Consider the following 144179-nt stretch of genomic DNA (forward strand, 5'->3'; position numbering starts at 1 on the left):
ACTTCTGTGCAGGGGTTCTAGGTTATCTTCACGAATAGTCCTTGGTTGGAGTATGAGTCTCTGGGAAGTTCCCTGTGTTGAAGTTTTCTGGTTATGTTGCTCTCCTTGTGGGGTTCCCGTCCTCTCCAGATTTTACTATTTCCCATTTCTTACATAAGATTCCATGCACATTGCCCAACAGCTGGCCATAAGTCTCAGCATCTGCTTTGATAGTCTGCAGGGCAGAGCCTTTCAGAGGCCCTCCGTGGAGGGTTTCTAGCTTGTTTCCTGTTTTCTTCTTCTTCTGATGTCCAACCTCTTTGTCTTTCAGGATGGGGATTGAGTGTTTTAGTCAGGGTCCTCTCTCTTGCTTAGTTTCTTTAGATGTACAGTTTTTAGTAGGTTTATCCTATGTTATATATCTATATGAGTGAGTATATACCGTGTGTGTCTTTCTGCTTCTGGGACAACTCACTCAGGATGATCCTTTCTAGGTCCCACCATTTACCTGCAAATTTCATGATTTCCTTATTTTTCATTCAGAGTAATACTCCTTTGTGGAGATGTACCACAATTTCTGCATCCATTCTTCAGTTGTCTGGGCTGTTTCCAGCTTCTGGCTATTACAAATAAAGCTGCGGCTATTGAAGTCAAATCATCAAGCTTTGTGGGGAGAATGCTTTACCTGGAGAGCCACCTTATCAGCCCTGTGATTGCATTTTTCTTGCTAGGAGAAGTCATGCCTCTCTTGTGAGGCTACATTATAAAAACCCTTTCTGATCCCACTTCAAAGAGGCAGTGATGCCTATGGGACAGATGCCCTTGTCTATGTGTGACAGCAATCCTAGTTTTCTCAAGAAAATTTTCTTAGTAATCACTTTACTTAAGATAGAACTACTATTTCTTTCTGACTGACCCAGTACAGTCTTAACTAATTTGGTAAAAAATATTTTTTAAAAAAAACCATGACTACAAATTTTACTAACAAACTGACACCTCTCTGATTTTTGCTCAAGTGTAAAACTGTGTCTCTGCATTTTCTTTCCTCATAGTTACATCAATTTTCTGAGGTCTAACATGTGTAGATCTGAGTGCCAACTGTCAGCAAGTTATAGGAAGTTGCTGGCATTTCACAGCTTAAAGCATTATACATTATTTTTCACTTCTAGGGCACAGCATGGGCCTGAGTCCTGATCATTCCCAGTGCTTCTTGCTAAAGCTAGACAGAGCTCTATCTCCAAGTCTAAGACAACCCAGTTAGAAGGTAGGACAGGAGCTAAAGTGTGTCTACTTTGTGTTCGATGATGATGTTTATGTTGGGTTACGGTCAACAGGATTTTACTGTTATTAGGGGTCACCATGTTCTCTTTAATTTCAGTGCCCTGGTGTTTCAATCGGCAACTATGAGAGATGTGCTCTGTAGTATCTCTGGTTTTCAGAACAGTGATTGGTATGCAACAGAGTCCAATAAATGCATTTAGTGGTTTTCATTTGTTTATGAAGCAGAATAGAGGAGGAATAGAAATGTTAATTTGCTGTTGACTTAGTTGAAGATTATAGATTTCTTTTCTAACTAGCCCAGATCAGCTCATACCTCTTGGAGATGAAGAACGTTGGAAACTGTGCTTATTCTAGGCTTCACTCCACTGGATCCTCTCTAGGTAGTGCTAATGTCCTCCCTGTTCCTGTTTCTTCCCCTGCAATCATGGCTACACCTATAATAAAAGGCATGCCAACCAGACCACTCCAAGGACACCAGCAGTCTATAAAGAGTTGGGGAACTGACAGAATAAATCAGAAGCAGCTGCTGGTGAGGGATTGCTACTTATAGTCTGTTCTGCCAAGAGGAAATGAAAACTAGCCCTGTTTATTATATATTATATATGATAATATAATATATTAATATATACATATATATATAATCTGAGGAACCTGAACTCAACAATTAGAGTGGAAATTTTGAAATAGAAAGTTTGACATATGATTATTTAGAGAGAACATATGATATAATTACCTAAATGTTAAATCTTTTAATATAGTTTACAGAAAGTTTTCTGTTTGAGAAAACCGATAAAGAAATGGAAGAAGTAAGAGGAAGGGAAGGTGGAGGGATCCCAAAGACAGAAAGAGAACTATAGAAAAACAAGGGTATATTTTTAACTCATTTCTCTTCAGATGCTTGAATCTATTTTAGTCAGTAGAACTGAGTCCAGCGGGTTACCTCTTTCCACATTTAATAGCAAATCAGTTTCTTGTTCCCTCTTCCAAGTTGGCTTTAAATACGTGAGTGTTGTTACCTGGAAAGGGCCAACATAGTAGTTCCAAGTTATTTCTGGCCACTGACTCTCCATTTTTACAGATGTTATGGTCAGTCTTCATTATTTACTTGATTGATTGAGAATCCTCTGGGAGATTGGTGAAGTATACCTCTCGGCATGTTTGTGATGGTGTGGAGGGCACTGACTGTGAGTGACACTGCCCGATGGACTGGTGATGGGGATGGAAGAGGTAAGGACACACAGCCGTGAGCACCACTATTCCTACCACTGCCTCCTGTGCACCATTAAGAACCATGCTCCAGCAGCTGTGACCTAAGTGGATGTGGCCAAGCAACCAGGAGCCAAACCCTCTTAAACCATGAAGAAAAAGAAATAATTCCTTACCTTTCATTGTGTCCTTGGGCATTTTGTCACAGTAAACGATGAGAAAAGCTAAGCTATGTAATGGCTTCATGCCATGCCAACCTTTGCCATGTTTGTTCTCTTAGTCTAGGTTCACCCTGACCTTGAGAATACTCGTTCTGGTGATGGGTGTTTAGCATCATAGGCTCAATTGTACAATAAATAGCTGAGACTGTTACAATAAATAGCTGACATCCGGGGATGATGGCAAACAGGCTCAAAGATAGTGGTGCATAGTGGGTACAGGACCATGCTCAGTTGGTATCAGTGACTTGCAGAAATAAAGACATGCAATGTGAGGTGTTGAAGGAGACTTATGACAACCTTAAAGGCATAAGAAACCCAAATGACAATGTAGATATTTCCTGGTTGCAAATTAGAAATGTTTTATTAAACAGTTTCTGATCTTGATGTATATGCCAGTGAGTGTGGAGTCAGCCAACATCGCACTGGCTCAGCTACAAATCAGTGACATCAGATGTGCAGAAGGACCAATCTTCTTGTAGTTCTGTGTTGTCTTTTGTCTTCATGGCCATAGCACAAGACTTCAATATCTTACAGCTCTTCAGATTACGGGTTCATGGCTAAGCTAAGTTAAAGAGAGGTGAATGGGACCATACAGAGTATACCTCTTTCTCTTTAAGATCAAATGTTTTCTCATAACCTCCAGACCACATGGACAATTAGGTCTTATTGGTCACCACAGCTACATGTCTGCCTCTAGCTCCTAAAGAGAAAAGACAGATAGAACAAAATTGCTGTAAGTAGCTTAGAATAACCAACTACCCATCCTCTAGTGATTCTGCTAGTGAGTATAAGAAGGCTGCTAGGAGCCTATGGGTAAATAAAGGATCTGATGGTGCCAAGTGCCATGATGTGGTGGTCCCTTCAAATGCTAAGGCTAGTAGAGTAATGACTGAGTGAGGGAAGAATGAAATCCAGCTCATGACTTTGCTATTCAGTTTTGGCTCAAACTTCTAGGGTCTGACAATAGGTAGCTTATTTTTTAGGCAATTAAGTACAATAAATTTTGGAAAAAAGTTTTGCGTACAATAAAATTTAAGGCAACTTAAGGGCCTAGGGGAAGATCAGATATGGCTACACACACACACACACACACACACACACACACACACAATGTAGAGGTCACCAATCTACAAAGAAAATGTGTCATCTCTCCTATAAATTAACTGAGAAGCAATGCCAAAGGTAAAGGTCTAGGGAGGAAGTGTCTGAGATAAACATTCTGGGTGATTGGGGGGTGAGGCCTAACTCACAGAGAGCAAAGGTAACCAGGTTATTAGCAACATCCACTCCCGGACTTCTGGGTAAAAAACAGGTATACACATCCCTTCTGTTGAAGAGCCAAGCCTCCATGAAGGTAGAAAGTAAGCATCCAACAAGACATTAAGTGAGCAGTGGTCTTCACCTTGAAGTTTAGAACTGCCTCTGCACACATGGTTATGGATCCATTGGAAAGACCCCACAATGTGAATACTAAAAGACTTCTAGAAGGTGGGTGATCATATAATCCTTTGATGATGAACTCTTGAATGCATTAGTGCTGGACCACACTTGAACTTGTGATGTCACTGAGCGTGCAGACAAAAACACCATAATGTAACACAAGAGAGATGTTGCTGTGACCATGATAGGAAATAGTTCACATTTTTCTCCTCCCTCAGCAGCTCCTCCTGAGACTTTTCAAGTTCTACTTGGCTTGAACTCTGGATCCAAATACTGCTGGTTGTTTAGGATATTTCGTCTGACACCCATTTTGAGGGCATGGCTATTCTGGGATAATTTGTAAGTTTAGAATAGGAAATACTAAATTTAGAGGCTGAGAAATGAGGCCAGCATATCTTTTTTCTTTAATATCTCAGTCACTATAAATCTCTTTCATAGTTTGAAATTAATCACAAAAGGAATAGATATTATGAATATTTGTTCTCGAGGGTAGGAAGTCTACTTATTTGAGTTATTTAGCAATATGGTTGTTGTTCTAAACTATCAGCATTGGATCATGAACAGCCATACTTACCAGCAGGTCTGAGTTTAGCTTTTGTCCAACTGCCACAGGCTCTTACCTGTCTGAGATGTTTTTGGAGTGCTGCAAAGCATAAAAGTACTGCCTCTGAAAACATAAGGTCTGAATCTTCCCACAAAGTTTACCTTCATTTGTCCATCTCTCATCTCTGTTTTGAGTTGATTTTATTTTCTTTCAAATAGACCCTTCCATGCAGCCAGAGAAGGTGGCTGTCAGCAGCCCTAGTTCACTGGCAGCTTTGTAGGTCTTAATCTCTTAATCTTCAAAGACGGTAATTCTGCTCTTGTAGTGGTTAAGGCTCTGTGGCCCTGTTTGGATTAGTTCTGAATCCATCACTGGACTAGGAGAGACTGGGGTGCAATATTTTTTCTTGAGTGAATATGGGTAGGGAGCTCACACCTATGGATGAAATGGGTTGAGATGGAGTCCGCCTAACCTATTAAAAAAGGAGAGACTGACCCAGGGAAGACCACCTACCTGACACAACACTTGGTGTCTGCTCAGCAGCCAATCAGCATGCCATAGAATTCAGCACTTAGAAGTGGAAAGTCGTTGTTCATTTCTGTCTATTTGATGTGGGATATAGCTGCACTGATAAGTGGGAGTAGCAGTGATATGCAAGATACTCACTAACTTAGGTCAGGTTAGCATAATAATAATGTCTACTAGCACATAACAGCATCTAGGCTGGACTTATACAGGGTACAGTGTTTATTTGAGGGAGGTTTCATAAATCTTTAGTGAAATACATTTTTCCTAATGAGAAAGCTGGTGTTTAGAGTCTCCTGCTGCCATTCAAATGAGTGTGACAGAGTGCCTCTTGTTTAAAGGACAGCCCTTTACAGTTAGATTCATTATGGTGACCTTTGAGATATTCTAACATGTCCTGGAATCACCCTATTGTTTTCTAAGATACACTCTGACATGGAGGAAGGATCATTTACATTGGTTTCCTTCCTCATTTTACATCTGTATTTTCTAAAGTTAAGTAATGTGTAAGATGGCTGATAATTATCCTATGAATTTATTTTTTATACATTAACACTAAGGAGCTGAAAAGATGGCTCAGCAGTTAAGAGCAAGTACTGGTTTTACAAAGGACTGGGACCAGGTTCCATGTACTCACATTGGATGGTTCACAATTCCATCCAAGGAATTTGTTGTCTTCTTCTGGCCTCCCTGGGTATTGCACACATGTGCACATATCCACACACACAATTAAAAATAAGATATGTCTTCAATAAAATAATAGTAAATGTATTTATTTTCTGAATAATTTAAAAATTCTGATTGTCAACATTAAGTTTTGCCATTTTTGATATACATTTGCCAGCCTAGAACTAGTCTTTGCCTATGTTCTCCTAAATTTGAAATCAGTGGGAAAAACTTAATGTAATTTTCTCTGCTAAAAAAAAATGTGAAAGGAAATCTACTTCTTTCTGTTATGGTATGGAGAGAGAAGTGTTGGGAGAGTGTTGACAGGAGGAGAAAGACATTTGAGAAGATCCAAAACAAAATTCAAAAATTAGTTACAAAGATTTAGAAATCAATCCTTCTTTCAGTTATAGTTCATCTGTCAATGAATGTATTTGGGGTGTTGGTTGAATGTTGGGCATTAGAAAAGAAGTTGGGATTCCAACAAATAAAAACATGGGCTTTCTGATTTCAAAGTCTGGAGGTCAGGAGGATAAGCAAAATGAAGCAGTATGAGGAGTGTCAGGCTAAAAACCTGACACAATGTAAGACTGTGTTGAAGAGTGATTGGGATGGCTTATAGAAGGTTTGATGCTGGAGTTATAAAGGACAAGAATAACCAGTGGATAATGAGGAGCAGAAGACTAGAAGAGCTTCCAAACTCAAGAGGCAGTAGTGCTTTGACCTTGACCAACATAGTCTGAAAAACAAGAATGGGATGGGGTTAGGGAGTTAGACATTTCAAATAGTTCAGTATAATTTAGAGTGGAGTATGATATGATCAGAAGGGGTCACTAATGGGGAAAAATTGTTTTGTCCTGTCCCACCACTACAACATTTTAGGACCCCACCTGCCAATAAGCAGAACTATTCTGCTGTCCCAAAAGTCATCGGCAGCATTTGCCCCTTGGTCACAACTACAACTAGAGTCCACAGCCAAAGGATACTAGCTACATGAGGAGGTGCCAAAGCACCTTGTGTCTTTGGACACAAGAGATGATTGGAAACTGAATGGCAATAAAGAGGATGGAATGAGATGTGTGAGTCAGTAAACTAAGCATTCTGTTCAATAGTTCAGACAGGTTGTGGAAGTCTTACACCTGCTTAAGGAGTATCAAGGACATCCATATTTTGCTACCCATATAGAGAACATCTTCTAACAGCAGCCAGGAAGGACAGTGGGGGCACACTTTTCAAAGAGTGACACTGCTCTGGATAAAGCGGGGCAGAAAAATGAAGAATTATTTAGACTCAAGCATCCTCTCTGACAGTAAATAGTGAGGCTATCCTTTAAGGCTAAAAGTACCTATCTACAGTGAAAAAAAGAAAAAATACAGAATTACAGATTTCCCCATTATGTACAAGGGAAACAACTTAATGCTTTCCTGGTCAAAAAAAAAAATAGAACACTCAGAAATGTGTTCTCATGGTGTCAGGGGTTGGCACTCTTCCATAGGGTGAGTTTTTGGTTGGGCCAGGCATTGGTTAGAGATTCCCTCAATCTCTGTTCTATCTGCTCTATCTTTATCCCTGCGCATCTTGTAGGCAAGGTAAATTTGGGTCAAAGTTTTTGCAGGTGGTTGGTGTTCCCCTCCCTCTGCTAGGAGACTAGTATACTTAGAGGGTGTCCTCTTTAGTCTCTATGGCCTCTCCTACTAGGAGTCTCTGCCTGAGCCCCCCTCATATCCTCCCAGGAGCCTACCCTGACTTAGGTCTCCAGCTTGTCACAGAGATGCCCCCACCTCAGTTTCTCTTTTCTCTTCAGGTCTTCTGTCCTCTTGCCCTCACTCTCACTAGGTCTGACCTTTGCCATCATATTTCTCTGCACCCCCTCTCCTACTTTGTTCCCTCTCTTCAACCACTATTTCTGTCTATTCTGTTTTCCCTTCCAAGTGAGTTTATACATTGTCCCTTGCATCATCCTTGTTACTTATCTTCTTTGGGTCTGTGCCTTGCAGTATGTTTATCCTTTGCACAATATGGCTCAAGTTCACTTAAAAGTGGGTACATACCACGTGTGTCTTTCTGGAGCTGGGTTACCTCACTCATCACCAATGCCTGGCCCAACCAAAGTCCTACCCTTCTGGGGGAGTGCCAACCCCTGGCACTACAAATGATACTCTGTTAAGCTTGCAGACAGGGACCTATCAGAATTGTCCTCTGAGAGGCTCTACCTCTATTTTGAGGTAATAATACCTCAAAATATCTATTGAGACTCACAGCCAAACATTGGGTAATGCATAGGGAGTCTTGCGGGAAAGTGGGAGGAAAGAGAAAAAGACCTCAAGGTAACAGGAGCTCCACAAGAAGACTAAAAAATCCATCTAAGCAGGGCCCAAAGGGACTTGCTGAGGCTGAAGCATCAACCCAGGACCATGCATGGACTGGACCTAGACTTCCCTACAAAGATGTAGCTGGTGTCCCGCTTAAACTTCATGTAAAGGAAGCAGTGACTGCTCTGACATGACTCTCTTGCCAGATTTTTGATCACTTACCCCTGTTTGGACTACCTTGCCAGGCCACAGGGGAGGAGGACATGTTCAGTCCTGATGTGACTTGATGAGCTGGGGTGGATGGGAAAATGGCTTTTTTTTTGAGGAAGAGGTGAGAGAGTAAGGGAGGAGGAAGAGGGAAGAGAGGGTGGGACTGGGATGTAAAGTGAATAAAAAAAGAAAAGAAGAAGAACTGTTCTGTTTATGGGAGCCTTTTCAGAAGCCATATTTCTTTAAAATTATGGTCATTTTTGCAAGGAGTATACTCAATATTTAGAGGGTTTTATTTATATAGGAATGTGTAATGTGAGAAAAAACATGAGAAAAACTGTGACAACGAATATTTCTAGACTAGCTTATCTATCAAGTCCTGTGGTTTCCTCAGGACACATATGTGTGCCCAACCATCAGAAACCACAGCTGCTCCCTTTGGGGCTGTTCCCTGTCATGGAGCCTGGATGTGAAGTGGCCAGAAGAAGTTGTCAGATCCCTTGGAACTTGAGTTACATGCAGTTGTAAGCCATTACATGTGTTCTGGGAATCAAGTCCAGATGCTCTGGAATATCAACCAGCACTCCACTCTAGAACCACCTCCCCCACCCCACATTTATTCTCAATAGGCAAAACTTACTGTTTCCTCTAGAAGATTACAAATTCTATGCAGATCAGGGAATGTCTGTCCACAATGCAAACAAGATAAGGAGATAGCCTTGACTCACTAACGCCTAAGGATCCCTGGTTCAAAAAGCGTTAAGCTCAGACAAAATAGTCTCGAAAGAAACAAGTCAGTCTGAACTCAGTAAGACTCAAGAGTGCCAGTATCCGCCAATGTCCCTTGTCCATGTTAATACCACGTTGGTTACAAAAATGTAAATTTTCTGGTGAAAAAAAACAAAAACCATTCAGCATTCCATTCCAAAGGAAATGACAAAGCATATAAAGCGTTCTTGTACAAAATAATAATAATAATAATGATAATAATAATAAAATAATAATAAAGCTGGATGCTCTGAAATTAGACTTCTGGTCACTAAATGACTCATAAAGAGGCTAAAGGGGCATATCTAAAGCTGGTAGGAGATGCTTTATAAAACACTTAGCTAGCAAAGGATTAGTATCCAGAATATATAAAGTCCCCAACAACTCAATAAGTAAAAGATAAATAGCAAAGTAATGCATGGGTTAGAGACTGAACAGAGATCACTAAAACGCACATTTATACAAAGACAATATTGCTTTGAAATTCCACCGTCACCCCAGCCACAACAGCTATCATTAAGTAAACAAGTAATAACAGATGCCAGCAAAAATATAGTAAAAGGGGACACATTCACTGCTGGTTGGAACGTGAGCTGGTGCACCTGCCAATCAAAACAGTATGTAAGTTCCTCAGACCCAGCTTCATCTCTCCTGTCACAGAGACAACTGTACCCCTGTGTTTATTGTTTCACTAGTCACAAAAATTACAAAATGGAAGCAATCTAGATATTTATCAGCAGATGAATGAACAGAAGAAACATGGTACATATACACAAAGGAATTTTAGTTAGACATAAAGCAGAATGAGGTCATGACTTCTGCAGGAAAATGGAGGGCACTAAAGACCACTGTGTTAAGTGAAAGGAGCCAGACTCAGAAAGACAATTATCATGGGTTCTCTCTCATACACAAAATTTTTATGGGTAAAGTATGTGTGTGTCTGTTTGTCTGCATGTCTGTCCGTCTGCATGTTTATCTGTCAGTCTATACGTATGTGTATATAACAAGAAAGTAGAAAGGGTAATGAGATACTTGTGACACGAAACAGGAGCAGGATAATTTTAGGAGAGGAAAGGACGAGCAGGCTAGGAACAAGGAGGACAAGTGAGAGCATCTGGAAAGAGGAACAAACAAGAACAAAAAAATGATGACATTTATATATGAAAATGCCACAATGAAACGCCTTACTTATATGCAACATTAAAAATGATTTTAAAAAAGAACAGAAACAAATGATCACACATCTCACAGAGGGCTAAAACAAAAAGGCATAGAATAGCATGTGTTGCTTTAAAAAAAAAGACTAAAAAACAATGTGGAATATTGCTGATCAAGAACCATAGTGTGCAAACACTTGGAAGTCCATTTGGCAGTATACACACACACACACACACACACACACACACACACACAAACACACACACAATGTATTATCTAGCAACCATGTGCATGTACAAAGAAGAAGTGACTAAGACGGGAGAATGGATGAGTGTTGCTTTGGTGGAGTCACTAATGTTTTATTTTGTGACCTGGTTGGTTGTTGCATGGTTTATTAGCCAGGGTTCTTGAGGGTAATAGAACTTATCGAATGAATCTCTCTCCCCCTCCCTCCTTCTCTCTCTTTCTTGCTCTCGCTCTCTCTCTCTTTCTCCCTCCCTCCCTCCCTTTCTCTCAATCTGTGTCTCCTTTCCTCTCTCTCCCCTCCCACACAAATCTCATTTCTATTAGAATGACTTACAGGGTGTGGTACAGCTATTCCAACAATGGCTGCCTATGGCTAGAAGGTCTAAGAATCCAGTGGCTGTTCAGTCCGCACAGCTGGGTGTCTCACTGGTCTTCAGTATACACTGGAATTTCAAAGTAGTACCCTCTAGTGCCAGTGAAGAAATGGAGTTGCTATCATCTCCTCATATAGGCTTCCAACAGAAGGAGTGGTCCAGATTAGAGGTAGGTTTTCCAAACTCAAAAAATCTGGATTAATGGTGCGTCTTCCTACCTTAAAGACCTAGCCTGGAAGTGGATCTTCTCACTTCAAGTTAAGCAAAATTCCTTGCAAGTGTACCTCTCCTTTTTGGGTCGTTAGTTAGTCAGTTCCAGAGATAGTCAACAACCAGGAGTAGCCATCATGCTTAAGATACTCACTTTGTGATATGATAATTCATCTGTGTATATACTTATTTATGTTTTCTGTAAATAGACTGTATGTGTTTTTGCGTGTGTGTTTGTATGTGTGCATGTGTATGTGTTTGTGTGTGTACATGTATATGTGTATGTATGCACACTCTTATTTAAGCAGGTCCCTGCACTTGTGGCATGTGTGTATATGCATGCATGTGTATGTTGTGTGTGAGTGCATGTGTGCACATGCGCATGCTTGTATGCATGCACTCTTATTTAAGCAGTTTCCTGCACTTATGGCATACAGAGCTCACCTGCCAAATGAGACTGATTTGACTGCCGACAGACCCTGAGCTGGAGAGAGGGTCCTTCTTGACCTCAGAGGGGAAAGGATGATTTGCTATAAAATGAACAAGTGTATTTTTAAATGCTAGCAGATGAAACAGTCAGTATGGCTTACCTATTTGCTGAAATTAAGTGGCATGCAGTGACTTGGTAAAAGCCACAGGAGTCAAATCAGTATAAAATAAATAAAAAAAAAAAACCTGACAGTGTTAAGACATAAATAATTTGACTGTGGCTAGACGAGTGTCACAGTATCCTTGAACTGAGTGGATAAAGAATGGGTATGCTAACAGGGAAATAATTGGGTCCTGGTGGAATTGAGCAATGGGCCAGGCACTCTGGCTTCCTAAAATAATTTCCATGTCTCCAAGGAAACGCCTAGTAATCAGTGACGGCTTTTCCACGGCACGTTTGGACAGCACACGTATAAACAGATTTCTCTGGCTTACAGATGAGACACTTACAAAGCTAAATTGCACCTAGTTATTCGGCTATGAAATCAGAAGTTATTAGCTCTAAGGTCTATCATCAGGATCAAGTCGCACTGCTCTGTACAGAATTCAAGGCGTACCTCTACCCAGTTCTTGTAAAGCTCTTTCCTCAGACTCTGTTCTTTTCTAAACCTACGTTTTAGCCCAGCAAATGCTCCCACATGTTGTGTGTTTGCCCCTCAAACCTTCCAGACTTCTTGTGTACAAGCTCCCCACTTCCTACACTGCAAAGCGTTTTCCTAATCATCTCACCGGGAAGCCTCACGCTTCCTTCTACAACTTGCTCACTCTCAAAGAGGCTGTACTTTGCTCCACTATGACTGCAAAACACTCTGTTTCCATGACTGAACTTATCTTTTTTTTTCCTACATCTGGAATTTCTTAAACCTGGAGATAGTGTGTAACACACCTCTATGAATGCAGTCCTACTCTAGTGCACTTGCCTGACATAATTATTATAAAATTATGACTGAAAGAATGCAAAAAAACTCTTTAATTCTCTTTAGGCAATTTGCCAAGGAAAACATGCAAATGGACTGAAGCACCTGAAAAGATTATATAATATGCATTATTTCATTGTTTGAATGTAAATATTTTAAAAAATTGTAATATTCTGGCTGGTGTACTATGTTTGATATTTCTTATCATTTACTCCCTTTTGGAGGCTGGTCTACTGCTAATTACTGGCCTTCAAGATTTGGCTACTGCCCATCCTTGTTTGTGTAAACCTGCCTAAAACATTATACCTGATTGGTTCATTATATGGCCAACACCAAGGAAGGGCAGAATGGGGTGGGCGTGGCTAAGGTTCCTGAGCTTTGGAGGAGGGAAGAATCTTGACAATCATGGGGCAAAGACCAATTAGAAGAGAGGAGAAAGGAGGTTGTCACAATGGGTTAATGTAGAGAAAAATAATCACATGGGCTGAGATAAAGGACAACAATAATGGCATGAAGATGAAGAATAAAAGATGGCCCAGATGAAGAATAAAAGCAAGTATTTATAAGATTATGGATGGAAGGTAGGATTAAGGAGGATGGCATTGGATGGGGGCTGAGGGGTGGATGGTGAGATGATTCTGACAGCACAGGTAGGAATATCTGCCCCGCCCAAGGTAAATAAGGCAACTATAGATCTAACAGGGGTCTGTGACTTATTATTTCTGATAACAGGTTAAATAATACTGTCACAATAATCCTAGGGCGAATAATAAACTCTATATACCCCAACAGCCATTTTTTAAAAATTTCTACAATAACTACCAAAAAGTAAACTTTGACCTAGACTGTTAAATGATATGACTGTCTCTTTGTAAGAAACAGCCAACAATATTGCTGTGTATGAATGACCAAAATATGTTAGTGCTATTTATAATAAATTAAATTTAATGTCAGCCCAGAATTTGCCAATAATGGAATAGTTATATGATTGTGTGACACTTCTTTACAGTGGAGAAATTTATCTCAAGGAACATTTAATGAAATGTGAAAGGCCCTGAAATGTAAAACTACTTAATAAGTAGGACGACAAAATGCATATCAAATTTAGTATGAATTCAAATATTTTTGGACAGATCATTGTTAAGAAATTACTCATTTTTATATGCTGATTTTGTATCCTTCTACACTGACCAAAATGTTATCAGGCTTAATAGTTATGAGGTGGTGTCTTTAGGATCTTTCATGTTATCGACAATAGTAATAATTTGATATTCTCCTATCCTATTTGCATCACTTTCATTTCTTCCTTTGGTGTTATTTCTAGCATTATCTTGCTAGAAGAAAATGGAAACTTTTGTTTCCTTTCAGATTTTAGAAGAAATATTCATTTTTCAACTTAGCATACTATTAGCTACAGGTTTGTTGGGTTTTTTTGTTGTTTGTTTGTTTGTTTGTTTGTTTATGTAATCTTCCTCATATTAAGATATGTTTCTTCTATTTTAGTTTCTAGTTTCTTCGGGGATTTTATCTTAAGAGTTTGCTGAGCTTTGTCGAAGGCCTTTTCCTCATTGATTCTGGTGATTTTGTGAGTTTTGTCTCCAAGTCTGCTCATGTGATGCTTTATACTTAAAGATTTTCATATGCTAAATCAAGCTTGTTACCTGTAACGAATCCAAACTGGTCATGCTGTGTGATTTTCTCAGTGTATCCTTGAAGATACTCTGCCAAAATTTGATGCCTTCTGTGCCTATCTTCACCAGGAATCAGTCTCTGACTTCTATACTTCACTTCCTTTACTGGATCCTTAGTTAGTTCTGGATCAAAGCACAGCTGATTCTTTAAACAGAGTTTGGCATCAATTTTGTACTCAGTGAAACAGCTTGAAGAGCATCGGTGTTAGCTCTTCTCTACACAGTTGGTAGAATTTATCAGTGCTCCTTCTAGTCCTGGTCTTCTCTCTTCTACAAGACCCTTCATTATTGGTTCAATCTCATTGATTTATGTATCTGATTAGGTTGTTGATAGTCTCTTGATTTAATTTTGGTAGGTCATATGTCTAAGAACTTTTATATTTCTTCTAGGTCTTTCCAGTTATTTTTATTGTTTTCAAAAGAGTCTTTAATGAATCTCTGGATTCCACTGGAATTTGTGGCAACCTTCCACTTTCCATTTGTAATTTTATTGATTTGGGTCTTCTCTCTTAATTTTGGTTAGTTTGGCTATGGGTTTATTACTCTTCTTTATATTTTTTTAAAATTTTTTATTTAACTTTTATTTTTTTTGAGGGCCACATATTTACTTTATTTTTTTTAACTTTTTAAAAAATTTTTTAGCTTTTTAAAATTATTATTAATTACACTTTGTTCATTTTGTATCCCCAAATAAGCCCCTCCCTCCTCCCCTCCCGATCCCACCCTTCCTCCCCTTTCTGCATGCATGCTCCTCCCCAAGTCCACTGATAGAGGAGGTCCTCCTCTCCTTACTTCTGATCTTAGTCTATCAGATCACATCAGGAATGGCTGCATTGTCTTCTTCTGTGGCCTGGTAAGGCTGCTCCCCCCCAGGGGGAGGTGATCAAAGAGCAGGCCAATCAGTTTATGTCAGAGGCAGTCCCTCTTTTCATCACTATGTAACCCACTTGGACACTAAACTGCCATGGGCTACATGCAGGGGTTCTAGGTTATCTCCATGAATAGTCCTTGGTTGGAGTATGAGTCTCTGGGAAGTTCCCTGTATTCAAACTTTCTTGTTCTGTTGCTCTCCTTGTGGAGTTCCTGTCCTCTCCAGCTCTTACTTTTCCCACTTCTTACATAAAATTCCATTTACTCTGCCCATCAGTTGGCCATCAGGCTCAGCATCTGCTTTCACAGTCTGCATGGCAGAGGCTTTCAGAGGCCCTCTGTGGCAGGTTCCGAGGATGTTTCCTGTTTTCTTCTTCTGGCTTTCAGAGGCCCTCTGTAACAGGTTCCTAGGTTGCTTCCTATTTTCTTCTTCTTCTGATGTCCATCCTCTTTGCCTTTCAGGATGGAGATTGAACATTTTAGTAAGGGTCTTCTCTTTTGCTTAGTATGTTTAGATGTGCAGATTTTAGTGAGATTATTCTGTTATATGTTTATATGAGTGAGTATATACTGTGTGTGTCTTTTTGCTTCTGGGACAACTCACTCAGCATGATCCTTTCCAGGTCCCACCATTTACCTGCAAATTTCATGATTTCCTTATTTTTCATTGCTGAGTAATACTCCATTGTGTAGATGTACCACAGTTTCTGCATCCATTCTTCAGTTGAGGGGCATCTGGGCTGTTTCCAGCTTCTGGCTATTACAAATAAAGCTGCTACAAACATGGTTGAGCAAATGTCCTTTTTGTGTACTTGAGCCTCTTTTGAGTATATGCCTAGGAGTGGTATGGCTGGATCTTGAGGAAGAGCTATTTCTATTTTTCTGAGATATGAGAAGATGGAAAGATCTCCCATGCTCATGGCTTGGCAGGATTAACATAGTAAAAATGGCCATCTTACCAAAAGCCACCTACAGATTTAATGCAATTCCCATCAAATTGCCAACACAATTCTTTACAGACCTGTAAAGAAAAATTCTCAACTTCGTATGGAATAACAAGAAACCAAGAATTGCTAAAACAATCCTCTACAATAAAAGATCTTCTGGAGGTATCTCCAACCCTGATCTCAAGCTGTACTATAGAGCAACAGTTATAAAAACTGCATGATACTGGCATAGAAACAGAATGGTGGATCAATGGAACCGAACAGAAGACCCAGAAATAAAACCACACACTTTTGGACACCCGATTTTTGACAAAGATGCCAAAACCATACAATGGAAAAAAGATAGCATCTTCAACAAATGGTGCTGGTCTAACTGGATGTCTACATGTAGAAAAATGAAAATAGATCCATACTTATCACCCTGCACAAAACTGAAGTCCAAGTGGATCAAAGACCTCAACAGAAAACCAGACACATTAAATCGGTTAGAAGAAAAAGTGGGGAAGACCCTAGAACTCATTGGTACAGGAGTCAACTTCTTGAACAGAACACCAACAGCACAGGCTCTAAGAGCAACAATCAATAAATGGGACCTCATGAAATTGAAAAGCTTCTGCAAAGCAAAGGACACCGTCATCAAAACAAAGCGACCGCCTACAGATTGGGAAAGAATCATCACCAACCCTTTATCTGACAGAGGACTCATATCCAGTATATATAAAGAACTAAAGAAGCTGAAAAGCAGCAAACCAAGTAATCCACTTAAAAAATGGGGAACAGAGCTAAACAGAGAATTCTCTGTAGAGGAATATCGAATGGCAGAGAAGCACTTAAAGAAATACTCAACCTCATTAGCCATTAGGGAAATGCAAATCAAAACAACCCTGAGATTTCACCTTACAGCCTTCAGAATGGCCAAGATAAAAAACTCAAGTGACAACACATGCTGGAGAGGTTGTGGAGAAAGGGGAACCCTCTTCCACTGCTGGTGGGAATGTAAACTTGTACAACCACTCTGGAACTCTTCTTTATTTTTAAAGAACCAACCCTTTGATTCTGAGTTCTTCTTTTAGTTTCCATCTCACCATTTCACTAATTTTATGCCTCTACCATTATTACTTATTACCATCTACTGTTTGGAGTTTAGATTTGTCTTGATTTCATAGAATTTAATTTCATAGAATGTGGTTTGTTCCTTAGAATGTGGCCTACTTCAAGAAGATTTGATGGGATACAGAGAAGTCTTATTATGCATATATGTTTAGTCTATTTTATCCATTTTGTGGGTTAAGGTTTCTTTTTTTATTATTTTTATTTTGGATGACCTATCTAGAGATGAGAGTGGGATATTGAAGTTACCCACTATTATTGTATCAGGATCTATCTAAATTTTATGTCTATTGTTTTTTGTTTTTTGTTTTTTTTTTTTGTATTCTGAAAAAATAAAGCCCTGAGGTTTGTACGTGTTATAATTGTTTTATCTTCTTTAAATATCACTTCTGTGGTATGTAGTGACCTGCTTTATTTCTTTAGATGAATTCTCATTTGAAGTCTACTTCATCACTTATGAAAATATCCATATCAGCTTGTTTTCAGCTTTTGTTTGTCTAATGCATTGTCCTCAGATTTCTACTCCTTATCCGTGTCTTTACCTTTGAGGTGTGTTTCTTGTAGACAGTAAGCAGTTGGGCCTAGCTTTTAACCCAGTCAGCTAGTCTGTGTCTTTTTATTTGTACTTGCTCTTGTTTCTCCAAAAATTTTAAGATAGATTTACTGGTTTTAGCACTTTTGGCTGGCAGATGTTTATTTTCAGGGTTTGAAATCTACCATCCCATTTTTCCTGTCTCTTAGGATTGCTGACAAGACATCTGATGCTATGTTGATGTTTTTGCCTTTGTAAGTGAGTTGACATTTTTTTTTCTCAGAGATTTTAATATTTTTCTTTGCTTTTTTATTTTTTACACTTTGACTATGTTTTGGAGAGGTCTTTCCTTTGGCATACCTTCTTGCAGTTCTAAATGCTCCTCGTGTTTGCTTGTTCTGTTCCTTCACTAGATTTGGGCACTTTTCTGCTATAATTTTATTGAAAAGATTCACAACATCTTAATTTTTTTATCTCAGCTCCTTTGCACCCCAGAGTTGTTGGATATTGTGAGCATGCTTCTTTCCTTTCCTTTCCTTTCCTTCCCTTTCCTTTCCTTTCCTTTCCTTTCCTTTCCTTTCCTTTCCTTTCCTTTCCTTTCTGATATTTGAATGGAGTATTTTATCATTGGCTTCTTTCTCAGATGTTCTTTGTCAGACTTGCTTGAATGTATTGGCACTACTCTTCCTTATGTATATTTGACTCATTAAATTTTTCATTTACAACATTTCTATATATTTTTAATTAATTAATTAATTACACATTCTGGTTGCAATTTCCCCTCCCTCCTAACCTCCCAGTCTCTCCCTCTCACCTCTGCTCCCCACCATTTCTCTTGTCCCCCCTTTCTCCTCAGAAGAGACTCAGTAATAAAAGGGAGGCTTTACCCAGCAACTGATGAAAACAGATGCAGACACCCACAGCCAAACATTAGGCAGAGGTTGGGGAAATCCATGGAATAGGGGGATGAAAGACTGAAGGAGCCAGAGAGGTCAAATTCACCAGGAGAAAACATACAGAAACAACTTCTGGGCATATAGGGATCCACAGAGACAGAACCATCAAACAGAGAGTGTACATGGGACAGGAGAGAAGCCTCTGTGATGACAGCTATGCTAGGTCCCCCTTTCGATAGTTCTTTAAACTGCCAACTTCCTTGTGGAAATTTTCATCTGTGTTTTTGATTTTTTTTTTTGATGCTTTCATTTATATTGCTCATTTTCTTATACATTTTGCTGATTTTTTTTTCCCCTCCATGTTTCTGGCTAAGGCCTTGTGTGAGTTATTTTCCTCATTGCTGTTACAAAAGTACATGATAAAAACAACTTGGTGAAGGAGGGGCTTATTTGGAGTCATGGTTTGAGGGATACAGTGCACCATGGTGGACACAGGGCATCTTTTGAAAGAGCAATGCTGCCTCATACCTTGTTTCCTGTTTGTGACATGTGAGTCTGTAATTTGGATAACTCCATCCAGTATTTTAGGGAGGACCTATATGTCTATGTTCCTGTGGAGCAGCCTCCTCTTGAAGCCTCAACCAATAGATCAATTCAACAAGGAAAAAACAAACAAACTTGTGCATATGCTTTCTCCAAATACTTTTAAACGTGATCAACAGTGCTCAGATCTGAAGATTAAGGGTCTCCTTTTTAAAGTGTCCTTTGATCAACCCACAGGGTTTTCAGTCTGTAGGCTGAGGAGACAAGAAGTAGCACAGAGCTTTTGTGGCACTTCTTGTCTATATCCACATGGTTGTCTGTATTTATTAGAGTACTTTATTTCTAGTAACTGGGTAACTAAACGATGTTGGTAAAAGAACAACACTCTTAAAAAGATGGTAAAGAAAGGAATCATAGTGCTTCTTGGGAATGTAGAACCAGGCAGTGAACCAAACCTGCTCACATTTCTCTGTAGTTACTATGGAAATATTAGAGAGCAGATAATATTTTCCACAGCTGGTGGCCTTTCTAAACTTAGTATAGTAAGTAGTGAACTCAAATTTTGATTCTAGGCCTCTTTGTTAATTTTTTTTTTCATTTTTTTTCTGCAATCAAATATCCCTGTGAGAAAAATTTGAGTTCTATATAGTCTGCTTTAATTAAGGGATAAAAATATTTATGGTGAGTCATATGATTCATTGCTTCTTTAAGTATTTTTTTGTTACCTAAATCAAAATTTATACAAACAACAAGCACACCCTTTGAAAGCAGCAATGATGTTAAAAGCATCCTCTCATCATGGGACCAGCTCTGGGTCAAAGCCAAGAACAGGAGCTCAGTTGGAGATTCAGAGTTGAATTAATTAGATCCTTCAGCAGGAGCTCAAATCATTCTAGTACCAAGCTACCGCAAATTTCCAATTATCTCAAACTAACAAAATGAAGGGATATTGCTTTTCCTCCTGTTCATGGCTGTGAGCCCTTTTTCTAATCTTGGGAGCATGTTTCATTGTCAAGAAAACTGCCTCTCTTAAGACTTTCATGCAACCATTAAAAAAACCACGTTTTTTTCCTATGTGAAAACTCATAGAACACTGTCTTAGCAATGAGATTAAGGGCTATTGACTTTTGTCTCTTCTACAAACACTTGTTCATTTTGTCTATGGCCATTGCTGCAAGTCCTACCTTGTTCGAGAGCCCTGGAAGTAATGGAGTGTTTATAGAAATTCTTTAGAAAAATGTGAGTTTTGAAAATTGTCCCTTTAAGTCTGTTTGGTTTTATTGTTATTGTTGTTTTCTGCTTCTCATAAAGGTTACCAATATGAAAGCTTTGCCAAATACAGAATTGATAGCCAAATTCTTTTCTGAATCATATATTACCCCATCTCTCCAGGAAAACAATGATTCAAGGAAAATGTGTAAAAGGGAAAATTAGGAACGGCATGTTTGAAGTTCACACTTAACCTGGAGCTGCGCACATGAGTGCATTTGGAATCATACATGCCTATAGTCCTAATTTGAGGAGGAAAGAGTTTAATTTACTTCATCTTGCAACTCCAGGATATACTCTGTCACCAAGGGAAGTCAGGGAGGAACTGAAGGCAAAAACTTGGAGGCAGGAACTGAAGCAGAGACCATGGATGAACACTGCTTATTGGCTTGCTCATTTTTCTTACATAGCTCAGTCTACTGTTGCCCACAGTGGAACGGGTCCTCCTGCATCATTCAGTCTGCAGACATGCACACAGGACAAGCAAATGGAGGCCATTCCTTGGTTGACATCTTCAACTGTACTCCAATTGTACTAGTTGACATGACCAATCAGCACAATATGACTCAAACCTTCCTTTTAGGAAACTGTAGGTGAAGAACTGAAAATCATTTCCTGTAACAAGCTTTCTAAGATTACAATCATGCCTGGTTTGATGTCTCTGGTCCCAACCTGCCCAACAAATACAGATTCGAATATTAGTCTGAAAAAAAGAGTCCCGTGCCTACATTTTTATTGACCTGTGAAAGCACAATGGTGACTCACCTATAATCCCTGTTACTCAGAAGCTAAAAGAGGAGGACCCCAAATCTGAGGCTGTCCCAGACTATACTAAATAGGGATTTCCCTTTCTCACAAACAAGAATCCAAGATTAAAATGGAGCAATAAGAATTTTGGTATCAAGCTGGACATGGTGGGGCATGCTGTAATCCTAGCACTCAGGGAGAGAGAGGCAGGCAGATCCTTGTGAGTTCCAGGCAAGCCTGTTCTACATAGTGAATCCAGGATAACCAAGGCTACACAGAGAAACACTGTCTTGCAACACCAATAAATAAATAAATATAAATATACAAAATACATAAAAGATTTCTGCATCTAGTTGTTCCTGTCAGCTGATGGGTTAAAAAACAAACACACAAAAACAAACAAACAAACAAACAAAAAACCCACTAGTTTTATACATTTGGAAACACATTTCCAAGACATGTTTGTGTGTAAGCTCATTCCTGGCTTGGGCTGATGGATTCTGAACAAGATGCTTCTCAACCACAGATCTCCATGTTTATCAGAATTTGTTTCTCTCAGGCTCCAGCCCTGCAGTTTTTCATCCTCTTGGCTGCTGAACCTCAACCTGCCTGCAGTTTTTCATCCTGTTGGCTCCTGAGGCTGCTGAACCTGAACCTTTCCCTGTTTGTAGAAGGAAGCCCACTGAGCATTTGTGCCTGCCACACAGTCTGAAACTGTCTGCTGATGCTTCCACACTTTAGTATGTAAGGAGGCTCCTTTCCTTGAAGCTTGGGGTTATTATAACTTGCTGAGTCAGTCTGACTCAGGAGGGTTTCCATGGAAACCAGCTTTCTTCTCTTCCTTTCGTTCTAATCCAGGAAGCTGCTGAGTGGGTTCCAGCTCCTGAAAGATATATCCCTGAAGTTCCACGACTGTTTCCGCCACTCCTGTGATTTAGGTCCTTCTTTATTGCTGTTAATTTGAAGTTTGGAGGACATTATAAAGAAAACATCTTTCTAATGAGCACAACATGCTTCTATGGTTTGGTTTGTTGAACACCAGGCTCTCCCTTGTCTCTGTTTTCTAGGTATTGGGGTTACAGAGTAAGTAAAAATATGAAACTTATTCTCATGAAGCCCACATGACAGCAAATTTGGCAAGTAATTGAATACAAGGGTGATTAATGGTGAGTGTTAAACAGGTAGCATTTTAGTAGGTTGTCGAGGGAAAAGAAGAAACCACTAAGAAGGCTGTCCCTAAGTTTGCCTTGCTTTCAATTTTCCCCTAACCACACCAATCAGAAGAGAACTCTCAGCTTCTCCCATCATGACACCACTGACAGACACTGATTGCTGAGCCACAGACTCTAGCTCCTCTCCTAGGAATTTATGGGAACTGTGCACAGTAGCTCATCCCTGCTTGCTCATTCAAGAACATTCCTTTGCTGTCTTTCTTTTTGTCTTCCTTGTTATTATACATCTCTCATCTTGAGAGCAGATTCTAACTTCCAGGTATGCTCTGCCTCTAGCAACTCCCACTTCTTGCCTCGTCAAAGGAAAACCTTGCCCACTCTTCATTCCCAATGATTCCCCTCAAGGGTCTCTAGAGCCTGTGCAAAAGTGACCTACCTCCTGTATTCTACTGAAAGTGAGATGTCACCAGGCACTTTCCTGTCACTGATAAAATGATGAGTTCCTCAGTCTTCGCCTCCTTCCTCTTCACCAGAGACCATGGGTCTGCCTCCTTCCTCACTTAGCTTCCAGGGCACCAAACCAGTGTTTTCTCACATTGCTCTGGGAGCTCCTTGTAAGCCTCACCATTGGGGGGGGTGTAGTCGTATGGGTGCAGGCACACATGTATGTACACAGGGCAACCAATCTGTCACCCCTCATGTGCTGTAACCTTTTTCTTTTTTTAGGTTTCATCAACAGGCTAGGCTAGCTGCTGAGCAAGGCCAGTGATCCAGCCTGCTCTGTTCCCTAGTGCTGAGGTTATAAGCACACACCACCATACCCAACCCTCTTCATGCACTTAGATTCTGGGGCTCTAACTCAAGTCCTCATGATTGCAAGGCAAACAACTCAGTGGCTGTGCTTTCTTCCCAGTACCAGTCTCATTCTGTATTTTTCCTCATCCCCTAAATACTGGAAGCCTCTACATCTCAGTTTTTGAACCTCTCCCTTTTCCTGTTTTTTACTCATCCTCTTACAAGCTCCAGTTTCACACACCAACCACAGCCTCTCTGCTCTAGCCCCAAATACTCCAGTCCAGGTTTTCCAACCCTCAGCACAGGCATGCACCCAGACTGATCAGGAGGAGGCAGTACTGCAATAAATACCTTCCTGGACTACCATGGGTCTCTGTTCCACGGAGGTGGCAGAGAAACTCAAGACACATCTGCAAAAAGAAGATCACAGAATAAGACAGGAACCCAAATAATCAGCTAAGCAAGTATGTCTGGTTGATGTGAGAAATCACAGTGGCCTGAATCAAAGTTATGATGAGAAGAAAGCATATACAGATGTGGTATGATAGTAACATTCATATACAGATGTGGTAGGCTGGGTAGGAGGGGTGCTTAAATGAATGCATGAAGAAGGAAAGTCAGATGACAGGGTTCTGGTGTTGGCAGCAATGAGGCAGGGATTGTGTGGAAGGAATGTAACTTTGAAGAGAAAGGAAATCAGAGGTAATGTAATCATAATGCAAGCTCCTCACTACTAGACCTCAAAATGAAGACGGAACAAGCTTTTTTGCAATGTGAGTCTAAATGGCCATTTAAAGTATGGAAGAGAGCATGGCTTTGGTGAGAACACCGATATTAACAAAATGACTGAAAGCCCCCAATTTTGCTTGGAACACGTCAAGGATCCTTAACTATGAATTGCTTCTATTTTTTAAAAAGCAACCCGAGGGGAGTGCCAGTGTAGCATTCAGCTTAGAGCTCTGTTTGACTGTTCCCCATCTTCCTGGCTCACCTAAGACACAGAGAGGGAACCCAACAGAGGTTAGCTGGGCATAGGCCCCAAACCCCATTGTTCCCCATCCTGAGGAGGACTGGGCTGTGCATTTGGCTTGGAGATCTTTCTGCCTGCTCCATACCTGCCTGGTCCATACCTGCCTGGTCCACCTGGGACACAATGAACCCAAGGAAGGGACCACCAGGCGTGCTAACACCAAAGACAACTGGATGGCTAGAAGCCAGAGTAAGAAAACAAGCAACAAAACTCAGGGCCATATGACACCATTATGGTCCTACCACAGCAAGCCCTGGAGATACTATCACACCCAAAGCACAAGAAAAAGATTTTAAATGTGAGGTTATGAAAATGATAGAGGTCTTAAAGGAGGAAAATAAAGCTCTCAAGGAAAAACAGAAAAATACAATCAAACAGGTAAAAGAATTGAATAAATCCCTTAAGAAAATACAGGAAAATACAATCAAACAGGAGAAGGAAATGAATAAAACTGTTTAAGACCTAAAAATGAAACTAGTAGCAATAAAGAAAACACAATCTGAGGCAACAGATTTCCTGAAGATGGAAAACCTAGAAAAGAGAACAGAGAACAGCCACAAGCATCACCAACAGAATACAAGATGGAAGAAAGAATCTTAGGCGTAGAAGATATGATTAAAGAAATTGAGTGAGGATTGATCATCTTACCCAGGGACTTCCTTCTTGCTTAGTTTTTTTAGGTGTTCAGATTTTAGTATGTTTATCCTATCTTATAGGTCTAATATTCACTTATAAGTGAGTATATACCATGTGTGTCTTTCTGCTTCTGGGATACCTCACTCAGGGTGATTTCTAGATCCCACCATTTACCTGCAAATTTCATGATTTCCTTGTTTTTAATAGCTGAGTCATATTCCATTGTGTAAATGTACCACAATTTCTGTATCCATTTTTCAATTGAGGGGCATCTAGGTTGTTTCCAGTTTCTGCCTATTATGAGTAAAGCCACTATGAACATAGTTGAGCAAATTTCCTTGTTGTATGGTGGAGCATCTTTTGGGTATATTGCTGCAGTATACGCAGGAAAGGTATCACTGGGTCTTGAGGTAGAACTATTCCCAAATTTGAGAGAAAGCACCAGATTGATTTCCAGAGAGGATGTACAAGTTTGGACTCCCACCAGCAATGGAGGAGGGTTCCCCTTTCACCACATCCTCTCCAGCATGTGTTGTTACTTGAGTTTTTGATCTTAGCTGTTCTTACTGGTATAAAATTGAATCATAGAGTCATTTTGATTTACATTTCTCTGATGGCTAAGTACATTGAGCATTTTTTTTGAGTGCTTCTCAGGGTTGGGGGGTTGCTGTTTCTAACAAGGTCTCTATTGCTTGTTCTTGGATCACTTCCTCTTGGCAGCACTGTCTTGCTGGGCCTCAGGGGATGAGAATATGCTCAGTCCTGGTATGACTGGATGTGCTGGTGAAGATAGATATCGGAGGAGGGAGTTCCACTTTTCTTGGGGAAAGAGGAAAAGGGAAAGGGAAAGGAGGTGAAAGGGGGTAACTGGGAAGAGAGGGGGCACCTTTGGGATGTAAAGTAAATAAACTGAAATTAAAACAAAACAAAACAAAACAAAGAGATGCCTATAAACATACAAGAAGCTTATAGAACACCAAATAGATTGGACCAGAAAAGAAAATCATCCTGCCAGGTAATAACCAAAACACTAAATGTACAGCACTAAGAAAGAATATTAAAAGCTGCAAGGGAAACAGGCCAAGTCACATATAAAGCTAATCCTATCAGAATAAAATCTGACTTCTCATCAGAATCTCTAAAATCCAAAAGGACCTGGACAGATATCTTACAGACACAAAGAGACCACAGATATCAGCCCAGACTACTATACCCAGCAAAACTATTATTCACCATAAATGGTGAGAGTGCCAAGCCCTGACACTATACTCTACTAAGTTGCATATAGTCTATCATAGTTGTCCTCTAAGAGGCACTATCCAACAGTGCCTCAAAACAGATGCTGAGACTCACAGCCAAACACTGAGTGATGCGTAGGGAGTCTCGTGGCAAACTGGGAGGAAAGAGAAAAGGACCTGAAAGTGATAAGAGCTCCACAAGAAGACTAAAAGAGCCAATATCCAAGGCCCAACGGGGCTTGCTGAGGCTAAAGCATCAACCAAGGACCATGCATGGACTGGACCTAAACTCCCCTACGAAGATGTAGCCTATGGGCAGCTTAAGCTCCATGTGGGTCCTCAAGTAAGGGAGGCAGTGACTGCATCTGACATGGACTCTCTTGCCAGCTTTTTTGATCAATTCCCCCTGGAGGTACTGCCTTGCTAGGCCACAGGGGAAGAGGACAGACTCAGTCTTAATTTGGCTTGATGAGCTGGGATGGATGGGAAGGGGGGCTTCCCTTTTTGAAGAATAGGGAAGAAGAGAGAAGGAAGGAGGGTGGGACTGGAAGGCAAGGAGGCATGGGGCTACAACCAGGATGTAAACTGAATAAAAAAGTTCCATTAACTTGATTAAAAAAAAAAAACAAACCTTTAAACAAACAAGCAAACAAACAAACCTCACAATGTTCTCACATCATCTTCATGCAGTTGATGAAAAAGGAATGCTCATATCTTTATTCTGCTGTGGAATGAAGAAGTAGGAACCAAGTGCTTGGAGATTCCATGCACATTCCCGCAAAACCTGACAGCTCCTTATAAATCCTCCCACTCCGACCCCATCGCTCACAACCACATTCCACAGAAAACACAGAGTCAGAGATGAGGCAAGTGACTAGTAAGATACCAGCAACAGCATGTCTGGAGGCTATGCAGCCAGTGAAGCCACAGGGAAGCTGGGTGTGAAGTGATTTTGCATCATGAATCATTACCAAAAATTGAAAGCGGATTCTGATTGCAAAATCTTTATCACTGTGATGTGACAATAGTCCAAAGGAACACAGCTGGATCTTTGGATGACGGATGGAGCCCACAGTTTCCAGCTGAAGACGACTTAATTTTGCAGCTATAAATTGTATAATATTGATGTGGGCCTTAAGAGGATATGTGAGGAACACTCCCGGGTTAGCATTACAGGGATGTTTTGATTAGAACTTAGCCACATATGGAGAGCCCCTACAGGGAGTCCTCACCACACAGAAATGTTCTGAGACTTGATCGGGTTGAATTCCCTGAAATTTTACCTACTGGTTTCATGGAAAACATCAGCAGAATCAAAGCCACAGCCTGTGCTTTCGGAATTATTATGTTTTTTCTTCTTCAAATTCACACTTCAACTAAAACTCTCTGCTTGTTGACCTTTTTCCTTGAGACTGTTGTGTCTGTGCTCCTCTCCTGAGCCTTTGAGCTCCTGCTGACATTCAGACTCTTCTTCTATGACACCTGACTATATCTATAGCTCAAAATGGTTTCTGAGCTCCTATTGCAAATAACATGGATTCTGGGAATGTTTTGTAAATGTTAAACTGCTTAATGACTGTTGGAAATAATACTGTAGAACTTCACATCTCATAATTCTGCTTCAAAACATTTTACTTCTGAACCCCCAAATTCCAGGACCTCCAGCAGGTACAGTTGGGTTCATTGGTTTGCTAGAAGGAGTCATAGAATAGGGAAGCTTCTCGTTTGTGGCAGCAGGAAGCTGCAGATTAGAGCATGCAAAATCAGGTGTGGACTGGGAAATGCAGGCGATGACCCACTCAGCCATGCTCCCTCTATACAGTGATATGGGCAGCACTGGTAAGAATGTGTGAGAATTCACACACTGGATAGTGGCAAACAGAGATGTTCAGTAGAGTTAGCATCTTGGCTTTTTACTGCAGGGCAACTTCTTGCTATAAAGGCATAACACTTCAAGTGACTGACCTAAACTACTCAGTCTCCAAAGTCCCCTTTCTCGACTTTATGGGATCAAGTGGATGCAGAAGGGTTCAGGGTCCCAGAGTAACAGAGAAGACATCTCCATTCACCTCACGACTCCGCCTGAACTATCTTGTATCATCCAAAGTCTCAGACTAGTCAGGCAAATTTCTAGGGTCTCAGAGGTCAGTCAAACCCTTCTCTATAATGACCATTTGGGGATATTTAGCTATTCAACCATTTTCTATGATCCCAGGTACCAATATAGTACAAGCTCTCCATTTTATTTAGTTGAATCTTCATGTACATATTACATATATGTTGAAGGTTGCCGTTACAGCCTTCCTCTGCAGAGCAACACAAAGAGCATCAGGTTTGGGCCTTATCTTTATTACAGTGGCACACTTCTATATTAGCTCATCAAATACAGAGGGTATGAGGTCCTCTGCTCACAGATAAGCACTTGGAAAACCAAGATTGTTAAACATGCAGGGCTGTCTCTTCAGTGAAAGAGGTGTATACATGTTTTCTGCCTGAAATCTGGGAATGGATATGGCTAATCAACTCATGATCCCTGCTATGTGTAGGGCCAGGTCACATCTGAATCCTTCAGGGTATGTTTATTTTAGAGTTCTTCCCTAGACCTTTATCTTGAATACTGTCTCTCAGTCAGCAGAGCCCATCCTCCTTAAAGATATCACATGTACTTTACAACAGTCTAGATAGACCCCAAGCCATCTGGGGGGCCAGGCCACTTCTGACTCCCATAGACTCTCATGATTATCTTGGTCATTATCCTTAAACACTTATCTTGAGCATTGTTTCTCAGTCAATTCAACCCATCCTTATAGCAGAGGTCGTATGTACTTTGCAAAGAATTTCAAGGTAAACATGTCTTAAGTGTTTCATCACACATGGAAACGAGTTAATCATCATCAAGAAACTTTTTATTTTTTATTTTTTTTCCAAAATTGTGCTGTGCTTAAAAATGCCCAAAATAGGGGCTGGAGAGATGGCTTAGTGGTTAAGAGTGTTGTCTGCTCTTCCAAATGGACCTGGGGTCAACTCCCAGCACCCACATGGCAGCTCACAACTGTCTGTAACGCCAATTTCAAGGGATCTGACACCTTCACACTAATTCACATAAAATAAAAATAAAAATAAAATTTTAAAATGCCTAAAATAAACTACCCAGAGTCAGTTCTAGAAGTTTGAACCAACACTGGTTATCAAGATGGGATGAACCAGATTTGCTTCTTCCCTCACATAGATTGGATGGTTATTCTGCTGGGCATATCATTTGCAGGGACCCGCACAATAAAAAAAAAAAAATGGAGCTAGAACCAAGTGTTCGAAAGGATGCATAGAAATGTGTATGGTACCCCTTTGCATCGTAAAACTAGAGTAAATTTGAAAACTAGGTTGTTTCTATGAGGCCTGATAAGTTCCATATCTTCTTTGAGTAAGAGGTTGTGTTGATATTACATTACATGTTCTGTTATTTGTGTCAAGTAGAAGTTTGTTATTCTGATCAGCTTTAACTGTGAAAGCTAGATTGTGTGGCTTTGCTATAAGCTCCTGCTTGAGTTTCTTCCACGACTTCCCGCAGTGGTAGAACAGGACCTGAAGTGTGAGCCAAACAAAACCTTTCCTCCCGTAAGTTGCTTTTGGTCAAGTCACAGCAACAGAAGTGGAACTAGAATACTTGTGTTATGAACTGATTGGCCTGCTCTTTGATCACCTCCCTCTGATGGGGGGGCAGCCTTACCAGGCCACAGAAGATGACAATGCAACCACTCCTGATGTGATCTGATAGTCTAGGATCAGAAGAAAGGAGAGGAAGACCTCCTCTATCAGCAGACTTGGGGAGGGGCATGGGTGGAGAAGGGGGAGGGAAGGTGGGATTGGGAAGGGAGGAGAGAGGGGTTTATGGGGAAATACAAAATGAATAAAGTGTAATTAATAAATTTTTTAAAAAAAGAATACTTGTGTCAAAAATAAAATAACCCCCCCGCCCAAATTTTTGTTGGAAGGAAAGAAAGCAAAGAAGGAGAGAGAACAAAGGAGAAAGGAAGGGAGACAGCATATTATAAGCAGCCAAATATCTTCAAAGTAAGAAAAACAATTTCAGAATGAGTAGCTTTGTAAATACTAATACACCTTTAAAAACATATCAGAACATATTGGTGATCTTGCTCACCAATCCCTGATCTCAAAATTCCACCAGTTCCAGAGTTTGATATCCTACCAATCCTTGAGCACCAATATAAGGCCACAAAAATCCCCCAATCCCTGGCCACCTTTAAAAGTCCCCCCCCCAAAGAAAACCAGCTAAAGCCCATCTCCTGCACAGCTCTTTGCTGCTTCTCTCCTGGGCACAAGCATCTACCCTCTTGTGTTAGTCCCAATAAATCTCTTGTGTGAGGTTTGTTGTGCAGTGTGACTTTGTAATATTCCTGGACTTCCAAGTTCCAGGATACTTTCCCCCTGAGAGCTGTAACACAATAAGAGCCAGAGGTGAGGAAGTACTGGAATGAAACAGTGTCTGGACATCATAAGGCCATTGTGCTCTTGAACTTACATGCAGCTGTGGTTGCATGCCCAGACCTGTATACGATCAGGCCAGTCAGAATCCCAGCATAGATGAGGGAGACTCACGTGAACCTCCAACCTTACCTGAGGAGCTATTGGCAGTTGATGGTTGCTAAGGAAAAGAGGGTCTTAGAGAGTGTGGCCCCTGGGAGGTCTTCCATGCTCCAGTGGATGGCCCCACACTCATGGTGTTTGGACAGCATTAACTGGACTTAGTGGGTTATTTTTTAAAGAAGATACAAAACAGTGTGTGATATAGGTAGCACAGATGCAGAAGTCAGAGGTAGGTAGTGGAGTGTAAGAGTGATCAAAATTCATTGTATACATTCATGAAATTCTCAATAATAGATAAGTATTATCATCAAAATTATATACCCAAAGCTCTTGTCTGGCATATAAAACTTAAAACTCATAAATATCTCAGTGTCAATATCAAGCTTGTGTGGAAAGAAATTCAGAGGTCAGTTAAAAGTTTGCTTTTAAGCAACCTTGATTCAACAATGGCACTGTAAACTGTAGCAAGCACACACTTATATTATTCATTCAAAAGTTTTTTTTCCTAGCTAAGAAAAGGCTGGAAATATGGTCCTTCCATGATAGTCCTACATTATGAAAACACTGTGTTGTATGACGAGACTTTTCGTGGGGAGACGTAACTACAGGTAGCTCAACAGGTTAAAGGCCTTCCTTTGCAAGTGACTTGGTTGGTCTGAGCCTAGTCTAAGATGCTCCAGCTGGTTTCCAGACTGCTTGACCATGAGCCTGTCTCCCTGAAGTCTCTATGATTTACTCTTAGAAGGAAGGGACCTAGAGAATATGGTCAGCTTCAGGGATTTCCTGAAGCTACCTTGAGTTTACTTCCTGTCTTAAGGATCAAGCCGGATGGACTGTTTCAGTCTCAGAGAAAACGACTTGCTACACGATACACACCCTGAAAAACTCTTGGAGTATGAAGCAGGGAGTTCTCTTTTGAGTCATCATTGACCTGGGGACTAAAGGGAAACAACAAAGACTTCTAGTACCTTCTTTACAACGCTGAAACACAGTCATTTCAAATTTTCTTGAGTCTATGTTTTGAAAGCTTGGTTTCCATCCTAAGAACATACTCATATTTTTTAGGTCAATATGCAAATAACACGCATAGAAATTTGGACTTACAACTGCTTCAAACAACATTTCAACAATCCAGGTACTGTGGGGATAGCCTGCCATCCCGTGAAGTGCCCTTCAGGTTACAAGTCTGCCTCGCAGTTGTCCAGGCTGTGACTCTTAGGACTGATAACATTCTGGGCCAGAGTGTGATGATAGGAAACTGCCCTGAGGCACGTAGAGGTTGGAAGCAGAAAGAGCCGTGCACACTGTGGTGGGAGAACCGGATGTGGAGCACTGGCAGAGGCCTCTGCCCTGACTCCCGAGGAGAGAACCAACTGGGATATTTCTGGCAAAAACTGTTTTCCATGTTTAATTCTGACCGATGTAGGCAGAAACCAGATTGTAAGTAAAAAGACTAAGATTTTTCCTTAGATTTTTAACAGGTTAGAAATACAAAATTAACGCTTATTAAATAATCATCAAGTTTTCAGACATTTCTCTAAAATGCTATTTCAAACTGTACTCAAGAACCTTTATTTGATTTCAGTTTAATTCTTTCTCAATGGTGTGTAATATTATTTTTCCTTCTTTTTTTTCTAAATCTAATACTATTTCTAAACTACTAGTAAGTCTCTCGAGCTAAAGGTGAAATAATACATAATGAATACAGACACTTATATGGCCATCAGCAGAGATGAAACATGACAGATACTTTTCCAAAGTCCCTTAGATTTGTGCATGAAGTCAAGAAACATACATTGAAGAACAATACAACTTGTGTACTCTCAAAACTTAAAATTCACTTGCAAGACAAATAAAAGTTAAGGAAATGGAGAAAACAACAGAGTAGGTGTGTACGCTGCATACCTGCAGGAGAGAAAATGTTTTAAGATAGTAGATGCCTCAGTGCTCACAGAATTTGCCAAAAGACTGAGAAACTGCAGTTGTTTCTCCACCAATAACCTGACTTCCCAGACTGAATACAGTAACTCCAAGTCTCTCACCGGCCTTTTCAATTCTGTGTAACAGGTAGTACAGAGTACAACATACACCCTGTCCTGCTGGACCATGCCAAACCAGCAGGGCTTATGGAAGTAATTCTCAGTGTTATGATCTGCCTCTTGCCTAGATGTCTTTTCTCTCCATGCCTTTTCCATACAGATGTGTTGCTGGATCTCTGCCTGTTGTTTCTTCATGAATTCTAGGCAAAGGCTAAACAGAAAAAAAAAAAACTGAATTCTTAACCTGTAAGGAGATATGTCAGTATGTCTGTCAGTATGTGGGTGACACTGTTCTCAAGTAAGTCAACCTTGACTGTCAGCTTGAGTGGGTGAAGAAAAGAGAGGATCAGCAAAGCGTACCTCCAGGTTTCTGTTTGATTATGGTGTGAGGGCTCTGAAGTAATGAATTAACTGGGTGTTCACATGCAGAAGGATGAAATTAGACCTGTGTACATCACCTTGTTCTCACTCACTGGAGTCACCATTAAGGAAAAACAATGATGACTGGCCACACATTCTTTCAAACATGCTTAGCAGGTAGACTCAAGGTATTTGCTGACAGAACAGATCTTGTCTGTAGCAGAATGCACGTATCGTAAAACTGAAGATTTATACATATGGCTTCCTTTATGATGTCATTTAAACAACACAACCATCTAAGTATAAACAGGTATGTTTGGTAGTCCAAATGACTTTTCCTCTGTAAATAACCTTATCACACATTTCATTGAAAGTCAGATACCCAACAAAAGAAGAATCTGGCAAGGTTCATGGGCTATTCCAGGTTTCTCATGACTCGTTGTATGTCTGACATCATTAATAATGTTGTTCCTAGGTAATGTTTCTGATTCACCTGTGCTGACTTGGCAGTCCACTTCAGTACATAAACATGTATCACTTCTCTAATGCTACCTTCATAGAAAGAATCCTACTGAAGGGAATCCTGTCTCCTCTCTGCGTGAGCCCTGCTAAGTAGCTCTTCTTTGGTTTATATCTTCGGAAATTGTCCATATAGACTTTTGAGAGATCGAGGTCCTGTATTTTTCAAGATAGATGTTCGGTAGAATGAGTTTTGACTCACACCTGGAAAGATATAGCTGTTGAGGCATTCGTGTGTAGCTCTAACAGTGGTACCTGCTCCCAGGGACTGTGAGCTTTGTCTCTACTTTTTGCCCCAAGTTGTCCCCACATCCGACACTGATTAGATTAGATTAGATTAAATTAGATTAGATTCGATTAGGGTGGATGATTAGATTACACTGGGTGACAGAACCTGTAAACTCTGCCCTAGCTCTAGATATCCTGTTCTGCCCTCCATTCACCATCTGTGGCTGGTTCTCTTCCTCCTTTACTGTGAGGAAGACACTTAGTTCAGCCTTCCTAACCAGCCCTCTCTCATGCCCTACTAAATACCAAGAATAGCACCTAAGTGTTGATTATCGATCATGGCCAACAGAACATGTCACTGACACTCAGTCCCCACCTGGGGTTAGAGAGGAGATAAGGAACCCACACAGCTGCTACAATATCAATTATGCTTGCTATGCATCAAGTCTAGTCTGGGGAGCCATATTATCTATGATTTTAAAAACCTTTCAGTCTGTCCTAAAAATGCAGAATCTTCATGCCATGATGAAGATGCTGATATCTACATAGTATTCACCACTATGCTGTTCACAATTGGCAAGTCACGAGCAGTCTAGAGGCTCACCAACGGGTGGATAAAGAAAATGTAGCATACACATATTTTCTTACACAATGGCAGCTTATTCAGGAATTAAGAAGAAAAGTTATTTGGAGAAAAATGGGTGGAACTGAGTGTCACCATGCAAAATGAGCTCTTCTGAAAAAGACAAACATTGCCTGTTTTCTCAGACATGAGTCTAACTTGAAAGTATAAATGTATGAGTACAATGTGCACATGGATGAAAATGCTGTGGTGAAACCCACTGTTTCACACAGTTAAATACACTAACAAAGAGAGAGAGAGAAAAAAAACAAGATGAAATGGTTGGGTTTATCCTAGGCCTCCTTTCCTAGAGAGCTGGGAGGCAGAGAGGGACCTTGCAGGACTGAGGCCCACCCTTCTTGGCACAGCCTTTCCTTCTGCATTCTTCTTTCTTTATTATTTATTTGTTTATCAATCCCCCTCCCTCACAGGTTAAGGTAAAAAAAAAGGAACTTTATCAAGGAAGTGGATGAGAATTGACCCTAACAGTCCCTGCATCGACCCTGATGCAAAGATAGATGGTGTATGACTCGTGGACCCAGGAACAGAGAAAGAAAAGGCCTGTGGCAGAGCACTTGAGGATTGTACTCATTCTTGAGAGTCTCATGAAAAGGCAGGCACTCTTGTTCAGGTGGCTGTGTTTTCTCCTAGGTGCTGCTTAGAGCACAATGAAAACTTTACATCATCTCTGGTCACACTTCTTTCATTCAGATAGTCTGGTTTAGGGGGTCACAGAGCTTCAGACCCTCCTTAAAAATTATTTGCAGTTATTTACACTGCGAGTTGACAATAATGGATTTTCACACCTAATACACAGCTTTCTCAAGTGAGAAATTTGGTTTTTGAATATAACTACTGAGGGGAAGGCAAACTCATGGGAGATATCTTTTAAAGTGAACACAGAAATGCACCGCTCATCTCTCGGGAACATTTATCCTGAAACCTGATGTGTGCAGAAGCACATCCATTCAATCCCTGCTGTGGCGTGGAACAAATTCAGCAGATTCCTATGCCATTGAACAGTGTGTTCTGTGCTGGATCGTGTGTCCTTGGATGATCTCTGTGTATCAGTATCCAGGACAAATTCAGTAAGCGCCTAGTAAATGTTTAGAAATAAATCTCCACTAGCCCAACACCTCTACTTCCATGAAGCTGAAAAGGGTGGGACAGAGTGGATAGGGGCCAAGCAAGTGACCTCCCTATGACTTCTGCTTTTCCCAACTACCTGAAGCAGTTACTAAATACAGTCCATTCACTCAGAAAACACCTGTCTGTGGAGTCCTTACTCCTTGTTTCGAGGACAATAAGTGGTGATGAGAATGAGCTGTTGGTGGTCATGACAAAGCTTAAAATGAAAATTTTATGCACAGAGAAGGGAAGGATGCCCTGAGGTTTGCCTAACAGATAGACTTGTCTAAAATGGAGAGTAGGAAGAAAACACTAGGAAGAGATGTAGAAGCTGGAGAATGTGGGAATTAGTGAGACCTCAACTTGTTGACAAAGAGTTCAGTAATTACTCCAGTGTTTGTTTGTTTTTTAGAAGAGGGTACATAGTGAGTCTACTGTTCACATGTTACTTAGCTGAGCTGTTTCTGTTGGCTTAATCCTCCTTCAGTCACTGCCAACAAGTTGAGGCCTCACTAATTCCCACATTCTGGGCCTTTTTAAAAATCATGTGGAGCTGAGTGATTAAATCAGCATATTACTGCTAGAAACCAGGACTCCGGGAGCATCTGAATGATGCCTGTGAGGAAGCCAGTGAAGTCTGGATTGTTCTGGGAAGTCAGTCTGCAAGCTGGGGTGGCCGTGCTCTCCTTCATTTAAGGAAGGCAATGTGGTCTACCAACAAAAATACAACCAGCACTGAGGTTCAGTCTCTTCCATATGAAAAGGATCAAGAGTACCTCAGATATGAAGACAAATGTCAAGGGGATATAAGAGCCACCCTGAAGGAATCCCCCACCAAATTGAAAATAAAATAAAAAAATAACAAGCATCAAAATAGAATAACTCACAGAATAAAAGAACAATCAATGAGCGTATACTGATTTAAAGAGTTGATACATTGATGATGGATCGATGATATATGGATAGGTGATAGATAAGTAGCTAATTGATAGATAACTAATACTATAGATAATAAAAACACAGGAAGGAAATATGTAGGAAAAATGGTAACAAAACAGGGTTAGAAATTCCTATCTTAATATTCATAATAAATGTAAAATGTTGTTTCAGGTGAAATGGCTGCCAAATGTGAAGCCTCCAAAGCCAGGGCCACTACGAAAGGTAAGCAGAAGCCCAGATTCTTGAATTTGGTAAAATGGAGGCGTATTGTGTAGAATTTAAACTGTTATTTCAAAACATCTGCAAGAGCATCTGGATCTTGCCGATGGTTCCCACCTGAAGGCTGACATGGGGGCAGAAGTGCCCATTTTATAGGATATGCTTCGCCAAAACCGAATTCAAGAACAGAGTATAGCCATTCATCTTGTCACGCAGGGCCTCTGACACGAGAACGTCCCACGCCTCAGACAGACACTGAAAGCATGAAATATGCAAAGAAACTGATTCAAACTATGAAAAACACCTGTGTCTGAATCTATGCATATTTAGCTAAATATCCAGCTAAATTAACATGTCAACTTCATCCTTAACATTTAAAGAATTTTTTTTTAATGCTAGAAAACCATTTTTAGGTAGACCGTCTTTCTTGGCTAATAATTGCTTAGCGTTTGCAATTAGAAGAAAACAAAATGGATCTTATGTAAATGAATGGCTTGGAAACCTTGGCTGTCTAGCATCTCTGAGGTTTCTGCTAGGCATGGGTGGTATATGCCAAGGTACTGTGGGTGGAGAGCATTTTCATCTATGCCTAGCTGAGTTAGTATTGAACTGTGTCTTGGGAGGCCACAGATTTCCAGCACATAAGCCCACCCAAAGCCCAGTGATACACTGTAAAACCTCTTTCCTCTCCTTGCCTGTGTAAGCAACTTCCAAAAGCCAAGACCTTTTCTCCAGGTCAGAGTTGAGACGTGGTTCACAAGAGGCTCTGTAACTGATAATTAACTTGGCATTTTAAAGGGGTCAGTCCATGTTACCTCAAGGATATGATGAAGACTTTAGTTACCATGGCAACTAGAGGGTTACTTCTGTAGCTCCCTAGTTAGATCTCTTCCTCCTCATTCTGACTAAGCTGGTCACTTCCCCATACTTGGCTGCTAGCCCTGCCACACACCAGCCTTCCTCTTGCCATTCCTCTCTGGTCATTCCTATGGATGTACATGCTCTCATTTCATTTTTCTTTCTCTTTACACTCAGTGTCCCAACTCTGAACATCAACTACAAATACTGCGTGTCTTTTCTGTCTCTTGACATTAAGAGTTTTGGGCTTTACAATCTTTTTATGCACAGGATGTTGTATTAGTTACTCCTCGTTTTCATCTGTTCTCAACTGTAAAGCAAACCCTATAGGATACAAAAAAAAAGCGCCAAACATTTATTGAACATTGACTGCCTATTATTTGCCAACCTAAGGGAGAGATTTATGCTACATCTGAGAATATGTGCTTCTTGGTACTATTTATGTAGGGGCTGAATGCCTGCTGCTACTTACTCTGTAATTTTAGATAGATCACTGAAGCTTTGATATTTTTATGATGCCTGTTTCAGGGCTGGCACAGACTAAGCAGCTCTGAGCTGGTAATCTGAAGTTCAGAATGTTCAAAGCCCAACACTTTTAGAGACTGACATGACACCAGCAAGGGGTCATGTACCTGACATGTGATCATCTATAGTTGGAACACAATGCTTGTAGTGTATAAAATCACCTTTAAACTACATGTCTGCTGTATACATAAAACAGGCATCAACTGTGTGTTTAGACTTTGGTTCCATCCACCAAGAGATAGGTGTGTATGTGTGTTTCAGAATATCACACACATGTATACACATACATACACACACACTCCCCCATATCACAGAACTCTGAAATCTAAAATGCTCTGGCCACAGACATTTCAGATAAGGGATGATTAGTCGATATACTGTTGTAGGTGGTGATTAATATTTACTAATGATATAACTTCTGGTAAAGCTGCTGTTAATCCTAAATAGCTGTATAACCAAATCACCACACAGAGACTATGATTTATTTAATTAACCTAGAACACAATGCTGGGCAATAGTTACTCCATCCTAAACCTCCAAGCCCTCATAGTTTCCTAACATTTAGATTTCCCACATTATACGTGCTTTTAGTGATATATCAGGTACAGTCCATCTCTCCACATCATTCCAAGATCTCTACTCCAGCCTCAGTTCCCCCAGCCTCTCCTCTGCCCCTCTCTCCTCCTCCTCTTTCCTGTCCTCTGGCTCCTCCCCTTTCTGCCTACTCCTTCCTCTCTATTGCTCAACGTTGTGGCTGGTTGTTTTATTTTGTCATGTTTACACAAAGTAGAGACAGGTGATGCTTAGAAAAAGTATCACAATGCAATGTCTGGATTGAAACCAGAGAATGGGGGAGAGAAATCAGCATTTGAATGAACAAGGGTAAGGTGTATACATTTCAAAAGAACATTATACCAACAATATACCTATATGGACTAAATGAGATAGAAACACACATCAGGCTTACAGTGGGAACTTGTACAGTAGCTGCCTGCACCACTGTTAGCATTGCCACAGCTCACAACAACATGTCTAAGCTTTTTAAATCCCTCTCTCAGGAGCTCAGCAGCTGGGATCAGTTCTGTAGCTGTTTACTGGGGCATCATCAACTAGTCATTATTGTACATAGGCCTCTGGGAGCCTCTGAATTCTCATAGCGGATCAATCAAGCGGAAACAATTTCTTTCCATAACCAATTCTATTTATTTCAAGTCTGTAATTTTGAAATATCTTTCGTAGCTTTGGCCCATTATATTCTTTTTCTTCTCGGTGACACTGTGGTTTAAAATGAAAAATCACGCTGGCATGATATTTATCATGATTGTAGTTTTTCTGCAGAACAAATATAACAGGAAGAGATGAATTAATGTTCGAGTTTGCTTACAAGCGCTTAGCCTAGAATCTATCAATCACTTTCGGTATTCTGACCAGAGGCTCTGTGGAAATTATCTATTGATTCTAAATATTAATTAAAAATTTCCACCACGGTGATAATTCCTAGCTGGCCTGCCTGTCATCTCTAAGCCATCCATGACCTACATTCTTAGATCTGTGTGCATGTGTGTGTGGGTGTGGGTAGACAGTGGTACACACGCATGCATGTACACACATGTAGGTCAGAGGTCTAGGTTGGATATCTTCCTCAATTACTCTCCACTCTACTTTCAGACAGCCTCTAACTGAACGTGAAGCTCACTGATTCAGCTGAGCTGGATGGCCAGCAAGCCCCAGCGATCTGCCTCCCCAGGGCTGAGACTGTAAGTGCATGTCGCCACAGCCAACATTTTTACCTGTGTACAGATCGAACTCATATTCCTGCTCAGATGCCAGGCACTTTCCTGACTGTGTTATCTTCCTAGGTTTCCTATGACTTTTTTAAAAAGGCAGATTTGATCCTGTGAGTCCCCTGTTGACCTTTTTCAGCTTTCTCAGTTAGGGTGTCCATTGCTGTGATGAAACACCATGACCAGAAGCAAGTTGGGGAGGAGCAACTTGGCTTACACTTCACATTACTGCTCACGGTTGAAAAAAGTCAGGACAGAAATCTGGAGGCAGGAGCTCATTCAAAGGCTGTGAAGGAGTGCTGCTTACTGGCTTACTTCTGTGGCTTGCTGAACATGTATGCTCACTTTCTTCTTTCCGGCTTGCTTGCTTGCTTCCTTCTGTCCTTCCTCCCTTTTTTCCTTTTTATTCATTTTTCTCTTATACTATACCTCCTGACTGCAGTTTTTCCTCTTTCTACTCTCTCCCCCAGATCCACTGTACCTTTGCTTCCCTTCAGAAAAGAGTAGATCTCTCTCGGGAATAGCAACAGAACATGGATAGCAAGATGCAATGAGACTAGACACAAACCCTCATATCAAGGCTTGATGAGGCAACCCAGGAAGAGTAGAGGGTTCCAAGAGCAGACAAAAGAGTCAGAGACACCAACACTCCCACTGCTTGGAGACCCACAAAACCCTCAAGCTAAACAACTACAACATACATGCAGAAAGCCTAATGCAGACCCACACTGGCTCTGTGATTGCTGCTTCAGTCTCTGGGAGTATTTATGAACCTTGCTTATTTGATTCTGTGGGTCACACTCTCATGGTGTCCTTGACACTTCTGGCTCCTAAATCCTTCCTCCCTCTCTTTCACAGAGTTCCCCAGCTTCCCCCACCACCACCACCACCAAAAAAAGAAATAGAAAATGCCTTACAGGCCTGGCTGCCTATAGCCAAATTTTACAGAGCATTTCTCAACTGAGGTTCCCCCGCCTCAGATGACTCTAGCTTGCGTCAAGTTCACATAAAAACTAGCCAGCACACCATCCTTCATTATCGTAAAGTCTCCACTGTCTCACATGTAATACAACATCCTCTGTTAGGCTGTGTTACTCTCCTTTCTAGTTCTATCTCAGGCAGATAGAACTCCCTCCTAATGTGCCCACTGCTTCAAGCAGGCAGAAGGACGTTCAGTTTCTGAGTTACTCTGTTGAGAAAGTCCCCATGCCTAGAAGATCCTGCCATTTGGTTGCCAGCCTCCCCTGTGGGCAGCAGGACTGCATGGTTTTGTTTCTAAGCCCTTCCTGTGAGCTTCTACTCTCTCAGAGAGATAGGACTGCACTCTAGCTGGCTCTTGTTCCCCTGCTTCCTATAGTGCTTCACCGTGTTCCTGTTTATGTCTGTCTTGCCTACTAGACCATTGACTCTGTGAAGGCAAAGGGGACACATTCCTCAATGAATGAACCCTGTATATTCTGTTCAGGTGCCATCTTGTGGATATAGACCATGCCACGACCTGCATGGCTTGAGTATTGACCTTCCTGGGGTGACTGACAGACAGAAATATTGGGATTGGTCGTGACATGAGTACTAGTGGGGATGTCCTGGCACCCTGAAAACTCTGCACTTTAGTATATATGGCTGAACAGAGAGTTGGGTTAGGGGGGTCTGTGTAGTGAAGCAGTCTTGGGCTTCTTCTGGGCTGGATACACACTGTCAACATCTGTACTCAGACCAGGGAAAGGTACTGCCATTTCCTGAGCCTGACCCAGGGAAGATCTTGCCATTCCCATAAGTCATAGCAATTAGGTCCTTGACATGGCCATGCTTGTGTCAAAAATACAAATTCACTCAGGACTTCATCCACTCCCCACAGTACCACACCTCTCATGCTCAATATGACACAGCAAGGGAAGAGACTGATGATTAAGAGGTGGCTTTGAATCAGACCTCGGTTCCAAGTTATTATGTGAGCAACCTTTGCCAAAATTTGTAGCTCTGTATACTTCATAGTTTCTCTTATGAAAAGTAGAAGTGTGGTGTTGTGGGGAGCTAGTGAAGTACTGAGTGAACTTGTATTCGCAAACCAGAACTGAGGTAATGGGTACATGAGTAAAAGTCAAGACATGCATTACTCTTATTCTAGTTTCTGTAAATTTGCTGTGTCCTCTTGCAGTGACGAATCCTTGCCTGTCCATCACACACCTCAGTTCCCACAAAGCTTTTACTCTGAATAATACTGTTTGCTCCTCATAGCTATTACCAATTCTATAAATTCAGTAAGTACTTCAATTGAGGCATCTCCCTGCCATTTTGATCATTCCGACTTCTTTCACTCAGGTCTCCGCTCCATTCATTTACTTCTGTTACCAAACTTGTCATGACTTTGGGGTCATCTGGTCTTTTTTGTCTGTCGAGATACCCCATGTAGTCCTTGTGGCAGAAGCTACAACCATCTTATTTTCAGTGCCAGGTGTATTGATTTTAACACAGATATTAATAAATATTGTTTAAACAAATTGCCATGATCAAGGGTAAATAAATGACATTTTGAACAGCTAAGAGGCACAAAGATCAATGTTTCCAGGTCAGTATGGATAGCAAAGTAGGGCTCTATCCCACGGACATAAAGTTTACTAGAAGCAAGCACACATCCTAGCAGAGGTTTGCTTCATGAACTCCACAGCAGTAGCTCTCAGGCTGTGTCCCCTGACCAGTGACAACAGTGTCACACATGAACAGGTCAGAAAATCTGGAATTTGCCCCCAGACCCATAAAACAAAAGCTCTGAGGGTGGAGACCAGGGATCTGGTTGAGAAACTTTCCAAATGTTTTCAAAACACACAAAAATCTGCAGGTGTAATACAAGCTAATCTCCTGAACATTGAGTCAAATAAGCTAGTCAGTCCTAGGAAAAGTACACAGTATATATCAAACACATTCACTAACAGGCTGAGTTCGTCATCATTCCCAGAGTATATGTTTTTATATTTGGTCATGATGGCTACATAATTTGCAGGTTCCTATTTAAAGAAAAAAATGACCAAAAACAAAAAAACAAAAAAACAAACAGAAGGCTTCAGCCTAAACCCTACTCTAGCCTGGACCCAGGTTCAGACAGAGGTGATGAGTCCCCATAACAAATTGTTAAATGTCTTTGTTTGTTCCTTGTTCTTACAAAAGAAAGAAAGCTGGTTAGAATGTCCGGAAATGAGGGAAAGGGCACAGATACAAGGCTAGTGGTGAGAACTCCCAGACACCTCATTAACGGTCTCTGGAAATCCAAAATACCTCTCCTGTTAAAGAGCCCCTGAATTTTCCTAGTCTCTACCCTTTCCTCCAGCCATTATGAAGGCAGATGCAGAAGAGAACCCTTAGCCCAGTTCTCACAGGAGAGGAAATCTTGTTCTATGCTTTGAGGAGAGGGTTCTGCCTTAGGTTCATACATTATATTTACCATGCTTGTATCATCATGCTAATATTATTGAGAGTGTCTGCTTCCCAGGCTTAAGGGAGTCATTCATTATTGTGGTCCTCCTCTAGTCTTTTGTAATTGGTATTGATTACACTTTTCTTTTAATACAAAAAAAAAGTGTTCAAAGTAAAAACTTGAAAATGGCAATAAATGAGCAAATGAATAAAAGGCAGAGACCTTCGTGTGTTCCATGCCTGTCGAGCTTTAGGGTTTCTGTTGTCCTAGCAGTCTGTGGGATGCACTGCCTTCACCATTAGAATTGATGGAGAGACACTAGCAACAGCATAGAAGAACTTGGGATCATAAAAGGAGCCTCAGCCTTAAAGAAAGAGCTTGGTAGGCACTTGATACACGGTCCATAAACAGAAGATCTTGTTTTATTTGAAACAGCAAAGCTAAGTCATTTATTTAGAAGTCCAAGAGGATACTTAGAGCTCCTTGCTGTTCTTCTGCTGATGCTGAGTGTAGTTTGTTATTTTACAAGGATTAATAGACCCAGTCTAGTTATCTTTTGTGCCAGACACTTAGGATAAGAGAAACTTCAAGGATGGGAAAGCCTGTATGTGAGAGGCTGTAACAAATACAACCATGTGCTGGTACAAAAATGTGCCCAGATGCAGGAATTTTCAGAGAACGGTGTTTTGAAGGAGAAACTGGGAAAGCAAGTACCTGAGTGAAAAACAAAAGCACCTCCTAGACTCCTAAGGAGCAAATGGCTCTTGGTCTTCAGACTTCTCACAGGACTCATCTGGGTTCAAGTGATTTAGTCCTTTGACATTTTTCCCATTCATTGTTTCTTCAATATTTTAAAGCAAGTCCAAGATATCAAGTCATTAAATATTTTAGTATGTATTTAAAATGGAATAGCCTGTAAACCCTCAATACCTTTATACAGGTAACATTAGTATTCTTCATTGCAGTAAAATTTCAGCCTGTGTTTATATTCTCATTACCATTGTCTAATCCTAGTTTGTTCAAATAAGCACCAAAAGAACCTGGCCATTATATTTGTTGGTCCTTGACTTGTTTTAACATCTCTTTGACTTAGAATTGTGTCTTCCCCTCCTTCTTTTCATTCTTCGGTGGAGATAACCTATGGGTCCAGGCATAGGCTGACAGAGTCCCTTATGTTGTAACCCTCTCCATCAATCTCTTACCTAAAAGCTTCATCTGCTAGTCATCATTAGTCATCAATGTCTGAAAACTACTTGTCTCTAACTGTGCTGCTCTGTCTGTTAATTAGCTAGTTGTGAACTCCATTATATACCAGGCCTTTGCAGTTACCCGAAATAGTATAGATAAGGGTCCAGAAATCCAAGCAGGCAGGGGCAACTGCCTGCCAAAAAGGCAGGGGCTCCTGGGCCTGCCCTGGACCCCAGCCAGGGCCAAACAGCTCTGTAAGGCCAGGCCCTGGTCTGTCCCCAGAAATCCCTAGATAGACCTGAGCCTGAGTTCCCAAATTCGAGGTCATGTTGGGGGCTGCTTTTGCCCAGTGACCTCTTTGCAAAGTCTTGGTTCTGCTGGACTAGGGAGGCTATAGAAGAGAGGCAAGAACAGAACACAAGCAAAATAAACTACTTAATTCATTTTTAATTGCCAGTATTTAAAGTAATGAGTTGATTTAAAGTTATGACTATCACATAGTTGCCATCACATAAAGGCCATGGCGCTGTTGCCATCACAAAATGTCTATCAATCTTCAATCCGTTCTTGAGAGTGTTCTTGTCTCTGCCTCTGTCTCTGTGACTCTGGCTTTCTCTCCCTGCCCTCTCTTCTTTCCTCAGTCCTCTTCATTAACTACAATCAGAAGCCATTTATCAATATTCGCTCTGCTGTAATCAACTGTAATCCACACTGCCTAAAAGGAATCCTTTTATGTCAACTCCTTTTTTCCTTTGACACAACCCCATTTTTTCTTATTATAAACTTATATGTTACCAAGATTTGTAAATGAAACATAAAAAATTATTTATTTCAGTAAGTTCAGATCACCATATGTTCCAAATACCAAACGTTTTTCATATGTCACTTTTGTATGAAGGACTTATAAAAATTTTAAAGCTAGAATATTCTACTGAATAGATCATTATTAAACGGAAATTTCATTCACAAGAGAGAAAACGGAGGAAGAAATCTCCAACTAACATAGACAAAGGAGCTGCTGAGCTGAGGATCAATGAAGTCACAACACTTCACAACATTTCTGCTGATCTTGTTTGAACCATCCCAGTGAATATCTGGATCTTATTAAAATTTTACTTTTATGAAACTTATAATGCTGTAGTTCTCAACATTTCTAATACTTCAAACCTTTAATACAGTCTCTCATGTTGTAGTGACCCCCCAACCATAAAATTATTTTGTTGCTACTTTATGACTATAATTCTGCCACCAACATGAATTGTAAAATAAATATTCAATATGCAGAATATCTGATTGATATTTGAACCTCAAAAAAGTCAGTGACCACTGATATAATGGATACTCTCAGGATATTTTTTATTATAACTTTATTCCACACTGAGAGTTGGAGTATAAATTGGAGACAGGGAAGGTAACTCCATTCATGTCCTAGGGTAAAACTATAAGAAGAAGTCATCTTTCAGACTTTCTCTTTATGGCTATAATTTGATTAAACACCTTTTTGAATTTCCATATTCCAGTTTCTTTGATATATATATATATATATATATATATATATATATATATGAGTTATATATATATATATTTTTTTTTTCTTTTCTGGACTCACTTTGTAGACCAGGGTGGCCTTGAACTCACAGAGATCTGTCTGCCTCTGCCTCCCTGAGTGCTGGATTACAGGCGAGCACTACCACATCTGGATTTAAAATGTATTTTAATTGAAATATGGTTACATAGTCTTCTTCCTTTCCTTTCCTCCCTTCAGTCCGTCCCCTGCACCTTCCCTCCAACCACTCCCCTACTTTCAAATTTTTAGCCTCTTTTTTTAAATTAATTAATTTATTCATTTATTACAATTTGTTCACTTTGTATCCTCTCTGCAGCCCCCTTCCTCATCTCTTCATAGTCCCACCCACCTTCCCTCTTCCCCCCCTTTACCCTTTTCCTAGACCCCTGATAGGGGAGGATCTCCTCCCTTTCTGACCTTAGCCTATTAGGCCTCATCAGGGCTGGCTACATCATCTTCCTCATGAAACTGTCTATACATTATTTAAACCTTTTCACCCAAAATTTCAATTCACTAAAATGTCACGTATATATTTATTGATTATTTCATAGTATTTTCCACTTAAAAGTGGAGATGTTTCCTTTTTTTTATTCTTTATTACTTACACTTTATTCACTTTGTATCCCCCCTGTGGTTTCCTCCTTTCTCCCTTCCCAATCCCTCCCTTCCTCCACCTTCTGCATGCATGCCCCTCCCCAAGTCCACTGATAGGGGAGGTCTTCTTTTCCTTCCTTCTGATCCTAGTCAATTAGATCTCATCAGGACTGGCTGCATTGTCTTCTTCTGTGGCCTGGTAAGGCTGCTTCCCCCTCAGGGGGAGGTAATTAAAGAGCAGGCCAATCAGTTCATGTAAAAGACAGTCCCTGTTCCTATTACAATGGAACCCACTTGGATACTGAACTGTCATGGGCTACATCTCTGCAGGGGTCTTAGATTATTTCCATGCATAGTCCTTGGCTGGAGTATCAGTCTCAGGAATGACCCCTGTGCTCAGAGTTTTTGGTTCTGTTGCTCTCCTTGTGGAGTTCCTGTCCTCTCCAGATCTTACTGTTTTCCATTTCTTTCCTAAGATTCCATGCACTCTGCCCAAAGGTTGTCCATAAGTCTCAGCATCTACATTGATAGTCTGCAGGGCAGAGCCTTTCAGAGGTCCTCTGTGTCAGGCTCCTGACTTGTTCCCTCTTTTCTCCTTCTTCTGATGTCCATCCTCTTTGCCTTTATGGATAGGAATTGAGCATTTTAGCAAGAGTCTTCCCTCTTGATTAGTTTCCTTAGGTGTACAGATTTTAGTAAGTTTATCCTATATTGTATGTCTATATGAGTGAGTATATACCGTGTGTGTCTTTCTGCTTCTGGGATAGCTCACTCAGGATGATCTTTTCCAGATCCCACCATTTACCTACAAATTTCATGATTTCCTTGTTTTTTTTTTTTTATTGCTGAGTAATATTCCATTGTGTAGATATACTACAATTTGTGCATCCATTCCTCCACTGAGGGGTATCTGGGCTGTTTCCAGCTTCTGGCTATTACAAATAAGGCTGCTACAAACATAGTTGAGTAAATGTCCTTATTGTGTACTTGAGACACTTTTGGGTATATGCCTAGAAGTGGTATAGCTGGATCTTGAGGAAGCACTATTCCTAGTTGTCTGAGAAAGTGCCAGATTGTTTTCCAGAGTGGTTGTACAAGTTTACATTCCCACCAGCAGTGGAAGAGGGTTCCCCTTTCTCCACAACCTCTCCAGCATGTGTTGTCTCTTGAGTTTTTTATCTTAGCCATTCTGATGGGTATAAGGTGAAATCTTAGCGTCGTTTTGATTTGCATCTCCCTGATGGCTAATGAGGTTAAGGATTTCTTTAAGTGTTTCTCTCCCATTCTATATTCCTCTATTGAGAATTCTTTGTTTAGCTCTGTACTCCATTTTTTAATTGGATTGCTTGATTTTTTGCTGTTTAACTTCTTCAGTTCTTTATATATACTAGATATTAAGTCCTCTGTCAGATATAGGGTTGATGAAGATCCTTTCCCAAACTGTAGGCTGTCATTTTGCTCTGAGGACAGTCTCCTTTGCTTTACAGAAGATTTTCAGTTTCATAAGGTCCCATTTCTTGACTGTTGCTCTTAGAGCCTGTGTTTTTGGTGTTTTGTTCAGGAAGTTGTCTCCTGTGCCAATGAGTTCAAGGCTCTTCCCCACTTTTTCTTCTAACAGGTTTAGTGTGTCTGGATTTATGTTGAGGTCTTTGATCCACTTGGACTTTAGTGTTGTGCAGGGTGATAAGTATAGATCTATTTGTATTTTCTACATGTAGACATCCAGTTAGACCAGCACCATTTGTTGAAGATGCTGTCTTTTTTCCATTGAATGGTTTTGGCATCTTTGTAAAAAATCAGGTGTTCATAGGTTATGTGGGTTTATTTCAGGATCTTCTATTCGATTCCATTGATGCCCCAGTCTGTTTCTATGCCAGTACCATGCAGTTTTTAGTATTGTTGCTCTATAGTACAGCTTGAGATCAGGGATGGATATACCTCCTGAAGATCTTTTATTGTAGAGGATTGTTTTAGCAATTCTGGGTTTCTTGTTGTTCCATATGAAGTTGAGAATTTTTCAAGGTCTGTAAAGAATTGTGTTGGTAATTTGATGGGAATTGCATTGAATCTGTAGATTGCTTTTGGTAAGATGGCCATTTTTACTATATTAATACTGCCAAGCCATGAGCATGGGAGATCTTTCTGTCTTCTGATATCTTCTTCTAGTTCTTTCTTCAGAGACTGGAAATTTTTTTCATACAAGTCTTTGACTTGCTTGGTTAGGTTCACACCAAGGTACTTTATGTTCTTTGTGGCTATTGTTAAGGGTGTTGTTTCCCTAATTTCTTTTGTATACAGGAGGGCTACTGATTTTTTTGAGATAATTTTGTATCCAGCCACTTTGCTGAAGGTGTTAATCAGCTGTAGGAGTTATCTGGTAGAATTTTTAGGATCACTCAGGTATACTATCATATCATCTGCAAATAGTGATAATTTGACTTCTTTCTTTCGAATTTGAATCCCTCTGATCTCCTTCAATTGTCTCATTGCTCTAGCAGGGACTTCAAGAACAATGTTGAAGAGCTATGGAGAGAGTGGGCAGCCTTGCCTTGTCCCTGATTTCAGTGGGAATGATTTAAGTTTCTCTCCATTGAATTTGATATTGGCTATAGGCTTGCTGTATATTGCCTTTACTATGTTCAGGTATGTGCCATGTATCTCTGATCTCTCCAAGACTTTAAACATGAATGGATGTTGGATTTTATCAAATGCCTTTTCAGCATCTAAGGAGATGATTATGTGGTTTTTCTCATTCAGTTTGTTTATGTGGTGGATCATATTGATAGATTTCCATATATTGAACCACCCCTGCATGCCTGTATGCCTTTTTTATTGTTATTTATACATGCACACACAACACACAGAGGGAAATGAACAGAGACAGAAAGAGAAAGAGGCATATAACTACAAGTGGCTAGGTCCATTTTTGTTTTGTGTGTGTGTGTGTGTGTGCTTTCAGAAATAACCACTTTGCATTGGATAAAATTTTTTATAGTTTCTTTGTTTTCTAGCAGAAGAATAATAGGTTCACAGTCAGTGTTTCCTGCTCCTGATATAGAAGCAGCCATTTCTCCAAAGGACCTCTGGCTTCTATTACTTGGGTGTTTTAAAGGACAATACAAACAACACCCTTCATAATAGCCACAAAGGACATAAAGTACCTTGGTGTAACTCTAACCAAGAAAGTCAAAGACTTGTGTGAAAAAAAAAAAAACAACTGCAAGTCTCTGAAGAAAGAAATAGAAGAAGATATCAAAAGATGGAAAGATCTCCCATGTTCATGATTAACATAGTAAAAATGGCCATCTTACCAAAAGCAATCTACAGATTTGATTAATTCCCATCAAATTACCAATACAATTCTTTACAGACGTTGAAAGAAAAATTCTCAACTTCGTATGGAACAACAAGAAACCCAGAATAGCTAAAATAATCCTCTACAATAAAAGATCTTCTGGAGATATCTCCATCCCTGATCTCAAGCTGTACTATAGAGCAACAGTAATGAAAACTGCATGGTATTCACATAGAAACAAACTGGTGGATCAATGGAATCGAATGGAAGATCCTGAAATAAACCCACATAACCTATGAACACCTGATTTTTTACAAAGATGTCAAAACCATTCAATGGAAAAAAGACAGCATCTTCAACAAATGGTGCTGGTCTAACTGGATGTCTACATGTAGAAAATACAAATAGATCTATACTTATCACCCTGCACAACACTAAAGTCCAAGTGGATCAAAGACCTCAACATAAATCCAGACACACTAAACCTGTTAGAAGAAAAAGAGGAGAAGAGTCTTGTACCCATTGACACAGGAGACAGCTTCCTGAACAGAACACCAAAAACACAGGCTCTAAGATCAACAATCAATAAATGGGACCTCATGAAACTGAAAATTTTCTGTAAAGCAAAGGACACTGTCATCAGAACAAAACAACAGCCTATAGACTGAGAAAGAAACTTCACCAACCCTATGTCTGACAGAGGGCTAATATCCAGAATATATAAAGAACTCAAGAAGTTAAACAGCAGCAAATCAAGTAATCCAATTTAAAAATGGGGTACAGAGCTAAACAGAGAATTCTCAATAGAAGAATATAGAATGGAAGAGAAATACTTAAAGAAATCCTCAACCTCATTAGCCATCAGGGAAATGCAAATCAAAAAGACGCTAAGATTTCACCTTATACCCATCAGAATGGCTAAGATCAAAAACTCAAGAGACAACACATGCTGGAGAGGTTATGGAGAAAGAGGAACCCTCCTCCATTGCTGGTGGGAATGTAAACTTGTACAACCACTTTGGGACTCAATCTCGTGCTTTCTCAGACAATTAGGAATAGTGCTTCCTCAAGATCCAGCTATATCGGTCCTAGGGATATATCCAAAATATGCTCAAGTACACAATAAGGACATTTGTTCTACCATGTTTGTAGCAGCTTTATTCGTAATTTTGAGAACCTGGAAACAATCCAGATGTTCCTCAACGGAGGAATGGATATATAAATTGTGGTACATTTACACAGTGGAATACTACTCAGAATTAAATTCAAGGAAATCATGAAATTTGCAGGCAAATAGTGAGAACTAGAAAAGGTCATCCTGAGTGAGGTATCCCAGAAATGGAAAGACACACATGGTATATACTCACTTATAAGTAGATATAAGACATGTAATATAGGATAATCATACTAAAATCTGTACACCTAAAGAAGCTAAGTACAAAGGAGGACCTTGGGTAAGATGATCAATCCTCCCTCAAAAAGGCAAATGGAATGGACATCTGAAGAGGGGGAAAACAGGGAACAGGACAGGAGCCTACTACAGAGAGCCTCTGAATGACTCTACCCAGCAGGGTATCAAAGCAAGATGCTGAGACTCATAGCCAAACTTTGGCTAGAGTGCAGGGAAGCTTATGAAAGAAGTGGGAGAGAGAAAGACCTGGAGGGGACTGGAGCTCCACAAAGAAACCAACAGAATCAGGAGTCTTTTCTGAGACTGATACTCCAACCAAGAATTATTGAGGGAGATAACCTATAACCCCTGCACACATGTAGCCCTTGGCAGCTAAGTGTCCAGGTGGGTTCCCTAGAAAGGGGAGCAGGGGTTGTCTCTGACATGAACTCAGTGGCTGGCTCTTTGATCACCTTCCCCCTGAGGAGGGTGCAGCCCTACCAGGCCACAGAGGAAAACAATGCAGTCAGTCCTGATGAGACCTGATAGATTGGGATCAGATGTAAGGGGAGGAGGACCTCTCCTCTCAGTGGACTGAGGTAGTGGTATGGGAAGAGAAGAGGGAGGCAGGGAGGGCAGGATTGAGAAGGGAAGAAGGAGAGGGCTACAGCTGCGATATAAAGTGAATAAATTGTAGTAAATATATTAAAATAAATAAAGGACACTGCAGATTTCTGTGTGCCTGTTTCTCCTGTTTGTCATTCATGCTTTTTGGTGGATGTAGCTTGAAGTCATCTAATTTTTTTAAAAAACAGGAAACAGAAATTATCAATCCTCACTAATGTTTCCAACTGAAACTTAGTGGCACAAGGCTTGTGGTCAATATCTTTTAGTCTCTCTCTCTCTCTCTCTCTCTCCCTTTCTCTCTCTCTTTTAAATATGGATTCCTAGTAACATTCACATAACTATCATTTTCCTTTTCCTATGTTTAAACTGACATTGTGGACATTTTATCAAGAATAAAAATACTATGGGCTAAGATTTCTCTGCACTTCCTGGCATATAATCAAACATTGTATCCAAGCTCAATTGCAATAATTATTTCTATGAGTAATTATGTAACATGATGTACTCCAAAATAAAGTAAATACAATATTTACTTTAATTCATTGCCTGCCTTAAGACAGTGACTTATACTGCTAATGTCATTTTATTTTTTAACATTTATCTTTCATAGATAAGGCCATCTAGAGCTTGTCTCCAAGGATATGGGTGCCTGAGTGACTGGGTATCTTCTCAGCTCATCTGGCTGATTGTCACAGTGAACACACAATCAGCTCCTTTCCTCTCAGCTCCCAGGTGTAATCAACAATGCTAGTTCACAGCTCAATCCTCTTCTGGCCTGTTACCATGTGTGATTAGCAGTCCTGACTAGCCCTTGGTTGCTATGGTCACCAGAGCTTTCCCCTGAGTTCCATGTGATTAGATGGAACTAATTGTTTGCATAGACTTCCTAAACACAATAGAAGTAACATCACATGCAAACATATTCACATTTCATTTTCTACAACAGATAAAATTAAAACACCCCACTCTAGTTTCTCTGCTTTTACTCTCTCATTGTTAAACATTTCATGCTTTAATGAACATATTTCCACCAACCACAAGTATCATCATTAATAGTATTTTTAAGTTATCATTTTCCTTATAGCAGTATCCCAATTTAAATTTCCTTGTTCTCTGATAACAGGTCTAAAAAGAGAAACATACACATGACAAAAACTAACTAACAGGTCTTTTTTCTTTTTTTTAACTACTCAAAACATTCTTTTTAAAAGTGCACAGCATATCCACACAAATAGCCACATATAAACACACAGGGACACACAACATATGTGTAGAGGTCAGAGGACAGCTTGTATGGAGTAGGTTCTCACCTTTCACCATGTATGTTCCTGGGATTGTACTCAAGTAACAGGCTAAGTAGCAAGTGCTGAGCTCTCTTACTGGCTCCCAAATTGTTCCTACCTTAAGCCTTGGGATAAGCTGTCAGAGTTGTGGTCCTTTTAGGCACTAATAATGCTCATACTCTTTGTTGTCTCTGCCTTGTCCTTTCCCTTTGTTCATGTGTGTGTGTGTGTGTGTGTGTGCGTGTGTGTATTCTGCTTCCTGGCTACTCAAGAAGGTAGGCACAAACACTTCAGCACAAAGGGAGATGGCAAAGGTGTTCTAATCACACCAACTATGATGCAAGTCCCACAGGCCTTCTGTTACCTTCCTTCTTAGCTCCATCTCGCCTGTCTCCTTCTGTACTGGAACTCTCAATGTCAGCTTCACACTTAAGCCTGGGCGCTGGCACCTATCTCTGCTGTGATGTCAAAGCTATAACCCCCATGTGCTCTCCACCCTTTCAGCTGTTACAACATGAGAGTTAACCCTCCTCCAATGTGTGCTTTCACCAGCAAGGCTTGCTAACGAACACCTTGTGGTAAAGCGTGTTACCACACATAGTGTGAAAACAAGGACAGCTCTCTGACAGAAAGCGCTAGACTTTGGCAAAGAATTTGTTTCAGTTCCACTAGTGTTATTAGACACTATGTGTCAAATTCAGGGCAAAAAAAAATTAGAACACAAAAGCAAAAAGCTAACAATATACATAAATTGCACATTTTCCTGTCAAAAAGCTGGGGAATTAGAAAGGCCATATTTTGACATTTGTAATCTTAAAAAGGTCACATATTCACATAAGAATGGTTCTTATGTCTTTAAAAAAATGATGTAGATTTAGGGGGAAAAAGTGGAGGTAATTTTTGGCAATGTCTAGGTATAAGTGATGGTGGAGGAGTCTCTTACTTTGCTGTCAATCTTTTTTTAAAACCCTCATGAGCCTTACAACAAATAGTTTACATTACATAATAAACTAAATCCACAACCAATCACAACATATGGCTTCTATTAGCATTTTAAGTACATGAACTTCTGTCAAAAAACACCCTCTTAGCCTGAGAATTGTATCAGTTCCTTTTGTTCCTTAGGATATTGTTGAGAAGCATAGGCTATACTAAACTGAGAAGTACTCCAGAACTTGTAACTTCAACATGGTAATGTTTTATATACTTGTGCTGATTGTTTCATTACACTGGAGAAAAGTGTACACTTCTTCCAGAAAGCCTGTGGTGAGTGTGCAAACACATGACCACACACCATCCTCTAAAGAGCATGCTCAGAATGCAGTGTCTGTGTGGAAGTGGTCTTCTGTCCATCTTCCATTGTCGAGACATTGAACTTTCTTCCAACGTTACCATCAATTCTTGTAGTTCTATAAACTTCCACTGTGTTTGCTTTTCAGAGAACCTCACCCATGGCTGAACCCATGTTGACTCCTGTCACTCTGGGTCCCACAGGCACTCCTCTTCTGAGCAGATTTCCGTCATTTCAGGATGCTTTGAGAAGGGACACCTGTGCATTAGTCAGGTTTCTCAGCACTGTGGTAAAGTACGAAGAAACAAGAGATGAAGGGTAGTTTCCGGTTTGAAAGGCACAGATACAGTCCATCATAGCAAAGGTGGCATGCTGACATAAGGAGCAGGCAAATGAGGTGTGGGAAGCCTTGAGGTCATATAGTCTTCTGTAGTAAGGCAGCAAAGAGCTTAGTCTGAGAAAGTGGAGCTGCTCCATAATCCTATAGGCCCCACCCCCAGCATCCCACCTCTAGGTAAGCCCCATTTCCATCAGGTTCCACAACCTTTCCCCCAAAACAGCATCAGTTGGGACTGAGCATTCAAACCTACATGCGTGTGGGGTACGCAATACATAAACCATAGCAATGCACTAGAAACATCTTTTGTCCTTTATCTCTCAAAGCAATGCTTAAACATGTCTGCTGGGAGTAGTTAATGTGTGGCAGTCTGCCTTGGCTGCAGCAGTAAGTTTACCTGACAATGCTGGACCTCCTCCACCAGCAAAGAGAGAGCACCCTTGTGCCTTCAGGCTGTCAACTAGTGACAAAAGTGAAGTTCTCTTAGTTCTGTGAGTGTATCTGTTTTTATTTTTTTTACTGTATCACCCTAGGATCTCTACCTCGTGTTCTGGAAAGTACAGAATATTTGTCCATGTTCTGTATGGAAATACAGAAACAGAGATGGGGAAACATTCAACTACTTGCCAAAATATGAGTACCGAGCCTTTCAATGTTACCATCAATTCTTCTAATTCTATAAACTTTTAAAATGCTTATTCTTCTTTTCCTCTCCATTGGTTCTTATGTCTTTACCAATTCTAGGTGGAATATCTTTTTTATCTGTCCTACTTTTAGTGAAACGAATGGAATATTCAATCTAAGCAGGAAACCAATAGACTCCAGATAGAAGCAAGGCAGAATCCAGAATCATAATACCAAATCTGAAATTATTTATATGCAAATGGTTCAGCGGGCTGTAGATCTCTTCTCTGCCCCCAGGATCCTACTTTCTCCAGCTCAGCTAACCACCTAAATATTCCACAGATGTCAAAACAGAGTTAGCCTGAGACCTAGTTGTCAGATGGATGACAGGATGAGCCCCTCAGGTGTCACAGGAATCTACAAAGGTCAGGAGCAGCAACACAGAGTATGTCCCACCTCACCCAACCCTGAACTCTGCTGGACATTGTTAACTCACGACCTTCACTTGCTGTTTTCACTACAATCAAGGTAACAGGCATAGCCAGTGTTCCTCCATGTTCACCTATGTAGTTTGCTTTTAAAACTTTAACTCGGTCTAAACTGCTTAACACTGCATACATCCCCACCAGCCTTACAAAGGTCCTACTCCCCTTAGTCTTGCTAACCTTATTATTTTCTTATTTATCTTCTCCCTCCTTCCTTCCTTCCTTTCTTCCTTCATTCTTTTCCTTCCTTTCTTTTGCAATCATCCTAGCAAGTGTGAGACAATATCCCATGGTATCAGAGTTAATACTGTAATTATCTTGCATTCATTTATGATGATGTCTTCTGGGAAGAATTATCTGCTCAACTTCTTGGTTATTTTTTTTCATTGTGATGTGATATGACTTGGTGGTGTGTGTACGTGTGTGTGTGTGTGTGTGTGTGTTGGCTACCGAGTTTTGGATCCTTTTTATCAATTTCAAATCAATCCTTGATCACATACATAGATGGCCTCTTCTTAATTATCATCTAGAACTCACTTCAACAGAGAAATATGAAATAGAAAAGAACTGTGAAAACAGTTTCCTCCTTTCCTCCTTCCCTCTCCTCCCCCTTGGTTCTAAAATCATGCAGTGCCTACAATTGCACGTGAAAACCTTCTGCACGTCTTTCCCATCTTAACGCTATGAAGAAGTCAACAAAGCCCAAATAACAAATTGATAGAAGCAATGAATTAACTATGGGGAAAGTACACAGACAGAGGCTAAACTTCCCTTCCCAACAAGCCATGTACTGCCCACAGACAATGCTATCTCAATCCCAGTTTAAGCCTCTGGGCCCTGCTCATCATTCTGCATTGAGCTGAGGAGATGTTCTCATCTGATCTCCGCAGGTTTCTATGGAAACACCTTTTGAGTTGGCCTTTACTAGAAGAGAATATATTGCTTTATTTTACATAGAATTACAACACATTCTATTTATTTACGCAAAGCAAAAATTTCTGATAGATTTTTGAACACAGTATAAAATGATCTCATTTATTCCTCAACATCATTAGAGGCAGCATTCCCAGGGCTGGCACCTGAGAAGGTGCTTTTTTCTCCTTGGATAAATGTCATTGGTAATTTATTATTATTATTATTACACTTTGGAAGCTACTCTTTTTTTTTTTTTTTGGATAGCAGTAGCTGTTTTATTTTTTTTATATCCAGATAACCTATTTAATTCTTTTTAAATTTAATTTTATCTTATTAGTTATACTTTATTCACTTTGTATCCCCCAATAAGCCCCTTCCTCCTCCCCTCCCGATCCCACCCTCCCTCCCTGTTCTTCACGCATGCCCCTTCCCAAGTCCACTGATAGAGGAGGTCCTCCTCTCCTTCCTTCTGATCTTAGTCTATCAGATCACATCAGGAGTGGCTGCATTGTCATCTTCTGTGGCCTGGTAAGGCTGCCCCCTCCTCAGGGGGAGGTGATCAAAGAGCAGGCCAATCAGATTATGTCAGAGGCAGTCCCTCTTCCCATTACTATGTAACCCACTTGGACATGGAAGCTACTCTTCATCATCATGCAAAACTCAGTCCACAAATGCTGAGAAAATTTTACATACTTTGAATTTTTTATTTATTTGTCTTTTATAGTTCCTATTTGTTGTTAAAATGAAATTAATTTTCTTAAGAAAAATATACAAAACACATACACAAAGATGTTCATCTTAGTTGTAATAACAAAGCCTTCCAGGAGTAAACCTGCAACAGTCATGTAAAGTTCATTCAAAAATTTACCTAGGGGCTAGAGAGATCGCTCAGTGGTTAAGAGTACTGTTTGCTCTTCCTAAGGACCCGAGTTCAAACCCCAGCACCCACATGACAGCTCACAACTGTCTGTAACTCCAGGCCTGACACCAATGCACATAAAATAAAAAATAAATAAATAAAATAAAAAGATTTTTTTTAAAAATATTTACCTCCAAATTCTCAAGATTAAATTTAAAAGTTTGTGTGTTTATGAGTCTCTGGGAAGTTCCCTGTGTTCAAATTGTCTTGTTCTGTTGCTCTCCTTGTGGAGTTCCTGTCCTCTCCAGCTCTTGCTATTTCCCACTTCTTACATAAAATTCCATTCATTCTGCCCAACAGTTGACTATCAGGCTCAGCATCTGCTTTGATAGTCTGCAGGGCAGAGGTGCCACAGAAGATGACAATGCAGCCACTTCTGATGAGAACTGATAGTCTAAGATCAGAAAGAAGGAGAGGAAGACCTCCCCTATCAGTGGACTTGGGGAGGGACATGCATGCAGAAAGGGGAGGAAGGGTGCGATCAGGAGGGGATGAGAGAGGGGTTATGGGGGGATAAAAAAATAAATAAAGTGTAATTAATAATAATAATAATAATAATAATAAGTTTGTGTGTATCCTATCTGCGATAATTACAATTTCATATTTCAACCATCCCTAGTGTCAGCTCTGGTGTGTCCTCCAAGAGGAATGTATTTCTTCTCTATGACCTTGACTCCTCATGTGAAGGGCATTTATTATACATACATAATAGCCTAGATGCAAGTGGCCACTGCATCATCCAAGAATTATGTCAGTTCCTTAGGGGATATGCTTATGTGACATGAAACCCATACTCCTTCATCTATGTTCTGTACTTCCAAAACTGATGCTGAAAACCAATCAATTAGTTGAACCTAATTAAAAAAAAATTAAAAAAAACTACCTAGGTAAAGATGCCCAACTAAAACAGGCCAGAAAGAAAAAGAAGTTTGAAGCAGAGAATGACATAATTGGAAATTTCTTTGTATGATTGTGATTTTCAAACCGAACACTGGGGATACACTCCATAGTTGTCATTGTGTGAGCATCAAGGAGTATTTACACAAACCTAGGAGTGTAAGTCAATCACTTGGTAAGGCCTCTTGACATAATCAAGAGGTGTGGTAAACACGAGATAATGGGGCTCATTCTGGCTTACCCTGCTGTGCATTTTATAATGCTGTTAAAAAAAATAAGTATGAGTGCACTCTGAAATAATGATTGAAAGTAAATACACAACCCAATAACACAGATTCATGCAGATATGTGAGAATGAATACTAGCTGACCAGGATAATGAACTCATGCATAAGACAGGGTTAAGTCAAAGCAGGTTCACACAAAGGGATATATGTCTTCTTCCTTTCAGTTACTGTTTATCTCTCTTAAGAGAGAAGTTTATTGTAGATTCATAGATGAAAGCTTAAGAGGGAAAGAAAGTGAGAGAACATGGGGCTTCAATTAGATACAAAGATCAGCCACGTGGTAGACAAGTGTCTACTAGGAAATAGAGGGGGCAGGTGGCCTCAGAGAAAGAGTAAGGAAGCATAGGGTACCAGAAAAAGTATACTGGCGCTCTGGCTAGCTTTCAAAGACTGATGGATGAGAAGAAAAAAAGAAAGTTATACCCTTCTGAATTGGGTCTTAGAAATTCAGGCAGATCCAACAGAGCCTCATGGCCACCTGAAAATGACTGTCCAGGGAGCTGAAATTCTGAGAAGGAAAAGTACAATAGCTCATTAAAAAGCATAACTCCCTTCTCATCTCTTTAGTGTGGCTTCATGTGATTCCTGCAGTGAGGGGTTCCTTTAGCCGGGGGATTGACTTACCCAACTGGATTAACTTTCATATTTTGTGTAGCTTGGAATGACAGTCCCTTTTCCTAAGGCCAGAGAATAGCTTCCCTAATGGAACTTTTTCTCTTACTTTAAAAATACTAAACCAAATTTCCCTAGAAAATTTCACTATATCCTTTTCTACAAAGAAAAATGTCAAACCAAAACCTCCCTCTTTGGATTATTACCCCAGCTATATTCAAATTTTTCTTGCCTAACCCATATCTTATGCAAATTCATTTTCCAGAGAACACCAATGAGCTAGGCAAAATTTCTCCTTATGGTTACATATATATGGGTTTACTTAAAGTTATAGGTATTTAATGTTCTCCCAGTTGAGTACATTTATGTATAAAGTCTTGAACGTTATCTTCACTGTTGTTCCTACATCTCCCTCCATGCTGCTCACCAGGCTCTCCATCGCTTTGATGAACAGCAGTTCTTTATGGAACTTTATGGAACAAAGCATGGTCTCAGCACCCAGTGTCTGTTTGCTTTGTTGCAGGAGGCCTCGTCTGGCCCCTTTCTGCCTAGCCCTGTCTGAAATTTGGACAGGTTTTTACCCTTCTGCTGAGAGCTGAGCCCCTGGATAATGTGAACTGTCACCCATCCACAGGAACCTCACACGAGGGAGCAATAAAGTATCAAAGGAAATTAACCCCAGCCTCTGTGTGCTACAGTGCATTGTCCTGAAGATGCTCCTAAGTCCTCCTTTTCATGAAATTTAAAAACATCGTGATGTCAGGCAGAGCAAGCCACTTCACCTTTGTCCCGCAGCTAAAAATACATGCTCCACATTTAAGTCTTCAGTTGAGAAAATGGGCCTGCCTTCAGGTCTGATGGTTGGTCTTTTAAAGACAGAGTAACTAGACATAAAAGTTATAACCCCCAATGTGAAAATAGAGATGGAAAATAAAGATGGAATCTATAAAATAATGATTTATGCAATTGAACCATTAGTGTCATATTTTACAGCACAGTAAAAAACCTATACATTGTTCTTTTGCAGTGTCATTCATTTTCATTATTTGAAAATGTTTATTTCAAAGTTGTTCTAGATAACCTGTCCCTTGAGGACTTGAGATTTTTCCCAACATTGATGACTTCGGTGGCCTTTATCATGAGGATGAAGGATGGCGACTTTAAAGTCATTGCGTTATGAAGCAAGGCTAGTTGAAGGCATTAGGAAACAATTACTGTCTTGAATAAATATTCAGTGTTTAAAAGGAAAGAAAGAAATGAAATGAAAAAAGAAAAGCAACGGCCAGTAGCAAATTCCTGCAGATTTTGAGGTATTAAGGAGCCACACACAAAGTATCATAATGTGTTTGTCCAAAAGCCACAACTTAACCATTTATTCTTTTCACTCTTTAGAAATACTTGAATGTTCCTATGAAAATTTACATTCAAAAAAGTCCAGAAGATAAGGTAACTCTCATTTCTGTTGTTGACAATAGGCAGGGTTGGACAGCAGTGTCTTTTTAGGTGCAGTGGAAACCCCCCAGTTCTGCACAGGCCCTTAATGCTCTCCTGTAAGGTGGCTTCACCTACAGCTACTCTCTGAAGCGGCCTGCTTAGTGGATCAGCCACAACAGTAATGCCACTACTTCATATTTACATCAACTCATAGCTGGTCTACTTTTAAATTGGCTGTGTCTCTAAATAGAATCTCTCTACAGAAGACAAATAGTTTAGTTAGTTTTTGTATGACTCAGTTGAAGACTGAAACCAAAGGAACTGTTTTTTGTTTGTTGAAAGGCCACACCTACTCAACAAGGCCACACCTCCTGATGTGGGGGCCATTTTCTTTCAGACCACTGCGTTGAGTAGACAGTGCATTAGTTTGAGATATTATACAGCTGTGAAGAGACACCATGACTGAAGGGACTGTGACCAGCTCAAGCACGGCAGACATGACTCTGGTAGGCCTTGCCTTCCCCCTTTCCCGTGCTTTGATAAAAAACAAACAAAAAACAAACAAACAAAAACAAAAAACAAAACAAAAAGAACATTAGGTAACATTCCTAATAGCCACCAAGGTCTAGTCCCTTATTTTGCCATCCTCCCCCCGCCCCAGGCTGACTACCAAGGTCCAGCACAAAGTATTGAAGCTCTATAATCAAAAATCTCCATTGGCTCACCTAATTAACCTGCCCAATTAAAATTAACCTACTCATCCTAACGTGGGATTTCCCCTGGTACTGTGATAAACTGCCATTTTCCTATGGGCCATGTCTGTCTTCTCTTTATCCAGAGGCAGTCCTTTGTCTCCACTCCCCACCACAGGAGAAATATTCCTGACCCTTCTCCCTTGTTCCCTTCCTCCCTCCATTTTCCTCTGTCCCCTGTCTTTGTCTTTTATTCCCTGCCCTCTGCAGCAAATAAATCTCCTTTGTGCTGGGAACTTGGTCTTGGGGGTGCTGAGCTGATATGGGGCCTTTCAATGACCTGGCAACTCTTAAACACACAAGCACACACACACACACACACACACACACACATTTAATTGGGACTGGCTTACAGTTTCAGAGGCCTAGTCCATTGTCATCATGGTGGGAAGCATGCCTGTGTCCAGGCAAACACAGTGTTGGAGCAGGACATGAGAGTTCTACATCCGGATGGGCAGGCAGCAGGAAAGAAGACTGAGACACACTTTCACCAACAATGTCATGCCTACTCCAACAAGGCCACACCTCCTAATGGTGCCACTCTCTATAAGCCTATAGGGGCATTTTCTTTCAAACCACCACAGATGCCCACAACCATGGTAGCTTTGTAACAATAAAGCTTTGTTATCTGTAAGTGTGAAGGCCTTATTTCTGAAATCATGGAGCCTTCAGGACCCACCTCTCTGAGGCTCTGTGGGGGAATCTTTCGTTGTCTCTTCTAGGTTCCTCAGGTCCTTGGTTCTCTGTGGTTTGTAGTGTTCATAGCTCCGCATCTGCCTTTATCTTCACACATCCTCCCCTCTGCCTGATTTCAAAGTTCTTCTCTTTTAAAGACACTACTCACTGGAGTTAGGGCTCACCGGATCTTCACGGGATTATTGAAATCCAATTAGTTACATTTTCAAAGTTCGTATTTCTAATACAGCCACATTCACAGCTGTGCAAAGAGAGAAGAGTGAGAATTCAGACTTATCTTTGGGAAGAGAGTGAGATTTAACATAGTACACACTGATTTTCATAGTTGTCTGTGACAGACTTACAGCTGCATTAAATATTTAAGCTCCAATCATTTCCCACTTCTACTCACATATTTAATAAAAACAAAGCTTTAAGACTTACTTTTGTTTCAAAACCTGTGCTCTCTTTCTGGCCTGTAATCAGTCTCATCTAATAAGATGGACTAAGCTGAGATAAAGTGGATCTTTCCATTTAAACTGCATGCCTAGTCTGGAGCAGCTGCTCTGTGTCTCTCCTGAGACAGTTTTCCGATGAGATGCACGTTTCCTGTTTCCCTCAGTGGTATGCTGGCAGGTACCTTGCAAGAATCAGCTGCAAAGGATCCAAGAAGCACAGAACCAGAGGAAGCTGAAAATTGGCTCTAGTGGGAGCATTTACACAATAACATTCGCTAAATGTTACAAACCAATGCCTTCCTCCCCAGGGCCCAGACACACCCTCAACACAACCACACATTGTCAATAGGCCATGGGTGGTTTAGAGGCTTCAGAAGAAAAGTAATTACTTGATTTTGCTCACCTACAAATACTGTTTCTTCTTTTAATAATTATTTCCTTAAATAATGTTCAAGGGCAAGGATAATCACGAAGTTGAGAAAGCGCAGCCGTCTCCAACAATGAATGTTGGGTAAAGCAAAATAAGATGAGAATTTTAGAACTGCCAACACAGAATTCTAGTCCTCAAGATAGATTAGTGACCTAGTTTCAGAAAAGCATAAGATAATGAAGGAGGTGATAAACATCTATCTATCAAATATGTAAAGAGCATTTCAGTGCAAATGTGGCAATGGTATGCTTCCATGTATTTGCGAACGAATGTCCAATTGCAGATATAGCTGAGGACGAATCCAGCCAGCACCATCACTCTAGATCTCCCATACTGTGATTCTACAGGAAATGCCACACACAGGCAACACTCTCATTTCCAAAGCACAGTGACACTTCCAATTAGCCAAGCACAGTTTTCTGGATGAAAGTATGATCTTCCCATCACAAAACTGATTGAAGAGCTGCAGTTGAGTCTCTGCTAGGAGAGGTGTGATCTACCTGGGTCCACAACGCCATATTCAGAGGGAAAGAATGAGCTCCAAAGAAAAGTCTTTTATGACATGGAAGCGCTCGGCATCATTCACTGCGCAGCCTCCTGGAGAGAGGAGACTTTGTTTCTGCCAGTCTTGTTGGTTCTATCCTGGGTCTTCAGGCTGCCCAGGCTCTGGTTTCTGGCCATCCAGGCAGTATCAGACATGGGCTCCTTCTGGTGGTATGGGCCTCAAATTAGACCATTCATTGGTTGGCTACTCCCACAAATTGCGTGCCGCTGTTGCTTCAGCACATCTTACAGGCAGGGTAGATTGTCAAAGGCTTTGTGGCAGGGTTGATGTCCCAGTTCCACTGCTGGGAGCCTTGCCTGGCTATAGAAGGTGGCCAGTTCGGGCTCTGTATTCCCCATTTCAAGGAGACTTCACTAGGGTCAGTTTTGTAGACTTCAGGGTATTTCCACTGCACTAGGTTTTTACATCACCCCCAAAGAACCCCATTTTCAGTCATCTCTCTCAGAACTCTCTCCCTCCATCCCTTCCACCCTCCACCTGATCCTTTCTGTTCCCATCCCCACCCACCCCAGTCCACCTGTAAAATCTATTCTATTTCCCCTTGCCAGGAGATCCATGCATCCCCTCTTTGAGCCCTCCTTGTTACTTAACCTCTTTGGGCCTGCACATAATTTTCCTTTATAATATTCACTTATAAGTGAGTACATTAAAAAACCATTAAAAAAATTAAAAAAATAAGTGAGTACATACTATATTTATCTTTCTGAGTCTGGGCTACCTCACTCAGGATTTTTTTTCTAGTTTCATCCATTTGCCTGCAAATTTCATGATGTATTTTTTATGATTATTATATTTATTTTTAATCATTTGTTGTTATTATTTATTGCAACTTATTCAATTTGTATCCGGCTGTGTCTTCCTCCCTCTTCTCCTCCCAATCCTATCCTCTCTCCCTCTTCTCCTTCTATGCCCTTCCCTAGTCCAATGATAGGGGAGGCCCTCCTCCCTTTCTATTTGACCTTAGTCTATCAGGTCTCATCAGGACTAGTTGCATAGTCTTCTTCTGTGGCCTGGCAAGGCTGCACCCCCCCCCCAGGGGGAGGTGATCAGACAGCCTGTCACTGAGTTCATGCCAGAGAAAGCCCCTGCTCCTCTTATTAGGAAACCTACTTGGAGACTGAGTCTATGAGCTACATCTGAGCTGGGGATTTAGGTCCTCTCTGTGCATTGTGCTGGGTTGAAGTATCAGTCTCTGCAGAACCCCCAGGACTTGGGTGGTTTTTTGTGGTGGTAGTGGAGCTCTGTTGATCTCTTTTTGGGGCTCCTGTCCCATCCAGGTCTTTCTCACTCCCCCTTCTTTCATAAGATTCCCTGCACTCTGCCCAAAGTGTTTATGAGTCTCAGCATCTGCTTTGATACCTCGATCAGTACAGTCTTTCAGAGGCCCTCTGTGGTAGGCTCCTGTCCTGTTCTGTCTTCTCCTGCTTCCACTATCTATCGTGTTTGCCCTTTTGAATGATGATTGGGAATCTTCCCTAGGGTCTTTCTTGTTGTTTAGCTTCTTTGGGAGTATAGATTTTAGTATGTTGATCCTATATTATATGGCTAATATCCACTTATGAGTGAGTATATACCATGTGTGTCTATCTGCTTTTGGGTTACCTCACTCCAGATGCTCTTCTCTAGTTCCCACAAGTTGACTGCAAATTTCATGATTTCCTCATTTTTAATAGTTGAGTAGTATTCCATTGTGTAAATTTACCACAATTTCTGTATCCATTCCTCAGTTGAGGTACATCTAGGTTGTTTCCAGCTTCTGGCTATTATGAATAGAGCTGTTACAAACATGGTTGAGCAAATGTCCTTATTGTATAGTTGAGCATATTTTGGATATATGCCTAGGAGTGGTATAGCTGGATCTTGAGGTAGCACTATTCCTAATTTTCTGAGAAAACACCAGGCTGATTTCCAAAGTGATTGTACAAGTTTACATTCCCACCAAAAATGAAGGAGGGTTCCACTTTCTGCACATCCTTTCCAGAATGTGTTGTCACTTGAGGTTTTGATCTTAGCCATTCTGATGGTTGTAAGGTAAATTATCAGGGTTTTAATTTATTTTTCATTGATTACAATTTATTCACTTGTATCCCAGCTGTAGCCCTCTCCCTCATGCCCTCTCAATTCTGCTCTCCCTCCCTCTTTTCCCATACCCCTCTCCCAGTCCACTGATAGGGAATTCCTCCTCCCCTTCCATCTGATCCTAGCCTATCAGGTCTAATCAGGACTGTCTGCATCGTCTTCCTCTGTGAACTGGTAAGGCTGCTCCCCTCTCCCACCTCAGAGAGAGGCAATCAAAGAGCCAGCCACTGAGTTTGTGTCAGAGACAGCCCCTGTTCCCCTTACTAGGAAACCCACTTGGAGACTGAGATGTCATGGGCTACATCTGTGCAGGGGTTCTAAGGTTATCTCCATGCATGGCCCTTGGTTGGAGTATCTGAGACCTCTGGGCCCAGATTTTTTGGTTCTGTTGCTCTCCTTGTGGAGCTCCTGCCCTTTCCAGGTCTATTTCCCCCTTCTTTTATAAGAGTCCTTGCACTCTAATCATTGAGTAATGCTCCATTGTGTAAATTTTCTTTATCCATTCTTTAGTTGAGAGACACTTAGGTTGTTTTCAGTTTCTGGCTATTACGAATAAAACTGCTCTGAGCATGGTTGAGGAAGTGTCCTTGTGGTAGGATGGAATGTCCTTTGGGTATATGTTCAAGAGTGGTACATCCTGATCTTGAGGTGGCTAAATGCAAGTATCTCGAACCACTGTATTGATTTCCATACAGGCAGTACTAGCTTCCACTCCCACCAGCAATGAAAAAGTGTTTCCTGTGCTCCACATCCTCAGGCTGTTGTGTGTGCATATTGATTTTCTTCATCTGTTCACCTGCAGGTGAAGATCTAGCCTGGTTTCAGTCCTTCGCTGTTGTGAAGGATGGTAGGACTAACCATGATGTACAAGTATCAGTACTAAAGGCATTGCTCCAGATTAAACATTCAGTCTTATTATTTTATAAATCTTTTATTGTATATAAAGGCATTGGTTTAATTAAAGTTGATAAAATGCCTCTGTCATGTTGTGGTGTTGGATGGTATATGGAAGAAAATTCATGATAAACCAAAGTAAGTGATTAGATAGTTGAGATTTAACAGCTGTGGCCCTAGAAAATGCCTGTATCACTCAGTTTGACTTACTATTTTATTCTTTTAAAAGATTTACCTATTTTATTTGTGTGAGTGCTTACCTATGTGTGTATGTGTGCACCACACACATGCCTGGCATGCCTGAAGGCCAGAAGAGGGTGTTCAATTTTCTGGAATCGGAGTCACAAGTTACTGTGAGCTGTCATGTGGATGTTGGGAAGCGAACTCAGCTCATCGGCAGAAAGCAGCAAGTGTCCTTCAATTGCTGAGCCAGCTCCAGTCTGGTCACTCTGAGATTTTAGACGACAAGTAGATAGATCAATGCCAGACACAGAGCTGCAAGAGGAAGAAAGAGTATGGGATGGGAAGGACAGAGCAACAGGCTGGCCAGTGGGGGTAGGACAGCCTTCCCTGGGGCGGCCTGCTCATCATGCTAGGCAAAGAGAGCGGAACATCTTTCTCTATTGATGAACACCAACTTCAAAGTACAGCCAATCACAGGAGATTCTTTTGAAATGGGAAAATCAGTATAGAACGTGTCATCATAAAACAGTGCGACTGCTACTGACAGTGCATATTCTCAAGCTTAAGCTGTGTGTATGTATCAAAGCTATACTCATGTCTCATAAGAAAGTCTGTTTCCTCACGGCCAAATGCCAGTGTTGCTGCCAGGACGGGGGACATCAGGGTTTTTTAAGTCAACCAGGCAACAGGACAGGAAACTTGATGGCCAAGGGTTTGGCTTTTCTCCAGTGCTTGATGAGGAAATAAATGGGGTTTAACTTAAGTGAAACCACAGTCCTGCAGCATAAGGTAAGTTGTGCAGCCAACACTGGCTGCCATCTAAGAGTAGACTGGGGGCAATGCCCATGTCTCCCAGGTAGAACCTTCCAGGCAATTTTGAGCTTCACGGTTTTTTTAGAATGCTGGAAGTAGCCTGCAGTGGAAAGTTCCTTCATCATTTTGGATCTAGAAGTTGTCTGAAACCTGGAACCACATTGAAGAAGCTAACAAATGCTGCCTTTTGTAGAAGCTGTTATAATCAAATGATTCCTATCCTAGCAGAGATAAATACAAAGAAGCAGAGCCCACTGCAAATACAGAGTGATGCCAGGGTATACCCCTCACTCCCTGACCCTCAGTACAGATACCCAGAGGAGGCACTGAAGGCGGGGAGGTGTGGGGAGCAGGGCAATGTCTGTTTCAAAACCTGGACACTAGATTTTGGGTAGAAGTCTCATCTTTGTTATTTAATTGTACTTTGCTAACTATTAACTATGAAGAAGTTTTTAAATGTCCGTTTTCATCTGAAGATACTCCTAACGCCTACCTCATGACATTAGTACAGCAATCACAGTCACGAGGGTTTGAAAAGGAACTGAGAACTGAGGCAAGGAATTGCCTCAAGTGATTGCCATGTAAGCATCGGAACTTTAGTTCAGATCTCAGCCCCCATGTAAAATCGGTGCGCAGTGCAGTGTGCTTGCAATCCTGATGCAGAGGAGACAGAACGAGGGCCATCCCTAGGACTCAGTTTAGCTGAAATGGCAAGTTCGAGGATCAGTGAGAAATGCCATCACAAAAGGCAAGGTGGAGAGTGATGGAGAAAGAGACTCAGTGCTGACCTTTGACCTCCCCACACATGTGCATAGAAGTGCATACAAACTTACACACACACACATTGGGAACAGGGCCTGCTATGCAGTAAAGAGTAAACAGGTATTACCTCGTCCCATGATGCTGCTATTGCGATGAGTTGACACACTGTACATGGACAAACCCCTGACCCCCTGAAGGCCTCACACGTGGTTCAGGCCTGTGTATCTGCTTGATCCAGATACGGATGCAGCCAGCCAAGCTATGGAGTGCGAGAACCCAAGGGAAGCTTTACCGTATAAAAATAAAACGAAGTGCCTAGAAACAGCTTGTTCTGTTCCCTCTTTGCCCTCTTTACCCTCGTGTACACTTTCTCTGTGCCTCTTGAGCAAGCTGCTTCATCATCTCTGTGAAGGGTTGTGAACCAACCCCACACTTGCAAAGTCTAAGTTTAGACTGTTTTATTAAACACCCAACTAAATCTAAAAAGCTTTACAGAGTTCAAGTAAGTCCTTCCTGAAGGATCTGTGGTATGATGCTCCTCCATACCCAAATTCATGTGGTCACCAGTGTGGAGGCAAGGTGGGCCCTTGGGGAGGGGAAGGTATCATGAGAGTAAGGCCTTTACTTTGCCAGGGGACTGAAGAGCATCAGTTGGCACTTTCTGCCCTTCTTCTTTATGAGGACAGCATGTGTTCCCTTCACAGGAGCGATTCACTATCTGGAAACCACAAAGCATCCTCAATAGACTTGCCAGACTCCACAGCTAAGAGAAATGAATCTCTGTTGTTTATGAATTGCAGTTATGAGGCATTTTGTCATAGTAGCAAAATGAACTAAGACACAAAGTCATTTTGATCCATTAAAATTGGGTGCTACTTTCATTTAGTCACTCATGAGGTGGCTTGTTGGCTTGTTTGTTTGTTGAGACATTGCCACACATAGCCCGCTCTAGCCTGAAACCTGCTATTTAGCAAAAACTGACCCTGAGCTCCTGGTCCTCCTGTCCCTTCACCCCATGAATGCTATGATGACAGGCCTACATCAGCATGCCTGTAACTTGTAGGAGTGCTTGTCTGTTTTGTGAGATCTGGTCTTAATACATAGCTCTGCCAGGCCTAGAACTCACTATATAGCTCAGGCTTATCTTGAATTCCTGGCAATTTGTTTGCCTTGGCCTCCCAGGTGCTAAGATTACAGATGAGAGCCATAGAATGCAGCTAAAAACATCTCACTTTAATTAACCAAATCAGGATGTGCATAGTGCCATGTGGGTGGAAACCAACAAATCAGGCCTGCATTCTTGACATTGAACTCTAGACGTCAGGCGATTTGATCAAAGCACTAAAGCCCTTAGACATTACCTTTCTCTACAGTGAAAAGACATAGGTGCTTTGAAAATCAAGTGTGATAATATTTCACAAACTGAAAACACTATGAAGAGATTCAGAAATACACACTGGTCTATGCATGTACACAGGAGGCTCTGTACAAGAAAGGAACACAAATTAGAAATAGAGGAGACATGTAAGTACACATTAATTTTGAATGAGTAACAACAATAAGTCATAGATATGATGTTTAATATTATTAATAATGTAATGTGACTATGTACTTTTTTATAGTATGATAACAAATTATGGTGGTTTTCATCAAACTCACTCTCAGTGATGGGCATTGGGTATATTGAGACAGATGTGTAATGACATTCACTCAGTATCAACACATTATACAGAACAGTTCTATTTTCCTGAATTCTTCTATGTTCCACACAGTCAATTCTTCCTTCTCTATGTGGCTAGTTATTTGTCAACGTGACATAAGTTACGGTCATCTGGGAAGTAGGAACTCCATTTAAGAAAATGCCTTCATGTGCTAGCCTATAGGCATGACTGTGGGACATTTTCTTGATTAATGGTTGATGCAGGAGGGTGAGTGACCCCTGGGCAGGGAGTCCTGGCTTGTACAAGAAAGCAAGCTAGGCAGGTATCTTAGTTTGAGTTTCTATTGCTGCGATAAAATACCATGACCGAAGATGTCGTGGGGAGGGAAAGGTCTATTCAGCTAGAGTTTCACATCACTGTCTATCACTGAGGGAAGTCAGGCAGGAACCTGGAGGTAGGAAGTGATGGAGAGGCCATGGAGGGGTGCTGCTTTCCTCTCTGGCTTTCTCCTCATGGCCTGTTCAGCTTAATTTCTTAGGGAATTGAGGACCACCGGTGTGGGAGTGGCGTCCCTCACAGTGACCTGGGCCCTCTCACATCAAGAATCACTCAAGAAAAATGCCCCCACAAGTTTGTCCACAGGCCAACCTGGCAGAGTTCATTCTCTGGTCATTCTCTCATTTGAGACTCCCTCTTCTGAAATGATTCCACCTCGTGTCAAGTTGACATGAAACCAGCCAGCACAGCAAGCCTTGAGGATCAAGCCAGTAAGCAGCGTTCCTGCATGACCTCTGTCAGTTCCTGCCTCCAAGTTCCCGCCTTCAGTTCCTGCACCATCTCTCTGCCATGGAGGGTAAAACAGGAGCTGAAATAAGCCCCTTTCTCCACAAGAATTTGGGAATTGGGGAATCCCTTACAGACTCTGTTTGGGCCATTTATGTTGTATTTTTTAATTACAAATAATCCTTTTCTGGTTAGCTGGAGCTGAAGAATCAGCTGTGACTGAGTAGAGCCCGCCATCATGGAGGTGAAATCTTCAGGGAAGTGTTTCCTGGACATCAGCTCATAGAAACTGCGGAACAAAGGAGTCCACACTACATCTTGGGCTGGCGGCCAGACTTGGTCAGTGTGTAAGAGTGCACTGTACGTTATTGGTTTGGACAGCTTGAGAGTGGCAGGGTTAAGGGATCGTGGAGAGCAGCTGAGGCTTGGGACTCTGAGAGCCCTGGAGAGGCCATCATTGAAGGCGCAACCGCAATTGTAGTGGAGACCCCAGAAGGAAGGGGTTGAGGAGAGAGCCCAGTCTTGGTGCCGTGCGCCAGGGTCCGAGTGCCTGAAGAGGCATCAGGAGACCATTGGTTAAAGTGTGCCTGTGGAGACCCGAGCAGAATGGACTTGCTGGTATTGTGGGAAAACGGGCAAAGACAGCAGCAGCTGTGGAATGAAATGTGCCCGAGCCTGTGGATAAGCAAGCATCGAGCACTGAACTTACATAATTGGAGTTTGGATTGGCTTTGATTTGATTGTGACTGAAGATTTGGTTCTTCCCTCTTGGAGTAAGAAAATATTTAATTCATTTTCTTAAAGGAGCCCACAGTTAAGAAAGTTCTGATACTTTAAAGAGACTGAACTTTTAAAGTATTTGATTTTTTTTAAACAGTTTTGGGACTTTTAAAGTTATATTGTGTTTTATGTTGTGATATTAATATTAATACAGCATCTTAGGGACGAATGAGAAATCAAGAGTTATAGCTTAATAGTAACGTAACTGTGTGTCAAGTTGATAAAAGATCTATTGTGTTGGGTAATTTATTTTCAACTTGACCTAAGTTGGGATCACGTGGATAGAAAGTGGAAACACCATTTGAGTAAATGCTCCCATTACACTGGCCTGTATGCATGTCTGTGGAGCACTTTTAGAATTATTGATTGACTTAGGAATGCCACCATTGAGAGGATAGTCCTGAGTGGTATAGGAAAGGTGGCAGAGCAATCTAGAGGCAGTGGCCCAGTAAGCAATATTCCTCCATTGTCTGCCCTGCATGATGGATTACAGCTTTAAGGAGAATAAAGCCTCTTCCCAAAGCAGCTCTCAGTCATAGTGTTAATTAGTATGAACCTAACTAGGACACTCTTCTCTCTCAAATCCTTGGTAACCGCTGGTCTCCCTCTTTCTCCACAGCTTTTACATTTGCTGACGCTCATGTCTTTGGAATCACACAAGCACAGATTTCTGAAGCTGGATACTCGCACATAGTAAGATGCGTTTAAGGGCCCTGCCTGACTGTCTGTCTAGATGGCTTAATTTTTCTGAGTGTTGAGTGATAACCCACGGTTTGAAGGGGACACGGTTTACATGTGCAGCTACTAAGGGATGTCTTCTTTGCTCCCAAGTCCTAAAAAAATCATGGTCAATGCTGCTATTAACATTCTTGTAAAGATGTTTGCTTGCATGGATTTGATTTAAGATGTCACCACCTTGGCAGATACTAAAGAGCACAGTTACTGACCAGGACTGAGAGCTAAGTCAGTCTGAGATCTGAGGGGAAAGACGATTGTCTTCTTGTGGTTAGCTGTGGCTTCGGCCTGGGATTTTGTTGAGGAAATTCCTGTCTATATCTAGGCTGCTGAGAGTTTTCATCTTAAATTGGATGCTTGAATTTGTCCTGTGTTTATTAGTTAGTTAGTTTGTTTTCTCAATCTTAGTTGTGTTTCTGTGATTCTTCTTCCTCTTCTGCTTGATGATGTGGTAAATTGGACTAATTGATTTTTGAATGATTAACCAACCCAACCTGTATGAGTGGTAAAATTCTATGGCACATAATTACTTTTATTTGTTGTAAGATTCAATTTACTAGTATCTGATTGAGAATTTCAGAATCTATGCTCATGAAATAGTGCCCATGTTACTTTTTTAGGTTGTTGTTGTTGTATGAATTTAAACTTGTAGCATGCTTCCTGGTTTGATATTAGACTAGCTCTGACCTAACAATGTGCTGGACCTAAGGGCTGGAGAGAGGCTCCATCCATGGTTAGAGCCATTAAGAGTTTAGATTTCCAAAACATCCCTGGCAACTCCAATGCTAATTCTCTCTCTCTCTCTCTCTCTCTCTCTCTCTCTCTCTCTCTCTCTCTCTCCTCTCTCACACACACACAAAGAAGGGGATTCAGAATAGAAAATCTTAGCCAACTGAAGTTAAATTAGTTTTAAAACGCCACCAACACTTGTACTGTGCACACATGCTTGGTTCTTGCTCAGGATCTAGGGGAAGTTCTGTAGGTGGAGCTTAAGCTTCACTGACTCCTTCAAAATCATCTCTCACCTTCCTGCTCTCTGCATTCAGCCAGGGATTTGGTTACCTGTGTGGTAAAAAGGAAATGCTGATGCAGACTATAAATGTACTAGACTAAACAGCAGAGCATGGTCACAGTACTCTGCTGAATTCCACAAGCTTTGCAGCTACGGTTCCTAGCTCCAGCTATGTGTCTCAGCTTTTCCTATGGCTCCCTTTCCTCTTCAGAAAATGAAGACAGTACTGTCAGGTAATCCCGGAGGGTTGTAAAAACTAAAGATACAAAGTTTAAATACATGGAAAGCATTCCCAAAGTGTTTGAAGGTAGCGGAAACAAAATGCAATTTAAAGTTAAAATACCATTGACACATTGAATGAAATGATGTCTGAATTAAGGACAGAAAAGAAAACGAAAGAAAGCCAAGGATTGAAGCAGTGGCTATTTTTTTTCATGTCATCTGCGAAATGGACCTGTTTCTGTAGAAGTGTGGGCCATGTCTCTGTAAGCCCTGCACATCAGCAGTCTCCACAGCTGAGCACGCCTTCCAAACAGGGAATCTTGAGACTTCCTTCCATCTGTCTATTATTCCATACAGATACTGGATAAAATTATTAGTGCTTATACTTCAAATGCATCTTCATCATTCCTATTCAGTTCAGACCTGATGTCACAAAGAGCAACTGAACTAGTCAAGTTTTCCTTGGAGAGTGGTGACTGGCCAAGCTTTGTCAGGCAAACGCTGACAGTGACTGACAGTGACTGGCAGGGAGGAAATGGAGACTTTGTTTTTGTTGCTCCTGGGCATCCTGTGGAAAGAGCCAGGTGGGATGCAGAAGAAGGGGGGGGGAGGAATCTAACCTCACATGTTAGTAGGAAAATCAGGAAGGGGGACCTTACCTGTACATGTGCACTCCATTAATCAGGGTCGGCTTTAGATTTTATTGAAACTCACTGTGCTAATCTAAAGGATCGTCAAAAGCTGTAGCATGTTTTCTCTCAGAACTGTGTTCTGAAAAAAATAAAGTGAGGCGTTCCTACTTTATCAGTTTTCGCTATTGTTGATTCCCATCTCCTTAGCCATAAGTCACTGATACATCTGTAAATGCCACGGCCTCCTGTGAGAGAGATCATCCTGAGGACAACCTCAGGCTGGACCCTGTCTATCAGACCTTATGAACACCTGCCGCTTGAGTGATTATTGTGCTCAATCTAGAGCATATAGTCTTGCTAAGTAGTCCTTAAGCAACAAAGAATATGAGCAGAATATGAGCGGTTCTTCTAGGAAGTGCGCAGTTAAGATAGCCCCACCAGGTAGAGCTGTGCACCTACTGCATGAATGTGGGACTGTGCGGGGCCCCAAGGCCTTGAGTACCCACAAGAATTCTGACAGCTACTGACCCAGAAGCTCATACAGCCTATGACTTAATTATGCTGTTCACATGCCTTAGTGAAATTCAACATCTCAACTGTAGGTTTGCGGGTTATGTTGAGAAAGCCATCTTTAAAAGATGGCTTTGCTAATTGTGTGTGGGAGGTGTGGAAGTGTGCATGTTACATGCATACAGGTAAGATTCTGTGCAGGGGCACATGTACTGAGGCCAGGAGAGAGCATCACGTGACCTCCTCTATCGTTCTCCGTCTATTCCTTTCAGGACTTGGAACTTGAGGTCTGGGCTATACTAGCAGCCAGCAAGCCCCAGCGATGCTACCGTTTCCTGCACTCCACACATTACTAGGATTACAGGCACATGACAGAACATTCCTAACTTCTTACATGGTTGTGGGATCTAAACTCAAGTCCACTCACAGAGTCCCTGGCAATTTGTTTTAAGGAATTAGGAGTGATTTTCATGTTTCAACACTAGAGAAAGTTGGTATACAACAAAAAAATAGAATTCCCTGGGAGAAATAATAACTGGAATAATTTTGATTCTTACCAACACCTGGGAAAGGAAGTGTATCCTTAGTGTAACTTTTACCTGTTATGAATGTCTAATTGTGGCACATGGTACATGCTTTTACATTTCAGCTTTAACATGTGCAGTGCAGTGACCTATGCCCTTCTGATGGTCAATTATTACAACTAGTTACATTTTTTTTATGCCTGAGAAAAGAAACTCTTATAGAACTGATAAATAATTTTTCATACCTCCCCTTGAAAGGGTTAGACTAACTTTGTAACCTGTATGTCTTCTAAAGCCTATAGTTTTGAGCTTTAGGTTCAGGTTAAGCTAAAGCCTCCTAGTACCTTTCCAGAGAATGGAGAAATGTGACCCTATCTGTGAGGACAGATAGGAAAAAAAGGCAAGCAAGCAATGACCTTCTCTCAGCAAAAAGAATGACCAGATCCTTGCCTTCAAGATAGTGTTTCTTTGCAACAAACCCAGACTTCTTCTGAGTATCTTTTGACCTCCAGCCAAAAGTCTGCAGCCTCTAATCTTCAAGGATGAGCTAACCACCCCCACCTTAAATTGCAGCTGCATCCACACTTGGCAGGACTGGCCAAGATTGAGCACCTAAGACTAACCAATTATCTCACTTTATAACTTCCTCATCCAATCCTAAATTGCCAAAATTACAACTTCAAATTTCCCGCAATTTTTCTTTTAAAAACCTAAAGGCCTTTGTCTCCTGGTGCCACTCTTTGCTGACTGGCAGGGGTGACCCCATTGCGCAATGGTTAATAAACCTCTTGCTTTTGCAACGAGTCATGGTCTGGGGGAGTTTCTGGGAAGGGTGCGATCTTGAACTCCTGAGCTGTGAGACCCCAGATCTTACACCCTCTCCATCTCTGGACGTCTCTGCATTCATTCTCTATTAATTTCTCTGTCTAGGTTTTCCATCAGTGCCATCACACAATGTTTATCCTTTCGGGTCCAGCTTATTTCACTTAGAATAAGATTTTCAAGGTTTATACATGCCAAGGCAAGTATGAAAACTGAATTCCTTCTTATGGCTTAGAATCCTTCATTCCATGTGCATATACAGGAGAATACATTAGTATTTTATTCGTTCACTTACTGATTGATGAATATTTGAAATATTTCTCTCTATAGGTACTGTGATTAAGGCCGCAATGACAATTGGGATGCAAACATCACTTCTGGATTGTTTTCAATTCTATGAGATATATTAACAGTAACAGTTAACAGTAAGGCTACTAGATAACGTTGCACTCCTACACTTAAGTTTTTGAAGAATCTTGCACAAAGTAGCTATAACTTTTGCATTCCCGTTAGATTCTAAAAAATGATTTCCAATTTCTCCACATCCTTATGAAACATTTTCTAAACTTAAAAACAAAACAAAAACCTACCCTCATTCTAGTGAGCATGGTGTGGTAAAACAGTGATATTTTATTTGCTTTTTCATAGTGACTAGCGGTTTTGAGCATCTTTTGTGTGTTCACTGGCAATTTGTCTGTCTTCTTGAGAGAAATGGGTCTTCCTTCATTATTCTAAAACTGAATTGTCTTCTACTGCTGAATTTTAGGAATTCTTTACATATTCTAAACCATCAAAACCTTATGTAGTGATGTGTAGATACATTCTTTATTCTTCAGGATTCCATTTTAGTTTCTTGATAATGATGCTTTTAAAAGAAGAATAATACTTCTCTTCTGGTTAAAGGGGGATTCAAAAGTATTTAAAACATTAATCATGACAGTAATTGAAAATGCTGCACAGGAAATGGGTTTTCCTTCCAGCTGACTCACGTTGCTTCGTGAAGAATAGATAATCAACCATGCATCTTCTGTGTGTTTCACTGGTTTTAATTGGTGTATCTCCATCCTAAAGAGTTTTTAGATTAAAACAGATGAAACGGAAGGAAAATGAACATTTGTTGCATTTATGGAGTGATTTCTCACCTCAGCATGTTACTGGAGTTAGGTAGCACTAAATGGAAAGAAGGAATTACACACAGCAGGAAGAAAGATGTTAATTTGGTGAATCCAAGGGAATGTGTGCATGTTCACAACATGCTGTTGACAAAGGGGGTGAAATAGAGTAACTGAAGAGTGTCCTCACTTTGGAGGCCATAACATTGATAGGAGCCAAGAACGCCTTTAGAATTCACCCAATGCAGAGAGCACATAGCGGGGACCAAAGGGTCAAGTTCTACTATACACTCCCTGCTGTGATGTAATAATGGAGAATGTTTCAAAACCATGCAAGAGGTACAGATGGGCCACGCTCTACCTCATGACAAGGGTTCAGAAGAAGTTCAGAGTTTAACAACAAATGTTCATGGCTGTGATAGGAAAGGGAGGTTGTGTTGAAGTTGGACAGTGAAGAGTCTCTTTATTTGAAAAATCTTCAGTAGAATCTTTCTGCTAGGACTGGAGGGACAGCCTAGAGGTGAATAGCACTGGCTTCTCTTCCTGTGGACCTGGGTATGATTCCCAGCACCAACACAGCAACTCAGAATTGTATGAAATTCCAGTTCCAAGGTTCCAGTGCCCTTTTACAGCCTCTACATCACATGTACCAGCCATGCATGTGTTATATAGACTTGCACACCAGTAAAACACCCACATGCATAAAGAATAATAGAATGACAAAAAAAATTAGAAGGTATTTCTGCCAATAGGGATATATAAAATATGCACATTTTATATAAAAATTGTGAATTTTTTAAATCACATTCAAATATATCTATGAAACAAAAAGCCAGTGAAGAATGATAAAAATCTTTATACAGTTTAAAGGTTTTCTAGAACCAGAGTGGCTTAGCTACTTCTCTTTTGTTGTGCAGACACCATGAACAAGGCAACTTATAAAAGGAAGATTTTCCTGGGACTCCTACATCCGGAGGGTTAGAGTTCGCGATCATTGTGATAGAAAGCATGGTGGCAGGCAGGCAAGCACGGTGCTGGAGCAGTAATTGAGAGCTTACATCCTGATCCACAGGGACAAGGCAAAAAGAGAGAGGGAGCTGACAATGGTATGGGCTTTTGAACTCTCCAAGCCCAACCTCAATGACACACCTTCTCCAATAAGGCCATAATCCTTCCATGCTAACCCTCCCCAAAAAAGGTTTCACACACTTGAAACCAAACGTTTAAATATGTGCACTTATGGGAACCATTCTCATTTAAATCACCACATTCTACTCCCTGGCTTGCTTGCATAGTCTTGAGACCATATCAAAATGCAAAATATGTTAAGTCCAACTTTAAAAGTCTCCATAGTCTTTTACAGCTTCAACATTACTTCAAAGTTCAAAATCTCTTCCGAGACTCAAGGCAATCTTTTAACTGTAACAGCCAATAAAAACAAAGAGCAAATTACATACTTACATAATCCAGTGGCATATTATGTAGACTACCATTCTAAAATGGAGGAATAGAGCATGCTGAGGAAATACTGGACCAAAGCAAGACTAAAACCCAGCAAGGCAAACCTCCAATCCTCTACCTCTATGTTCAGTGCCAAAGGGCTGAGATAGGTCTATCCTTCCAGCGTTGCTGCCTTCAGCACACTTGCCTCTGTTAAGATAGTTCCACTCCCTGCCCACAGCTCTTCTTGGCAGATCTTACATGGCTCTGGCACCTCTAACTCCTTGAGGTCTTCAACACAATCCAGAGGTCACTTTCACATAATAGCCTCTCCAATCATTTGTACAGGGACTCTCCTGCCACACGCCTGGCCTCAGAGGCTATGAAGGAATACTCCTTTATCCTAAAGCCAGAATCATTGACTGAAGCTGCCAACTTCTGCTGACTGCTCAGAATGGAAAACTGCCCCCTCCTTGTATTACATTTGGATAAGCCTTCCTTTGTTGTTGCTCTTTAGAAACAGATAATTCCTTAGGCCTTTTATTTTCACAAGTTTCAGGCTTAGCTGAGTGGAGTCTTGCTCTGAGGGCATCACTCCCATTATTCTATTTCTCCTTATCTCTTTCAGCACAACCTATGGCTCCAACATTAAATTTTCTGGTACTTTTTATCTCCTGAAACTACATTTTGTATTTCTTTTTGCTCTACTTGCTCTTTTTCATTATAGGCCTGCACAAGCATGATCATTAATAATCATACTACGCAGTCAGTATCAGGCTGTCTTGAAATCTCCTCTGCCAATGAAATCAAAAGCAAACTCTTCAGTTTAATCCAAGGAAGAGTCTTATTACAAGAGCAAAAGGCAGCCACATTCCTCCCTGCCTTCACCCCACCCCCAAATATCACAAGACTGGTCTAGCCCAGTTGTGAATATTGTTTCTCTCTGAAACCTCTTGAGCTGGGCCTTGATAGTCCACGTTGCTCTCAGCACTATTGTCTCCCAAGCCACTTCTAGGATGGCCCACTAAGCCCTTCTTCCAATGTTCAACAGCTCTCCTAGTCCAAAGACCCCTCCTTCATAGACCTCTTCCTCCAGCTGGACCAATTTCCTCCCTTCACCACCTCCACATACTGGCATCATAGAATGACTCACTCAGGGGATTAATCCTAAGTGTTCCTAGAAATCATTGACACACTCAGAGATGTGTATACTAATCCCAGAGGTGTTTCTTAACAGGGCCAAGTTGACAAGATGAGCCACCTCAGGCTCCATGTCCATGCTTTGTGAAGAAAAGAGCTTAACTTAGTCAATTGCATCCTCTACCTTTGTCATCCTTTACCCTCATCACCAGCATTCGTTGGAATGAAGTACCTTCTGAGAGCAGCACACTAGTCTTCCGTCACACAGCAGAAACCTAACTAGAAGTCACTTTCAAATGCCTTGTTAGACCTTTTTTATTTTGCCTTTTGTGTGTGTGTGTGTTGAGTTGTGAAATGCTCTGCGAACCCTGTATATAAAATGAGCAAGCTCAAAGACTTTCAACCCCATGAGCAAGAGTACACTTGGGTTAAGATAAGGAATGCTCCCAGCACCTCCTGCACCCTTGGTAGGCCCCTCTATGATCACAAACACGTCTTCCTTTTCAGAAGTCACCTCTATGTTCTGTGTTCACCACTGTTGTGGTTATTGGTAATTTCAGCACCCAGGCAAGTGTTACCAAACTGAATTTTATTCCCCTTCGAACACACTAATCTCAAGAATATATCATTTTCCACAGGAAAAACCAGTAAGCCACGGGTAGAGCAGAGTTCCCAGGAGAAGACAAACTGAGCAGTTTCTGGGGCATAGACTGATTTCAGCTTCACCAGCAGCTAACAGGAACCTTTGGGGAAATTAGCAGGCAGGGTGATGGATGAGCACAGGAAAGAGAGTCCATTTTCTCTGGACATCTGGCAGAGCAGTAGCGTCGTCTGGAACAGAACAAACAGAAAAAAGTTGTTCTCTATTTCCGATGCCAAGCCCACACTGCCCAGCAGCAGCTCACAATGTATATTTAAGAAAACGAGTTCTGAGCTGGGAGGGGTAGCCCATGTTTGCAAGCTAGCATCTGGGAGGCTGAGGCAGAAGACCCCCAAGTTCTAAGTCAGCCTGGACTACACATCATCCACAAAAACAACCACAAACACAAACAAAGCAGCAGCAGCAGCAACAACAAACCCTCTGTTGATCAACCTAAGGGACTGCATCTGACCCAGGGAGCAGAACAGCCTGGAAGGGTCCAACAGGACAAGTCTGTACTTGCTGACATAGCAGACCCTGGTCTCAGTATGAACATGCACAGGAAACAAACGAGCCAATGTTTCAGCTCTGCCCACCGCACTTGAGACACTTTGAGACTTGAGTCTTCCAAGGTAAAAAAGTTCAGCGAAGATAGCCATTTTCAGCTGATATCTCAGTCTTATCACATTTTAGAAATGCAAATTAAACTCCAGAGCTATGGGACTTGCAGTGGGATAAAGGTCAAAATTTAAATAAACCTGCCCAGAAAAAAACACAAAGGGAAAGTTCTCTACATTCCCGGAACAAAAACAGATGCCAACACTATCCCTAGGGTTACATCAACAGATAGACAGACAGACAGATAGATAGAGAGATAGATATATAAGAATGAAGGGGGTGGAGAGATGGCCTAAAGATTACTTTTTGAATGGTACTCTTTTAATTCCAGAGGGACCCAAATTTTGTTCTCAGAATCCACAACCACCTATAACTCCAGCTCCAGCAGATCTGATGCCCTCTTCCTGCCTCTGCAGATAACACCATAAACATGGCAGAGACACATAAACCCATGCATATGCATACATTTTTAAAAATATATCTTGAAAGAATAAAAGTGTGTCAGGAGTGGTGGCACATGCCTTTAATCCCAGCACTTGGGAGGCAGAGGCAGGTGGTTCTCTGTGAGTTTGATTACAACCTGCTCTACAGAGTGAGTTCTAGAACAGCCAGGATTACACAGAGAAACTCTGTCTCCAAATAAAATAAAATAAAATAAAATAAAATAATAAAATAAAAATTTGTACCACTGATTTTATAGGTCTAAAAATTAACCTATCTAATGGATCTTTGAGATCTGTAAAACCTAAGAAGATAAAATACCCCTGTATGGATTGTCCTATATAGAAATTGAACAACCACAGAAACAATTTATGTAAACACATATATCCAGCCTCGGGTACCGAAGACCTCACTCAAAGCTAGCCACTAAGCAAGGGTGATACCAGTCCCAGCATCACAACAAAACACAATGGACAAAGCCGCAATACTGCTCAAGCCTTGGCAGGCAGGAGTCCCAAATGTGCTGTGACAATTTATAAAATCATAAATATACAAACATAGAACAAAGAAAAGCAGCCAGTAAAAAGAGACTCACCTAAAAACGGGTGTTATGATTCTTGAACTTAAAAAGTTTTTTAAATAACCATAAGGAATGCGTGAAGATGTAAAGCATGGGCAAGAGGTGGGAGATTTTAGATAAGGTTAAGAAGCCATTTTAAAGAAAAAAATAAAAACAACAAAACTGAAAATATGATATATAAACTTAGAAAAAGTACAGGAACAATGGCAGCATGACACAACAGAAGAAAATAATGAAATTGGGGAATTTGTTGATAGAAGTCATCCAAAGGGCAGTACAGGGAAAGAGATTTGTGAGACATTACCTCTACCCCCAAAAACCTGAAATTAGAGTCCCTGTAAGACAAAGAGGCTGAGACTAGCTAGAAAAAAAAAATACTAACCAGAAATATCCCAATACTTATCCTCAATAGCAAACCACTAAATCCCGGGAACACATGGATCCATTTGGAGAGACCCCTTAGTCCTTGTAAAGTCTTCTATGAGAAAGACCTCTCACTATTGCCTTATTCAATGTCTTCATCACATAGACATATGAAAGAAATAGTAGTCAAGAAAAGATGAGTGTGCACATCTGTCAGATTAAGAGAATGTCCATCTGTGCTGGAGAGGTGGCCAAGCACTTAAGAGCACTTGTTGCTCTTGCAGGGGACCCAAGTTTGGTTCCCAGCATCCATATAACAGCTTACAGCAGTCTATTACTCCAGTTAAGGGAATCCAATGCCTCTTCTGGCTTTCAAGGACTGCTGTATGTATGCGGTGCACATACATACACTCAGACACATACACATACATGCAAGATAAGATACATAAATATCTTTGGAAAAAACACACTATTCAACTCTAACAGTTTTTTTTCTTTTTTCTTTCTTTTCTTATTTTTGTGTTGTCATGGAGTTAGAGCTAGGCATGATGGTGTTCTTATGTCGTTACACATATGCTCCTTTAAAGTGCTCTTCAGTTCTCCTGTTTCTTGTAGCTCTTATTTTATGGATACTTTATATTAGAGAAAAATTTGTGGCTTTAGAGTTGGCCAGCAATTTGGTGTCTGTCTTTCTGTCTGTCTGTGTCTGTTAGTGTAGGTCCCTCTGTTTATCTGTCTGTTTGTATACTGACAGAGCCCTCTAGAATTCTGGGCACTATATTAACCATGCATACAGTGAGTACATACAACATTTGCTTGTGAAAAAATTGGTAGAATTCTGCTATAATTCAGCCCTCAGAAATATTTTATGTGATTCCTTCATTTTACCAACGTGGAAATATGCCAGTTTAGTGTTGTTTCTTTCTTTCTTTCTTTCTTTCTTTCTTTCTTTCTTTCTTTCTTTCTTTCTTTCTTTCTTTCTTTCTTTCTAGCATAATAGAGCTTTAAACATACCAATTCTGGCTATTTCAGAACTTACACATCATTTATCAAGAATGCAAATACATGGTCAATTTCAATTCAGCCCAATCCTCTGAAGAGCAGCCTGTGCTCTTAACCACTGAGCTGTCTCTCTAGCCCCTGGTTTTTATTTTGTCTGCAATTACCTGTAACTTCCGTTCCAGGAAATTTGACACCTTCCTCTAGTTTCCTCAGCCACCTGCATATGTGCACATGTACTCAAACAAATACACATAAATAAAATAGATCTTAAAAAAATAATAGTGGACTAGGGGAGGGGCATAGGGAGAGAAGAGGGGGGAGGGTGGGATTGGGAGGAGACGAGGAAGAGAGACACCGCTGGAATACAAATCGAATAAATTGTAATAGATGATAATAAAAAATAAACAATAGTGTCCAGCGCCCACTTAGCTATTCACTGGCAAAGCTGAGTGAATGGAGTTGTCTTCCTCTTCCTGGTTCCCAGAGCCTTTCTGCACACTCAGGAGCTTTTTCTGCCTGTTCTCTGACTGCAACACAGCTTCAGTGCTTCGCAGCATCTGCTCAGAGAGACTAACAAAAGGAAAATGTCCTGTTGTAGCTGTCTTCTCCTCCCTACTCCATCTCCTCCTCCTCCTCCTCTTCCCCCTCCATCTCCTTCTCTTTTTCCTCTCTGAAAATGTGGGAGAAACAGTAAGGCGAGATCAGTAGGATTCCAACTAGAGCAATTTGTCCAGTCCCTTCTTTCTTTGTAACAGCTAAGAGCTTTCTGGGGTGCTCTGAAATTACGATTCAGCAATGTTAAGGATCACACTTTCTCCCCGGATGTATTTGCACACAACTTTTCCAGCTCGTTTTACGTCCAAGGAACACGCTGTTTTTCTCAGTGTCTGCCACACCTTTACTATATCTGCTTTTAACTTACAGGTTTCTTCCACTTAGTTGAAGAGCCCTTCAGAGCAGGAGCACACAGGCTCCTGCAAAATGTTCATGAGATCAGTGTGAATGCATGTAAACATTTAATTTAGACAGTGTGATCAGATTTCGTTTTCATCCACCTGTCTCTGTGCTGCTAGTTCCCTCCTGGACTCTTACTTCTTGGTCTGACAGATTATGGATGCCAGAGGATTACAAGGAATTTGGCCTCTAGAAAACAGATAAAACAAAAACTTCCATGTATCCAAGTATGCATATAATTGTCTTATATGGACCAGAGTATTATGACTCATGTTTTTTAATTTAAATTCATTTACTTTACATCCCAAGGGTGCTCCCTCCTCTCCTCCTTCCCTTCTCTTTCCTTCCCACTTCCCCTCTACCTTTCCTGCCAGAAAAGGGGATCAAGTCCCCCTGGATCAAGTCTGCCTAGCACATGAAGTCACATCAGGACTGAGCATATCCTCATCCACTGAGGCCAGGCAAAGCAGCCCTGCCAGGAGGAAGTGATCCAAAAGGAGGCAATAGAGTCTATATTAGAAACAGTTCCCCCACTCCACTGGACAGGAGACCTACATGAAGACCAAACTGCCCATCGGCCGCATATGTGCAGGAGCCTAGGTCCAGACCGTGCATGCTCCTTGGTTGATGTCTCGGTGTCTGTAAGCCCCATGGGTCTGGGTTAGTTGTCTCTGATGGTCTTCTTGTGAGGTTCCTGTCCCCTCCAGGTCCTTCCATATTTCCCCTAACACTTCACAAGACCTGTGAAGTTCTGCCCCAGGCTTGGATGCGAGTCCTACCATCTGTCTCAATCCCCTGCTGGCTGGAGCCTCCCAGAGGACAGTCAAGTTAGGCTCCTGTCTGCAAGCACAGCAGAGCATCGTTAACAGTGTCAGGAGCTGGCTCTCTACCATGGGGTAGGTCTCAGGTTGGGCCAATTATTGGTTGGACAGTCCCTCAATCTCTGTTTCCTTTTTATCTCTGCACTTCTGTAGGCATGGTAATTTCTAACTCAAAGGTCTTGTGGGTGGGTTTTTCCCCCTCCCTCAACTAGTCCTGCCTGGCTAGGAGGTTTCCATGTCCCCTCCTGTTTGGAATCTCAGCTAGAGTCACACCCTTATCCTCCCAGGAGCCTATCCTGTCGCAGGCCTCCAGATTGTCAAAGAGATGACCCCCCTCAGTTTCCCTTCTTGTCCCCAGCCCTCTCACCTCTCACCCCTGTTCTCCTCCCATCTGATCCCCATCCTCATGTTCATTCCTATACCATCTCCTGCCCAGTTTAATCTCTTTATCCATTTCTGCTGTCTATTCTATTTCACCTTCTAAGTGACATTCCGGCACCCTCCTTTGAGCCCTCCTTGTTACTTGGCTTCTTTGTGGTCTGTGGATTGTAGTATGGCTATCCTGTACTTATCCACTTACATGTGAATACATACCATGTGTGTCTTCCTGGGTCTGGGTTATCTCACTCGGGATAATCTTTTCTAGTTCCATCTGTTTGCAAATTTCATGATTTCCTTATTTTGAATAGCTAAGTAGGCCTTGTGGTTTTGATATTAAATTTTCTATTGGAGAACATACTTTGGGGATTTTTGCATCAATTCCACAGTTGAATGATGTGAAAAATAAGTTCTGAGACTTTCCATCTCTCCAGAACCAATTTCATTATATCAGTTCAGGCTCAAACCTGACACCCAGGAGTCTAGAATATGGTGTGTGCTTTAAGTCCTCTTAGCTGTTTGGAGTGACTTTTCTGTCTTTTATCAGAGAGGAACTCTTATCTACCTTTTAAGACTTAATCAGACTATTAACCTTTCAATGAAATTTCTCAGATACCTCTTTACTTTTGGAAGCAAAGCTCACTCTCCTGTGTCCTATTGTTCCTTGACCAAAACATTAGCTCTGTTTGGGTAGTGGATCTGCGTAATAATTACTGTGTACACAGGAGTTATAATGTTCCTGATAATAGTACATTTATGTTTGGTGGATGAGTAAAGAGTTCATGTAAATAACAGAAAAAAAATTATGAGTAGCTGTTTCAATAACAATCGTGTTTTAATCAATGTTTTAATTCTGCCTTTTATGGAAAAGTTTTCAAAATAGAAAATGACATTCCTGAACAGCTTTTCAATTTTTTTTCCATCTTTTATAGCAGAACCTGAACTAAAATCCACTGGCTATAATTTTAACAAAGAATGGAATTATTTTTGCTATGATCTTGAAGGATGGCGTCATTTTGCTGGAAAATTCAAACAGTTGGTGTTTAATTATAATGGATCTTCCTAGGAAGGGGAAATAAAATGTATTTTATTGGTGAACTGGTGGTGGTGGGGAACAGGCACAGGAGTATTATGTGGTGGGGGATGGGGATGAAGGAGAAAATGCAAGAAAAGACAGCTAGAATTGAAGGGCATTTGAGGGGTGCATGAAGCCTATTTGCAGTGGAAACCTCCTAAACTAGAAAGGCAATCTTAATGAAGTTTCCAAATAATGGAAAGATGGAGTTCTAATTTTTCATCTTTGTCACCAAACAAAGTCTCCAGTAACTAGAAAGGGTTACATCCAGTTGAGTACTTAGCTGAAGGGCTCCATGGAAATCCCCAAACAGTCCAGACTGTTGTCAAGAAAATAGGTTGCTCCCCACAAAATGGCAGCAAGGCCTCATTGCTGAAGACAACTCCCATATAACTCAATGAGCAAGCTGGTGTCATTAAGCCTACACTCCAGTGTCGTTGGTCTGAGAAGGTACTCTCAGGCTACAAAAGAAAATTGCAAACACAAACTCAGCCACAACATTTTGATCTACAATGCTGCCTTTTGTTCTTCCTGTTCAGATAAAAGCGTATCCTGGGACTCAGAAGCCCAGGAACCACACAGCTCTGAGGGGAAAAGGTATCCAAATGGAAGGACATCCTGAGAGGGAGCCTCCTCAACAGAGGCACTGCAGCTCCCAGGATAGGGCACCTCCAGCTGAGCTCAGGAGCCCAGGAGCCTCAGCCCCGCTCCACTTCTTTGCTTTTTCTCCTCGTTGCTTCTTGGCTTCTTTCGATGGGAGAATAACACCAGGCAGCAAATCTCTTTTGTGAGATTTGCTTTTGTGCAAAAGCACTCCTTTTGGAAGGAGTGCATGGAGGACAAGTCCAAGGTCGGCTGCTCCTGCCCAAGGAGACAGCAGGAAACTGAACGAAGGGCAGGGCTTGGATAGGATTTCTTAGGGGGCAGAGATTTTTCAGGAATGACATTTCCAAAGCAAGGACTGATTAGGGAACTCAGAGACTGGCGGGTTTACTCAGGGTTTGGTGGGCTTTTGTGGGAAGTTCCGGGATTGGTGGGTCTTTCTGCTTGTGTTGGCGAATTTTTCACCACCTTCTCCCTGCATCAGACCCATGGGTTTGGATGGAAAGACCTTCTTGGCTGCAGGTGGCCTTGGCTGAGGTGCCATCACTGCAGAGCCAGTCTGGAGAGGAGATGCCACCATCTTGGACAGTGTATGGGGTGGCTCTCTCCTATGGCCACGGGTTAGGGTAGGAAAGAAGGTACAGACGTCATGAATATCTCATGATGGCAGCAGATGGAGGATGCATTGCTGCCTTGACAGGTGCCACCATTTTGACAGATGCCAACATTTTGACAGCTCCTGCAGCAAGAAGGAGGTGCTGCCACTTTGACAGTTCAGGGACTACACTGCCCTTCCTGCAAGATATGGCAGGCCAATAGTGGCACAAAGCACAAAGTAGAGGAGTAACCAAACAACATACGATTTGACTTAAGGCCCACTGCAAGAGATGGAACCCATACCTGATACTGCTTGTGTGACCAACAACCAGAGACTAGATATCCCAGAGACCTAGGATAAAACCAAATACTACTGATCATATATCATATCACATATCACATATCTATACCATATCATATGTCATGTGTCATATATCTTATATCTCATGTCTATATTATATTATATCATAGTCTATACTATGCTACACGTATGTGTATGTATATGTACATGTATATATATATATGTATGTATATAAAGGTATGTGTATATATGTGTGTGTATATATATAGAGAGAGAAAGAGAGATTCCTAATGATATTCTTCTATATTTATAGATCATGCCTTTTTTAACTATCATCAGAGAAGCTTCTTCAGGCAGCAGATGGGAACAAATACAGAGACCTACAACCAGACAATACCCAGAGCAGAAGAGAGAAGACCTTGGAACACACAGCTTTCTAAATAGGAGGTCTCCACAAATCCCTCGAGAGTTCAGGAATCTCCACAGAGGAGGAAGCAGATAGTGTATGAGCTGGAGAAGGTGAAACACACCAAGAGAACAAAGCCCTCTAAACCAACCTGAACAAGGCTCAAATAAACTCACAGAGACTGAAGCAGCAAGCACAGGGCTGACATGAGTCTGAGTATAGTTTAGTGTTTTTATGAGACTTCTGTATGTGTGAACAAGTAGATCTCTGATTCTTGTGCCTTCTTTGGGGCTCTTTTTTTTCTGTTGGTTTGCCTTGGCCAGCTTTAATATGATGGCATTTGTTTTATCCTATTATATTATATTTTGTTGTGTTTTGATTTCCCTTCTTTTTTTAAATTTATTCATTTTGTATCCCAGATGTAGCTCCCTCCCTCATCTCATCCTATGCCCCTCTTCAAGTCCCTTTCCCTCTGACCCTAGCCTATCAGGTCTCATCAGGACTGGCTGCATTGTCCTCCTCTGTGGCCTGGCAAGGCTGCTCCTCCCCTCAGGGGGAGGTGATCAAAGAATCAGCCACTGAGTTCATATCAGAAACAGTCCCTGTTCCCCTTACTAGGGAACCCACTTGGATTCTGAGCTGCCATGAGCTACATCTGAGCAGAAATTCTAGGTTATCTCCAAGCATGGTCCTTGGTTGGAGTATCAGTTTCAGAAAAGACCCCTGTACCCAAATTTTTTGGTTCTGTTGCCCTCCTTGTGGAGTGCCTGTCTTCTCCAGGTCTTATTTTCTCATAAAAGCCTATTCTTTTCTAATGAAAAACAGAAAGGAATTGGATCCAGATGGGAGTTGGGGGGAACAAGGGTGAGTAGAGGGAATGAAAGTTCTAATGAGGATATAGTATATGAGAAAGTCTATCTTCAATAAAAGAGTGAAAAATAAATGATCTCTTCACTCTGACAAAAAAAAAAATCGCCAAAACCAAAATCAAACAAAACCATGTTGGCATAAAATAAACTATTGTCTTATAGAAAAATGTACAAATAATGCCACATGCTAAAGACACAAAAAGTTTTTACACAATTGCTTCTATAAAAATGGTTTCAGTAGATAACATAAAAGAAACTTTCAGAATAAAAATACAGTAAAATAAAAAATGTAAAGTTTCTGTTTCATCAATTACCCTGACTATTGTAGCAATAGACGAAGCACTTTTCATCTATCTAGGATGCAATAGGCACCCACCCTTGAGAAAGAAAACAGAGTCCAGGCTTCTGGCTTCCAGGTCCATGAGGAAGTGAAGGTGCCCCACTTACAAGCTTTCTGCTCATTCTGTATGATCCAGAGGAAGTATGTGTCCCTTGTTAGAGTAAATGGGTACAAGCGGTCCATTGTACAATTCTAACTCAATTTTTATTTCTTAAAATCTGGAAGTTAAGCTATTTTAAGTTAACAATGATTGTCACCTATGCCAATGTCTGTGTTTGACTCCATGTTACAGGACAAAGGAATAGACTATCATGGCCAGTGTTACAGAGTCTATCAGGATGACTTTATGTGTTGGCTTCATCCATTCTTCAGGCTTGTGTATATTAATAAGCATCAGTAAAGATGACTCCAGATGGTAGCCTTTTTCCAGGCTTTTATGTTGTTGCACTGAGATTAAAACAGAAACAATTTGTGATTCAAAACAGAAAATAGATTCAAGGCTTGGTGGGGCACACCTTTAATTCAAGTGAGAATTGATTAGGAGACAGTGGGGAAGAGGCAGAAGCAGGCAGATCTCAATGTGTCCAAAGCCAGCCTGGCCTTCATAGCAAGTTTCAGGCCGGCCAAGGCTATCTAGTAAGACACTACCCCAAAAAATAATAACAAAAAAAACCCCACATAAAATAGACTAGGAAGAGGGTTTCTTTCCTTCTGTTTAATTTCTCTCAAGCTCCTGTGCAGCTTCGTCTAATGTCAGGAGCAATTTCAGCCAGCAAATATTCTTTCCTTGTTTGTTAATTTAGCACTGTTTATCAAGCATGACCATGGGCTGTACACTGTCCTGGGGCTGTAAAGTAAAAGATACAGTGGAATGGCTCAGTGGCACTCATGTGCCTAATACGTACAAAGTCCTGTGTTTGATCACAAAAACTATTAAAAATAAGGGGAAAAGATTGTGTTCTTTTAATACAAAGAGAATGTGCTTTACAAAAACTGCAATGTTAGTAACTGCCATGTATCACTAACACACACACACACACATGCACACACATACCCACATACATGTACACACATACACATAAGCGCACATGTACATAACATACCTACACATCTATATATGTATATATATATACACAATTATATATACACATATTAATATTTAATGTACATGACAATTACTATAATTTATTGTTTAATGTGATTTGCCAATGTGATTTTTAAATTTAAAATGTCAATAGATAATTTTTTAAAAAGATATTAGCTGATAGGATGGAAGAAATACTTCACAAAGAGAGTGAAATCGTGGTCATTAAAAACCATACAAGGAAAAGGAGAAAAGACAGATCTTGGGTATTTAGGAGTATGAAAAATCACAGTGCCAATAAAGATAGAGAGAACTAGAAATGAGAAGATGCTTCCCTGAAACAAGGAACTGCTCAAGCCAACCTATGTGGAATGACAAAGTGTGGAAACAAATCTTTCCACACCAGAAAGAAAGACCTGACCTCACATAGTCCTTAAAGTCTTCTTGGGCCAGGATCACCATGGAAGTCACTTACCCAAAGGGGCAGACAACTTACTCCTTTTAACTTCATCTTCTTGTAGCCTTGGTATGGAAGCCATGTATCAGTTCAGAGAGTGCAGCAAATTTAGAGCTCTAACCTAATTAAAGAAAACTCAGAAATGTCTTAGCTGAAAAGTGCACCATACACTTGAAACTCTTAAGCTGGAGACTGTTTTTATCATTTCCTCTTTTATAACAGCATTTAGGAGTGTGTGCCCTCCACACCCTCTGCTTTGTGCCTGCTGGGCTACCTCGGCCTTTGTCTCCTTTGCCCACAGTGAACCACACTGAGAAGAAAGCCATTCCTTACCCAGATCCTTCCTGAGTGATCCTTAATACAAAGGGCAAGCCAGTGAACGCTGTGGCAGGGAACGCTGTGGGCAATGTTTTCTTTTGTGCGTTTGGCTCCTCCAATTAGATTAAGAAGGCAAAATGAAATTCCTAGTTCCTTTTATTTTTTAACTGTAGAAAATGAAAGAGTAAGAAGCTTAGAAAAAAATACAAAGGTTTTCAATGTAAATTGGGGAAGAAATTTAGAATAAAAATTAAGAAATGTAAAAATCCACAAAGAACTAGATAGAATTAAGTACAAAAATATTACATTTTTAGGATGGAGATGCGACAAGTGATTAGGAAGAAAAAGAAAAATGAGGTTAAGAATTAGCTAGTTACAAATATAAAAGCCACAAAGGGCTTATATAAAAGGATTCCTATCACTGTTTTAAGACAAATTAGTGTGAAAGTGGGAAAAGGATGGGTGCATGAGAATTACAAATAATTAAGAAAAGGCACTTAACATTTTGTCACATAACCTGCTTATTAATAGAAAAGTATGCATATACTATAACAAAGCTATTTTACTCTTGGTGATGGTTTCTACATAAATAGAACCAGAAGTATGCTTAACGGGGAGCCAGAGTGTGTGGGATACCAAGAACAAATAAATGGAGGAGACAGTGGGGAAATGGCTGAATAAGTGCAGCTGGACATTATGGTATTAAGTTAGGTGAGAAAGATGCAGCACACATTCTCTCTAGCACTATCTCATTATCTGAAGTTAAAATGCACTATCTGGCCTTGGAACTTGGTGGGACTGAGTATATGGGGGAACAGGAAACTAGAAAGAGGCAGTGAAAGCAAAAGCTGGCTCTAAGGGAGAAGGCTCAGGAGGGTAGTAGGACTCTCGACACGAAATTGAAAGGGGGACTACTGAGGGTATTAATTGGGTATAGGAGATGGGGGAGTGGAGGGGATCGGAGGAGAAACAACCAAACAGAAATATGTATGAAAACGCCATAAGGAAACCTGAGCCTCTGAGAGCTAAATAAAGCCCTTTTCTAAAGCTGTACTCCATCCGCACTATGACATTTTACGTAGTTCTTTTAAAAACAATCTAATTAGCTCCCTCACTGTTGACTGGAAGAATGCTCACAATTCATCATTTAGTGGAAAATGTCAACTAAAAAGTTTGTATGATGTGGTTCTGTTACCAACAAACAAGGCTGTTAAAGAACTGTTTGCGTGATGATGACACTGTGAACACCAGCTGCTACAGGGAAAATAGAAGGTGATGATGCTTCTACAGCTGACCAGCCACGCCCGCTCCAGAAAATCTTCCATGCGCTGACCCCATCCTCCTGCTCACAGTTCCTCTGCAAGCCTTGCTGAGGGAGTTTTCCTTGATAGCATCACTGGTCCTTACTCATGGAAGTTGTCAATTTCACATGCTACTTTTGGTGGTAGCTATAGGTGAGGAACCTTGCAAGATGCTTTCATGCTTAGTCTCCATTGACTTAGTTTTTAAACTCTGAGGAGTATTACTCTTACAACTTTTCATATGAAGAAATGGAGGCACAGGTGAGAACCTCACTAGCATGGTAATACTGGTCTGATCTGGACCTAGGATTTGATCAGGGCCTATGACTCTAAGCCTTACGTTTCTCCTAGATGTGAGCTGGATTACTATTAACAAGCATGGTGAATCTAGAAGAAAAGCTCCTATTAGTAGATGCCTAATATCCGCTCGTAAGGATGCTTTAAAGATGGAGCCTACTAAAGGCTCCTGAAGAGAAAGGCAATGTCAGATGAAAAACAACTACAGTTAGGTGAAAGTGTGGGATGCAAGGCTATTAATACATATTGAGGTACAACTGAGAGGGGAAAAAAAACATAAAAAGAACTCATTTTTAAAAAAACAAAACCAAAACAGGGTGTAGTTGCAAACACATCCAGGACCGGAGAATTCTGATGAAATGGCTCACTGGATGCAGTTATTACCATGCATGTTTCTAGCATCTGTTTCTATCAGGGTGATTTCAATAGAGGGACAGAAATACAGGCCTCGTTTCAATAAGTGGGAAGACAGAGAGCAACTTACAGAACACTACAGTGGAGGCGTGTGCGCTGCCGTGTTCACGATGGGGAAATGGAAGCACACTTGTGAACAAAAGATGGGCGATGGGATTGAGTGAGCATTATGTCGGGAGCGGAGCTGGTAGGTTGTACCTTTGTACTCCTAAAGCATGTAGGGGAAGTGGGGGAGGCAGATGAAATGAAGGTTAGATTTGTCCCAAAGGAGTTTTACTAAGGGACTGCCTTCTGGCTAGTAAACACTACCCACAATGCCTAAAGTTTCTTTAATAATAATAGTTTTTCTAAGGCAACATACTTTGAATTTCAAATTAAAATATATTCTTGTCAGCAAATTAGAATGAGAGAACTATTTAGTATAAAAAATGGAAAATAGAAGTAGTTCAACGGGAATTTAAGGGAAAAAAATAGGAGGAAGTTCTGTGGCTGGGAGCCAAGAACTTACAAACACAAAGCTAACAATTATGTTGGCGTGTATTATGACTTTGGTCCAATTCTTAATTTTTCCACTCCTTAGAGTTTACAGCCTAATTGTTAGCTTTCCCAACTGTAAAATTGTGAGCGTGTCAGGCACTGTGCAGCTAACAGAACAGCGGTGTGGTGTTTGCCTATCTGCCCCCGGAGTAAGATGCAAGAATTAATTGTTCAGTGTGTGATCACATGCTGATGGATCCAGAAGGTGTGGAGGGAGATATATGGAAAAGCTCTGTTTGTCAGGATGTATCTGTGGCTTCAGATCTGTTTTCTTTCTTTTTTTTTTTTCAACTGAATCCATTTACTCCTTTGTATCTCTCTACTTCATTGCAAATACTTTCATCCATTTGACTCTGTCGCTTTACAAAGATAGGAGATGGCCTTGTCAAAACTCTCTCTGTAACTTAATTTTCCAATTTCAGCACAGTTTTCCATTTGCAACAAGAGGTGGTTAGAATTCAGCAATTCAACCTCGATGAAAAAAAGCAATGTTTGGTTTTGTTGTTATTTTTGTTTGTTTGTTTGTTTGTTTTTAATGGGAACCTCAGAGCCATTAACAAATAGTAACCCATTACTTTTCACAGGGTACCAGAAATGTAAAGGGGACTTGCAGACCAACTGAGAATTGTATTTCCAGAATATATGCCAAACTGTTACAAGAGAGAAGCATTTTATTTAAATTAGAATTCTTTGGAGAATTCCATTTAAGCAAAAGCTAGAATCTGAAAGTAACACTTTTATGTAAGTCTATCAAAGTTGTGACATGTCCTCACTTTCATTTCACTGAGGCTTGCCTTGACCGCCAACCTTTGTATTGCATTTGTAGTACTTTCATAAAATACACAAAGGCAAATTTTAAACAGATATCATAATTTTTCAAAGGCTTCTTCGGGAATGTCTGAGGAAAACAATAATTTGGAGCAATGGCACTGAAACTGGCTTTTAACTTTCAGTTGAAAACGTGTGAAAGCTGGCAAGGTGTTAAACCAATGAAGCCTTGTGACAGAAGAAATAATTGGCTTATGTTTTCCTCCAAACAGTAATTTACATTATAAAGAGAAAGCCAAGAGTTAAGAGATATTTGCAGTAACTTTGCCATTTTAAAGAAAAATGTACATATTCTCACTTCTATGTAGAACCATTGAGGAGAAAGACGGGTTATGGCAGCCATGGGGATTACGTTTAATAGCTTCTACACAGTGTCATGGTGCTTTAAGTGCTCAAAGTATCACAAATATTGGGAGGAGATGGGACTCTGAGTCTTGGATAACCACCAGAGCCAGTCCCCGCCCAGCATAAAGGAGTCATAAATATTGCCCAGACATTGCTATGAATATTATCTAATTCTTTTCAATAATCTGTGAAGTTGTTTAATCTGAGACTTTAGAAGAATATCAAGATGAATTAACTGAGAAAAAATTAAATGTGGTAGTCTAAATATGATTATGAATTCAAAGTATCCATTTGTTGTCTGTGGCTATGTGTTTCAGAGTTATCCCGTTCTTCATGCCTTTCCCTTTTCTCATTCCTGGGTTATGTTTTTTCCCCAGTTACAGCTGTGGTCAATCCCTCAAGCAGGCTCAGGTCCCGGTCCTGCAGCTACATTCCTCTTCTTGCTCTTAATTCCAAGTCTGCCTTATTTGAAATTCAAAGACTGTCATCCAGCAAGCCCTCAACAGCTGGACTGTGCCAGGCACCATGCTGTCCTCTGAACCATGCTGTGTTGTGGTTTTCTGAGCCGCAAAACTATCCATGCTGGACTCAGCAACTGTGTCAATGTTGAAATTAAGGTGGGGCAACTCTTCATCTCTGCAGATTCTCTACCCTGGGATGATTGATATTTGAGCATTCGTGTTTGTTATTTCATAGATATTCTGCGTGTGAGAGAACAAGAGCCTTTGTTAATTTTGTTCTTGCTCCTCTTATTAATCCCATCACTCTGAGCTCCCTCTGACATCCTATCTCGTGTTTTAACCCACTTCCTCTGATCCCTCTTTCATTCTCCTCTTTCCCTCTGTTCCTAAGCTTCTAACCTTCACATCAACCTGTACATTCAGAATCCTTGGAGGTGGGCCCTTCACTCTTCCTAGGGGAAGATCAGAGCCTTGAGGCTACAGCTAAACCAAGTGTCACAAAAGGAGATGGTGCTCTTCTTTCTCAGCTGTTATAGATGGACCGTTTCTCACAGCTTTATGATGCCAGAGCAATGATTTTTATCTTATGATGGCAATCAGCTCAAACTTTCACCTTAAAACTAAAAACTTTTACAATGGCCCAGAGCCCACAATATTAAACTAAGAGGAGCCAAGGATGATAAAGTCTGCAATTTTCACAGATAAAATGGATTGCCTTGAAGCTGTGCCAAATGTCTATTCAGTGTGTGTTACAAATTAGAAGGGAGCCTATTGCCATAAACTCATACTGAGTAGGTTGAAATAATGAAGAAAAATAAGAGAAGGAACATTTGACTAGAAATAAATGTTCAATCTGGAGTATCTTGCTTTTAATTTTTTTTTTGTCTTTTGAAAAACAACAATTAATGAAAACAGAGGAAAAGAATCCAGGCAGTCCTGATGAGACTTGATAAGCTATGGGCAGACGGCAGAGGAGGAGAACACCCTCTTTCAGTGAACCAGAGGAAGAGGATGGGGGAAGAGGCCGGTAGGGTAGGACTGGGAGGAGTTGCAGGAGGTAGCTTCAGTGGGGATAAATTCTGAATAAATTGTAAAAAAAAAAATTAAAATTAAAAAAAATCAAAAGAAAGTTTGTGTTTGGTCAACATAGACCTTCTAAAAATAAACAGTAAGCCAGGTATGGTGACAGAAAGAAACAAACAAAAAAGCAAACAAAAAAAGGCAATACATTTGAAACAGAGCAACGAGAGGTATCTGAAAGGTTTTGAAAGGAGAGTAGGGAAGAGGAATGATGTAATTATATTATAATCTCAATTTTAAAAAGAAGTAAAATGTGTTTAAAATAATCAGAAAGGCTTGATATGCTGGCATGAACTCATCGCTATGTCCTGATTTTATGTGGACCAAACATAGCCTTGTTTTTTCCTTTGTTCAGAGGACATTTGTTGAGTATGTCATGATAAACCAATTGGGATCTGCTTCTGGCTGTGTTTTTCTTTCGAGATTTTATACACAGGAAAGCATGGACTCTTGGGAAAATCACTGGCAAGTATTCAAACTAGCTTTGAGACTATTTGGCATTTACTGATAGAAATAATATATAAGTTAAACCGTGAAAGAGGATAACAAATAAGCCAAGCCTGTGCTTCCACGTTCTGCTGCCTTGCAGGGGTTTCCCAGGTATTACACGAAGGTGGAAGAGGTAAACAATACAGTTGCCTCCCAACATTTTCTCCCTGGGCACCCCAACTCACTTCCCACAAAAATAACTTAGGGACAAAAACAAGATTTTGGAGCAAATTATATTGTTAGAGAAACTTCTTTCTCTTGCACACACACACACACACACACGTGCAAGAACACACATTGGTACATATGCATTATTAGAAATCAAATATCCGGAAACTTATAAAACACATTGAGAGAGGGAGAACTGAAAACTCATACGGAACACCGGGCTTCGTGAGGGAACTCTGTGGATGGGTGTTTGATCTCACAAATATAGGCTATGATGTGTCAATTTGACTTCAGGCCCACATATCTGGTTAAACATAATTCTGGGTGAGTTGGTGAGGGAGCTTTCCGGGGAGGTTAACATTTGAATTAGTAAGCTGAGGAAAGCAGATTGTCTTCCTGTTGTGGATGGCACTCACCCAATCTGTCACAGGCTGAGTGGAACAAAAACTCCGTAAGTGGAAAGTTGACTCTGCCTAGCTGATGCTCCTGCTTCCAGGCATGGATGTACACAGAGACTTCCTATCGTGATTCTCCTGGTTCTCAGCACTACAGACTTGCTGTGGACCTATCCATCAGTTGCCTTGGGTATCCATTTCACTGAGTGCATATACTAGGACTTTCCAGCTTTGATAACAATGACTGGGAGCCCATTCTCTCCATTCCCCATCTTCTTCCCATTTTTTACCCCCCCCCACACACACATCAAATGTTCTCTTCCTACAGAGACCTCAGACTGGAACCAAAAGAGTCCTAAAGTAGAATGTTAAGAGTGTATTTTACATGGTTTGGGGGATTTCTGAAATTAGCTCTATCATTTGAATGAATTCAAAGACTTTAGCAGCTCTATTTCCAGTAGTAGAGTAGTAATCATTCATGGTGTGACCCAGCAATGAGAATACACTAATATCTTGACTACCTACTCCTAAACAAAAAGCAAGGCCAGATGTGAATGTTCGGATATGTTACGGCATGCTCAGAAAACTGGTGACGTTTTATCAAGATTGATTGGATCTCTTGATGTCACTGGACACTGCAGATAATTTCTCTTTCAAGGAAAATTTGACCTACTACTTGATTCAATAAATTTGAAGTTACCATGGGTTCTGAGGTACATATCATTTATTGATTATTATATGACCCACAAAATCATAAAACTGAGCCATGCTCCATCAAATAGAGTAAAGCCAGAGTCGGCCCTGAAAGCAAACCTAAGTTGTGTGGAGAAGTGGCCCAAATTCCCCATGTCCCCAATTCTATTACACTGTCTTCTGCCTCCTAGTGTAGATCTATGGTCCATAGATGGTACCCTATAACCCTACAACCAAGAGAAAGGCAATTTGCAGGCACACAGGATTTCAGCTACAGCCCCCTTCTGTGACATTTCCAGAAAGCAACTGTGAAGAGAAAAAGACGTCTGAGCAGTTCACATGATTGTTCATTTTGTTTGGAGGTAGAAATGTTTGAAATGGAGAAGTACAAGATGTTGCTTCCCACAAACATGCCTTACATACAGACTAAAAGGAGCAATTCTCTCCACAAAGCTGTGGTTCCTGTTAAGTTCCCATCATTATGCATCATTAATAGGTTCCAACCAGGCATAGCTCTGGCCACTACAAATAGAGCAGTATAACAAAAATTAAAAATCCAAGTTTCAATGGCTTAAGTCAATGAGTATTTCTCAAATCAAAACCCAACAAAGTTCCCTGTGGCAGGAGGGATTGTGGACGGTTTTCATTTGTCACTATCATTTAAAGACAAATTTCTTCTCAAAGATGAAGGGACAAAAAAAGAAATGACGGTTTTCAAGGATGTTTTCATACAACAGATCAGGAGTATAGTCATACTTACAGTCAATCTACTCATTTCTATCTAAATTTCATGTCTGGAATTTTGTCTTATACTTTCATTCAACTGAAAAGAAAATGAAAAATGTAGTTCCAAGTAAAGGAGGAGGGGGAAAGATGAAGGAGAAGAGGAAAAGAAAAGAGAATGGGAGGAAGGAAGAAGAGGGAGAGATGGCTCATAAAAGAATCTAGACAATAACACAAACTAAACTGAGGTACCCTAAATTCTACTGTAGAAAAAGAAGATAATGAGAAAAAGATACAAGATCATAGCAGATGGTAATTAATACTGCAGATATATGCTAGAGAGAACCCAAAAGTGTTGCATTGATTCTAAGAACCACCCCCTACACACACACACACACACACACACACACACACACACACACTAATGTGCACACACACACACAGATACAGACACCATAGACACACACATATTTTTATATCTCATGGAGCTGATGAAGAGGTAACACTTTTTTTCCTCTTACTAACACTCAAAACAATTACAAGCTACTGATTTTTTTTAGTGTACTTGTACTGTTGTAAGAACATACTGATGACTTATAAAGACACTCACTTTATTTCTCAAGAGTTCTAAAGACTGGCATGTCCAACAGCAAGTCTCCAGAAAATTCCAGTGAAGCCCCATTCCCTGCTTCACTGTAAGTGGCATGGTAGACATGGGATCAGTCTCTGGTTTCTTCTTAGAAGAGACCTCCCTCTCCTCATAAGGGCTCAGAACTCTTGTCTTCATTATTTCCCAACGGTGCACTTCCTCTTACCAGTCTCTTCAGGATTGAGACCTTAGTCAACAGATCTGGAGGGGAGCAAAGCACTCAAACTATGTCACACACAAAGTATTGCAATGCTTTATGTACAGGCTAAGGTGATGGTTCTGCAGGTAAAAGCACTTACTGGCCTTGCCAGGGACAAGGGCTCTGTTTGTAATACCTATATGGCAGATCACAGCTGCTTGTAATTCCACTTTTCTTGCCTCTCTGGATACCAGAAGAAACACTTGTACCCATAAAATATGTTGTCTTAGGTTTTCTACTGCAGTAAAACACGAAGACCAAAAGTAACCTGGGGAGGAAATGGCTTATTTCATCTTATAGTTCCACATCACAGTGAATCACTGAAGGAAGTCGGGGCAGGAACTCAAGGCAGGAACCTAGAGGCAGGAACTGATACAGGGCTTATGGAAAAATGCTCCTGATAACTGACTTGCTCATCATGGCTTCCTCCAACCTATTTCTTATAGGACCCAGGACCACCAGCCCAGGGGTAGCACTGCCCAGAGTGAGCTGAGCCCTACCACATCAGTCAGCAATCAAGAAAATGCTCACAAGCTTACCCACAGGCCAATCATATGTAGATATTTTCTCAATTGCAGTTACGTTTTCTAAAATAATTTTAGGTTACGCCACATTGACAAAAACGCTACCACATATAGAGTAATCACAGAGAGTCTTCAATAATGTCATCAGAGGCTTGAATGAAAAAAGGAAGGTAATGGCATCAACAAGGAGAAACAGAGCCTCCTTGGTACACAAAAGAGAGCAAAGGTCATAGAAGAAAAAATACTTGCATCCAAAGAGCCAGAAAAAGTGTCCCGGTGGCTATACAGGCAAGGTAGGGATGATAGAAGATGAGGTAAAAGATGGAAGAAGGTGAGAGAAAGTATCCAGGTGATCTCTGACCTTCTGCAAATTATTCCACTTGACTGAGCCTTCATCTGTTAAACTGTGAAATAAATATAATACCCATTCCATGGCACTTTTAAAAATTAAACAGGAAAAGGTGGTAAAAGAAACAGTAACAGACATGACACACATGTCACTTTCTTTTCTCTCCCCAACATAGAACTAATCAAGAAACCTTTTAACAGAATAGTGGCAATAATCTATTTCTCTAAAATAGAGTAAAACTTCAACTCACATCTTCATCTCTTCAAGCATACCACTTACTGTTAGTTACCAAAGCTACACATAAAACTGTCCAGTTATCTTCCTTACAATAATTGCCAAAGGGAGATGCTTTGTGCGCAGCCGATGATTCTAACATAAATGGCAAAAGAGGAACGCTCATCCCTTACTTCTCTGTGTATTTGATGTGTGTACACGAACTTGATAGAAAGGAGAGGACAGAGAGATCTTTAAGTCTTGAGAAGGCTTTCCTGATACTGTTTAAATTGTAGTCCTCTTGTGCTATCTCAACTTAGTCTTACTACTTCCGCATTGATTTTAACCATGAATTAAAAAAAAAAAAAAAAGTTGGTGTTAAGAACCTAAGGGTTTAGCTGGCTACACTACTGGTCCAGAGAGGCTGGAACGTGGCACTGGTGATCAGAAGTTTCGTTTTGTTCTCTGATATATTCAGGTACAATCAAGTACTAAGTCACATTTCAACCTTTTGTTTCACATTTTTATTGTTCGTTCCTTGACAATTTCACATGTGTTTATAATGCGTGGTGGGTGAGTCAGTATACAACTGTAGAAAATAATTCCTCCTCTCCCTGAATACCAGCGGTGAATAGTTCAGCGTTGAGGCGAAGACGTCTCCATCTGCATCTGTTGCTAGACCTTTTCTCCTGCACAACCTGGTGCAATCATGCGCAACTGCTCTGAGTTTGTAGTGGCAAAGGCTGTACCTTGTCCACAAGGCATATCACTACCTTCTCCCAATCTTCCAGCTCTTACATTCTTTCTGCTCTCTTTTCTACAATGTCATTTGAGCCTTAGGGGGAACGCTTTAGTGCTTAGCATCCACCCCTCATTCTCAGCAGCTTGTGCAGCCAAGTGTCTGCTCACTGGAAAGAAACAGTGTAGCACTCTTTTTAAAAACTCTATATGGGATGTCTAAGCCTCAGTCTCCCTTCCAACCTCCCAACCTTACACAGAAAAGAGAAAGTTAGTGGGGAGAGAGGGCCCCTATACTTCTCTTGGCTGTTTAGGGTAAAGGGGTTCTTTAAGGATTCTATACCAATCTCCATAAACAGCAGATGTAGCCAGCATCTTCTTCAAGCCTGTTTCTCTCCACCTGTCTGATCCACGATGTCACACCATCCATCTCACGGGTCTCTCCAAACTGTTTCCTGCCACATACCAACAAGGCAAGCCACCATTTATTGATCTTTCTCGGCTCTCAACTTATAGCCTCAGAGTCCTAGACCATGGCCTTCTCTGGGCAACAAGTGAAAGGTCATAACAAGCTAGCAAAGCCACACCCCACACGAGACAATTAACAGGTATGGACAAACTGTAGCTGAAGAAAATCCCACACTTGGGATTAAAACAAAAAAAAAAAAAACATATTTACATAACATAACTGAGATTACAAAAAAAAAGCAAAACTTCCATTACAAAATGGTTCTCTGATGAAAGCTAGAACTAGCATTTGTCTGTGTATATAAAAATAAATATTTAAAAGTAAGCTTGACATTATGTCAATTGAGGTAGATGACAGTATTCAGTGTCACCTATATGGCCACTGGAGTGGCAATAACTGGTAGGATATGCCAAAGAGGTAGAGGCAGGAGGATTACATGTTAGTGTTTGTCTGCCTATTGTCAGGATTAAGGTTGTGGACAGCTCTCAGTGAAAAACATGTTTTCACCCTGGCCTTCACTAGAGACAGGGATAGTCAGGATGTTATGTCAAGTTCATTTCCCTTTGTTTGTGTGAGGATCACACAGACAAGTGGTCAAGATAAACAAATTTGACTTCTCGATGAACAACTTCATTGTATCGAGGTGCTTTATTCTGATTATAAAAAGGAATTGTGGAATAAACCGTGCATGACAGTTTCTACTGGCAGCCCTCTCGAACTGATCTCGTGTGTAGTGTATTATTTTTTATTTTCTTTCACTCCTCACTCCTCACTCAGGAACTGTTCCACTCTGCCAGTGGGCTCCAGCATACAGTCTTTTTCCTGGCTCCTCCAGACTGGAGGAAATCTCATGTCCCAAAGACATGAAACTTCTTGTATTCAAGGCTTGGTCTTCAGATGGGGAGACAACTGAGGAATTAGTTAATAGCTGAGCCGATTACTAAGTTATCATACTGAGCTGGGTGTGGTGGCAAATGCCTGCAATTCCAGCACTCAGGGAGGTAGAGGCAGGTGGATATCTGTGAGTTAGCAGCCAACCTGGTCAACAAAGTGAATCCAGGACAGGCAAGGCTACAAGGAGAAACCCTGTGGGGAGGTTGCAAACATCAAACTGATTCAGAGAGTAGGCCCTAGAAGGATGCCTCTGAAGGGTACAACTTTGTCTCTGGACATTTCTGTTCTCTTTGCTTCCTATGCAGTATGAGATGAACCATTGTGTCTTGCTGTGGGCTCCCCAGTGTGGCACTCTTTATTGCATTCAGGCCCAGAAGCAATGCAACCAACTACTTTTGGCCTGGGGACTCTGAATATATGAACTAAAATAAATGATCACTCCTTTAAGTTGATTATCTCAGACTAGCACATCTAAAGCTTTACATTGCATAAGCAATAATTACTCTTAACTACATGGCTTACGTCTTTAAAAGCCTTGGCATCTAATTAGGGAGGTCTGAAGGCACCCTCTGAATGTCTGTAACTACCCACTGAAAACTTAAAGAGTACCTGGTATATACACAGATGACAAACAAAACAAAGCTTATCATCTGGCATCCATTCACCAAAGCTGCATTGTGCCATGAATTGTGCTGGGGGCTTGAGATTATAATTTCTTATAAAATTGATAACTGATTTCACATAGCTCACTGCTTATAGGAAAAAAACTTAGAAGAGGCAATAATGCAATCGCATTTATCCAGAGTAGATGTGTCACAATGAGAGATAAGACTGACGTGCAATGAGCTTTTCATTTGGTCTATTATTAGAAGTGTTTGCAGTAGAGGAGGATTTTTATAATCCTTACCATAAGGAACACTTTAGCTGAATTAACATTCAAAGGGTGAACTGAGTTCACTACCTTTCCTTCTGTTCCTTTAATGTATGAGATGATTATATGAACTATAGAAAGATCTGTCTCAGTCCCAGAAGAATTTGGAAAGAAAGTATTTGTGTGTTGGAAGATAAGAGTCAGAAAATGGGATCCAGTGCAGCTAGTGTCCCTCTGCCCTGCCTGTAAGCCTTTTCACTCTTATGCCTATATAGCAAGGAATATACTGTCTATGACATCCATGTCCTTTCCATGTCCAATGACTTCTGACAGGATATTCTGGTGCCAAGCAGGTGATATGCACAGAATGCCACCCTGTGCAGAAATTGAGGATGTGCCTGTCTCTACGCCTAGTGGACTGCTCTACAGACGTCTGGCAAGAGTCTTGCCATTTGCTTTCCATCCTGCTTTGCATATGTTCATTATGAAAAGAGTCGGTGCTGTTGAAATACAGACTCCCTCAGCACATTAAGCTTTTGATATCAATTACTTATGAGAAGAGGGTAATGAGCACTGCATAAAATCACAGGCCCAAACACGAAAGTCTAGTTCTACAGCATCACTACCTTCTGGTGTGACAGACCAGAAATCATGAGTGATTTGGGTGAAATCTATCTGGATAGCACAATGAAAGAATTTCTGGTGATCTATCCCCATAAATGAATATTTAAATTTAAGTTTCAGATGGTCATTACACATTCCATTTCTGTACTAATGAAGACTCATAGTAGAAGTTACACTCTAATACAGAAAATCAGTGATTCTAATGGTTAACAAAAAGACCAAAGCCTTACTTAGTCTTCTTTCCTACAATGTTTCTTACTTGCCTCTTTAATTAAACCATATTTTTGAATTTGTTGGTACCGCTGAACTTTTCCTAACAAAGTGAATACTAAACGGTTCTGTGAGATACATTTGCAAAAATGCTTTTACAAAAAATTAAAATAATAGAATGAAACAAACTACTAATAAATTCTAAGATTTAAAAATATGTATGTATACGTGAGAGCCTGTATGATTTCATGTTCACCAGGTGAATATGGAAGGCCATGGAGGCCAGAAGAGAACATTGGGTCCCCTGGAACTCACTCACGAGGTTGTGAGCTGACACATGGGTGTTGGAAACCAAATCTGGTCCTCTGCAAGAGCACCAAGCACACTTAACTGCTGAATCACCTCTCCAGCCCCCATAATAGATGATAAATTCTACATTTTTTAATCAGACCAAAAATGCTGAGACCCATGAAAATAGAGACGGGAAAGTCTGGATATTTGTCTAGCTTTCCTAATTTAATTTAAATGTAAAAATGAAATATTGTAATTTTGCATTTGGATGAAAGGAGGCATCTAAGTTCATGACCCAGCAATGCCCTGACCTGATGATTGCACAGTGAGTTTCATTACGCCTTTTTACAGTCTTTTAAAACATACTCCATAAAGGAATGTTTATGCACATTAATTTTAAATGACTGATCAATTTAGTCCAGAGCATTTTTATGATATGCTGCACAGCCTAGTAGATTAACTTTCTGTTTCTCACTTTAACATGGCCAACTGCCAAAGGATGTATTTGGAGATGAAAAGAAAATTGTTTTAGATAATGTATAATATTAAAAAGGAAGAGGTGAAATATAGGAAAATGAAGTAGAGAAGTTTACCTAGTAAAAACTAAAATGGCTAAGACTCAATTATTGCCCCCCCACACATACTTACGTAGCTTAACTTTTGGTCCTACCACCAATTTAGTGGCAAAACACTCTCTACCTTAAATGTGAGAAGAAGGAATGAAGAGGAGGAAGAGGAAGAGAAGGGGGAAGGGAAAGAAGAGATGGAGGAGGATAAGAAACAGGAGGAAAAAATTGAAGTTAAAGAAAGAGGAAAAGAAGGATAAAGAGAAGAGAAATAGAAGAATGAGAAGGAATAATAAGAGAAAAAGAGGAAGGAACAAGATTAAGGGTTTATTTCTGGCCTTTAAATTTCATGACCGTGTGTTCTGGTTTGATCCTGTTGTTTTTTCTGCTGCTGTTGTGACAAAACACTGATGCAAAATAACTTGAGTAGGAAATGGTTTATTTTATGTTATAGATTAAAGTCTATTATCTAGAACAGCCAATGTTAGAGCTCAAGGCTGAAACTAAAGCAGAAACCATGGAGGAATGCTGTTTTCTTGCTTACTCCCTCTGGCTTGCTCAGCTACTTTTCTTGTACATCCCAGTACCACCTTCCTAGGAGTGGTATGGTCCACAAAGTTCTGGCCCACCCTGCATCAAGCATTAACCAAGAAAATGCCCCCACAGACTTGCCTGATGGAGGCGATTCTTCTGCTATAGTTCCCTTTTCCCAAGTGACTCTGGTTTATGATAGAATCTAACCAGCACACCTTGGACTCAGATGATTAAAGGAAAGAATTGTTATGAAAAATATAGCCGATAATAATCCTTGGTAGAACTAAAAGATTAAAAACTTGCTGGAGAATAAACAGTGTTGATAGGATTACGTCATCTGTGGAAGAAACCCTGCTTAACAACCTAAGTACAAACAAGTTTAGAGAGTCTGCTACCCAGTTATTCGGAACCCTGGGGAACCAGAATGACTTCATGATTCATTGGGTGCTCCCTGACATCCAAGCAGAAAAATCAGAAAATGCAATGAGGTGCCACAAGGACACTGTTAGCACTCCTGTAGTGAAACCGTAGTTCTCAAGTCCATGTCCATTCTTGTTGCCCAGAAACTCCTTCAGCATTTTCTTTGCATTATAATGGAAATAATTGTGTGCAGATGAAGGTATGATGGAGGTGAGGCTGTTCCTTGTCCAGTTACATGGAAGTATTTGAAAGTATTTGTAAATGGAACAAGAATGAAATCTTGAAGATAAAGTTGGGCTTGTTTATTTTAAAGGAGATTTTGTTGGTCTGCATACTAAACACATTTTCTAGAAATAGTGTAGACCTGATAACTCTCCACAGACAGCTGTTGACAGAGACAGTGAATCAGACATTTTTTTCTAATCTATCATGTCATGTGTATGCGTGCTCTTATGCATGCCTAGAAAACGTTTTAAGCCAAAATATGGCCTAAACATTTTACATATATTATTTACTTCCTTACCATTGTGAGGAAATCATGGGAGTTAAGTTTTCCAAATTAGTGCCCTAATTTGGGTTGGGGACTAGAATCTTCAACTATTATTATTTCAACCCCCCACTTACCTTCCTTGTAGAGTCAATTAATTGGCACATGGGCAAAGTTTGAGCTCTACAGAGATACGTGGAGGCAGAAGAAGTGCTATTTGCACTTAAAGACAAAGCAACATATAACAGTTCCTAGCAGGAAAATCCATTGACTGACCAAGCCTTTGTTGGAGATGTCAGAGTTGATGCAATGTCTAATCCAGGAAATATTTTGATTTGTGATTGCGACTGGTTCAAAAATGAAAAGAAATGTTCTCAGCCTGGAAGGCCTCCCCTCAAATTATAAGCATGAGTGAAATAATCTAAAGTCATCTTCAGAAGTCAAGGAAAGCATAAGGACAAGGACCAGAGAGTCAAGGAAAGCTAAGGACAAGGACCAGGACAAGGACTTTCTAAGAGTGGCTTGGTCAAAGTAATGCATGAGTCCAGATGGACCAAACCAGGGAAATAGCTCCAAAAATCTAGGAAATAATTACAGCATACTCTACAAAGTTGATTTTTTTTAATTGAAAATGTAAGGGAAGCAGATAACACTAAGGAAGAATTGTGTAATACCATTTCACAGTAAGAATGAAGACTACCTAGGAAGGGTGGTTCCCTCCTGTTTCCGCTCCAATGACAGCAGGTTTAACACTGGTATTCCTAGTATGGTGTGCAGTCTCTCCTGTCAGCATTGATGGGTTCAGCATCACCTGTAGGACTGCTGAGGATCTGAGAAGATATTTTCAAAGAAGTTTATCAGAGAGGAAAGCATTCCTGAATGTAGGTGGTATTACCCATGGGCTGAAGACCCAGACAGAATAGAGTGGGGAAGGGAGAAAGTCAACAGAACACTGGCAAACACTGTCTGACTCGTAACTTGTCCTGATGTGCATTGCTTTTCCTCCCAGGCCTTTCACATCCTAATGTAGAGAGCCCTACAAAACTGTGGACCAAAATGAACTTCCATCACTTAAAATGTTTCTGTAAGGAGTTTTGGTAACCATGATGGGAAGGTCTACCAGAACTGTAAACTGAAGATGGTGATCTCAGCATCCAGCAGATAACCTTAGCCTTGCATGTAGATCACAGTGTTTTCCTAAGCAAGAACAGCAAAGACTAGGGGCCAGATAAAGATGACAAAAGATACATAAGTCCTCCCCTTTGGCAGGGAGCATGCCTTCAGAAGAAGATATTAATAAACCTAAGAGTTCTGAGCAACCAAATGACTGAAAAAAATGGGAAAATGAGTAATTTCCAAAGGCTTTAAGGGAGAGTAGGAGTAGGTCAGAGCAGGACACAGACTCTTTCTATCTGTTCTGAAGAAATAGTCAAAACAGATTAAGTAAAAATATGTTAAAGTAAAATGATTTTGAAACTCGAAGTGCAGATCAAATTACAAAACAAAAATCTCAAACCCTCCTTCCTTGCTTAATGACTGTTTGGTCTGTACAGCTCATGTGTTTCTCCTTGAGAATATAAAAAAAAATAGTCTAAGGAGGTGCACTATCACGGCGTGGGCTTCATTTCTTTTTTATTTTTTTATTTTTTTTATTTTTTTTACCCGTTGGTTTCACTTTCTTTTTTTTTCCATAATTTTATTTTTCTCATTAGTTACATTTTGTTAATTCTGTATCCCAGTTATATTCCTCATTCCCTCCCCAATCCCACCCTCCCTCCCTCATCTCCTCCCTGCCCCTTTCCAAGTCCACTAATAGGGGAGGACCTCCTCCCCTTTCATATGACTCCCTTTTGTCAGGTATTTTCAAGACTGGCTGCAAAGTCCTCCTCTGTGGCCTAACAGTACTGCTCCTCCCTTGGGAGGTGGGGAGGTCAAAGAGCCAGTAATTGAGTTCCTGTTAGAAATAGTCCTTGTTCCCCTTACTATGGGAAACCAATTGATTACTGAGCTATCACGGGTCACATCTGAGCAGAGGTTCTAGGTTTTATCCTCTCATGGACTTTGGTTGAGTGTCTATCTCAGAAAAGACCCTGTGCCCAGATACGTTTGGTCCTTGTGGAGCTCCTATCCTTTCCACATCAAACTCCCCTTCTTTCATATGATTCCCTGCACTCTGCTGAAGGTTTGGTTGTGAGTCTTAGTATCTATTTTGGAGCACTGCTAGGTAGAGTCTTTCAGATGCTTTCTGCAGTAGACTCCTGTCATATGTTCAATGCATATCCCATTTGTCTTTCTAAATGAGGATAGATCATCATACCCCGTGTCTGCTTTCTTGATTATCTTCTTTAGGTGTATAGATTTCATTATGTTTATCCTATCTTTTAGGTCTATATAAGCAAGTATATTCCATGTTTGTCTTTCTCCTTCTGGGATACTTCACTCAGAATGATCTTTTCTAGATCCCACCATTTGCCTGCAAATTTCATGATTTCTTCCTTTTTGATTGCTGAGTAGTATTCCATTGTGTAAAAATACCACAATTTCTGTATCCATTCCTCCGTGGATGGACATCTGGGTTGTTTCCAGGTTCTGGCTATTACAAATAAAGCTGCTACAAACATGGTTGAGCAAATGTCCTTATTGTGTACTTGAGCAAATTTTGGGTATATGCCTAGCAGTGGTATAGCTGGGTCTTGAGGAAGCGCTATTCCTAATTGTCTGAGAAAACGCCAGATTGACTTCCAACGTGGTTGTACCAGTTTACATTCCCACCAGCAGTGGAGGAGGGTTCCCCTTTCTCCACAACCTCTCCAACATGTGTTGTCATTTGTGTTTTTCATCTTGGCCATTCTGATGGGTGTAAGGTGAAATCTTAGGGTCGTTTTGATTTGCATTTCCCTAATGGCTAATGACGTTGAGCATTTCTTTAAGTGTTTCTCTGCCATTCTATATTCCTCTACAGAGAATTCTCTGTTTAGCTCCATTCCCCATTTTTTAATTGGATTACTTGTTTTGCTGCTTTTCAGCTTCTTTAGTTCTTTATATATACTGGTTAATAGCCCTCTGTCAGATAGAGGGTTGGTGAAGATTCTTTCCCAATCTGTAGGCAGTTGTTTTGTTTTGATGATGGTGTCCTTTGCTTTACAGAAGCTTTTCAGTTTCATGAGGTCCCATTTGTTGATTGTTGCTCTTAAAGCCTGTGCTGTTGGAGTTCTGTTCAGGAAGTTGTCTCCTGTGCCAATGAGTTCTAGGCTGTTCCCTACTTTTTCTTCTAACAGATTTAGCGTATCTGGTTTTATGTTGAGGTCTTTGATCCACTTGGACTTTAGTTTTGTGCAGGGTGATAAATGTGGATCTATTTTCATTTTTCTGCATGTAGAAATCCAATTAGACCAGCACCATCTGTTGAAGATGCTATCTTTTTTCCATTGAATGGTTTTGGCTGCTTTGTCAAAAATTGAGTATTCATAAGTACGTGGGTTTATTTCTGGGTCTTCAATTCGGTTCCATTGATCCTCCTTTCTGTTTCTATGCCAATACCATGCAGTTTTTATTACTATTGCTCTGTAGTATAACTTGAGATCGGGGATGGAGATACCTCCAGATGATCTGTTGTTGTACAGGATTGTTTTGGAGATTCTGGGTTTTTTGTTTCTCCATATGAAGCTGAGAATCTTTTTTTCAAGGTCTGAAAAGAATTGAGTTGGTATTTTGATGGGAATTGCATTGAATTGTAGATTGCTTTTGGCAGGATGGCCATTTTCACAGTGTTAATCCTACCAATCCATGAGCACGGGAGATCTTTCCATCTTCTGAGATCTTCTTCAATTTCTTTCTTCAGAGACTTGAAGTTTTTCTCAAACAGGTCTTTCACTTGCTTGGTTAGTGTCACCCCAAGGTACTTTATGTTATTATTGCCTATTGTAAAGGGTGTTGTTTCCCTAATTTCTTTCTCGGCCCTTTGGTCTTTGGTATACAGGAGGGCTTCTGATTTTTTTGAGTTGATTTTGTATCCAGCCACTTTGCTGAAGGTGTTTATCAGCTGAAGGAGTTCTCTGGTTGAATTTTTGGGCTCACTCATATATACTATCATATCATCTGCAAATAGTGACACTTTGACCTCTTCCTTTCCAATTTGTATCCCCTTGATCTCCTTTAGTTGTCTTATTGCTCTGGCTAAGACTTCAAGTACTATGTCGCTTCATTTCTTCTAACTAGGAACTTTTCTAATGGTGAAACCTAGGAAAATGGATGGAACCTCCTTTAAAGCAAACTGTAATAATTTGGAACACTCAGAAGAATTTCTCTTTAAGTTGCGTGCCTTTTTGCTTTCACAGGCCACTGATCCCAAGCCCACTGCTTTAAAATGACCCCAGAACAACTGGTCTATTGTTGCAAATTTACTTAGATTTTAAGCCATTACTTTTTGTAGTTTGCTCCTTTTTTTAACAGAAAAGAAATAGATTTACAGGAAGTCAGAAAACTGGGGAATGGAAGAAAATGTGTTGCATAGCCTCCTCTAAGTTGCTCATCAAGGCTGCAGTTGGGAGAGAGCTACGGTTTCTTTGGGAATCTTGGTTTGAAGGGGTGTGTTATGGTTTGGATCTGAAATTCACCAGGGGGCGCATGTTTTGAAGCTTGAGGACATTTTTCACTGGGGGAGGGTCCTTGGAGGTGCGCTCTATCTAATCACTTCCTGTTGCCCTCTTTGCAGGGAGTAAGTAGTCCTCCTCTGCCACCCTCTGCCGCCACCATGATGTCTTGCTCAAGCATGACACCATGTGAACATAAACACAAAGCAGTATCCAAAATAAATATTTCCTCCTCATTTCATTTCTCTCAAACGTTTTGACCACAAAAGTGACTAATGTAGCATGAAGTCTCCTTTTGGCTGAGATGGGGCCTTGGCTCTTACTGTCCGGAATAAAATACATTATTTTGATTGAAAATGGATTATTTTCTCATACAATATATACTGATTTCAGTTTCCCCCTTCCTATGCCCCTCCCAGTTTCTCCCCATCTCCCCTCTACTCCACCCCTTTCTATCTCTCATTAGAAAAGAACAGGCTTCTAAGAGGTAACAACCAAACATGACATGATAAAATATAATGAGATGAAAGATTTTTTTTTAAATATTTACAACTTAAAATGGAAAGGTCCTTTTTGGTTAATTTAAAATGTTACAAACTTAAAAAATTTCAAGATAAATAAGGTAAGGAATAGAAAAGTAATTGTCTAACAAAACTGAACAAGTTGGTGTTTTGTGCCCTTATTTCTTATGCTGACTTTTTTTCCCACGTAAGTGACTTCTGGGAAGAGTAAGATGGGTTAATTTGCTGTGTTTGACTTTAAAGGGAGCTCTGTAGCTTCCGTAACTGGCTTACAGCAAACTCAGTTACAAAGAGTGAACGGTGCTGTACTTGGTGGCAGCTTTATACTGTGATGCAGAGCGCTCAATATAACGCAATTAAAAATTAATGCTCTCTAGTCAGGTTGATTGAGGTCAGTTTATCTTATTTTATCTTACTCTTTGGGGGAATTAAAAGGAAAAGAACAGCATAATAAAAAATTATATTTTATAAATTATTGGACTTTTTCCAATATGCAAATCAGATTAATATAAACAGTAATTCTTATTAGCAAGATGGTATGATGATAAACTGTGGCTTGTGTGGCCTCAGCAGCCATCCCTGCTCCAGATTCTTAGTGGAGAGTATGAACTCCTGCATCTCCTACTAGAAATGGATATATATGTGTGTATATATATATATATTACATTATATATTATACACAATATGTCTATACATATATAATATATTTATATGTGTAATATATTGCATATAATATATTTACATATAAATAATACACACTCTTCTATGACTCCTAGTCCCTCACAACTCATCTCAAAAAGAGGGAGTGGAACTGAAATGCAAGTTGCCCATTCGCTGACTATAGAATAGGTACACTCTCATCAGGTAGGATCAATATAACAAGAAGGGCCCTTCAAAGTAGAGGAAGGAGACCAAAAAGGAGGAAGAGGAAAGTCAGCAATAAAGAAGGACTAGACCGAGTGCTGCTGGGTGGAAGACGAAGAGGGCGGTGAGACACGGACCGCAGGAAGCTTCTAGAGTCTAAAGAAACAAGGACAGCCATTCTGTATGGGAGCCACCTAGTGGAGCGCAGCAGACAGTTGCCGGAGAGTAGGTTCAGACCTCTCATTGCCGGACTAGAGCTGTATGGTCATAAGCTAGCAGAGTTGAAGCCACCAAGTTTGAAATAATTCAACAAGCAGAAAGAGCAGACCAAAGTAATCTGTTAAAAACAAAAGCCTTTCAGCATCCATAGGGGACTTCTGCTCTTAAATACAGAAATTCTGCTTGTGTAAAGTTCCTAGAATTGAACCATAAGGAAGGGACCAGTGAGCTGCTGCTGCTGCTGCTGCTGCTGCTGCTGCTGCTGCTGCTGCTGCTGCTGCTGCTGCTGCTGCTGCTGCTGTTGGGAGGTATTCTTCCTCTTAACATCATTTCGTGTTTCTTTGTTTTGCTTGTTCATTTCTAGTACAAATAGAAATTGGTTGTCATCATCACAAAAAAAAAAGGAAAAGCGAGCAAACCAGTGAGGGGAATGGCAGGTCAGCAGTCTCTGTCCCGGACTGGTCTCTGTGCCACTCCCCCTTTCTGTGGGCGAGTATGTCTTTGCTAGCTTCCCATCCTGGTATCTACTCTACAGAACCTTCTGGTGAAGAAACTCCTGTGTGGACTTTGTTCTTTGCAGTAAAAAAACAAAAACAAAAACAAACAGTTGCCGGGGAAAAGAACAAAGCATGTGCATTTTTTTAATTTTTATTTTTTTAATATTAGTTACAGTTTGTTAACTTTGTATCCCACTCCCTCTTTCCCTCCCAATCTCACCCTCTCACCCTCATCTCCTCCCTGCCCCTTTCCAAGTCCACTGATAAGGGAGAACCCCCTCCTCTTACAGCTGATACTGGTTTATATGGTATCTTCAGGACTGGCTGCAAAGTCCTCCTCTGTGGCTTAGCAGGGTTGCTCCTCCCTAGGCGGGTGAGGGGGATAGGGGGGGTCAAAGAGCCCGCCATCGAGTTCATGTCAGAAACAGTCCCTGTTCCCCTTACTAGGGTACCCACTTGGATACTGAGCTACCAAGGGCTACATCTGAGCAGAGGCTCTAGGTTAGCATGTGCATTTTAAGAGCATGAAGGAATATTGATTCGTTTACCTTTCTTCAACATCTAGAAGCAAAGCACACAAGGACCCAAATGCTTTGGTGGGCGGTGACATGGATTTTTAGGAGCAGCAACAGGGCCTCTCCCTTCTGTGGCTGCCAGCTGTGTAAGGCTGCAACACAATTCACAGGGTGACTGCAACACAGCTGGATGTGGCTGACTGACCAGTCCAATAGCACAGCATGGAGGGGAGGCTAGGAACCTCAGGCCATATCAATAAGCTCCTGAGTTGCTTTCTGTGAAAAGGTTATATAGTTTGTCATTTCTGTATGGAAGCCTCTATTCCTATTTTCACCAGGGTCCTTGAAAAAATATGCCCACAAGTACACAATCAGAAACCAAATTGCTACAGTGTATTGGAGTGACTGGCCCTGCTGTTGCACCTGAGAAGAGCAGAGTGTCTAGATACCCGGCTTCTGCTTGCTAACACAAGGAGAAGAAACTTGAGCTATATGATATGTGGCACTGGAAATTCTCTTCACTGATTTTTCTTTTGGTAAAAGAAACTTTGCTGGTCATTTTTCAAAGATAAATTGTCACCAGCACCAATGTTAAAAAAGATTTTGTGACACATGCCTGTAAGGAAAGGATCCCAGTTAATTAATATAGGCTTTGGCCAAGCAAGTGATATTCTACTTAGAACAACCCTATTCTTCACTCTTGGCAGTCATTTTTTTCAGATTGTTAGATAATAGCATGTGACTGTGAGGCTTCCAGATATTCTAACATTAAAGAGAGAAGGGGAGAGAAAGGACACAGTCTAGAGCAGTGGCAGCAAACCCTTTAAGGCTCACATTTCAGATATCCTGAATATTAGATATTTACATTACAATTAATAACAGTAGCAACATTATAGTTATGAAGTAGCAACAAAATAATTTTATGGTTGGGGGTCACCACATCATGAGACACTGTGTTACTAGAGAATTGTAGCAGCAGGAAGGTTGAGAACAAGGGATATAGAGGCTCAGAGAATGAATTTGTTCTTCATCTTGTTCACAAGTTGGTTTTGAGAACTTATGTCTAAATTCCCTGATTAGTGCCTTGTGTATCAATGTTATATCTAGACCCAGAGGGGACAGGAGCTCCACAAGGAGACCAACAAAGCCAACATATCTGGGCCCAGAGGGCACCTGCAGACACTGATGCATCAACTAAGGACCATGCATGGAAAGGATCTAGACCCATTGCTCAGATGTAGCTCATGAGCATATCAGTCTCGATGTGGGTTTTCTAGTAAGGAAAGCAGGCTCTGTCTCTAACATAAACTCTTTGCCTCCTCTTTGATCACTTCCTCCTGATGGGGCAAACTTGCCACCCTACAGAGAAAGAGGATAAACCATCTTGTTAGCTTTGACTTGTGATCAAAGACTCTACAGGACCCAGTAAAAGAAAATGATAAAATCTCGGTGGCCTATGTTCAACTTAAGCAACATTCTGATAAACCTGAAGGGTGAGTTAGGAGGAAAAAGATGTTCAAGCAGCTTAATAATGAATGAGTCCTGCTGGTGAGACTTGATAGACTAGGGTCAGATAGTAGGGGAAGAGGATTCTCCCTTTCAATGGACTGGGGGAGGTGGATGTGGGGGAAGAGTAGGACCAGGAGGAGATGAGGAAGGGAGCGACATCAGGATATAAAGTAAATAAATTGTGCATATATATATATATATATATAGAGAGAGAGAGAGAGAGAGAGCCAGGCGCCGTGGTGCATGACTTTCATCTCAGCACTCAGGGAGGCAGAGGAAGTTGGATCACTGTGAATTTGAATTTGAGGCCAGTCCAGTCTACAAAGTGAGTCCAGAACAGCCAGGGCTACACAGAGAAACCCTGTCTTGAAAAAAAAAAAAAAAACAAAAGAACACAACCAAAAAACTTCATTTGAAACTTTCCACACAGCTTTCTTGAGTCTACAAGTCCTATGTTATATGTTGAATAAATGGTTTCTTGCCTGGCAGCCCTGGATATGTATTTTAGGAAGCCAAATAGCACTAGCACCATGGATGCTTATTTGCTATTTCAGCCCATGTGACTCAGGCTAACCAATTGCACCATCCATTTCTGTGGCCATTATAAGTTTTGAGGAGGAGGCATGTGAAACAAGTGAGTGACCACCAACATTTTGCTTGTATTTCTATAAGCAATGCAGCGTTTTCAAAAGCCAAAGCAAAGGTACATGACTGTGATTTTTGCTACCACAAAGGAACCAAGCCCAAGTTAGTTGGCCCAAGGACAGCCGCTAAGTCTTGACGTAATTCACTTATTTGCCTCATTCACAGAGATCTGCTATCTGTTACAGGAAACAAAAGGCACAGTTATTTCTTTATGTGTATTTCTTTTGACCCAAAGTTAAAAGAAATCACAACATCATGAGCTTGGGATCAAGTGAGACATTTCAATGCTCTGAGCATCCCCTTATTTAATAAGTTGTACTGTTAATAATAAATTACACACTTCTGCTGTATACAAACCATCTTGTTAGCTTTGACTTGTGATCAAAGACTCTACAGGACCCAGTAAAAGAAAATGATAAAATCTCTGTGGCCTATGTTCAACTTGAGCAACATTCTGATAAATCTGAAGGGTGAGTTAGGAGGAAAAAGATGTTCAAGCAGCTTAATAATGAATGAGTCCTGCTGGTGAGGTTCTTTATGGATTGTTTATTTAAATCTGAGGGGGAAAACATATTACAGAGTTAATGGCTTTATCTTTACAGTAACTAACATACAGTTTTTTGTTATGACACTATTTAATCAATAAATTTGGTTTCTTAAGAAGTTGGAATAATAAAACAGTATTACAGATACAGAAACAACTATACCTTTTATTTGCTATAACAAATGAAAGAACTACATAAATGAGGCAAATAAGTAAATTCCTTCAAGACTTAGTGGCAGTATTAACATGTGTATCACAATGCCTTCTTCCACAAACTCTCAAAGTCTATTATGAATCTGTAGTGAACAGGAAGCGCCATATGAGACATGATTCAGAAAGTTTTCTTATTTTCATGGGTCTGGGTCATCCTCACCTTCATTTTACAAGGTTATTGCACTGTGAACTGAGAAAATGAGGCGTATTCCAGTTAAAAGATGAAAGGGTCTTGACAGAAGCTTGACATCCCATGGCACGAAGTTTCATTCTGAAGACGCTTTAGTCACCACATTGATGTTGGAGCCATCTTGGAGACCTTGAGGGTTCCTCTGATGCTGATGGCCAGCCAAAACCTGTAGAAAAGGAGGAGAAGAGAATTTATGATCATAAACAAAAATCATGAAAAACAGATTAGACACTGTAGAGCTCAAAAACAACATTAAGATTAGAGTCAAGACACATCCCCATTTCAAAGGAAAGTCAGCAAACTAGGAAATCAACTTCTAATTACTAACAAATTTAGAAGGTAGAAATAGAGCAGAAAAGGCAGAAGTAGCATTGAAAAACTAACCCCCCATGACAACTGAAAAGCATGTTTTAGGAAAATTGTAATTGACTACTTCTTGTAGGTCTATAAAACATTTTCTGGGCCTGATAATCACTAATCCCAGTGAAAGCAAAATTGCTAAATTCAAGGGCAGGTGAAAAGACAAATGGATTATAAGACGTGGGAGGAACAAGAACACAATAGACCCTTCCTTCTGTAAGTTGCCTACGTCACTACAATAGAAAAGTGACTCCTAATACATTGGGTCTGAGGTGACATGTCCCACCAAGACATAAATTATACAGTAGAACAAAGATGCCATGGTAACCAGGACAAGATATGCCCTTCAAAAGCATGCCCACAGTGAATTGCTTCCTCCAAATGAGCTTCATGTCTCAACAGCCTATTTAGTCATAAATTCATCAGCAGGTAAATTCATACCCAAGCTACAAAAGTCTGCCCTTTGGCTGATATGAGGAATGATGGAGGCTTTTCAAATCATATATAATTTAAACATAGGACCTTACACACATTATTACCAGTGTGTGCTATATGTCTGTATGGGATATGCTGGTTCATGACTATACATGCAAAGTGCAGAGGAAGATGTGGGTATCCTCAATCACTCTGCACCTGCTTTCCTGGAGACTGGGAATCTCAGTGAATCTGAACCTAGCCTGGTGACCGGGTGTCAGCCCCTGGGTTGTTCCTGTTTATTCCTCTTTTATGTGGATGCTAAGAATCTGAATTAAGGTCCTCATGCTCACGCAGCACAAATTCTTTTATTATCATCATCATCATTTATTAGAATTTATTCAATTTGTGTCCTGGCTGTGGCCCCCTCCCTCATCTCCTCCCAATTCTGCCCTCCTCTCTCTTCTCCCCTTATGCCCCTCCCCTAGTCCACTGATAGGTGAGGCCTTGACCCTAGCCTATCAGATCTCATCAGGACTGGTTGTATTGTCTTCCTCTGTGGCCTGGCAAGGTTGCACCTCTACCCCAGGGGAAGGTGATCAGAGGTCCTGCCACTGAGTTCATGCCAGAGAAAGTCCCTGCTCCCCTAACTAGGGACCCCACCCACCACACAATCATTCCAGCCCAAGAACCATCTTGTTCTTAAAAAAGGGAGAAAAACTTATTCTAAAACTTAAAGATAAAAATGATTGGCATAAACTAACTGAAAAAAAAAAACATATCTAGGTCAATGATACTTAAAATTTCAACTTTGAAGAGAAAAATAAGATTACACACAAGGAAGAAAATTTATCCTGATCAAACCTATCCCAGCATACTAAGAGGTTCACAAACAATGAATTTACAGCTTTTGGGTGTTTTTTTTAATAATTACTTGTTATTTTTATTTATGTATCTGTTAACGTATATGTGAGAATGTATGCTGTGAGTGGAAGGGTGTCTATGGAGGCCAGAAGAGGCCATTGGATGCCCTGAAGCTGCACTATCTACATGTGTTCTGGAAACCAAAGCCTTCTTGGATCCTCTGGAAGAGCAGCATGCACTCTTAAGAACACAGCCATCTCTCAAGCGTCTGTAGTTTAAAGAAGAAAAAGAATATGCCCTAAGGAGAACAGAGCTCAGATAAAGATTTGAATCCTTGGAGGAGTGCTTATCAAACATGTATGAGAATCCCTGGGGTCAAAACTCCAGCATAGCAAAAGTAAATAGATGAGTGGGTGAAGATTTTCCTGGCTGGGCAAGGATTTATGCACTAAAATCTCATGCTGCCTGACCACTGCTGAGTCTCAACAGGCCAGAAAACTTAATGGGGGTTTTATGCCCCCCAAAATAGGCTGTGACTAGCAGATAAAGGACTCAGACATTTCTAAGTATTTTAGAGAAGAAATAATCTTAGAAATGATGACACGCCAAATAAGGGAGAGCAGTCAAAAAGCGAGGAAGGAACTTAAATCTTGATTATGCATTAATTTATAAGAAAGCGGGAACTGTTTGAGGTTCATGAGAGGAAGCAACACCGTTAGCAGACAGAGGCCCAGCAGCTCATGCCGGGAAAAGCCAATGTCTGACAGACAAGTGTTGGAGATAAAGGAAGGCTTTACCCAGTGGCCGGTGAATGGGGAGAGGAAACCTTGCTTGAATGTCAGTGATTCCACTTAAGGGTTTGATGTTCCAGATGCCAGAAAAGAAACAGGAAAGAGACAAAGGCTCATAAAGGGGAGGAACAGTCTAGTCTTTCTTGAGAAGAGTTGAAGAGTTTTGAGATTGGTGCCATCACCTTAGATTTGTTTTGTGACCTGGAGTTTCTAGTCGTGATGGTTCCATGTCTTTATCCTTAAAGACGGGAAGCAAGAAAGAAACTAGAAGATATGTAATTTGGACTAAAACATTTCTCTAATGCTCAACATGGCTTTGTATAGAGTTGCATAGAATCTTCACCAAAGAACAAGGCAGCTAAGAAGATGGAAAAGACAAGGATTTTCATCCCTTTACAGTTGCCCACTAGACAAAAAGGCAGGCTTTTCAGCAAATATGACCTTGAGGTTCTTGAACTGTAGCCTAGCTCCTATTATGACTCATGTGGCAGGGGTATTAAATACCCCCATGTTACTAGGAAGCTTACACGCTGCTGTACTGTGTAACTACACATATTATAGATTTGAATCACCTAGCTACAAGTAAGAGGGCTTATTCAATTTTTGGTAATAACCTCGACAGAAAAAGGCTCTTTTCCTTGCTCACAAAATGAAAGCAATTGTTTCCAAGAATGATCTGTAGAAAATGCACAGGAAAAGGTACAATATGCTATGCAAAGCATGAAGTCATGGTAGCCAGAGTCTTAACCAAGGTGGTAAGGATGGGGACATTTCAAAAGAGTTTTCAAGAGAATTGTTTTGTCTGAGATCTGCTAGGGCTCAGGGTTAACACAGTATGAAACATGGTAAAGGGGTAAATTAATTCACCAGTGTCAGGACACAAATGAGGGGCAGGAAAGATGGTAGTCACTGAACGCCACTCATCTAAAATCCAAACTCAGAATTGCTTTAAATTCTAAGCTCTTTGAATTTCACCATAATGTTGATAAGTAGAAAATCCTACATCTGACCTTGTTTGGCCACAGCTGAAATACTGTAAATGTTGCATAAAATTATGTTTACACGCTGTTTGAAACAAAAATGAGTTTCAAGTTTAGACAGAGTTAATGCCCAAAATATCTCACTGTTTATATGCAAATATTCCAAAGTATTAAAAAATAGCTTAAATATAACTCTCAAGTCTCCGGCTTTTCTGTGGGACACTGACAACCTGCCCACAATTGAACTTCAAGTTCTGACCCAGAGTTAGTGGACCTATGATAAATTGTCTCCAAACTCCATCTTAGGAAAATAGTACCTCACTCTAAAGTTATTCAGAGAACAGGCATCCAACTACTCTGTAATGGTAGCACTTGAATGAGGTGAGACCTGGGAGGAAAAGTATATCTATAGACAAATAAAAAAAGATAATAAACAATCATCATCACAAGAGAAATGGACAAATATTTAAGGGAGTCCATGGGAGTCATGCTAGAAATTACATGAATAAAAAGGGAGTGCAAGAGTTAGCAGTGATGATAGCATAGCAGCGTCAGGTCTAGAAACCCAGAGTCAGTGCAAAGGATTTTAATGGAGTTTCCAGTGAACTTTCTACATTATCTGATGGGTTTCCCAGAGGTGACCAGAAACCAGCCACTAATTGGTTAAGTTTAGGAGAGGGAATTCGGGGTATTTTGAATACTGGTATCATCGTCTTCAGTGCATAGTGAATTAGGCAGTTAAAATGCCAATAACAGGCAAGACAGAGAAGAAAAAAGACAATACTAAAATATAAATGTGACTGGGAAGATGATGATGTCATTGAAACAGAGCACCAGAAGGGCATCTGATTTGAATGAAACATGTATTCAAATTTAAACATACTAAATATGAGTTGACAGAATAGCCAAGTAGCAATTTATTTCAGGATGTTAGAACTTTAACTGGGACTAATGGCCTCAGGACAGCAACAGGTTTTGGAAATCAGTGTTAAAGATTGCCATCTGAAATCCTAAGTTTCTATGGAGGAAAACAGTTCAGACAAAAGAGAGTCAAAACCAAAGACTAGTCTTACAGGAGACTGGTGATAAATATTTGAGAAGCATGAAGAGAATCAGAGCAATTATTGAACTTTTAAACATGGGAAGATGGTCATGGTGGAAAGAACTCAGATGTCCCTCTTCCGAATAATGGATAAAGAAAATGTGGTACATTTACACAATGGAAGGCTACTCAATCATTACAAACAAAGACATCATACAATTTGCAGGCAAATGGATGGATCTAAAAGAGATCACTCTGAGTGAGGTAACCAAGACCCAGAAAGTCATGCATGGTATGACTCACTCTTTAAGTGGATATTAGCTGTAAAGTACAGGATAACCATGCTACAATCCATAGACCCAAAGAAGTCAAGAAGGACCGAAGGGAGAATGGAGAATGCTTGAATATCACTCAGGAGAGGAAATAAAATAGACACCTGAAGTATATGGCAGGAGGGAACTGAGTGGGAAAGGTGGTGGGAAAGGTAATAGGTGTGGGACTCAGGTGTGGGGTGAGCAGGGAGAGAATGGGGGAGTGCTGGCAGAGAGAACAGAAATCAGAGGTGGGTGCATCTCTGGGACAGGCAAGGCTCCCATGAGTCTATTTGGGTGACACTAGTTGATATGTCTATTAGTGGGGAGGTGGGGAGGTTAAGGACCCTGAAGTCTCCACCCCCTGTAACCAGGTCCTGTGAGAGAAGAGGACACCAACCCATCCATAAAACTTTTGACCAAAAGTTGTCTTGCCTACAAGAAGTATGGGGATGAAGATGGAGCAGAAATTGAGGGAATGGCAAACTAAAGACTGGCCCAATTTGAGACCCACCCCATAGGAGAGAGCCAACCCCTGTCACTATTAACGGTAATCAGCTATGCTTGCAGACAGGACCCTAGCATAGCAGTCTTCCAAGAGGCTTCATCCAGCAGCTGATGCAGAAGCCCGCAGCCAAACAATAGGCTGAGCTAGGGGAGTCTTGTGGAAGAGTGGGAAGAAGGATAGAGGAAAATGGAGGGATCAAGAACATCACAAAAAGACCTACAGAGTCAACTAACCTGGGTTATGGGGCTCACATAGACTGAACCACCAACCAAAGAGCTTACATGGGCTGAACCTAGACCCCCAACACATATGTAGCAGATGTGCAGCCTGTTCAACATGTGGGTCCCCTAACAGTGGGAGTAGGGCTGTTTCTGACTCTGTTGCTTGTCTTTGGATCCCTTTCTCTTAGCTGGGCTGCCTTGTTAGGCCTCACTGGGAGAGGATATGCCAAGGAGGCTTGGTACCCCTTCTTGGGGGCCTCCCCTTTTCTGAGAAGAAGGAGGGTAGAATGGGGGGCATGAGGGTGGAACTGGGAAAAGAAGAAGGAGGAGGCTAGAATCAGGCAGTAAATTGATTATATGTGTGTGTGTGTGTGTGTGTGTGTGTGTGTGTGTGTGTGTGTGTAAAAAAGAAAGAAAGAAAAGAAAGAGAAAAAGAAAAGAAAATACACCAAAAATTTTAGCAAACTCTGAGGACAGTTCACAGCACTAGTTAAAAAAAAAAAAAAAGACAGCCACAATGGACATCCCAGTTAACAATGGTTTAAACAAAGAAGACATTTGTTCCTCTCTCCCATCTGCATCCTGAAGGAAAGGTGATTCCCTATACTAGGCTGTCAGAGAGCAAAGCTCTTTCATTGCCCCATCGTGCACAGTATGCCGCTCCTTCTGCATGGATTCTAGTTCTATGAAGATGTGAACAGAGTCTAGGACTGGTGAGAAGAAATCCTTGAAACTCCCTTTATGTCCTCTGGAGGATACCTGGGTCATAGGGCTGCAACCTGCTGAAATACATTTGCAGGTCAATGGTCATATGCATGATGGAAATGCTGTTGTGAAGGAAGTGGAGGGCAAAAATCTGCCTCCACTGGCCACTCTCCACTCTGAGGTCTACTGGGTACAAGGAATGTAACATGACCCAAGCCATGTTTCATTGGTTGACAATCCAGTTTTTCAGATTGCTAAATCTTAAAACTTTGTAGCCAATTTTAAACCCCCTTCCTAGATCCCATATCCCAATCCAATTCATTAAAAATTTTTATTGGACTACCTAAAAAATAAAATAGTTTGAGTATCTAATTACTCTTTGTATATCCCCCCTCCTTACCCACAAGGCTTAGCGTCTCTTGCCTCTCTAGATTACCACACTAGGCAGTGCTTCTTGTTCCTTAGTGTTTACTTTTAAAAGAGTATCTCAAATAAACCTTTTCATCTTTCACTTATGTGCCTTCCCACAAAACTGCCCCTCATTCTTTCTAAATATGAGCTACTGATCTTCAACAAATGGTGCTGGTTTAACTGGATGTCTACATGTAGAAAAATGAAAATAGATCCCTATTTATCACCCTGCACAAAACGAAAGTCCAAGTGAATCAAAGACCTCAACATAAAACCAGACACATTAAATCGGTTAGAAGAAAAAGTGGGGAAGACCCTAGAACTCATTGGTACAGGAGTCAACTTCTTGAACAGAACACCAACAGCACAGGCTCTAAGAGCAAAAATCAATAAATGGGACCTCATGAAACTGAAAAGCTTCTGTAAAGCAAAGGACGCCATCATCAAAACAAAATGACTGCCTACTTATTGGGAAAGAATCATCACCAACCCTTTATCTGACAGAGGACTCATATCCAGTATATATAAAGAACTAAAGAAGCTGAAAAGCAGCAAACCAAGTAATCCAATTAAAAAATGGGGGAAAGAGCTAAACAGAATTCTCTGTAGAGGAATATAGAATATCAGAGAAACACTTAAAGAAATGCTCAACGTCATTAGCCATCAGGGAAATGCATATCAAAACAACCCTGAGATTTCACTTTACACCCATCAGAATAGCCAAGATGAAAAACCCAAGCGACAACACATGCTGGAGAGGCTGTGGAGAAAGGGGAACCCTCCTCCATTGCTGATGGGAATGTAAACTTGTACAACCACTCTGGAAATCAATCTGGCACTTTCTCAGACAACTAGGGATAGCGATTCCTCAAGATCCAGCCATACCACTCCTAGGTATATATCCAAAAGAGGCTCAAGTACACAATAAGGACATTTGCTCAATGATGTTTGTAGCAGCTTTATTTGTAATAGCCAGAAGCTGGAAACAGCCCAGATGCCCCTCAACTGAAGAATGGATGCAGAAATTGTGGTACATCTACACAATGGAATATTACTGAGCAATGAAAAATAAGGAAATCATGAAATTTGCAGGGAAATGGTAGGACCTGGAAAGGATCATTCTGAGTGAGCTGTCCTAGAAGCAGAAAGACACACACAGTATATACTCACTCATATAGACATGTAATATAGGATAAACCTACTAAAATCTGTACATCTAAAGAAACTAATCAAGAAAGAGGATCCTGACTAAAATGCTCAATCCCCATCCTGAAAGGCAAAGAGGAAGGACATCAGAATAAGAAGAAAACAGGAAACAAGCTAGAAACCCACCGCGGAGAGCCTCTAAAAGGTTCTACCCTGCAGACCGTCAAAGCAGATGCTGAGACTTATGGCCAACTGTTGGGCAGTGTGCATGGAATCTTATGTAAGAAGTGGCAAATAGTAAGATCTGGAGAGGACAGGAACTCCACAAGGAGAGCAACAGAACCAGAAATTTGAACACAGGAGTCTTCCCAGAGACTCATACTCCAACCAAGACTATTCATGAAGATAATCAAGAACCCTTGCACAGATGTAGCCCATGGCAGTTTAGTGTCCAAGTGGGTTACATAATAATGGGAAGAGGAACTGCCTCTGACATAAACTGATTGGCCTGCTCTTTGATCACCCCCCCGATGGGGGAGCAGCCTTACCAGGCCACAGAAGATGACAATGCAGCCACTCCTGATGAGATCTGATAAACTAACATCAGAAGGAAGGAGAGGAGGACCACCCCTATCAGTGGACTTGGGGAGGAGCATGCGTGAAGAAGGGGGTAGGAGGGTGGGATTAGGAGGAGAGGAAGGAGGGGCTTATGGGGGGATACAAAGTGAATAAAGTGTAATTAATAAAAATAAAATTAAAATTAAAAAAAAGAAATATATACTCTGTCCAGGTCCAGGCCTCAACAGGCAGAGGAGCCTGCCTGTGCTTCTTTTCTGATGGAAAAAAATAAATGTCTCTGGAGGAGTCTGAAAATAAATAAATAAATAAATAAATAAATAAATAAGAAATGCATACCCAGAATATATATATATTTTTTTCTCCATTTTTTTTTATTTTTTTTTAATCAGTTACATTTTATTAACTCTGTATCCCAGCCGTGTCCCGATCCCTCATTCCCTCCCAGTCCCTCCCGCCCTCATCTCCACCGTGCCCCTTTCCAAGTCCACTGATAGGGGGGACCTCCTCCCCATTCATCTGATCCTGTTTTATCAGGTATCTTCAGGACTGGCTGCAAAGCCCTCCTCTGTGGCCTAACAGGACTGCTCCTCCCTTCGGGGGTGGGGAGACCAAAGAGCCAGTCATTGAGTTCCTGTTAGAAATAGTCCCTGTTCCCCTCACTTTGGGAAACCAATTGGTTACTGAGCTACCACAGGCTACATCTGAGTGGAGGTTCTAGGTTATATCCATACATGGTCCTTGGTTGAATGTCAGTCTCAGAAAAGAACCTGTGCCCAGATATATTTGGTCCTTGTGGAGCTCCTATCCTTTCCCCATCAGACTAACTCCCCTTCTTTCTTATGATTCCCTGTACTCTGCCAAAGGTTTAGTCATGAGTCTTTGCTTTGAAAACACTGCTAGTTAGAGTCTTTCAGATGCCCTCAGTAGGCTCCTGTCATACGTTCAATGCACATCCCATCTGTCTTTCTAAATGAGGATTGATCATCTTACCCCATGTCCGCTCAATTGATTATCTTTTTTAGGTGTATAGATTTCATTATGTTTATCATATCTTATAGGTCTATATAAGTGAGTATATCCCATGTTTGTCTTTCTCCTTCTGGGATATTTCACTCAGAATGATCTTTTCTAGATCCCACCATTTGCCTGCAAATTTCATGATTTCCTCCTTTTTGATTGCTGAGTAGTATTCCATTGTATAAAAATACCACAATTTCTGTACCCATTCCTCCGTTGATGGACATCTGGGTTGTTTCCAGGTTCTGGCTATTACAAATAGAGCTGCTATAAACATGGTTGAGCAAGTGTCCTTTTTGTGTACTTGAACAAACTTTGGGTATATACCTAGTAGTGGTATAGCTGGGTCTGGAGGAAGCACTATTCCTATTTGTCTTAGGAAGCGCCAGATAGCTTTCCAGAGTGGTTGTACCAGTTTACATTCCCACCAGCAGTGGAGGAGGGTTCCCCTTTCTCCACAACCTCTCCAGCATGTGTTATCGCTTGAGTTTTTCATCTTGGCCATTCTGATGGGTGTAAGGTGATATCTCAGGGTCGTTTTGATTTGCATTTCCCTGATGGTTAATGAGGATGAGCATTTCTTTAAGTGTTTTTCTGCCATTCGATATTCCTCTGTCGAGAATTCTCTGTTTAGCTCTGTTCCCCATTTTTTTAATTGGATTACTTGGATTGCTGCTTTTCAGCTTCTTTAGTTCTTTGTATATACTGGATATTAGTCCTCTGTCAGATAAAGGGTTAGTGAAGATTCTTTCCCAATCTGTAGGCAGTCATTTTGTTTTGATGACGGTATCCTTTGCTTTACAGAAACTTTTCAGTTTCATGAGGTCCCATTTATTGATTGTTGCTCTTAGAGCCTGTGATGTTGGTGTTCTGTTCAGGAAGTTGTCTCCTGTGCCAATGAGTTCTAGGCTGTTCCCCACTTTTTTTTCCAATTGATTTAGGGTATCTGGTTTTATGTTGAGGTCCTTGATCCACTTTGACTTTAGTTTTGTGCAGGGTGATAAATATGGATCTATTTTCATTTTTCTGCATGTAGACATCCAGTTGGTCCAGCACCATTTGTTGAAGATGCTGTCGAAAATATATATTTAAGCTACTGTTCTGACAGGGTATTTTCACTCATGCTACCTGACTCCCCCTCCCCCACACACATTTCCTTACTCACTCAGCTTTGCTTGCTTTCCATTAAACTCCTTCCTATCAAAGACATTTATTATAGCTGTTCTTGTTGTTGTTTGAGACAGAGTTTCTCTGTGCGGCTTTGGCTGTCCTGCAATTTGTAGACCAGGTTGGCCTTGAACTCACAGAGATCTGCCTACCTCTGCCTTCCTAAATGCTGGGATTACACTTGTAATCTATGGTCCCAGCTTCATGGTTGTTCTTTCTGTCTGAAATATCCTTCAGATGTCCACTGGCTCTTCTATAGGTTCAGTAGAAAGCTATTTCCAGTTCCTTCCGTGTCTTAGTCCATTTTCTGCCTCAGTTAGTAAAAACACTACAGACTGAATGAGTTATGCATAAATAAAACACATAGTTGTAACATAGGGCCGTCTTACCATGTCAAAAGATAGCATCAAGCAATGAGAACCATGCATATAAGTTGGTGAGAGAAAGAAGCTAAGTCTTTTATAAGTTTTACAACTGACCCACTCCCATCATAATACCTCAGTCCATTCATTAGAGTGCTGTCCCATGACCCAGTCCCCTCCTACAGGTGCAGCTCTTGGAGTTGTTGTGCTGGAATCAGATTTCCCACACCTGGACTTTGGCAGACATATTCAGACCACAGCAACTTTGATCCTGAGGAGTTCTGGGAGCTGAACAGCCACCGTTGTCTGTTTCCTCAGCACAAATTAATCTCTGATGTTTGAAGAAAAATAGTTTGTTTCCCTGAGAGATTTTCTTCTCCTTTAGAAACAGCTTTAGCATTGTCAACGCAAGAACTGTAGCTTTCATCTTAAAGAGAATAAGAGATAGTTTATTTGGGAACCATTTTGAGTGAGTATGACACGAAAATACAGATTTAGGTTACTCCAAATTCCGTGGAAGTAGTTTCATAGCTTTACAGAACAAAGAAACTCACAGATCAAGGTAAGTTTAAAATAAATTGGTGGTACATCAGAAAGGCAGTTACAGAAAAATAGGGGACGCTTTTCTACAGGTCCATGATGCTATCTGATGACATCCTTACCTTTTGGCTCAGTGGAACCTAGTGGTCTGCAAAGTAAATAGATTCTAAAAGGTTTCTATTAATCACATGATGTTATCTCTGACACAGAGGTGGGTGAGGAATGGCTGCCTAGGAGAGCTAGCACTAATCCAAGATAAGGTAATTAGCCTGGGGACCCACAACATTCCAGTCTCTCCATGCTACCACAGCCCTGTGGCCAGCCAGTCAGTCTGTGCAGACACAGCTTCCTTTCAGGAATTTTCACTCACAGCCTTTGCTAAGGGTTGGTAATACCTCACAGTCTTTAAGACTCAAAGCACTGTCTTTACTTTGATCAGTGCTCCTCTTTATCTGGAAAAAACATACAGCTCTTCTTTACCACCCTAAGCCATGCTCAGACAAAGCTACAAAACTGGAATTCTGCTCCAACAACAGAGAAATCATCAACTTCTAATTTGTGTACACTCCCCACTAACAGATGCTTGGCGTGTTCCCCTAAGGACAAAGGGTGGGGGAGGGGTCACGGCAGTCCAGAAAGGCTCTTGGTAGGGAAAAGTTACACAGGGCTGAGAAAACGTGTCTTCTAACCCCTGGAGCTTTCACCATCAAACCTCAGAGCGGAACAGATGATCTGTTCCCAGGACATTCTCCCCTTGGGCTGTATGAATTTTAGGACTGAAATATCTTATAGAACAAAAACAGATTATGAATAAAATGAATAAAATTGGCTCTAATGGCCTATTAAAATGTGTTGCATTATCCCTTAGCCAATCTTAATATAAAACTCCTCAAGCATTCCAGAGCTAAAACATTTTACCCGTTTTTTCAGATTTCCTGTGTGTTGCTTTCCTAAAGCAGTGTGGTGAGCTGATTCAAACACATGGGATTGTATTTTCTCAACTCCTTTAGGGCAAGACTATTTTTCTTCCCTTTACATGTTAATCAAGAAATGGAATATAAAGGTCCCTTGGATCATGTTTATTAACAGAGATAATTAATGGATAATTAATGCAAACAGCTCATAAACACAGGAAAGGTCTTACTTCAGGTTAGTCTTTGCTGTCTGTATTGCTAGGTCTGGAGCAGAAAACCAAAATCTCAGAGCATTCTTAGGAAACTCACTCCTGCGTGTTCTACTGACTCCCACAAGCAGCTCTGCTGTACTACTAAACATATGGAGGCTTTCCACTGCATGCAGCCAGACGAAGACTTCCCTCCATCACCCAGCCTTCCTCCTTAGCTCTTCTGTTGTTTTAGTTACCCTTGTGCTCATTTGCAAATTCTCTTTCCCTCTCTTCATTGTAGTGTAGTCAACTACTGGATTTCATACCATTAAGGGAAAAAAACTTTCCCTCTCCCAGCAGCCATCAATTGATAATAGCACCTCGGTTAGGGGTGAAACTTCATGCTCACCTTCCCTTTCTATGCCAGAATTTTGTAGGGCTTGAGTTTCCACAGGTCTTATGCATGCTGTCGCGACCCTTATGAATTCATATATGCAACTAGTGTGTAGCGTCCAGGGGAAAAATGTTTCCTTGTAGTTAACCAGCTTTGGCCCTGACAATCTTTCCACACACTCTTCCATAATGATCCCTGATCCTTGGAGAGCGATTGTGATATAAATGTCCCATTTAGGTCTGGGAATTCCACAGTGTCTCATTCTCTCCACCTTGGCCAGTTACAGGTCTCTGTGTCAATTGCCATCACTTCTCTGATGAGAAGTGAAAGATGTATTACTCTATGAATAAAATAATAAGTCATTCAGAATCAATTTAATACGATGGCCATCTAGCACAATACTAGCAGTAGGTTCTCCCATAGGCCCTATGATCTGTCCAGAAACATATATTTGAACAAATAATAATGCCAAGTATGGGTTTCTTCTTGTAAAATGGGTCTTAAATCCAATCAAAAGGTGGTTAGTTATTCCCATAACATTTATACCACTATTATGCCAAAGGGCATGTCTTGCCAGAACAATCACTATTGTAAGCTCACAGGGTATATCTGAGTAACACCAATTACTTTTCTCTTCTGGTAAAGTTCATAGCATCTTCCAGTACTTTGAAACAGCTGGTGGAGATGAAGTTTCCATCTGAGTACCAGCTTGATACTCCAAGTTCTTTGACTCAAATGTGTGTTGTCATCAGCAACACAGGATATTAATATTAGTTCTGGGCAATAACCAAGAACATTGGTAATAGCCTATACTTTGGGGGAGTCTATGACACCTTACGGGCCAATAACTCTAAAAGGAATCATCTATTCCTGGTGCTGACATTTTAATTTGTTATCCTTTAGTGTCTAGTAGAGGCAACTGTTGTAAAGTAACTACATTTTAATTATATATATATGTATGTGTGTATATATATATATACAACTGTGTTTGTTTCTCTATTTCTCCCTTAGCCTGGCTATCACACAAATAACTGAGACTCTTTTATATTTGTTTAATAATAATCTTCACAACACAAGAACTAAGCAGTTATTACTCTATTCTTAACCCTCTCAGCTAATTTGGCTTCCTCCCAGTGAACATCCCAGTGTACATTGCACTTTGTAGCTTTCTTTGATGAGTGCTCTCTGCTGGTCCCTCCGGGACATCTGCCCATAGCTCAGTTCCTTACTTTCTCCTCTAACTCCTTCTCCCCTGGCTGGCAGGAAGTCCAACCTTATTCTCTCCCCTGTTTGGTGATTGACTAAGCTCTGTTGGCATATCAGGTGACAGTTGGAGAGCAGTGTTTATACAACATTGAGGCAGAAGATTCTCAGAACAAGGATTGCAACAAGATATTGGGAGTATAGAAATCAGCCTTTGAATTACACAATAACCTTATACCTACATGTATATATGTGTGTGTATATATATGTGTGTGTACATATACATATATATTTGTATATTATATATGTATATATATATAAAGCTTCTACAAATGGTGCTGCTTAAACTGGATGGCTACATGTAGAAGAAGGCAACAGGATCTTATCTTTCACATTGTACAACACTCTAAATAGATCAAGAATCTCAACATAGGACTTGACACCCTGAATCTGATAAAGAAAAAAGTAAACAATATGTTTAAACTCATTAGTACATGAAATACTTTCTGAACAGGACCCTGCTAGTATAGGCATTAAAATCAGCAATTAATAAATGAGACTTCATGAAACTAAAAGGCTTCTATAGAGCAAAAAGTGTCATCATTCAACTGAAGGGACAACCTTCAAAATAAAAAAAAAGTGTTTAACATATACACATCTGACAGAGGGTTAGCATCTAGAATATTCAAAGAACTTAAAAAAAAACTAAACATGAAGAAAACAAACAACACTATTAAAAATGGGGCATGCAACTAAATAGACAATTCCCAAAGGTGAAATGCAAATGGCGAAGAAGCACTGGGCAACATCTTTAGCTGTCAAGAAATGCGAATTAAAAGAACTTTGAGACTTCAGCTTAGCCCTGTAAGTGGGTGAGAGTGGGAACTGGTGCAACCACTACAAAATCAGTATGGGGCTATGTGAAAAAGATAGAAAGAGATCTAAATCCATCTATACTATTCATGGGCATGTACCTAAAAGACTCTACATTCTTCAACAGAGATATTTGCTCATTCATGATATTGCTGCTCTATTCATAATAACCAGGGAATAGAAACAGCCTAGATGTCTATCAACTGATGAATGACTAATGAAGAAGTGATAAATTTACACAATGGAACATTACTCAACTGTTAATAACAAAGAAATTGATTAAATTCTCAATTATAAAGGTAGAGCTGGAAATCATTTTTCAGAGTGAGGTGACTCAGACTTAGAAAGACAGTGTATGTTTTCTCTCATTCGTGGATGCTAGCTTTGACTCTTCAGAGATGTGCATTTTATTTGGAATCCTTGCAGAGGTCAGGAACTTGGTAACAGGTCAGAGGGATGGGATTTCAGGGGAGGGAAGAACAAACATAATCACAGAGGAGTTAATGGAGAACAATGGGAGCAGGGTAGAAGAGGAAACATGGGTGGAAACACCAAAGACTTCTTGAAAAATTATAGAGAAACCTACTATAGATGCATTTCTCCTCAAGGACTTGTTATTAGTCAGAAACTACAGTGCTCACCGTCTCTTCTTGGGACTTCATGAACATTTTATTTACTTCAAGCTATGAATTTACCAGCCCACCTTTTAATTCCATCCTCGACATCACTGCTGCAATTCTAGTATATCTTATCACTTCGAGTGACAGGAAGCAGTGTGTCACACTGATTTAAGACCTCCTCATGCCTCATGAGGCAAGGATCTGCTGGCCATAGCTAAGGCTTCACATTCATAGAACTTCTTACATAAGAAGTTGCCAATGTAAATGAGCATCTTAAAAAATTAATTAAGTACTTCCCAATGGCAAGTTTAGTTTGTTGGCTTTTATTGTTCAAAAAGAAATATCTAACAAAACAAAAAAAAAATGCTAAGAGTAGCACCACTCTCCAACTTCACTCAGGAACCTGGGGAGTGGTTCACCATTTTTCTTAGGACAGAAAGATAAGAGAAGGGGCTGCTTTTACTTCCTCAGTAAACAGTTTGACCAGTACACCCATGAATGGCCACACATTGGCTATGGCTGAGAATCACTGACTGTGGAGCATCTTTATGCTTCATTATATCTTAAGGTCATTATGCTCTTTCTTGTGCTATGAAGACAAACACTTTGCCAGCTGGAGATTTCTTCAGGTTTGTGTTACTCGTCCCAGTTTTATTGGTATTTTCCATGCATGAGTGTGACACAAGAGCACACATGAGCTTCTTAATTCTCTAGGGGAAAAAGAAAACTATTCGCTTCCCTCCAAAGTAAGCCTCCACCCAAATCAAATGATTCAGTATTCCTTAGAAATAATTCAGTGTCTTCATCTCAGCCATAACTACAGCCGGAGACTGAGTGAAGAAATATAGCAGAGTGTGGTCCACAGGAGCATCTGGGCAGCTCCTTCACTTGGTCCCCAGTGCTCCCGTACTTTCTCTCTTGCTTTGAAATTCTCATTGGTTTCAGAATGTTTGCACTTAAAGTGCTTTTATTACCTAATCAATAGAGATTAAGTAAATTGAATCATTCTTCTTTTCTGGACATTTCTAAAATTGGAGCTGGAGTTTTAAGTAACGAGGTAAGCACAATTTGGAGTTGTTTTTTTTTTTAATATTCATTTCTCCCTCTTCTGTATCCCTGACTCAACTGTTTTCTCTGCAGAAGCCTCCTGAGCTTCTAAAACTGTGTCTAGCCTTACTCCTACTTCTAGTGAAGCTTTCAGCTCCCAGCAGTGTTCCAAATCTTTCCACATTACTTCACTGACAAGAGAAACTCACATAACTGGTGTTCTAATCATCTATGTAAATTGCAGAATCCACTATCATTTCCCCTGATTCTCCAGAACATTCATATGTAACTTGCTACAATTTCAGATGTTAGAGAAAAAGTAGATTGGCGTATAAGGCATGCCACATGTAAGCTTTTAAATGTGGACCCTTCAAATGAAATGATTTTGTAACAGAGACTTCTCCTCTTCCTGAGCTCCACCCTAATTCTTGTGATTTCCTATTTCATAGCTGTCTCTCAGAAGAACTGATCAGTGCCTTTTTCTCCTTGACAGTCAACAGCAAGTCTTCTAGTGAAAAGGGCTCAGGTTCTTCATCAAAGAGAGTCTGGCAGATCTAATGATCTTTGATTTGAAACAGTACAGTGCCTTTTATCCTTCCCAATACTGCATTTTTTTTATTTCTGTAAGTCAGATGAAGTTTCTTGACCGCAATAATGTAGACAATAATTTGGATTTTGTAACAATCACAAATTATTAATAATAACCATTTCCTGACTACTCCATTTATATTTTTATGCTTTGATTCATGTAGTCATTTTGATGTATATGCTATTAACAATACTTGATTTGCTAATGTGAAAACTGTTGGGTGTATAATGGACAAATTACTTGCTGTTCCTAATGGACCTAAATCAAACTGATAACAACTCCAACCTCAGTGAGTGCTGGATGAAGTCATCCACAGAGAAATCTTGTCAGAACTCCTTAAGAGTAAGTGCTCTATACATGATTACATTATTAAGAAGTTTGCCCTACATCTCATAGCTGAAGCCAGAAATCAAAGTGAGGTACTCCATATTTGAAGACATTCCATCATCACCAAAATAATACTAAAAAATATACTTATAAATGATGGCTAGTAGGAAGTAAAGTTAACCTGAATCCTAAACCATGAAAACTAATGTCTTCCTATTTGTTTTTCACAAATTAACTTTGTATATAATTATTTAAACTTTATTTTCCTCTAACATATTCATTGTGTCTTAGTCACTATTCTATTGCTATGAAGAGAGGCAACTCTTACAAAAGAAAGCATTTGGTGGGGAGTGGGGTGGAGGCTTGCTTACAGTTTGCAAGAAGCAGATGGGTATGGTGCTGAAGCAGTAGCTGAGAGCTTCACATCCTGACCCACAGGCAGGAGACAGAGAATGAGATACTGGGCCTGGTATGGGCATTTGAAACCTCAAAGCACACCTCCTCCAACAAGGACACACCTCCTCCAACAGGGACACACTTTTTAATCTTCCTGAAACAGTTCATAAACTGTCATTTTCATTCAAACGACCGCACACTGAAAGTAATGTTATGGGCATGTTATCAAAGGAAAAATTAAGTCCAAAATGAAAATAACAAGATTTAACCTTATAAACCTACTCATAAACTTATAAGGAAGTCCATGTCTCTATTTGAAGGGCTTGCATTTTCAAAAAGGAGACCAAGTTTGACAGAGGAAACATGGAGGCATTCTGTGATTGGCAAGCATTTTAATCGGGTGGCATTTCTATACATAGAAGAGCCTACCTAATTAGCCTTTAAATAAATGTGTAAATCTTGATTGACTGTTAAAAGGCAAGCGGAGTTTCAGAATGAGGATGGACTACCCAGAGTCTGGAGTGGAATATGCTCTGTGGACAGTGATGTTCTAGAACAAGTGCTAAACAGTAGTAATTAGAGTGAGCAATTGCCCCAGGCTCACAAGTGACCATGTTCAGAACTCTGTGGTGTTTAATATTCATTGTCAACTTGACTGGGTTTAGGATCACCTGGGAGGCTGAGGCTTACCTCACTAAAGTCATTTCCAGGATCTTAACTACAGGAAGAATTGTCTTCCCTAAATTGTCTTCTTATGATCTAAGAAGCAAGAGGCAATGAAGTGAACAAAAGAAGAAAGCCAGAAGACCCTGGCATCTGCTTTCTCCACTTCCTACTCATGATGTAAACCTGTTCTGTTCCACTGTTGTCTTCTGACAATAGTGGGCTGGTCCAAATTAAACCATGAACTAAAGTAAACCTTGCCCTCTTATTTCTATCAGGTATTTTTTTTACAGCAACACAAAATAATTAATAAAATGTTGAAGGCAGGAAAATCATTATTACTCCCTTCATTACCTATGAATAGTAGCTGAAAATAAAATTTTATTATTGCATCTAAAGTAGAATCTTTATTTTTAAATTTAAATTTACTGTTCGCTGCTCTTTCCACTATGTCATATTAAGTTCCATAGATCTTTTGCCAAGTGAACCATATTTTGATAAAGAGAAAATTAGCGGCACACAAGAAAAGTTCATATGAAGATGAGGGTCAAGAAGAGCACTATAGCAGAGACCAAGATAAGTGGAAAATCAATAGTTGCCAGAAAACCTCCCAAGCCCAGAGCAAGCCTCAAGGCTTATCCATCTCCCTTAAAGTCCTCAGGAGAAACCAACCCTACCAATACCTCCAGGACTATTTGACAGCACACTTTTGTTTATTATGCACAAAATAAAATACTAAGAAAAAACTAACAGCACATTATATAACAGGAAACCAAAAAGTATTTCAATAATAAACTAAAGAAATAACTTGGAAATCATTTTAACTCTACCAACAAAAAGAAGAAAGTTCACTTTCAGATTCTAAAAGCCATACAGTGTCATATAGAATCTCCCCTAATGACTTCTACAAAAACACTTTGCCGATTTATTTATTTTATTTTATATTTAAACATTTTATTTTTAAATTCTATTTATTTTTATTAATTACAGTTTATTCACTTTGTATCCCAACTGTAGACCCTTCCCAACCCTACCCTCCCTCCCTCTTTTTCATGCACTCCCCCCCACCCCCCATCCAGTGATAGAAGAGGTCCTCCTCCTCTTCCAAATGATCCTAGTCTATCAGGTCTCATCAGGAGTGCCTGCATTATCTTCCTCTGTGGCCTGGCAAGGCTGCACCCCCATCAGGGGTTGGTGATCAAAGAGTAGGCCACTGAGTTCATGTCAGAGACAGTCCCTGTTCCCATTACTAGGGAACCCACTTAGACACTGAGCTGCCATGGGATTCTAGATTATCTCCTTAAATGGTCCTTGGTTGGAGTATATAATCACTTGTAAGTGGATATAATAGAGGGTATATATAATATAAGGTAATATAGGGTAAAAGACATATAATATAGGGTAATCATACTAAAATCTATACACCTAAAGAAGCTAAACAAGAAGGAGGACCCTCGTTAAGATTCTCAATCCTCATTCAGAAAGGTAAATGGGATGGACATCAGAAGAGGGAGAAAATAGGGAATAGGACAGGAGCCTACCACAGAGGGACTCTGAAAGACTCTACCCTACAGGGTATCAAAGCAGATTCTGAGACTCATAGCCAAACTTTGGGCCGAGTGCAGGGAATCTTATGAAAGAAGGGGGAGATAGAAAGACCTGGAGGGGACAGTAGCGCCACAAGGAGAAAGAAAAAAATATCTGTGCACGGGGATCTTTCCTGAGACTGACACTTTGCTGATTTAAACAATCTTCTGCCTCAGTGAGATAGCCTCTTACAGCCATGTACAAACTGTACAAGCACTATCCATTTTGTGCGTAAATTTATTTCAGGGAAAAGATGTATTTTTCCTAATTTTAACCTTTCCTAAGGATATCTTGTACTTCATAATTTCTCTTCAGCAGCTAAAACTATTAAGTGAGAAGAAATTTCTCTTTTAACTGGTGTAACTTCCTTCCCTCGCTTGATACTTTGTCCCAGATCCCAAGCCCTGGAGGCACTGCCTGCTAATAAAAGGGCATCTTCTCCCAGAACAAGTGGGCTGAAGGCAGACTTATACCTGTCCTGTGGTTCCTGAGATCCAACCACCACAGTCTCAGCCCCGGCTCTAAAGCAGGAAATCCACTGCAGTTTCCCTTTCCTCTCTGACCCCCATTCCCAGCCCCAAACAAAAACCTTTTCCCCCAATCCTCCTTCCCCCATTTTCCCAGCCTCCAACATCAGCAGGCATTCACTGGGAACACACAGGCAGAGCAGAACACGGAAATAGTTCCCAAGTCCAGCAGACACCCTCAAGCTAACCCACGGACAATGCCGGAAAACCAGGTAGGCTGCCCACAGAGCTTCTCCTCCTCTCCAGTGCCCCAGTCTCATCCCTAGCTCTGCAGCGTAACACCCTTGGAAGCCTTTCCTGCCCCTACTGCTCCCATCTCCCCTCCTAACCCTCTTACACTTTTTGCTTTGCCCCAGACCCCAACTTTAACAGGTACAACATGCTAACCCAAGAGCCTCTCTTCCCAAGGCAACACGTAGGCTAAAGACAGACCCACACTTCTCCTACTGTTTTTGATATCCAACCTCTGCCCCCCAGTCTCATTCTCAGCTCCATAGCCAGAAATCTGCTGTGGCCTCCCTTTCCTTTCTGACCTGATCCCTAAGGGATCACAAAGACATTCTCCAACTTTCTTTTCTCCAACTCATCCCAGCCTCCAGCCCCAGTGAACACACCAGCTGAACATGCCAGAAAAACAGGCAACACACAGCCACCATACTCTCCAAAAACCCAGAAAGAAAGCAGAATCCAAGGAACAAAGTACCCACCCAACAAAGACAAACCCAGAAATCAGGACCTAGACCTATAACCACCCCAAACCCAAATGCCTAGACACCAGCAGAAGAACACGATCAATAACAACTGGGGTAATATATCTCCACTAGAGCCCATCTATGCTTCCACATCACTTCCTGGCTGTTTCAACACAGCTGAAGTACAAGCTAAAAACCTTAAAACCAACTAACTGTATGATGATGATAGAGGTTCTTAAAGAGGAAATGAATAAAACCCTTAAATAAAATAAATAAATAAGTAAATAAGTAAAAAAAATAATAATAAATAAAAGCTCAGAGCCAGATGGTTTTAGCACAGAATTCTACCAAAATTTTAAAAAAGAGCTAACACCAACACTCACCGTAACAGAAGGAATATTGCCCAATTCGTTCTATGAGACCACAGTTACCCTGATATCCAAATCACATAAAGACCAAACAAGGAAAAAGAAGCAAGTAATACCTACAGCTAATAAACACTTTCAGCTAGTTAGCTGGATGTAAGATTATCTTTTTGAAAAATCAGTATTCCTCCTATATTACAAATGGTAAATGGACTGAGAAAATATAGGGAAATAACACTTTTCACAATAGCCTCAAATAATATAAAATATCTTGACTAACTCTTACCAAGGAAGTGAAACACCTGTATGATAAAGACTTCAAGTTCTTTGAATATAGAAACTGAAGAAGATAGAAAGATGACCCATGAAGAAGATAGAAAGTTGTCAGTAGACTAAACATAGTAAAAATGACAATCTACAGATTACATGCAATCCCATCAAAGTCCCGACACAATTCTTTGCATACCTTGAAAGGGCAATACTCAACTTTATATGGAAGAACAAAAAATCCAGGATAGCTAAAACCGCTACAATAAAAACAAAACAAAACAAACAAGCAAATAAAAACTTTTGGAGGCATCACCATCCCTGATTTCAAGCTGTACTACAGAGCTATAGTAATAAAAACCACATGGTATTAACATAAAAAAAACAAACAAGTTCATCAATGGAATCAAATTGAAGAGTTCGACATAAATCCACACATCTGTGGATATCTATTTTTTTTTTATAAAGAAGCCAGAAATGCAAACTGGGAAAAAAAAAAGGACACAGTTTTCAATAACTGGTGTTTGCCAAATTGCATGTAAAGGAATGCAAATAGAATTTTATCTATCGCTTGAAACTCAAGTCCAAATGGATCAAAGAACTCAACATAAAGCCAAATTTACTGAACCTAAAAGAAGAGAAAGCGAAGAACAACCTTAAACTCATTGGCACAAGAGATGGCTTTCTAAACAGAACTCTAATCAAGCAGACACTAAGATCAACAATTACTCACTGTGACCTCTTGAAACTGAAAAGCTGTGTAAGGCAAAGAACACTGTCAATCAGACAAAAAGGCAGTCTACAGAATGGAAAAGATTTTTACCAATCCCACATCTGATATGTAAAGAAATGTACAAACTAGACATACTAAAAAAAAAAAAAATGAGGATCAGCCAGGTGTAGTGGCACATGCCTGTAATCCCATCACTCAGGGAGGCAGAGGCAGGCAGATCTCTGTGAGTTCTAGACCAGCCTAGTCTATAAAGTTAGTCTAGGAAAGCTAAGCCTACACAGAGAAACCCTGTTTCGGGGGGAAAAAAAGTGAGGCACAGATCTTAACAGAATTCTCAATAGAGGAAACTTAAATAACAGAAACACTTAAAGAAATGTTAAACATTCCTACCCGTAAGGGAAAGGAAAATCAAAACTACTTTGAGATTCTACCTTCCATATGTCAGAATGGCTAAGATTAATAATACAAGTGACAGCTCATATTGGCAAGGATGTGGAGCAAGGTGAATAATCCTCCATTGTTGGTGGGAGTTCAAACTTATACAGCCTCTACAGAAATCAATATGGAGATTCCTCAGAAAATTTAGACTCAATCTATCTCAAGACCCAAATATACCATTTTGGGGTATATACCCAAAATATTCCTCATGCTAGCATAAGGACACTTGCTTAACCATGTTCACTGAGGCTTTATTCATAATAGCCAGCAACTGGAAACAATCTAGATGTTTCTCAACAGAAGAATTAATAAAGAAAAATGTAGTACATTTATACAGTGGAGTATTACTCAGATGTTTAAAAAAAAAAGCACCATGAAATTTGTAGGCAAATAAATGGAATTAGAAAAAAAATAAAACTTAATATGACAAGACCCAGAAAAACAAATATGTTATGTATTCACCCATAAGTCAATATTACCCATTAAGTATATGATAACCAAAGCTGCAATCCGTAGACCCAGAGGAAACATCTGGGGGAAGGCAGGGATCTTCTGTGAGGGGAAGTAGAATACATTTTATGGGTGGACTGGTATTGGGTGGGGATGGGAGCTGGGTGTAGGGTATCAGGCAGTGGGGCAGGTGAGGTGGAGGGAGGGAGCACAGTCAGGGTTGGCTGGAATTGGCAGGCTCTTGTGGAAGTGCAGAAACCTAGCACAGGGGCAACTGCCTGGAATCTATGAGGGTGACCCTAATGAGGACTCCTAGTACTGCAGGAAATGGAGACTCATCTGGCCATCTCTTTTTGCCAGACAAGGCTTCCAGTGTCAGGACTGGGTTGCTTTCCGTTGAGTTGTTGGCCAAGAGAGTCCCAAGAAAGTCCCCAAACAATCCAGACTGTTGCTAAGACAACACTTTGTTCTCTGCAAACAGACAGTGGGACCCCGTTGCCAAAGACAATACCCACACAACCACACAATTCATGGGACATGAAGAAGATGATTGGATGCCTACATGAAACCTTCATCCCTCCATTCTAGTGTCTTTGGTATGGGAAGGTACTCTACATGCTACAGAAGGAAAAATGTGGACACCAACCCAGCCTCAAAACCTTGACCTGCAATCTATTCTCCCTGCAGAGTATGGTAGGGCAGTGGTGGCACAGAACTTGTGGGAGTAGTCAACCAATGTCTGATTTGACCTACGGCCCACTTCAGTAGATAGCCCAGAGACCTAGGGCGTAAACAAATAAGATAACAGTGTGGCATACATTCAGGAACCCTAAATATGCTGAGGTCACTTAGTTGTCTGTGCAATAGAACATGAACAAGGCAGCTTGCATAACCAGTTTTTTTTTTTTTAATGCTTTAAAAAATACATTTGCAGAGTTCTTTTCTAAAACATTTTAAAGTGCCAAACAAGCAGCCTTAGCAAATGGTCTTAGTGCTGGGCCATCACATTCACTATTACTTCCTCCTTCTTTGCCTACCTACAGTCTCACCACTAAAAAAAAAATCAACAAAGCATGGTGGTACACATGGCTCACCATGATTTCCAGTCCAGCTTTGGCTACTTCGTAAGTCCTAGGTTAGCTTTGGCTACAGAGTTAAACCATCTCTCAAAAACTGAAGAAACAAGTGCAATTAAAGTCAGACTTTCCAAGCAAATTTTCCCTGTTTTCATTGCTGAAATTAGTGTGAATTACTGCATCCCATTTTTGGTAATGTGTGTATGTTTTCTAGAAATTGTGAAGCAAATGTAGATTAAGACAAACTTAAAATCCTTAAAAGAAAACTAGTATTGCCTCTGTGAATTGTTTCTACTTAATGTGTCTGTTTTTTTAGAAGAAATGAATATGATTTATAGTTTGTTATTAGCATATATCCAAGAAAACTACAGAATTTCAAATTTGCAAGAATAAAAAGCCTAAACAAATTTTTAAAGCTTACTGTAAGTAGTCTGGAAAAGAGAAAGGACCAATGAGCTGTCTGTTGCTAAAGCAGTGCCAACTTGACTACTGAAAGAACCAAGTCAATTACAAGCAAAGATATTCAAAGAAGAAAGCTATTGCTGTTGGAAAGAGCTTACTTTCCAACTTTTTGGGTTTATGGCAAACCAAGGGGTTAATGATAACAAGATAGATTGTACTTGTGGCACTTGTCTATATGTTCTTGCCCTATAATCTTATGTCTCGGTTGCCAGAACTGAAGAAGAGACTGTTGAGGAACATGGCTTACTGTCTTGTTCAGCTGCTTTCTTACACAACCTAGGCCTATCTATCCATGAATGACACCTCCACAGAGAACTGGGTCCTCCTCAATCAATCATTAATCCGGCAAATATGTCGCAGTCTTGCCTACAGGCTAATCTGATGGAGGTATTTTTCTCAAATGAGGTATTTTTTCCTCAAGGCTTTTCCCAGGTGACTTTAGCCCATGTCAAGTTGACAAAAAGCTAATGCACAGTTATGTTTAAAACAAAGGACAAAATCACTTGGTATGAGAACAAAGAATAATACAATTTATTATGTGCTAGCAAAGAGACAGTAAAAACAAAAAAAAACAAAAAACAAAAAACAAGCTCTGAGAAGCAAGACCAGTGTTGCCTGCCTGCCTGGATGGATGGATGGCTGACTGGCTTTCTGTGACCCATCCTGGGGGACATCTGCTGAGCACTATTGCCCCTTTACACATCCTTGATCCCAATGAAGCCAATTGTAGCAAATTAAGTAATAATAGCTTCTAAGAATATCTCCACCTATTTCAATAGAGAGACCCCCAGGCATTCTTGTGAACAGAGAGTTAAATATGAGGTAACCAAGTGAAGAGAGAGAGCTTAGCATAATTCATAGCACATGAGACGCTTGAAAGGTTGGAGGCTAGCAACACTGGAAAGTGACTACTACAGCTAAGCAGTATCTTAACAAAGCTAGAGTCAGAGATGACCCAAGCACCCATAACTGTGTGCATGAGCAATTTATAATTGGGCCACAGAGACATTCATCAAGTGTCTCTACTGGCATAT

Source organism: Meriones unguiculatus, chromosome 2 (assembly GCF_030254825.1).
Source record: "Meriones unguiculatus strain TT.TT164.6M chromosome 2, Bangor_MerUng_6.1, whole genome shotgun sequence".
In the NCBI taxonomy this organism is placed as follows: domain Eukaryota; kingdom Metazoa; phylum Chordata; class Mammalia; order Rodentia; family Muridae; genus Meriones; species Meriones unguiculatus.